Source organism: Phyllostomus hastatus, unplaced genomic scaffold, assembly GCF_019186645.2.
Source record: "Phyllostomus hastatus isolate PE091 unplaced genomic scaffold, TTU_PhHast_1.1 phas_contig_254, whole genome shotgun sequence".
Taxonomy (NCBI): domain Eukaryota; kingdom Metazoa; phylum Chordata; class Mammalia; order Chiroptera; family Phyllostomidae; genus Phyllostomus; species Phyllostomus hastatus.
In genome coordinates this window covers 17,010,712-17,154,890 of record NW_025333810.1, presented here as the reverse complement: position 1 = coordinate 17,154,890, position 144,179 = coordinate 17,010,712, and the positions used below count along the sequence as shown (strand labels likewise).

At 36.6% G+C, this 144,179-nt stretch overlaps 1 protein-coding gene and 1 pseudogene across 3 annotated transcripts; both read left to right on the top strand.

Moving 5' to 3' along the window:
- Window positions 1-57,393: 57,393 nt before the first annotated feature.
- On the top strand, window positions 57,394-60,224 carry LOC123818129 (annotated as a pseudogene).
- A 7,177-nt stretch (window positions 60,225-67,401) lies between these two features.
- Window positions 67,402-140,942, top strand: CEP120 (centrosomal protein 120). 3 transcript variants are annotated; one of them, XM_045838064.1, is made up of 21 exons: window positions 67,402-67,489; window positions 67,773-67,850; window positions 71,857-72,013; window positions 73,586-73,700; window positions 76,152-76,293; window positions 82,284-82,432; window positions 94,388-94,585; window positions 96,422-96,649; window positions 97,599-97,812; window positions 99,598-99,775; window positions 104,344-104,493; window positions 105,240-105,422; window positions 107,935-108,031; window positions 108,134-108,286; window positions 109,017-109,106; window positions 109,237-109,329; window positions 110,593-110,754; window positions 114,030-114,152; window positions 120,272-120,370; window positions 131,833-131,978; window positions 139,169-140,942. In XM_045838064.1, the coding sequence occupies exons 2-21, from the start codon at window positions 67,802-67,804 to the stop codon at window positions 139,401-139,403; spliced, it is 2,961 nt and encodes a 986-aa protein (XP_045694020.1). In that variant the 5' UTR covers window positions 67,402-67,489; window positions 67,773-67,801; the 3' UTR covers window positions 139,404-140,942. The 3 variants fall into 3 exon arrangements, with proteins under 3 accessions (XP_045694020.1, XP_045694019.1, XP_045694018.1); XM_045838063.1 differs by having other exon boundaries at window positions 67,407-67,507; XM_045838062.1 differs by having other exon boundaries at window positions 67,445-67,850.
- The last annotated feature ends 3,237 nt before the right edge of the window (window positions 140,943-144,179 follow it).

Below are 144,179 nucleotides of genomic sequence, written 5' to 3'. Positions count from 1 at the left end.
TGAAATTAGAGCAATAAGGTCTATACATTTGCAACCACCTTTCTTTTAATTATCTTAACTTTATTTTAATTATTATTTTATAATAATAATTATAACTTTTAAAACCTTGATGAACCCTTACGGGTTCATTCAAACCCGTAAGCAGACCGTAACTTTTATTTTAATTATCTTAAATTTATCAACTTCCAACTTCAAGGAATAATGCTGACTTTCACTTCTAATTGAAATTGTTATTGAAATAGAGACCCTTGTACACTGTTGCCAATTTACCCCAGTTGATAGCATTTTGCTAAATTATACTATAAAGGCCAGGAAATTGACATTAATAAAACCCACCAATTTTATTCAGATTTTTCCCATTTTACTTGTATTCACATGTGTATGTGAAGTTCTATACAATATTATCACTTGCATAGGTTCCTATATCCCCCACAGTTATGATAATGAACACTACCAGGATTCTGCTTTATTTTTTTTAAATAAAAGTTACCCTTTTATAACCACACTCACCTCCCTCCCACTTCACCCTTCAAAACTACCCTCTTATCCCCAATGATTAATCAGTCCTCTACTTCTAAACATTTGTTATTTCAAAAGTGTTGTATGTATCATACAGTATATATGATACAGTACGTAACCCTTTGGGACTGGCCTTTTTTGCTCAGCAGAATTTCTTGCTACTTCATCCAAGTTGTTGCATATATCAATAGTTTATTGTGGTGGATTTTTTTTTTCATTACTGAGTAGGATTCCATGCTATATATTTACCACAGTTTGTTTAACCACTCACCTACTGAAAGACATCTGGGCTGATTCCAGTTTTTAGGTCTTATGAATAAAGCTGCTATGAACATTTGAGTACAGGCTTTTGTGTAAACAAGAGTTTTCATTTTTCTGGGATAAATGCCCAGAAATGCAATTGCTGGGTTGTATGGTACTTATAAGTTTAGATTAAAAAAAACCCTGCTAACCTATTTTTCAGAGTGGCTGAACCATTTTATATTTCCACCAGCAATGTAAAAGTGATCCAGGTTCTCCACCTCCTCACAATCATTTGGGATTGTCACTATTTTTCATTTTAGTCATTCCAACAGATAATTAGTAATACCTCATTTGTGTTTTAATTTGCATTTCCCTAAAAGTTAATGATTTTGAACATGAGGTTACTTTACCATCCATATACTCCCTTTGGTGAAATATCTTTTCATGTCTTTTGTCTATTTTCTAACTGGATTGTTTGTTTTTTTACTACTGAGGTTTGAGAGTTCTCTATGTATTCTAGATATCAATCCTTTGTCAAATGTGTGGTTTGCAATTAATTTCTCTTAGTTGCTATGTTGTCTTTTAATTTTCTTTACAGGATCTTTCTCTGAGCAAATTTTAAAATCCCAATGAGGGTCAACTTATCAACTTATTTTGTACAGGAGGTACTTTGGCATCAAGTATAAGAAGTTTTTGTCTAGCTGGAGATCCCAGAGGTTTTCTCCTGATTTTTTAAAAAGAAAGTTTTTCATTTTATATTTACATTTAGGCTATGATTCATTTTGAGTTAATTTTTTGTGTAGGCAAGAGGTTTAGTTTGTTTTTTGCTTATTCAATTGCTTATTCAACTGCTTCAGCACTACATGTTGAAAAGTCTACCATTTCTCCATTGAATTGGTTTTGCCCTTTTGTTAAATACCAGTTGAACATATTTGTGTGGGTCTACTTCTGAGCTTTCTATTCCATTGACTTATGTGTATATTCCTCTACCAAAACCATATTTTCATGCTTTGTAACTATACAATAAACCTTAATATTAGGTAGAGTAATTCTTCCTAATTTATTAATTTTTGTCATGATTCTTAAGCTATTCTAAGCCCAGTGACTTTTCATATATATTAAAAATAAGCTTGCCTATGTCTATTGAAATCCTTGCTGAAATTTTGATAAAAATTGCATTAAATCTATAGATGAATTTGAAGAGAATTAACAAATTTACTCGATTGAGTCTCCCTATCTATAAATATGGTATGTCTCTTCATTTAGTTAAGTCTTCTTTGATTTTCTTCATAAGCATTTTATAATTTTCAACATAGGGATTTAGGTACATCTTTTCTCAAGTGTATGTCTGAATATTTAATTTTTGTAGAGCAATTGCAAATGGTATTGTGTTTTAAATTGTGATTTCTGCATATTCATTGTTGGCATACAGAAATGTGTGCTGATCTTACACCTGGTGATCTTGCTGAACTCTCTTACTACTAGGAATTTGTGGCATTTCACTTTGTAGATTTCCTGGTATTTTCTGTGTCAAAAATCATGCCACTAGTTCATAGAAATTGTTTCATTTCTTCCTTTCCAAACTATATGACTTCTACATCTTTTTCTTTCCTTATCCTAGTAGTTAGAACTTCTAGTACTATGTTGATTAAGATGGTGAAATTAGACACCCTCACCTTGATCTGTCTTCCACCATTAAGTATGATATTAGATGTAGGAGTTTTCTGTAAATACTGTTTATCAAGTTATGGTAATTACCTGCTGTTCCTAATTTACTGAGGGTTATAACCATGAACAGGTATTGATTGGATTTTGCAGCCAAATGCTTTTTCTGCAACATTTGATATGACATTATGATTTTTCCTCTTTAGCTTGTTGATATTGATTGATTTTTAAATATTTAACTAGCTTTGCCTATAGAATAAATCCTATTTTGTCATAGTGTATAATTTTTTAATGTATTGTTAGAATTGGTTTTCTAATATTATGGTGAGAATTTTTCTATCTATATTCATGACAAATATTGGCCTGTGTATTTGTTGTTTTGTTCATTTATTTAGTTTTTTTAGTGCTGACTTTGTCTGGTTTTGGTGTCAGGGCAATACTGACATCATGAAGTAAGTTGGAAGGCCTCCTCTCTTCTTCTATTAGCTGGAAGAGATTGTGTAAAATTAGTATTCATTTATCTTGAAAAGAGGTACCACTACCCCTCCTCACCCCACCCCCACCTCTATATGCTGCTCTAGCATTTCTGGGAGAGGGAGGAGAGTCTCAGTCAGGCCTGTGGGGGCAAAGAGGCTTCACACACAAGGTTACTGCATCTCTCCTGTCAACTTTGCCTGCCTACCTCAGTATCTCTTGATAGAAAATGGGAGTCTCGGACCCAGCAGAGATGCAGAGTTCCCAATCCATTCCCCTCGCTGGTGGTGTCAGACTCACCTATCTGATGTTGTCAGAAGGACTTCAGTGCAATTCAGGAAAGAAATAAGTCTCCCTAGGCTGCCTTTTATTACTAAGTTAAAAGTCAAAAAATGGTCTGGCTGACCTTCCTCTATTGGGAAGGGGTACTCGAGACAACCCAAGACTGTGTTCCTACAGTCCTGGGGTCCCAAACTATCTTGCCTTTGTCTGACCATACTTCTCATTTCTCTTTTGGTTGTCTTTTGTGCCATTTCCACAATTTATAGTTGTACTTAGCAGGAAAATGCAAGGGGGAAAAAACAGATCTACACTATCTTGTCCTATTTAGGAGTGACCTTCACTTTTAATCATAGATGCATGAGGACTGACTCAGTTCCAAATGGTCTTGAATTACTTGAATTCTGCATAAGCAGACAAGGATTTAATATGAAAATGAGGGAGAATAGGAGACAGAACTGTTCATCATTGGAATTGACCTCAAGCTGATATAGCACAAGTGGACAAAAGGAAAAAAACCAAACCAACAACACACAACAGGGAACAAAGTTCTTTTCGTTGTAATAGCAGCTTTCTAGCTTGTCTTTCTTGGCATTTACCTATCTGCTTCATGTTTTTAATGTAAAGCATAGTTTTTAAAAAATATTTAACATTGTATTATGTGAATTGTAAAGAGTTGTGAAACTTGGAGAGCAACTAGTATTCAGTCAGACAGTTAAATCAAAAAAAAAACAACAAAACTTTAGCTCAAACTATTGGGGAAGCACAGAACATTTTATCACTCATTAGCCATAGATTAACTGAGGCATCAGGATGGTTACTAACAGTAACATGTGTTTGTGCATTATCTTCCTACCTTTTCTTCCTTCTTTTGTTTTTAATCATGATTGATAGAAAAGTCATACTGCTTCCTTAAAAGGCATTACATGGATATTACTTCCTACCTTAAGGAGACATTTGGGCTAAAGTGGATTGCAATGAAATAATAGGAAGAATGATTTTAGACATAGCTTGTGTCCTGTGCTTGTAATTTTAGAAACCAACCCAGTTGCTATATCAATGATAATGTTCCAAGTACTTATTGGTGCATACTAACTTACTTTTGAGGATGATCCACTCACTTCACGGTAGGTTCTCCCACTTGCAATAAATGACATAGAAGAGGGAAATTATTATGATCAACTTTGCAAAGCTATGCTTTGGAGATAATTGTTATAATACCCAATTCAGTGTGATGCCAGAAGTAGAAGTACTTTAGAAAGAATCATAACAATATACCCTGTATTCCCAAAACCATTAATAAGCAAATCTAAATCCCTACAAAAGTCAACTGAACTTTAAGTAATATTTACTGCTGAATTTTACTACTCTTAAAAATGCTCATAACAGCAACTGCATTTTGGTTCTAAGAATAGTACTCTCCCATTCAGAAAATACTAGCAGCAGCAGTAGAAATTCAGCTGGGAATCTTGAAAAATGATGCTTCTGTTATGAAAGATCTTCATTTTTTTAGTGCTATATTAAACTTGCTTAAATAGCACACATTAGAAATTGTGCTGTACTTACCAGATTATTTTTTGAATCACAGAAGAATGTTTTTATTTTTAAATGATATCAGGAGCCAAATTAGTTCTAGAATTTGTGAAGTGAAAATCACAGCTAAAACCTATCTAATATTGACTATAAGCTATTTGTCAGTTTCTTAAAATTGACTGGATTACCTTATTTCTTATAGTCAATATATTCAGGTAACCCAACACAGTCAACATTTCTATACTCATGAATTAACTTTCTAAGTTCTATATATAACAAAACTTTCTATTTCAGATGAAAGAATACAGCCTCTGCTTGCTTACACTTTTTTAGTGATACCAAAAAATTATTGAAAAACTAGTGTATATCAGTTAGCCATTTGTGAACTCCTTGAAAGCAGGGATCCAGTCTTATTTATTTACATAGCCCTAGAACTTGGTACCATGTTTTGTATATAATGGTATAATGGATGTTCATCATATATATTTGTTGAATTAATTTTTTCAAAGTCCTAATGAAGAAACGTTGCTTAAAGTAATATTTACATACCAAGCCATGTGCTAGGCCATAATCCTCACAAAATGCATAAGAGATTCATGTATTGGTTAGCAATCTTTTAGTGGCAAGTAACAGAAAATGTAAATCAAAACCTAGCTTAATAAAGTGTATTTATCGGCTTGTAGAGCTACAAAGTTCAGTAGTTGGTAAGGTTTCAGGTAAAATTTCAACAGTGCTCTGGGTGAATATCTCTGTAGTTATCTCAGCTTTGCCCTCTTTCGTGTGTGAAATTCATCGTCAACTCACTTCCTTCAGGGTAGTATGATGGCTACAGTCATTCTAAGACTTAATATGTGAGCACATTGCACACACATAGGGCTAGTGGGCATCTCTTATTGCAGGTGTCTTAGAAGAGTCACCACATATCCAGAAATACCCCCTCAACTCAAATGTCTCTCTGTTTAGTTTTAGCCTGAATTGAATGAATGATTGGCTTGTACCCATCAAGGCCAACTCTTAAGAGTTAGGATTGGGTTTAATCCTTGTCAAACTGTCACTGGCTGGGAAATATGGGATTCTCTTAGGAAAAGAGACAAGAGAAATGAATCACTAGACATGTTAGCTCCAGTTAGTCTCAGAGAGTTTAAGTACCTTGCCCAAGGTGGAAGTGGTGGCAAACTCGATTCTAACTCTTAAGCCTGTGTTCCTTCCACTTTCAGTTGTATCAAGTGTTCGAAGAAACTACCAGATGGTATAAAACATCATTCTTGCACTAACTTCAGAAAACGAAAATTAAAATTGTCTTATCCCAAGAAAAAACTGTGATTTAAATAAAATGTCCTCTTCCCCCTTCCCCAACTTACTACACCTCCCCCAACAGGTGAGAATCCTTCCCATCTTACCAACCCTCAAACAAATGCTCTCACACTCCCAGGGCAATGGGAGTATGATCCAAAATTATCTCCCTCTCTTAATTCCCCTTAAACTTCTATTTCTTTAGGTGTTAGGTAAAACAATTCAACATTAATAATAACATAATACATTACCACTTCCAAGGATATTTTCAACTTATATCATGACACTTGTTAGGTACAACCCCTCACACTCCTTGCCCCTAAGAATCTCTCCAGGAGGAATTTCAAGAGGATGAAGTACCAAGAGGTGGGTGAGAATTTTGTTGCAGACACACCTTCCCAGGACCATTGGCATCAGACTCAGAAAATGATTGTTCCTTCCATAAATGACCCCTCATAAACCTTCACAAATGAGTTTCCTGGCATGCCAAATTGTCTTTTTCTTAAAAGTATTATCTTCCCCTAGAGTCTTGTCTTTTTCCTGGAGTACTCCCATTGGATAATCCTCTTCTTGTCATAGCCCATATACTTTTGGACACTTTTTTATATTTAAAAAGTTGTTATTTGATTGATGTTGCGTCTGTGATGGCTGTTTAATTTGCAGGTTGTTCTGCTCTCTACTACATTTAATCTAGTAATAATTATCCTCACTTAAAAGTGACTCCCAGATTCAAATTTCTTTCAAACATGTTTTTATCTTCCCCATCCCCAAAACAAGAAGGTTTCACTTTCTTAAGGCCTTTAAACACACAAGAACTGACAACAGAAGAAAGATGAGGTGCACACTATGCCTAAAAAAGCCTTGAAATTCATCTTTGTAAGACTGATAAATTTTGGAATTTACTCATCCAAATGTCAGTTAGCTATTACTTAGTCATATAAAACCACCCCAGTTAACTGAATCCTAAAATCAGGAAACTGGAATGGAGTTGAGTTAGTAAGGTCCAAACAACATTATGGGAAAAAAAAAAGTTATAGTACCTCAAACTGCCAACGTGTGACTGGCCAGATCTAGTCTGAGCTGGTGAGAGCTGGACAAAGGACTGTTTCCGACTTTTAAAATGAGCCAGAATTAGACATGGTTCTAGGTTACTAACCCTTGCTTAATGCATGTGGGTGGATACGAAGTCTGTGTGTAATTGTTTTACACTCATAAGCTTTACCACTGTTTTCCCCTGCATTGTAATCACTAATGTGTTTGCCACTCAGCTGCCTGCACATAGAACATCCTTTCCTGCCCACTGCCCACACATAGAAATACGGCTCTTTCAATATTCTGAGCTGTTCAGCCACTGCAGAATCAACCCACACACAGTAACTATTAGTTATTATGTCCTTCTTAGAATTTATGTTAAATTCTGGTATTTTTTCTTAATCCAATACAACATTTTGTGTATTTATAGATTTTTTCCTAAACTAGATTTTAAAAGACTCTTAATGATCTTTGCAAGACAACATCACAATTGTAAAAATTTTGAGTAATTTTTATTGCTGGCAGAATGGAGTTTCTTTCAAGAAAAAGAAAAAGCTGGTAGTATGAAAAACCAGGGAATTTTAGATGTGGGTGGCAATTCACTTGGAAATACCCATTTAAGCTGAAATTAACTAACTTATGGGTGTGAATCTGTCTGCCAACATTTATAGAGCATTCCCCACACTCATAATGTGATAGTTAGCACACTGGGGGTGGAGAGCATGGGGTGTAGGTGGGGCTGGGAAGCAGAGTCAGTGTTCCCATTAAGAGCTCCTGCTTACTGTTTCATGCTGAATATATTCTCCCTGCCCACTCAAGAATGCACAAGGCGAGCCTGAAACAGAGAATCAGAATTGGAGAGTAGACACTGTTAGAATAATAACACAGAATTTTAAAATACAGGCCAGGGGCTTTTATCTATATAAAAAGGCAATTTGACACGATTGCATGTTTCCATGAATAATGTGTGCAAATGTGATTATTGGTTCTTTTTAAGTAACAAAGCAGCAATCTTAAAGCTGGTTTCTTTGCACATGTAATACTTAAATGCTATTTTTATATCAGAGTTACCTGAGAAAGGCTGTGCAGGCTGAACCCTGTCTCTACATCTTTCAGAAACTAACATATGTTGAACACCTACTAGGAGCTGGTTACCATGCTGAGTACAGGGAGATGACAAGATAAGCAAAACAAGGAAGATCCCTAGATTTGGGGAGGTCTGTCTAGAATGAAGATATTTAAACAAATAATAAACATCTAGCATATAAATTCTAATAATTGAGACATGTACTCAAGGAAAGACTGACTCACAAAGAAAATGACTTAATAAGCTACTGTAAACACTGGTGTTAAGACTGAAGAGATGTTTAAAAGGAATCAGTGTTTAAGGGGCCAGGTTATGCATGAGTAATTTCCTATTATGATGCCTTTAGTTCCTTATGTAACCTTGTAACTTAGGGGTGTGGATGATGAATCCTCAAATAGTGTAGCCCTTCCTTTCAGTACTCAGGATCCCTAAGTCCCCATTGGACTCTACTGTAAGGCCAATCTTGTATTCTACGGAAAGGGATTTAAGGATCTCTGATTCAACTACAAGTGAACAGCCTACCTTAGAACAACCTGCTTAAGTAGGTTGGTTATGGCCCTGGAGAGCAGGCATAAGAGGAAGAGCAGAGTATAAGATACTCACTGAGAGAATTCAGGTAAAGGAAGTATATTTCTACCAATGGAGTGCTAACTATGTTGCCATATAATTTAAACATCTGAGGTTTAAATCAAGGTTCAGAGGTTGCAGTAACCTGTTTAAGATCATACAGGCATATCAGAGCAGAGATGCCAGCAGTTTCCTTGACTTCAATGATGGAATGGACCCATTATAACCAGCCAGGCAGAGTTACTTTAAGAGAGAATAATATTGCATCCTGTTTCTTAAACTGGGTGATGTTTACATTAGAGATACTGTTTGGTATTTCTTTTACATATATCCATATGTATAATCATTAGGATTTTATATCTATTTAATATTTACTAAAGTAAACTTAGAGTTAAATGGGAATATTAGATGAGCCAGAACTATACAACAAGGGGTTTTTGAATTTAAAAACAGAGAGGGAAAGTTTGGCAGATAGTCAGTTGGCGTCAGCAGGATCCCACCAAGAATATCAAAAGTATTCTGATGAAAGTAGCACCGATGGGAAATCAAGAAGCAATCAGACAGAGAGCCCAGGGGAGTTTGATGGCAGGGAACAAGGAAACAGGTACCCACTGGAAGTGAAGGAAAGCATCCAAGCCTGTGGTAGAAATAAGGGACTAGCAAGAAGCAATCATTTGCGTCTTGAAGAGGGTCCTAATCCAACTCAGATCCAGGAAATAAGACAAGGTCATGATCACTAGAACTAAAATCTCAGAAACCAGAAGACTGGATCTCAAAAACAAGGCAGAGCCATGACCAATGTAGCTCAGTTGGCTGGGTGTCATCCTGCAAAGTGAATGGTCACCAGTTCAATCCCAGTCAGGGCACATGCCTGGGTTGCAGGCCCAGCTCCTGTTGGGGCATATGCCAGAGGCAACCAATCAATGTTTCTCTCACATATCAATGTTTCCCTCCCTCTCTTTCTCCCTCCCTTTGCCTCTTTCTCTCTAAAAATAAATAAATAAATAAATAAAATTTTTCTTAAAAAAAAGAACAGAGCAGAGCCCGAGCTAGAACTAAACCAAAGGGTGAACTGCTCAATATATGATCCTCTCAAAGCTGAAATAGAGTTTTAAAATCCTCTCTTGGAAGTGATCCAACAACAGAAACAGTGGGGAAGGCTTAAAGATTATGTCGAGAGTATGGGACTGTGAAGAAAGAAGGGTAGTGTCAAGAATGTAGGGCTATGGTAAAAGGAAGGTATTGGGACAATGACTATGTAAAGACCTAAAATGTTACAGTGAGAAAACAATGACTATAGGGAACATCTGTTGGGGTTTTTTTCCTGCCCTTCTTCTGGTAATAGCTACCTAGTTTCCCTTTGAGACCCCTCCCACTACCCCATGAGTAAAGGCATAGCCCTATGTCCATCAAAGAGTCTTGCCCACCCTAGATACTGAGTAAATTGTTCAATCTCTCTCTCTCTCTCTCTGAATTTGAATATCAAAGAAAAGAAATAAGGGATGGAAAATAATTGATGCTGTTTCCTTCATTAGTCTGGACTTCAGTGGACACTTAGATCACCAAAGCTGTTCTGGTTCCAGTCCAGAAGTCTGTGTCTTCAGTACTTACCAGATTTTGGAAGTATCCATATCTCTGTAGTGAATTACTTCTTCCATTTAAATTAGCTAAATTCATTCTGTAGCCTGCAGCCAATGTATCATAAATGATTCAGTATCAAAGATGACAGCAAGATTCCAGTTTTCAGAATCAGCTTTCCCAAAGGTAGAATCAGGATCGATGTTCCTGAGTCTGCAGTGTGGAGGGCCCCAAAGAGCTGTCCTCTATCTGCAGAATCATAGTTCTCCAGGAACCTACCAAGCCAGGAAAATTCCTCCCACTCCACTTTCTGACAGGTAATGAGTACACTTTCCTAAGCCCCCAAATCCTTAAAGTTTGACCTAGTTCTCTATGATTTCTCTAAAATTTAAAATATATCTGACTTAATAGATTTGCTAAATATTTGCTTTCATGCTCAAAGATTGAAAGAAATGTCAGATATAAAGTTATCATCCAAGCAATATATTTTTCAATGAACTGAAATTGAGGGAAAATTATTGTGTATGGGTTTTTTTTTTTACCATAAAGTAGATCAGGTGGAACATGATCAATTTATTATAAATGTGACCAAAAAAATGACACTTCCCTTATAAAGAAGCTAAAGAGGGAAATAATCCTTTTTATGTCCATGATAAAAGATTTTTTAAAGCACACCATTTAAAAATTTACAAACTTATATGGACATGATAATTTTTTCTAGGTCTTTGATTTTATAACAACATTTTCAATATAAAAATTCAGGAAGCCATAAATGGGAAAGATAGAACAATGAGCTTTAAACTACAAAGAGGTAACTAAAGTTATTCATAATCATTCTCACTTGCAATCAATATGGTATTGATTTTCTATTCTTGCTACCCTGGCAGTAATGTCCTTGGCTTGAAACTCAACCTATTCTAGGAAATATTAGCAAATAAAGCAATCCCAACATAAGGAAATGGAAAGAGAAAAGAAGACAGCAAAAGCCTGGATACACTTCAGAGATGAAAATAACTATTTGCTCTCAGTTAATTCCGCTGGTCAGATGGTGTGCCAAGGTGACCCAGACTGAGACTAGGCCTGATATGAATTCCAGGTTTCACTGTGTTCTGCAACTAAAAACTACACCAGTATCTTAACCAGTCTGGAGCACCTGTAGTCACAAAGAGAAGCAGCCAAGAATGTCCAGGTCTAGATGAATTCACATTACCACTACTACAAAATCTAACAAAGTGTATGACCTACTGACCGTGAGTTAATAGCATTATCTGAGTACATGCTAAATAGCAGAATCTCATTCAAATTTAAAAGGAATTGATCAAATTGGAAAAATTTAAAACTATCATGCATTAAGGCACAACCCATTAAAGAAACCCTGGGGAAATCCATTCCAGAAGTGGAGCACAATACTTTCTTACAAAATTGACAATGTTGAGGCCTATGTTGAGTAATTCACAGATAAACATCAAAGCCCAAACTTTCTATTGGGGAAATTGGATTCAAAGTAAAAAAACATCAGACCACAGTTTTACTTGATAAATATAATTTCAGTAGCTTTGAGTAATTCAATAAAAATGACTTTCAAAGTATAGCAGAACCCTTGGGTTCTATTACCCATTGCCAGAAAAACTGTGGCTTTTAATTCCAGAGTTTGGTAAAAAGGGAAGGAATTGTTTATTTAAAAGTTATACAGATTTAGAATAATGTCAGAATGTTTCCATTAAATCCCACTCCCTTTAATATACCTACACACACACACACACACACACACACACACACACACAGTCCTGCCTCCCTTTTGTTAAACAGGCTAGTTTCAGAATATGCCAACCAAATATCATCTCTTAGAAAAAAAGTCCACAACTTAACATTCCCAATCATAGCTCAGCATCTCAGAAATCCCCCATTAACCCGTGTTTGACTAGACGGTCCCACAATCCCCAGATCCATCAGCCTTGCCGCTGTGTTCTACAGCTCTTAATCTGAAGCCACGTGGAACCTCCTCATGGGGCTGCTGGGCGTTCTTCTACACCCTTTCGACACAGGGCCAAGAGAACATGGCTACCCCACACTGAGTTTAAATTCCAGGCTGAATCTTCCTCCATAAACCCATTTCTGACTCCTCCCACAATCTACTACACCTGCCGATACTCTGGCCTCTTTTGCCTTTCTCAGCTGCCATTATTAGGCCAGGCAGTCTTCGTCCCCTGACATGGGGGAACCTCCTTCCTGCTCTTGCACAGGCACAAGCCCCTCTGACTACATCACAAGTCAAAGCCACGCCCATTGCCCTGGCTCAGAGTGTTTGCCACAACTACTTAACATATTTGTAAAACTAGCCAACTTACTAATACACAAAATACCTCTCAACCGGTCTGTCCATTTCCCCATCCCCAAGCGATGGCTGTGGGGGTTTGGAGGCTTCTCAGCCTACACCCTGTCCTAAACCTTGTTCCATACCTGTTACAAAAGGACAAATCTTTCCTGATCTTCTAGTATTGTTTTTATCACTATTAATTAAATCCAAGAGTCACACACACACAAAAAGCAAAAAGCAAATATAATAGATGAACAGTGTCTGCCTCTAAATCATAAGAGCAGTTGTAAGATATCTGCTTTTAAATACTTATTTTCTTCAGCTTGTTTTTAAAATACATTTTCTGGGAAACATTTAATCTCTAACAAGCTTTACACCCAAAAGAAGACACCAGTTGTTTGATATTAAAGGTACTATAATGGGTCATTTAAAAAACAATCAAAGGACTTTTCAAAATAGTAATATGAAAAGATTATTTAACTTTTTGCAGTGTAACATCTGGAACATAGGTCAAGTTCAATTCCACAAAGCAAAATTTCTTGTAACCACACAAGAAATGTGTACTTTTTTCTCTTTTTTATTAAATTTATTTGAGTGACATTGGTTAATAAAATTATGTAGTTTCAAGCATACAATTAAACTGCATAATACATCATTAGTATATTGCATTGTGCACCCACCACCCAAAGTCAAATCTCTTTCCGTATATATGACCCCCTTCACCCTTTTCTACTTCCCACTCCTCTTTCTTGTTGCAAATGGTAGAATGTCCCATAACAGCTTGAATTACAGCTCAGCATTTAAAGGGTGTAATCCATGTCAAAAAGGAAAAAGCCAACAGCACCACACCCAAACAGAAATATAGTGTCCATATGGGTGGTTCCCTCTATTCCAGCATGCTCATCACCCTCTTGTCAAGCACCTCTTTTCAGAATCTTCCAGGCTGATGACAGAATGACTTCCTGAGCTACACCTACACTGATTTGCTTCTGCCAAAGCACAGAATGAACTCAACAACTCTTTGTGTACAGCCCACTCTCCTGTAATCAGAAAAAAAACAAAAACAAAAAACAAACCTTAAACTATGTTAGCGTACACATTTTAATTAACTATAACAACTATCATTTTCTAACATTGAATGATATGTAATTATTCAGATATTTCCCCATGCTTGTGTTTTATAAAGTCATAGAATAATGGAGCTGGAAGTTATTTTATAGTTCACCTAATCCAACTCTTTACTTATTGATGAGACAAAATTCTATCCTAGAGCCAGAAGACAGGTCCTGAATCTCTTCTCCAAAACATGAAAGCAATGACTCTTTCCACATTTGCCATTCCCTCAGATTACTCCTAATTGTACTATCACACATCCCAGAAACACTAATTTATTCTAACTAAAAAAGAAAGTTTTGAATCTAAATTATATATTAACACTGCAAATTACACAAATATATTGCCTTGGCTAAAGCACCAAATGATTAAGTAGTATTTGCTCATTAATGCAGAAAGCAAATGCTTAGTGTAAAATTTTTTGAATAGGCTACAGCCCATTACAACACATGATAATAATCAAATGTCAAAAATATATCTGAAAAAGATTTGTTATGCTTGTCTTTGTGGTAGATCTGATGTTGGTATCAAATACCATTAAAGTAAATGACCCTACATCAGATCTTACAGGCACTCCAGATACCAACCTATCAAGTAAACAGTTACCTAATAGGAATCCAGGTGACCCAACACTCTCTGTTAGCTATTGGTTGATACTAAGAATCCTGAGTGTTAAAAATTGGTAAGATAAGACAGCATAGGGAAACTTCTGGGAACAGATCCTGATGGAAATGAAAGGACTCTGGGATTAGTTATCTGGTATGCTTGACTTAAAGACAATACAATTGCCTAAGTACTAAGGCATGCTACTCCAGCAGCCTATTCATTCAGATTTAATCAAATTATCACCTATAATGAAATATCCATTGAAGACAAGATTTGGGGCAACTTCAAGACCAATGCCTTAAGACACTATAAAGAGCATGAGTAGAGTGGTTTTATGTCCAGTTGCTTCTGGAGATTTTAGGCATATTGTCCCAGCATAATTTTCATTAGCATCCCTTTTCACTCTCCAAAGTGCCCTGGTGTAGACAATAAATCCTATGTTCAACCTAGGATGAGGATATCAAGGAAAGCTGGATGGAGTGGTTGCTTCAGATGATTCCAAACAGCTTGAAGTTAGTGAATGACAACAGATTTCTATAGTGTTGCTTTTTTAAAAAAGCAAACAAACACACAAAATCTCCTGTCTTTTGAAGTTGCTGGACTAAAATGGCCAAAAATAAAACTCAAAATTTGATCCAGTGGGTGATTAAATAATGTCAATTAAATCCACACCTCCTCCTGGTCTCTTGTGTGAAAATTAGAACACTATTTAAAAAGAGTGGAACTATAAGTGTACGGGGATATTTGGAAGGAACAGAATGCCTGAAAGGGTAATCACTTTTTCCTTTTTGAATAAGGCAGTAACTGCCTTGTTAAAAGACCCTGTAATAATCTTAACCTGAGGAAGTTATCAAACTAGAGAAATCTGAGTCCCTGTGCCTGACCTCCACTGACCCTGATTGTCTCCAGGCCTGTAATAGTCCCTATGAATAGCCCATGGAGGCCCTATTTGATTTATGTAACAATAGTAACACCGGGCTGGATTTGGAGAGACCTGCATTTAGCTACCATAGCAGAGTCACAACTCTTCACCTAGTTCTCAAGTTTGAGTCCATACACAGACATCCCTAGAGCATTGAGATAAGGCAGGGTACATTTAAGAAAGGACCCTGTAATAACTTCAAAAGTAGGATCTGATTTCCTTTCTAGCTTTCCACAAAGGAAACAATTTGTTTACCAGAGTAACTGTGCACTGGGGGAAGGGATACCCAGACCTTTCAGGGATTATTGGATGGACATTGGATATGAGCTAACTCTAATTCCAGGGAAAGGACGTAGACTGTCAATGTGGTTCGCTGGTTAGAGTGGAGGCTAAAAGAGATCATGTAATAAAAGAGCTGTGAACCAGATCCAGCTCGTGGAGGACCAGTGGGTTCTGGAACCTTTCTGATGGCTATTTTCCTGATTCCTAAATGCAATATTGATACAGCAAATGACTAAAGCCTCACAGTGGATTTCTAGTGACACTTGGAGTACCAGTTTATATGTTTTTCCAGAATAATCATTAATAGTGTTCCTTATCACTATCAAAAGTATACTGCTTTTAATGATAAATTATATGGTCACTCTAACGATTATGGTTTTAAGGACCAAGGAAAATTCTGAGAACTCCCCCTCCCTGTCAGAGGAGGCTTGGTGTGGTGGGAGAGAGGTATAAATTTAAGTGCAACTTTCAAAGACTTAAGAGATGCAGAAGTCAGTAACTTGTTTAGCTTATGCAGAAATCACCTAGGCCTCAAAAATATTTCATCAAAAACTCTCATCTAGTCAATTATCATAAACCTGATCTATTTTTCAAATTATAGTGGTGAATCCAGACATATTTTTTACTGGAGCAAATAAAAACAGTTTTGGTTTGCATCTGTTGAACTGACAGATGCTATTTCAGTAAACCGAGAATCTCAGAAGTTTCTTTTTCACTTCTCAGGAACAGTAGTATTCTTACCTTATTTCAGGATTACAATGGCCCTTGAACTTTATGCCGTAACTTGGCCCACAGAGTACTTGATTGTCTCACCATTTTGTAGAGCATCATGCTAGTTTAATACATCATTGTTTCAGGCTGAAGATAGCCAGGAAGAAAAAGTGGCAGTGACTTTAGAAAGGCCTCTCACCTGTCTGAAGCACATAGGGATTTTTTTCATCAATGTGAAGTACAAGTAATAACATCTTGCATCTGATACCATTGAAGAAGAGGCATAACACTTAATGGCCTCACTGGATTTTGAAAGCAGCATATCATATAGGTGCACTTATTTTGTTCATTTACAAGGTGACCCAATGGCAGCAAGCTTTGAGTGGAACCTGGGACCTGAGAAGGCTAGTCAAGTTCAAGCTTCACTGTCAGCAGCTCTGCTGCTTGGCCTTTATGGCCTAGTGAATCCAGCAGGTCTCCAAGTATCTGTAGCAGATTGGAACACTCTCTAAACCCTATGAAAATTCCAATAAACAAACCACAGCAGAGGCCCATGGGATGCCTGAGCATCAGCACATCCTTTTTCTCAAGTAATCATTCCTTTGAGAAACCACCCTTAGATTGCTATTGGGTCCTAGCAGAGATTGAACATCTGTTCTTAGGTCTCCATTCCATTATAAATGAGATATTTTCAATAAAATTAGATATTCTCTGAGATGCTCTGTGCTTGCTTGGTGATCTCATAAAGTGGTCACACTGAGACAAACAGAACATGGGCTGAGCATGGGCTCAACTACATGGACGTCTCTCACTGAGGCTGGCCTGCCTACTGCCACAGTTCAATGTGCAATTTGATATTTGCAGTAACCAAACATGAGCTTCCAAGGTGGAATCCAACTCCAGGGAATCAAAAAGTACTTGTTGTCAGACTGATTACATTTCTTTGTGAAGGGGAAGTTTTAATCCTCATTGGAATAGACATTTATTTTGGATTTGAATGTGCTTTTCCTGACTGCCATACATCTACAAGCAGTTCAGTCTATATGGACTTAATGAACACTTTGTTCCTTAGCCCCTTCTCTTTCAAAATATTGCTTTTAATAAGTTTACTTTTTGAGTGAAATAAGGCAATGTACTGATGCCTATAGGATCACTGGCCTCACATGTGCCATCACTTGAAAGCAATCGGCCTTATCAAATAGCAGAAGGCCAACTGAATATTCAGTTATGTAGCTTAGAAAACAATATCTTGCCATTCTGGGGTGCTATTCTGTAGGTACAGTCTGTGCTCTGAACTAGAGACATATATGTGGTACTTTTCTTCTACAGCAATAATTTGTAGGTTCATGAACCAGTGGGTAGAATTGGGAGTGGCATGTCTCCCTATTAAACCTAATGATCCACTTGTCCTTCCTTCTTGGGGCTCTGCTGATTAAGAATTCTTCGTACTCAAAGATTTCTTCCATCTGATAAGCAATTATGGTTTCACTGATTTGAAAGCAAAAACTTCCACCTAGCTAATTTGGACTTTCTGTTTCTTTCTATTGGAAAACAAGCTAAGAAAAGGGTTATAGTCTTACCTGCCATATACAAGTGTGTTGTTTATATTATGGAATATTTTATATATTTTATGCCAATTTTTTGGCTCAAGGTAGTAAAGTCTTGTTCTAATAAAATAAAGTCTTGAGTAAAGTATCTCAAAGAAGGAGCGTCTCTCCCTAATTTACACAAAGGCATCATATAGGCTAGTGGAATCCCTCATTAGAGTGATCATTAGGGGATTTGAATCTATCAAAAGTCAGTGTAGCTCTGGCTGGTGTGACTCAGTGGATTGGGTGCCAACCTGCAGACTGAAAAGTCACCCGTTCAATTCCCAGTCAGGGCACATGCCTGGGTTACAGGCCAGGTCCACAGTGAAGGCCACATGAGAGGCAACCACACATTGATGTTTCTTTCCCTCTCTTTCTCCCTCCCTTCCCCTCTCTCTAAAAATAAATAAATAAAATCTTTTTTTAAGTCAGTGTAGTTTCTACCATATAAGAGGAAAGGAGGTGTTTACATGCAACACAAGGAATTTCTAGAGTGCATTCTCATCTTGCAAATCTTTTGTTATATTGGACTTTTTCTTCTGTGTACACCCATATAATCCCCCAAAGCATCCTGAAACTTGACTCTCTTTACTAGTCTGAAGAAATTAGTTTAAATGAGGATAAAGCACAAGGACAATCACCTTCTTTTAAGATAAATCCCTCAGCTAAATCATCGTGAATGATTTTCAGATGCCCCCACATTTTTCAAGACAAATTTCTGATGAACAGTCTTGGTCACAAGCCTGAATGTAAGCCTCCAGGAGGGTCAGTGGAACATTTGACTACTGGAGCTTCTATAACAGAAGAGATTGCACATTGGGGATTCTGCCCAAATAGTAAGAGTACAGAGATGCTGGAAGTCCTCCTCCCACAACCACAAAAAAGTCGTCTTTAAAAAATCAACTCTCAAATATTATTATAGTTAGTATATGGTCCATTTTAAAAAATAATTAAGTCAACCTACAAGTAAAATAAACAAAAAGCTGTTTTAAAAAACTATGAAAGAAATTTATATTTAAAACAGCCTTATTTCAAGACAACTTCAATATTACAAAAGAATTTTGATAACCCCTAGCAATTTATTAAAATGAGATTTAACATTTGGGGGCAGAATATCATCATGCTGACAAATACAGTGACAAGTTGACTATCATATTTCCATATGATACTGGAGGCAACTAATTACATGATTTTTGGACACAGTCTCTTTAAATCTCATGTTTATTTGTCTAGATTCCACTCAAGGGGTTGTGATACACTGTGGGTTGTTGCCTGCAGAAGCCTGAGGGGCGGTGGACACTAAGAGGGCAAGGTGACGTGTTTCCCCTAAGCAGCCAGATGCAGCATCATCAAGGGGATGAGTATAAATCATGATGAAGGAAGGACACCAACGACAAGGAACAAGTTCTGAATGAGGTCGGATGCTGAGAAAGCAGGAATACACCTGAAAGTGGGAGGGTCAGAGAAAAAGGTTTCTGCACAGAATTCACACAAGATGCCAAAGTGCTAGCTGTGTGGTATGCAAACAGCCCAGGAAATGCTTGAGGTCATGCAGGACCAGGCACTAGTCAGAAATTTTCTGGGCTAGAGAAGGGAGGCTGAATTATAGGAGTCGGTTAGCATGTTAAAGCCTCTTGACTTCAGCGTAGGCATCAACAATTATCAAAACTAGTTGTCCATAGGATCAGGTAGGCTTTCACCTGCACCTGTGCTCAAAGCATAGGTGCTGGGAAGTAGAGCTATTCGACTGAGGGATGCCTCCCATATCCCTTTCTGGGTCACCGGGCTTCCCTTGGCTGTGAAGAAGAAAGGTGATCCTATCTGCCTCATCGAGTTACATGAAGATTCTCAGCACCTCTTCCACCTTTATTTGAAGAAAGAATTGGGCTGCTTAGATGTAAAAGGGTTCCCCGCGCATCAAGCAATTTGTCTTTCCCTTACATGTTTGGGAGATTAGAAAATGTTCTATGACACATGATAGACTACCATTGGCTTTATATGGATGAATTGTCTTCAAAATGATCAAGAAAAATAAGGGCGATAGCTCTCATGGGCAATGCTATTTATTATGTATCAATGCAAAATTCAAACAAATCACAGGGGAAGAGACAGGAAACAAACCTTAGATCTGTTCTGCAAAACATGTAGTCACTTGGAACAAATGAATGTTTCTAAACATTCTAAACAAAAATATTTAAACAAAATTTAGAAATAGCTTTATATAAATGCTATGATACCTTACCAAAGTTATTTTCTATAAAGATTTCTGAATTTTAAAAAATTTACATTTTTCTAGGTAGCTATTAATTCATAAAGGGCTTTTAATTCCCAACCATTTAATGTTTGGTAAGTTGAAAAATTATGTTTGATTCCATATTTCCATGGTCTGATTTTGTCTTTTCTTAACATATTCTCATTAAATAGTTACCTGAAGTTGAAGGTAATAAGCAGGCCAAATTAAAATAAATAAGTCATTTACTGAAATGGTATTACATGCAAAATAAAAGACATTACCTACTTGTAAGCACAATGTAGATTGCTAAGGACAAAATACTGTATGAACATAACAATAATTGGTATCTTTTGTAGTCAGTTAGTCCATATGTGCTGTCAATAAACAGAAATTCTTGCCAACCTGGAGCTTACATTATGATTATCTCTGACCCGTCTTCTCTTTATTTCTAATATTTACAAACTATCAAATCTTGCCAATCTGAATTCTGCATGATTTCTCAAATTTCTTCTTTCCTTTCCAATACCTGAAACACTCGATTAATTTAGATTTTCATTATTGCTTTTAATGTTTATTTATTTATAACCAGTTTACTCATGCATATTCATTATTTTTAAATATTATTAAAAACTAAATATTTTTAAATATTCAACTAGTAAGGAAAAGCCTCTCTCCCTCACCTGTCTGTTCTTGCCTCCTCCTCCCAGAGACAACCATTCTTACCAGTTTCTTGTATATCTTGATAGACATCCAATGTGTATGTAAGTGATTATTTATATTTTACACAAACAGGGACATACTATACATTCTATTCTGTATCTTGACTTTTAAAGTTAAGTATATTTGGAGGATCTCTATTTTAACACATATCATCCTTATTCTTTTCTTTAATTGCTGCATGATTAACAGAGGTATACCAATCAACAATTTGCTTAAATAATACACTGTTATATCAGTCAGCATAGACTAGGTTACGTTATAGAAAAATAGTCCCACAAGTCTTGGTGGTTTATTTCTTGCTTACAAAATGTCTGTTGAAGTTCTGGGCAACTGTCCAGGGTAAATGCTTTCCATATGGCTACTCAGTGATCATTTGTTAGCAGTTACGCCATCCTATAGCTATACCATCTGGAATGAGTGATCTCTTTAGTGGATGTGGCAGAGAAAGAAAGAGATTGGCCCAGAAGTAAGCCGACATTGCTTCAGCCTGAAACAGACACACACACTCTTCTTGCAATCCATTCACCAGAACTAGTCTCAGAGCCTCTCCTAACTGCAGGGAGTGTGGAAGAAAAATTTTCCTATGTGCCTAAAAAAGAGGACACCTGGCCATGCAATTAATAAGACATGATTTGAAAAACTATATTTGAAGCCACATTATTAGTCTGAACCCTCTTAAGGAAGTGCCCCACATACCTTAGCTAAACTTACCTTAACTGTCCTCATGTCCATCGATAGCACAGGCAAACAACAAACAGCACACCACGAGCATAAAGCAGCTTAGTCAAAAAGCACCATCACAACGTGGGTTTGGGTTATCACAATAATTTTCAGAAAAATCAAACATGGGAGGTAAGTGACAAATATTTGAGGAACATTTTAGTACTGTTTTGGTTTATAAATGAGTGATTAATAAAGTCTTTCAGAGGTTGATAGCAACAAAAAAGATGAATATGTACAGCTATGTTCACAATAGGCAAAGTTGGAAGCAACACAAGTGTCTATCAACAGATAAATGGATAAACAAGATATGGTCTATACATGTAATGGGATATTATTTATCCTTAAAAAGGAAGGAAATTCTGACCCATGCAATAACATGGATGACCCTTGAGACTATTATATCAAATGAAGAAGCCAGTCACAAAAAGGCAACTACTGTATGATCCCACTTATATGAAGTACTAGAATATTCATATTTATAGAGACAGAAAATAAAATAATTGTTGCCAGGGGCTGGGGTAGTGGGAGGTGAAGGGAACAGGGAGTTAGTGTTTAATGGGCACTGAGTTTCAGTTTTGCAAGATAAAAGAGTTCTGGAGATGGATGGTTGCTCAACAATGTGAATGCATCTAATGCCACTAAATTCTACACTTCAAAAGAGTTAAGATTTTAAGTTTTATGTTATGTAAATTTTACCACAATAAAGAAAGATGAATGAGTAAAAATTTGTATTAAATACCTACAAAAATTTGTGAGAAAGCTCTGAATTGCTCTGACTCCTGAAAGAAACTTGAGACACAGTTGACATAAGAGTAGTGAACTGCCCAAGCTCAAAAGAGGAAAGATTGTGGTCAGAGAACAAAGAAACATGAGTTAATAATGTGGAATGTAAAATAGTTTTAGATGGTGGTGACAAGATCTAGGACGTGGCCATGGGCACAGGTGGATGACTGGGTGAAGGGAAAGCTAGTGGAGTATGTGCATGCTGAAAGACCAGGACACCAAAATGTTGGGCAGGCAATCTATATGGATGTTTAAATCACCCATGAGAAGGGCAGCATTTGTGTAAACTGGAAGACTATAAGCCAAATTCTATGCATAGATAAATCGTAAGGAGATTCCATCTTCTTTTGTCAACATTATTAGACTGTATTTATCCTTTAGATATCTGGCATATACCAAATGACTATGGAAGATGGCTTGTATCAATGGGCATGACAGCTAGCTAGTGAGAGGGAAAATGTAGCTATCCCAGGAACTTTTCAAGTCTGCAAGAGTAGCACATTCCTTCCCAGTAGGAAATCTGTGTGGGAAAGCACATTACAATCAGAAGCTATTCAGTGAACTCAAAATGAGAGAAATAATGGAGGTCGTTGAGGGGGGAGGAAGGACAATTGTAATGTTTCGATGCACAAGGACATCACCCTATAAAACCCAAATTATCCACCTCTCAACTAGGGTCACCTGCCAGAGGGACTGGATAAAGCAGTCATAGGGCTAGAGGGTTTATCCTCCACTGGACATGCTCAGTGGGTGCTGCTAAGTTTTCTCCCTGGTGTCTCTTTTTTTCTAGGTATTCATACTAACTATTCAACTTTTCTTGATCCATTTTTTCTTTATAAAAACAGTGGCATCAATTGATGAGTAACCAGTAAGAATATGATTAAGGAGACATTCTACCTCTGTAAATTATGTTGGCATTTGCTATGGATTGAATATTTGTGTCCTCTCACTCCAAATTTATGTGTTGTAATCCTAATCTCCATTGTGATGGTATTTGGAGGTGGAGACTCTGGGAGGTGATTAGGTCTAGATGAGATCATGGGAGTAGAGCATCCATGAAGTGATTAATGCCCTTGCACACACCAAAGAAAGGCCATGTGATGACATAACCAGGAAGGGGGTCCTAACCAAGAACCCAGCCACACCACACCCTGATTTCAGACTCCTGGCCTGCAGAACTGTAGAAATAAATGTGTGTTGTCTAAGCCACCCAGCATGATGGAGACAGCATTTCTCTTCTATCACTAAATGGTGTCACTTTTAGTAGACTCTAAAAGCAATGTATTGCCTTACTTTATAGCAACCATTACTTTACTTTTACTACACTGCTATTATTATCATTATTGTTATTTTTTCACCTTTAGCTCCTCAAAATTTCTGATGCTCTGGTTGCCCTTTTGGCCATATAATTATTTATTTAAGTATTCTTTCACCAATTCATTCACTCATTTCAGTGAGACTTTTAAGTGAAAAGTACATTTACATGTACATTACTATGCATTACAGTCCCAAGGATCCTAAACTAAAAGTGTCTATCAAGAGAGACTCAAATTCTCTAACCTGGACCAAGGACCACACTATTAGAAATGGGTTCACACTATTAGAAACCTCAGCTCTGGAAAAGCTGCCACTAATTAAATTTTATTCAGTCATCTATCAAATTTTGAAGGGCCATTTTTACTTGCTGCATGTTACTTTTAGTTGGGTACTTAGAGAGGTGCATTAATACCTTTAAGTCTCTAGAGAACCTTTCAGCATATATCACATTAAGAAGAAAAGTCTGTGGTGTCCAAGTATAAAATGGCTTTTAATTTATTTATATTACCTCCAGAATTTCAATTTATTTTCCCTTTTTTCAAGGATAACCCATTAAACATGAAGATGGCTGGGAATATTGATAGGTATGTTTTACCTCAAACTATTTATCTTTGGAGTTTTATGCTTAAAAATATTTCCCTTATAAGAAAAGTTTGTATCAATTACCAAATAGTTAGAAAATACAAGAGAATTTGAACAAGCAAAAATAAACTAGCAGCCACAATCCCACTCCTAATCACAGTTAATAGTTGATTACACACATTTAGAAAATAATTTTTTGTCCTGGTTGTGTCTCTTTTCAGACTTCTATTTTGTGTTAAGTAAATAATTTTTTCATAAATGTGCTCATACATGGCATACATGTTCACTAACTTTTTTTGCTGGTTTTGTGAACATTTTTCTATGTTGATATATATAAATCTGAGTTTTTAAAAAATATCTATGACATTTTCTTGTACAGATACTGTACATCAAGCATTACTCAAAACTATAGACACATAAGTTGTTTCCAAATTTTTCACTCATTAATGACTCTGCCATGAAAACCCTCATATCTGTACATTTTGCAACTCATTCTTTGAGATAAATATCTAGAAATGGGATTTCCCCTGAGAGAACAATTTTGATACTTATTGCCAGACTGTACAAAGTTCTCTGTGATTGACTCTCTGACCTCAAGTATACAAGAACACTGATTTTCCCATTCCCTCACCAACATCACATATTATTACTCTTTTCTTTTTCTGTAAACTGACACACAAACTAGATAATGACTTTGAACTTTCACTTGAATGTGCATACATTTGCCATTCCAGGTAAGTTTAAGAGAAAATAAGCCACAAAATGAAAACTGAGTTTGGTAGTTTATGGGTATTGGTCAGTTCATCTGTTTCATCCCTTGTCTTATGTCTCCCAATCCTCATTCCCTGCTTCATTAGGGGGAGAAAAAAATCATCTCTGAGATTGAAGCAGAGAACCAGCCCTTTTATTTTCCAGAATTATTAGCAGCAACTCACATATACCTAAGTTGGAAACCTTGGAATTTCCCGCAGCTGTAATTGTCTATATCAGTGTGATCACAAAGTGAAATAGACTTTTCTCGTGAAATGTCTCTTACATCTAACCTTCCATCACCATAGTTCAAGATGTCTTCATGTTACCCAATTTTTAAGGCTAAGTTTTCATCCTCCCTAATCTCCTCCACCCAATCTCTCCTTCACATTAAAACAATGCAATTTAATATATATGCCTTATTGTCCTTCCTGGTATAAGGAGGGATCTTTCAAGTGTGCATATACCTAAGTCTAGTGTAAGCCCCCCTAGAGAAGTTTGATTTCTTAGGTTTCTCTGAATCTTTGCAAAAGCAACATCTTCCTTACATTCACTCTTGACCTCTATACAATATGCATACTCAAATGTGTCCCAAATGAAAGCAAACCTCCCTGTGATTTCACATCGTCCTGCAGTAACTGTTGTTTTCTTTGTAACCAAATTAGAAAGATGAATATGCTCTTGCTGATGCATTTTCTGCTCTCACATTCAGTCCTCAGTACAGTCCAATCAGGATTCTGTTCTACATACAACTGTTTCCCACCCAATTTTGAACATTTTTTAATGCCAAAATTAGGTGTCTTGTTTTTTAAAGACAAAGCAAAACAAAAACAAATCCAATCACATACTCCCCTGCTCTAAATGTCCTTCTGTTGTTAGAAAAATGGCCAAAACCTTAGCATGATCAACAAGTATCTCATACACTTATGTCTCTTTGCTCCTGAGACGTCAACCATTGCTCATCTCCTTGGACACAATGTGTCCTTATCCATGTTCTTGGCTGAAAATCCTTCTACACATTTGCCATATTTGCCATATTTTGCCAACTTCCAGCTATCTTTTAAGTAGAAGTCAGGTCCCCACTTGTACATATGATCTTACAGCACCTGCTTTCATCATAGCACCTATCACAAATGTAATTAATTGTTAAAATAGGTATTTAATAAATCTTTTCTCTACCAAACTACAAGCTGCATAGGGATAAGAGATTGATAAGAGATGATAATTGAATCTATCAGAGTGACACTGCTTAATAAAATTATATAGGTTTCTAGTGTATGATTCTATAAGACATCATCTACCTTAATCTTCTGTGTATTTCCAGCACATAGCACAGTGTTCAATAAGTGTTGTTAAATGAATTAAGTAATATGAAATGAAGAAAGAGTGGGTGCACATATAACTCTGTGGGTAAATACAAGTCGAAGAAATTACCGTTGTGATTTTGTTCTTCTCAGTAAAATAGGAGATGAGAAAGTCTTTGGAGAGTGACTAAGAATTTAGATGAGAATAAATAGCAGAGTTTTGAGGATAATGGCAAATAGTTTAGAAAAATCATGGTGAAGAATTGGAGAATTAGGTAAGTAACATAAATACTTTTTGAGTTCATGTGAGGACTAAGGTTAACACTTATGACTATAGGGCAACATTAGCCTGCCTAATACAGGATTTTCTCTAGCAGAGCCTGAGTGAGCTTGGTGGGAAGGTAGGGCAGTAGAACAATTGGGAAAAGAGTTTTGGATAGAGGTAACAGAATATTAAAGTGTTGAACTATACTGGCTAAGCTATATTTGAAAGGAAGTAAAGTCAAAGCATTGATTATTAGGAGAAAGATAAAAGGTTAATGGACTGGAGATCTTATGAGGCTTTAAAAAAAATAATTGGGAAAATACAGTTCCAGAAGAAACTGGAAGAGGCAGCTTTGATCATAACATGGAATTGGGTGGCTGTGGCGGGATGATGTAGGTCATGGAAGATGTGTGAAGCAGAAGTCAGACCACCCTTGATAAGTGACCAGGATATTGGAAATATGGTTCTGGAGGTTGCTATAGTTGAAACTATAAAAGTGTAAGAAACTGCCTGAGGAGAGCACATAACACAAGTGAATGAAAGATCACCAATACTTACAGAGCAAGAAAAGGAAAGCAGTACATTAAAAGGACAGAAAATCATGGTCAGATATGAAAGAGGAAAACCAATACAAAGTAGTAAAAGAGAATGACAATAATTGGGATATATCTAGAGCAGTCCTTAGTATATATTCAATTTGGAAACAAAAGAGGTCAGTGAAGAAGAGGGTTGAAAACAGGTGATTATCTTTGGTGATTAATGAGACTTTAGTACCCATGGGGAGTTGTAGAGTGAACACAAGGCATCAAATCCAGTATTTTCATTTTAGATTTTCTTTCAGATCTGAGAAATATACAGTTATTAGACATTGGATGAGAGGTGCTATCATTTTTTTGCACATTAAAGCATCTGTCACCATTATAATTATGCCTTGGTTTTAAAATTTCTTAAAAGATTCCATCTCCTCTGGCAAGGCTAATGATTTGTTCTTCTCCCTCACCTCCTCCCCCTTTTCCTTAAAGCTTAAGTTATTCTCATGAGAGCATTGCAATTCAACCGCTATCCTATTGAGAAATTGTCACAAATTTAAAAGATGTGGTACCATAAATTTGAAAAAGCTGCTACACTATTATCAATATTTAGATGAATGTCTTTTGCTGGATATCTATGCTTGGCTCTATTGATTTTTTGCTGTGTGAGTGTGATCTGGTTTGGAATATGCACTATGTTTTGAAGTATTTACTTGAAGATTTATTGAATATATATATATATATATTTAAACTTTGAGGAATCAATTATTGTATCACCTGTGATAATATTTTAAATTTCATATAAAAGGGTTTTTATTTGAAAACGCATGCTATATGTGCTGTATAACAGTGTGTTTTGAAAGCAAAAGATACATGTATAAAAATGCATAGAAAACAGCCATCCTGCCATGGCCAGTATTTGTTCAGTGCCTGCCATGAGCCAGGCATTGTACTAGGCAATCTGGACATGACAGGGCTGAAGACAGAGGCAGCTCTGCCTCCAGAAGGTTGAAGTCTTTAGGGAAAAACAAACATTAAATTAATATGATTAAGTGTGATAACTATTACAAAGGGGAGTTCTGAGTATATGGGGATGTGTAACAGGGAATTGGAAAGACACAATCTAAAATCAAGAAAGATTGCAAGGGGTTTTATAGTTTTTTTCCCTATTCCTTTTGTATTTTTCAAACTTTCTGTTTAGAACAAGAATTTTGTAGATAGGAAAGACCATGCTCACTGAGTGATAATAGTTTTGACTCTGCTTCACTTCTTGCAATTGTAATCAAAAATTTCAGAAATATAAAGCTTATTTTAAAATACACTAAATCTAAACTAAGACATGTTGCATATTTTTTCCTGGATTAATCCATGGGAGTTGCTGATTTTTATCTAATCCTGGACATCCTAATAGTATGTGGATTAAAGAGCAAATTCATGGGAGGCCTAGCAAAATAAGCACTAATTAAGAAACTCCAATATTCGAGACCAAGTTTCACACTCTGCTTATACAGAATTGTTAATACCTGTTACCTCACTTTCTCCGAAGGAAGAAGGCAGAGACTAGGGTTAGCCACCGGAGTATGTAAGTAGGTTGGGAGTCTTTGTTTAAAGCTACTGCAAGCAATGCTCACATTTATTGCCATTAAACCACACTACTAAAGGGTAGTTGATAGAAAATTCAATACCAGACTGCTCCTGGTGATACTTGAAGAGAAATAACTTTTATAACTATGTATTATACAGACTTTTTCTGGATACTGAAATGACTTAGTTAATATTCCCACACATAAAAAGCACCTAAGTTAAAACCGACCAATACCTAGAGTCCATTACATGCGCATGCAGGACACTTAAGAAAATGAGACTAAAGATAACTGACAGTCAAAAATATTCACTCATCTAGAACAGCTAGACAACACATGTATTACATTTTAAAGGGTATTAACAATTAATTAAGTGTACTCAACACCAAAAACATATTGATCACAACTTAATTTCCTGGGTCTTGTAGGTTTTTCAAGTTCTTCATAATGAATATCATTTACTATCGGTATTTAGAAATGTCTGAGAATAGAATGCTGGGTAGACATACTTTTTTGATATGTACTCTAAAATGTATGGTACAAACCATAAATCAGGGTGATTTCTGATTTTTCAAATGGGAGTAAATTATCACTTCAGCCTAGTAACTGCTATATTATATTGGTTTTTAAAGCTTTAAAGAGAATATTTAAAGATGCATGCATGGCAATATACTATGTTACATCTGAGCTTCCTTTAAGCCAAATTTCACACTTTAAATATGCTAAATCAAAGCACTACCATAATAAACAAGGCATAGTAAACAGCATTGCTTTTTTTGTCATTAGATGGATATTAGCAATGAATGAAAGTTGGGCAAAACAGCAAGTGTTTAGATGAAAAATAGTGTGACAGGGATTATGGCAGAGTTATAGCATTGGCAATTAGCTAATGTCAATGATACACTTAAGAAACCATGTGTAAGAAAGCTAATAAATTGCTGGCAGCTATCATTAATAATCCATGACAGAAGAGAAAAATAGAAGAAAAGGAAAGAGAAGAGAAAGGTAAGAGAGAGTACTCAGTAACAAGATAGATAGTAAAGCATAAAGTTCCCTGTAATTAGAAGTAGTATTTATACTTCCAGAGGACCCAGAAAAGGCTTTCTAGTAAATATTTCAACAAATAATTGGGGGAATTGATAAGCATATTGTCAGATCATGAGTTTTTCACCTCGTGTGTATGTGTGCATGTGTGTGCCTTCTAAAGGCACACCCTATCATACCAGACGGATATAATGAGGTTGAATTTTTACTTCCTACATGCTCCTAAGGGTAATACAGTTCCAAACAAAAGGCAGCTCATATATTGGCATCTAGCATCTGTTGGAAATTCATAACTAGACAATTTCCTCATGGAAATGTATGATAATAACCATTACTTTCAGGTTACCCATATACAAAGAACCAAAAACTCTTCTACTGTCCATTTGATGTTTCCCATCAATGTTATTATCTTCTCTCATCTTATCAATGATGCCAGTGTTTATGGTGAGAAATGCACCATTCTAATTTTTAAGCACTGACTAAGCTATTAACCTGACAATCACAATATGGTACACTAAGTGGAATGTTAGAGAAAGTACATGGTGATATTGGCAAGGTGATGACTTGGGAAGTTAAGGAAAGATTCATGCAGGAATTAACATAGAATGAAACTCAAAGAGGTAGACAAGTAAAGATAGAGGGGGAGTGGGGTGAAGAATCAATTAAGGCATGACAAATGTCATATGCAAACCCTAACAGCAAGAGAGAGCGTGACAATCTGGAAAATGGAAATCAATTTAATCTACGTATATTGAGTGTAGATTTTGAGGTATGAAGTACTGATAGATAAGCCTTGAGAAATAAACAGAAATCTAATTCATCATAGTGGTCTGAAGCCAAGGGGCAGAGTTTAAGCAAGAGGATGGCATGGTCAAGTTTGGAGCAACAGCAGCGATCCAGGCGAAGGATGAGGCAGATTTTCAGCAGTAGTTGTAGTTGGAGTAAATGATGGTTAAATAGAGTTTTTTGATGGGAAAAGGAAGATGTTAGAGACCAATAAAAAAATTCTTGATTTTCTCTCTTGAATCTCAAATTCCTAGTGGAATTTCTCATTATCATTTTACACCACATTTTATAACATAAATATTCAATAAATATTTGTTGAATAAATTAATGAATGAAACAAATTCAACCAAATTTACTTTCCTTTACAACCCAAATTTGATGAGTTCTCATTTCTATTTTATTGAGTTGGATTTTTAACACTGCCATTGCCTGGAACATTTGTTTTCATCAAGCTGCCCTAATTTGGGAAAGGAAGATAAACTATTTTTTCCAAATTTTTATTATGGAAAATTTCAAAACTATAGGAAAGTTGAAAGAATTGTACAATGAATAACCAAATACCCACTACCTTGTTAGCAATTTGCAGTGTTTTCTGTGTGAGTGTGCGTGTGCACATCATGTGTGGCATTGGAAAGCTGCAGACATCATATCACCCCCAAATACTTCATCTGCAACGTCTAAGAATAAGGGCATTTTTATAAAAAACTATAATAGCATATTGTCCCTAAAATTAACATTAATTCCTTAACATAATAATTTTCAATTACCCCCAAAATGTCTTTGCATATTTTTTTTTCAAATTAGGATCCATTCAAGGTTCACAAATGTGCTTGGTTGTTAGGTGTCTGGAATGAGAGCCTTTTCAGTAAAGGGTAAAAGCAATAGGATTATTAACCTGGTACAAAGGTACTGAGGTTAACTGAATATTTCATAGAAACGACCAGACAGCCAGGTTTGTTTCTGGAAATGCTTTTTTTTTGTCTTTAGCTAATGAGTTTAATTGGCGAATGCTTTCATTGTATTTATGAGTGCTGGGTCAAAGTTTCACTCTCTATATGGGTTTCCTCACTCTCTGTGGAGAATAATCCCTGTCCCTGCAATTATACATTGTACTCCATGCCCTAGGTAATCACCTGGTAGAAGATTGGACTTTGTCACCAGTGGGAACCAAAGGAGTATATACAGATGGGTAGGTGAAAATCTATTACTCTTTTTTTTAGGGGGAGTGAATCTCAATAAGTAATAAATTATTCATATGGTGGGACATTTTCATATACAAAACAGTATATGTGTTTAAGGAGCTTACTTCATGGAGTGCTTTTCCTTGGTGCTTCCAGTTGAGTTTGTGTCTGGGGACAAAGAGTAAGCTGAGATAAATGTCAAAGAAAGTTGGACATTAGTCTTTCCCATTGCACCTGTCAAATCACCAATGTGTGGAAAAGATTAAGTGCAAATGTGTAAGTCTCCTTTCAAGTGCTAAGAATTTTGTCTTACTATTACTTCTCTTTCTCTCCCCTGACCCCTCTTCCCTGGTTAATGGAAATGCCAGTAAGAATTTGACACTGATGGGCAGCTTAGTGGCACCGTAATGAAGGGTGCAGGCCTGGTGCAGTGTCTCTGTTTCTAGTTGCACTAGATTGGAAATAATTATAATTGTGTCCTTTGCATATATTTGGATGCAGTATAGTATTCTAGGGTGATGACTGTTTTCTTTTAAAATTGTGAAACTGTTCCTTAGCTCTGTCATTTGCAGGAGGCTAAGTGAATGTTGGTTTATGTGCTCTAGTTTCTAGCAATGGAAAGGCTACATGAAGCTGCCAATAGTTCCTGTAAGCTGTATTAGAGCAGATGGGTAACCAAAACAGGAACATCTGCACTTTCTGAATGACTGCAGTATTTCCTTTAAGGGTTCTCTTCTTCCTTTTAAAACTTATAAACAATATATACTTTATTATATCATAAAATCTGGTTTTATGTTAAAACAAGCCTCCTGATGTTTCCATAAGGATTAATTTTTAAACATAAATGTTTTCAAGATGATATTAGTGACAGTGGTGATGGGGTGATTGCAGTAATTTTGAAAATGAACAATAGTCCTTTCCACTGGTGCATATCAATTTTTTCAGGCTTTCACTGCTACTTGCAGAGCTTGGCCTTGATGGTAAGCATGTGTCCTTATGCTTAATGTCTTTCCTTAGCCCTTGTTTCAGGCAAGCTGCATTGTTTCCCATTGTTCCATGCAGGGCTAATCCATCCCCTTTTCTTGTAATACACTGGAATTGACACAGTTAGAGGCTGCTGTAATGCAGATATTAGGAATCCTGTGTAAAGCATTTTTAACATTCCCAGCTCACTGGAGTTAAATAAATATGTACATTATAGAAATACAAGAGTAGGTAGAGTTCCAGAACCATTTTCTATTCAAGTTAATTCAAAGATAACACTTGCAAAGCTGGAACACCAGCAGATGGAACATCAACTGGAAGTTAGATACACTTCAGGGTATATTAACAATCCAGTCACGAATTGTATGGTACCATGTTCATAGTGGAAAGTGTTAATGATGGGACCTGGGATTTGTAATCACCAGGGTGCAGCAGATCAGAGGGAGACAAGGAGAGGGGTTTACACTAGCTTTCAGATTATCATGTACAACCTGCAGCCAATGGTATTTCTGCTAAACTTGTAGACAGTGGGTATACATACTTGTGCATATAAAAATTATCCATCAGGAATGCTCTGCAGAAAAAAATAATTTGTCAGTCTCACTATCATAAAAACCTTCATATTTTCCCCAGAGCTTTATGCATATTAATTTTCCTTTCTGTCTACCATCCTGAATTTCTAAGAAAAAGCCTTCTAGGTAACATTAAATCAGTTAATTGGCTCAACTGATAGAACATTGAGCTGAGAACATTGTTAATTGCTGATATTATGGAGAAATGCAGTACTTTTGATGGAAAGTTGTTTAAGTAAGCATATACACATTAGACTGTTTTACCAGCAATACACACACTTCAGGCTTTTATTGTACTCACTCAGTGGCATGCTAAAAATCACAAAAACATGTGAAAAGCTTTACCTTGTTTAGAAAATATATTTACTGAAAACAGTATAGGAATGTACAATTTCCCAAAAGGGAGTACGAAGAGGAGTCTCTTTGCACTGGTTGCTCAAAGAAGGCTTAAGGAGTTTGCTAGCATCTTTGTTTCACTAGGTAGGGGAGATCTGAGTCCTGAGCTGAGCCTGTGGTAGGATTCAAGTCAGCCCATGCACATTTAAGGAACTGCTGCAAAACACTTTCATGAATCCTTTTGCAGGAGACTTTCTCGTTGAACAGTAGGGAAAGAGTAAAGAGGGTAATGGGTTTTAACCTTGGATATCACTGCTCCTCCAGCCAAGGCCCCAGGTGTGGAGTTTATGAAGAAAGAGGCAGTAGTTATGAAGCACAGAAGCCAATTTCTTCAGGAGGAATTGAACATGATGTCGGGAGACAGGAGGACTAGTATTCCTTTTCCTTCCAGGAGGCACAGACCTTGGCTTTGGTGCAGTGGGAATCTGATGCTGGAAGTGATCTAGAGATAGGAGCCTTGGTATGGCTAGACATCAGCTTTGTCACAAGTCCAAAGTGGTAGAATATGAGTTTTTATGTGAACTCATGATCACTGTAATAGAAAAATCCCAGAAATAAATTGGTGAGACCTTATGTAGAGCTAGAATCCCTGCAATAATAGGCAGGAGAATGAACCAGTGGTCTTCCATTAACATTCGCTCATGTGCAATAATGACCACAGACAACATTTCTACTAAGATATGTACTTAGCAGAAACACAAACAGCATCTTACATGTCCTAAATTATCAACCTCATGAGGTAGACCCTCTTATTATCCCTACTTTTGAACATGGGAAAACCGAGGCACAAAGAAGTTAAATGGCCTGCCCGAGATCGTAAGCGAATAAATGGTAGAGCCCTGAATCAGACCCATCTAGGCAATTTGACTCTTTGCCCTTTTACTACATTGTTTCTCTGTGTTAACCTCACAGGTCTGAGAACAATCAGGTTACTTACATGATTTTCTATTTTATTTTAAGAACATCATCTAGTCCTCATAAATATTAGTAAAAATGAGAGACTGCTTATATTATTATAAATTAATTAGTATTGAAGGATTTCTAAGTGTGGTTTCATTTGAAAGATAAATAGCTCTTTAACTTAGCAGTGGCTAATTGGTGCATAAAAACTGGGATTATTTCTTAATTTGAACACTATATCTAAATACTCATGAATAATTATCAAATCAGTGAAGCAAACTTAAAAATATAAAGAGGTTTGTTCAGGGAGCTTGATGTATGGAACGGACATGAATTGGGAAAAAAAAACAGTTCCATGTTCACTCTTTATGTCACAGTTTTTACTATACTCACTCAAAATTCCTCCTAGATGACGAGAAAGAAAAGATCTCCAAAAATGTAACACCAGAAACATATCAGCAGTATTCATAGTACTAAGCTAGTTAGGAAATGATTCAGAGAAACAGAGTAATACCAGACCCTGGAGAATAGCAGGGGCAGCCTTCCTTTCTGTCAATCATTCCACCTTCAGAAAGAAGAGTTAGCAACTTGAGCATGGTATTCGTGACTAATGCAGGAAACTTGTGCTTGGACATTAGAAAAATGCTACAGACATTTTTTAGATTTTGTTGTAGTTGTGTTTTTAATTTGGTTTTTGAGAATTTAGCCTGTCAGGGGTTAAGGCCTTTTTATTCAACCTTCTCATCTGGGTTACATTTGTGTGTGTCAAGGGGAGGGGCGGGGTGTACACTTAACATGAGATCTACTCTCTTAACAAATTCTGAAGTGCACAATGCTGCATTGTTAACTCTAGGTGCTATGTTGTACAACACATCTGTAGAACTTATGCATCTAGCTTAACTAAATATCAAGAACTCACTTCTACCCTCCAGTCTCTAGCAACCATTGTTGTTATTTCTGCTTCTATCACTTTGATTCTTTTAGATACCTCAAATAAATAAAACCAGGTAGCATTTGTCCTTTTGTGACTGCCTTATGTCACTTAGTGTAACATCCTTCAGATTTGTCCACATTGTCTCAAATGACATTTTTCCTCCTTTTTGAAGGCCTGGTAATATTTCATTGAATATATAGACCACATTTTCTTAATCCATTCATCTGTTAAAAACAGTATGGTACCAGCACAAAGACAGACATGTAGACCGATGGAACAAAATAGAGAGCCTGGAAATAAACCTATGCATCTTAGGTCAACTGACCCTTGAGGAGGGTGCCTAGAACACACAATGGGCTACATTCTGTTTAAGTTTTATCCCAGGCTTAAGAGACAGAGGCAAAAGTGAATTTAGATTTCTTTCTGGCTTCCCATGAAAGGTCAAAAACCACTGCCTGGTACTAAAAGCTGCATTTTTTGAGCCCTAGCACACAGGATATTAAGCAATGACAGAGATCAGAAGGAGGATATTTCAATGACTTCACAGTGTATTAACTGATTACCATATGGTAGGTGCCAAATTTCTAAGCCTCAGTGTCTCACCTATAACATGACAATAGCACTATATTCCCTACTTATGTCTCAGAATTATCTTGAAGTCTAAATTAGATGATGTACATGTACTAATTAGAAAACCATAAAAATATTGTTTTGAATAATAAGCAGTTATTGAAATATATGATCTTATGTTTATATGCTATCATTTTATACTAATAGTCTTGATTATTATAATATAATATGATTCTATATTCATAGCAAAAGCAGGAATTTTCAACATATTCTACAAAGTAAAGGTCTTAAAATACTTCTGACACTCTGTACTCCTATTCAAGCTAAGTGACTTTCTGTTTACGTATTTTTTATTCTTTCCTAGATTTTGAGTGACTTGAGTTCAGGGACAATCAGATTTATCCTTATTCTCAAGTTACTGCCACTCAGTAAAAGTATGTGACACAGATGAATGAATATACAACCAATCAGTAATTCATTAATAGTCACTAAAGCAATTATGTGAAGAAAATGTAATAAAATTTTATCCAGTGAAAAATGTAGATTTTTAAAGTATAGTTTATTAATTATGCTATTACAGTTGTCCCAATTTTTTTCTCCCCTTTATCACCCCTCTACCCAGCACACCCCCACCCTTCAGCATCCTTGCCCCCTAGTCATGTCCATGATTGTACATATAAGTTCTTTGGCTTCTCTATTTTCTATACTATTCTTAACCCCCTCCTGTCTATTCTATGCCTACCAATTATGCTTCTTATTTCCTGTGCCTTTCCCCCAAATTCTCCCCCTCCCCATTGATAACCCTCTATGTGATCTTTATTTCTATGATTCTCTTTCTGTTCTAGTTGTTTGTTTAGTTTTTATTTTTGTTTTTAGGTTCAATTGTTTTATGAGTTTGTTCTCATTTTACTGTTCATATTTTTGATCTTCTATTTCTTAGATAAATCCCTTTATCACTTCATATAATAAGGGCTTGGTGATGATGAACTCCTTTAACTTGACCTTATCTGGGAAGCACTCTAGCTGCCCTTTCATTCTAAATAATTTTTTGCTGGATAGAGTAATCTTGGATGTAGGTCCTTGCCTTTCATGACTTTGAATACTTCTTTCCAGCCCCTTCATGCCTGCAAGGTCTCTTTTAAGAAATCAGCTGACAGTCTGATGGAACTCCTTTGTAGGTAACTGTCTCCTTTCCTCTTGATGCTTTTAAGATTCTCTCCTTATCTTTAATTTTGGGTAATATAATTATGATGTGCCTTGGTGTGTGCTTCCTTGGCTCCAACTTCTTTGGGACTCTCTGAGCTTCCTGGACTTGCATGTCTACTTCCTATGCTAGATTGGGAAGTTTTCCTTCATTATTTTTTCAACTACATTTTCAATTTCTTTCTGTTCCTCTTCTCCTCCTGGCACACCTATGATTTGGATGCTGGAGTGCATCCAAAGTTGCACTTTGGATGTTGTCCCAGAGGTTCTGAAGCCTCTCATCATTTTTTTGAATTCTTGTTTCTTCATTATATCCCAGTTGGATATTTATTTCTTCTTTTTGTTCTATACCATTTAGTTGAGTCCTGGTTTCCTTCTCTTCACTATTGGTTCCCTGTATATTTTGCTTTAATTCCTTTGTGTAACCTTCATTTCTTCCTTTGTTTTGCAACCAAGTTCAATCAATTCTGTGAGTATCCTGATTACCAGTGTTTTGAACTCTGCATCACATAGGTTGTCTATCTCCTTGTTGCTTAGCTTTTTTTCTGGAGTTTTGATATGTTTTTTCATTTGGGCCATATTTCTTCATCTCAGCACACTGATCCAGATGAATGTTTCTTTAACTCCTTGGTTGTCAAAGTTCCATGCAGTTTGCTATTCTGGCAGTTCTGGTTGTTTGTTGTTTTTAAATTGGTTGTTATCCTTCTTTCAGTTGTGTGAGGAGGCAAAGTGTTTCTACCTATGCCTCCATCTTGACAGACTCTAAAAAATGTAGATTCTGAAATAATTTTTGAGAGAACAAAAGTTCTGGATTATTTGTTAAATTACTAAATTAAAAGTCCTCAGTTCTGGTTTAATGTTCTTAGAAGTGCATACATTATTTCAGGCTACTAGGCTGCCTTTTAGTTAAACTAAAACTCCAATTTACTAATGGTACCCTAATGACCTTTAAGCATTAATGAAAACTGCCTAATTTATGCCTGAGGCTAATTCACTCATCAAATGAAGTCCTGCCCAGAGTATAGGTATAAAAAGAAGCAGGGTTAGACCATTGCAGGGACAATTAAGCATCTGCCCAGTGCCCCAAGAGGCAAGATACTGAAAAACACATCTGAGAGGGAAGGGATGTGGGCTCTAATCCTGATTAGCTGGATGTGGGCCACTAGCCGGCTGTGTGTCCTCAGCCAGTCTAGCAGTGGCTCCCAATTAAGAAAAACATCAATGCACCCATAGATAGCATGCCTGAATTTTCCGAGCAAATTTTAAAGCATTATAATAGTAGCACAGAACTTCTCAGATGAAATTTTCTATCTGGGGGTTTTGTTTTTCCTGTTGTGATGGGACCCCAGAACCTGTGGATTAATGCCACATAAAGTATGAGAAAAATGTCACTACATAACCCCCAATGCGTCTTCCACACTAGGGTCTGTGATTGCAGTCTATCACTGAATGTTTCTGTGGAAGCAGACAAAGCTGGCCACAAGCCAGAAATGGTTCTAGTTGTCAAGCCAAAGCCTGCCCCTCAAAATAATGAGCTTTAGAAGAAGCTAAACTGTTTTTATTCTTATGGCAAGCAGCCTGCTTATAATAAAAGTATTATAAGCAAGTTAAGAGTGTTCCATTGCCAACAAATCTAATATACACATCAAATGAATCTGCCATAGATAATTATTGTTGAAAAATTAGAAATGATTGTCATAATTTTTCCCTTAAAATTTAACCATATGTGACAGAAAGTTTCTTCAAGGTTACTTGCAGTATTTTAAAGACAGCCACTTGATTATTCTGTGTAAAATGCTAAACACCTTCTTTAAAAAAATAAATTAAATCAACAAAACAAAAAAACAAGCCAAATATAACCAAAGACACTGAAATAGAGAACAGGCTGACAGTGTTCAGAGGGGAGAGGGGAAGGAATTTCAGGGGAATTTCAGGGGAGAATGGGAAAGGTTTACAGGAACAAGTATAAAGGACACATGGACAAAAACTAGGGGCAGGTGGAAATGGGAGGGAGGTGGGAAAGGCTGGGTGGGTGGGCTGGGATGGGAGTAAAACAGAAAATTGTACATGAACAACAATTAAAATAAAATTTAAAAATAAATAAATAAATAAATAAATAAATAAAAATAAAATTTAGGGAAATTAAAAAAATAAATTAAATCGTCATTTTCTACATCTCATTGAGAAAAAGAAAATGAGACAGTATGCTTCAATTAGCATAAACTGACAATAGAGGTTTTCTTTTCTCCTGCAGTTTCAGATCTCTGATAGGAAACATTATGTGTTGTACAAGTGATCCAGGGAGGATCAAAAGTGCTTTGCAGCATGACATAAACCAAAGCACAGAAAGCAGAAGAGAGACAAAAGCTGCAACCACCATTGTAATAATGAAACAACCTAACATTTTACTAACCTTTCAAAATGTCCATGATCCAGAAGTGAATCTAAACTAGTGAGTTGCTTTGCAGGATAAAATCAGGATCAGAATACTTTCTAACAATTCTAAACGAGAGAAGAATAGAAACCAAATACTCATTGTGAAAACTTGCAGTGATGGAGGTTATTAGAAATATCAAGGGAGAAAAGGGTCAGTATTTGAAAGGGCATGAACTGAAAAAATATATGCCATTTTATATTGCATATTATAACCAATCTGCCCTTATCTCAGGTCAACTAGGTTGGGTAAGAACTTTTATCTAGCTCTAATTATATAAATAGAATCATGGAAGGACAAAATTTCTACAAATAAACCATTAGTCTATTATGTAATGTTTACAGGATTTTTGCAATATATACTTTTTGGGAGACAATTCTCCCTGGGCCTTTCATGCTTTTGCAAGTATCATAAGTAAAGCACTAACTGTATGTTAGTTTATTCTGAAAAATCTTGAGGATATTTGTATTATGAACATACTTTCTACCAGCATTCATGATACTGTGACAGACTAACTGGTGAGCTAACCAGTGGGGTAAAAATCTCAGAACATTCATAGATCTTTTTGAAATTATGTTTTATCAATTACACCATTACAGTTGTCTGTTTTTTTTCTCTCCCTTTTATTCCCCACTGCCCTGCACCCACCCTCCCACAAGCATTCTCTGACCTTTGTTCATGTCCATGGGTCATACATATGAGTTCTTTGGCTTGTCCATTTCCTATACTATTTTTACCTCCCCCTGTCTATTTTGTACCTACCATTTATGCTTTTTATTCCCTGTACCTTTTCTCCTATTCTCCCCCCTCCCCACTGGTAACCCTCATGTGATCTTCATTTCTGTGATGTTGTTCTTGTTCTAGTTGTTTGCTTAATTTGTTTTTGTTTTTTAGGTTCAGTTGTTGATTGTTATGAGTTTGTTGTCATTTTACTGTTCATAGTTTTTATCTTCTTTTTCTTAGATAAGTCCCTTTAACATTTCCTATAATAAGGGCTGGGTGATGATGAACTCCTTTAACTTGACCTTCTCTGGGAAGCACTTTATCTGCCCTTCCATTCTAAATGATAGTTTTGCTGGATAAAGTAAACTTGGATGTAGGTCCTTGCCTTTCATGACTTTGAATACTTCTTTCCAGCCCCTTCATGCCTGCAAGGTTTCTTTTGAGAAATCAGCTGACAGTCTGATGGGAACTCCCTTGTAGGTAACTGTCTCCTTTTCTCTTGCTGCTTCTAGGATTCTCTCCTTATCTTTAATCTTGGGTAATATAATTATGATGTGCCTTGGTGTGTGCTTCCTTGGATCCAACTTCTTTGAGACTCTCTGAGTTTTCTGGACTTCCTGGAACTCTATTTCCTTTGCCAGATTGGGGAAGTTCTCCTTCATTATTTTTTAAAATATGTTTTCAATTTCTTGCTCTTCCACCTTTCCTTCTGGCACCCTTTTGATTCAGATGTTGTAACAATTAAAGTTGTCCCAGGGATTCCTAAGGCTTTCCGCATTTTTTTTTGAGTTCTTATTTTTTTCTTCTGTTCTGGTTGAATATTTACTTCTTCCTTCTGCTCCAAATTGTTGATTTGAGTTACTGGTCCTAACCATTATTGTTGGTTCCCTGTATATTTTCCTTTATTTCCCTTTGCATAGCCTTCACTTCTTCCTCTATTTTGCGTCTGTACTCAACCGTTTCTGTGAGCATTCAAATCACCAGTGTTTTGAACTGTGCATCTGATAGGTTGGCTGTCTCTTCATTGCTTAGTTCTATTTTTGGAGTTTTGATCTGTTCTTTCATTTATGGCACATTTTTTTTGTCTCGAAGCCTTTGTTATGTAGTAAGGGGTGGAGCCTTAGGTGTTTGCCAGGGTTGGGGCAACCCACATTGCTGCATTGTGATGCTGTATGTGGCAGAGGGATCTGAGAGAGAACAATGCCACATGCTCTGCTCTCAAGCTGGCTTTCAGTCACTTCCTGTGCTACCCACAAGCAATTGGCCCCTTCTGGTGCTGATTCCCAGGTAGGTGGTTTTGTGTATGGTCTAGGATCCTGTGAGTCTCTCCAAGAACTCTCCTGTGAGGCTTGAAGTTTCTCCTGCTGCCACAACCCCCACAGGTTTTTACAGTCAGAGAACCTTTCTAGTTCTTGACAGTACTTACATTGTAATTTCCTTGGAAACTTTGTGGTTACTTCTCTAGAGTTTTGGTAATAATAAAAAAACTCCATGTGTTTAAAATGGATGCTTTTTCTAGGTCATGTAAACAATGGTTACTGTCTTATAGAGAAGAAATACAAATGTGTGTACTGAATCTCACGTGACCATCCCAGTAAGCCCTTACAGATACTAGCACATACAGATCCAGAAATTCTATATTGCCTGGGTCCTTAGTGTTGATACAGCTTGAGGTACCAACAAAACTCATATGAGATGGAAAGATAATCCATAATTTGATGTATTTATATAAAAATATCTTTTCTGGGCAGATCAGAAGTTTGCCAGAAAATAAAGGTATGTTTATTACCTCTCTCCCATATGCAAGTCAAGTGTAATAATTAAGAGATACTTAAGTATTCTTAATTATTTGTGTCATCAAGCCTGATACATGCATGACCACTTTAATTCACATTCTAGGTTAAATATTCATATCAATTAGTCAAGGTGCTCTCTTTTCTGGAGAATGCTGAATAAAGACAAACTTTACTTTAAAGGATTTCCTTTTCTAGAGTCTATACAGACTACTCTCTCTCTCTTTCTGAAGAGCTTTTTTCTTCAGATTGTAATTCAGCTAATTAGGCTTCAACTTTCTGTATCACAATCACTTTATAGTAATTCAATTTTATTGAAGATACAATCTTTCCACATTAGCTGGATTTTGTTGTTTCTAAATCTTTTGTGGCACATTTATAGATTAGGTTCATGAGTTGTGTTTTCACTCTCAAACAGTTCAGAGTTGCTGTACCTCACACCCTAAACATGAGGAATTAGCTGTAGTCTTTGGGGTTTTCATTCTGTGTTTCTCAAAAAGAGGTCTCTGGATCAGCATCATTGGCATCACTGGGAACTTATTGAAGCTGCAACTTCTAGGGCACTGGTCCAAACCTAGTGAATCCAAAATTCTAAAGAGAAGCCCAGCAATTTCTGTTTTAATGAGCTCTCCAAGTGATTCTGATAGATTACAGAGCCACCATGTTAGATATATCCCATTGGATGATTAGAGTGAATCCCAGAAAGTTGTTAAAATTATTGAAAAATATCCACTTTGCTTAATTGAAAATAAGCTGGCCATTGACTAGAGCTTGAAATATTTTTGTGTGTATGGAAACATTGATGTTAATCTTTGTGATTGGGAGAAAATGGATGAAGGGTGCATGGTACCTCTCCACTATTTCTACAGCTTTCTGTGAGCCTACAGTTATGGCAAAATAATTTTTAACTGGAAAATATATTATTTTTATAGTGAAGGGAATTTTACTTTTATATAGAAAAGATAAGATGTTCTCATGGAACATAAATAAGGAAACAGTGATGCTTACTAAGCAATCTGTGGCATTGAAATCTCTCTCTTAACTCTTGTTCTTACCAATAGGAGAGAAAGAGAAACACATGAGTTCTAAAGATACAATGTCTGTTTGGGGACTGCATGGCAAACAATAAGCAATTAAATGGATATCCCTCAAATTAAAAAAATTACTCAGAACATGTTCACAGAATTAACAGAACGTTTTGTGATTCATGGATATCAGAGCTTGATTCGGATAAATAGAGGTGTAAACTTTATAGATTTTCATTGACATTGTTACGCTTCAAATGATTAAAATGACCATGTGTTAGATATTGGTGTTGGTGTTAGCTCAGGTCCTCCGAGAAGCAGATGCCAAGATAGGATTAGGCATGCAAGAAATTTATTAGAAATGGTTGTGAAAGTGAAGGGGAGGAAAGTAGGAGTAGGCAGGAAAAGCATCAGATCACAGTGTAGATCTGATACCCGTGAAAGTTGAGGGAAAAGGAAAGAGAATTGAAAGAAGTCTCAGACTGCAGGGGTCTCAGAGGGGAAGTCTTTAAGTGAAAGTTGCCTTGTAGATTAGTGCCATGATTGGCTGCAATAAACCACATTAGTAATCCCTTTGTACTTAGCCGCTGACTGGGAGGGGCCCAGAGAAACTGGCCTCAGCTTCAACACTGAAGTGGATCCAGAGGGCTGCACTGCCAATCAATTATGCACTCTGAAGTAGGAGATCTGAGTGTGGTTCATTTTCATCGCTACTGGAGTTTTAAGCCAAGTGATTTCAAAACATAAAATACATAATTACAAACAGTATATGCTCTGCCTGTTCAAACTGTGTATTTATCAAAACAAAGTGGTGTCATATTTCAGATCTTCCAAGTCAACTTTCTCATACTTGGAAATCTCTGAAATAAACACAACAAATGGTGACTAAGCTATTTAAAGGAATCCAGTGCTAAAAATTTTGAAAATATGGTTTGAGACCAGAATATTCTAATGTATCATGTGATAAAAATTAATATAATAGCATGTATGCATACAATGTATGTGTGCACCCAATGTAATTCTTTTATGATTCTCTCATTGCCATGGTGTGCTATGCACTGAAGAACACGAAGCCACAGCCCGGGCCTGGCAGTGCCTGTAAGAGCAAAGCTTTCAGAGTTCTATCATGGAGCCAGATGTTTGCATCACAGCCATTAATGACTTTTTTGTCTGTTTTTAATTAATAGATTTTATGTTTTACAGAAACTTTAGGTTTGCAGAAAAATGAAGTGGAAAGTACAGAGAATTCACAAATACCTGCTTTTTCTGACTGTGCCCCCAGTTTCCCCTCTTGTTAATAGCTGGCATTAGTGTAATACATCTGAAGAGGCAACACTGACACATAAGTATTAACTACAATAAATCCCATAATCTACATTTGGCTTCACTTTATGTTGTGCATTCTATGGGCTTTGACAAATGTATAATAACATATATCTACCTTTACAAGGTCATACTGAGTAGTCTCACTGCCATAAAAATCCCATGTGCCACCTATTTATCCCCAATACTTCCCTCCCGACAAATGCCTGGCAACAACTGACCTTTTAACTGTCTTGATATTTTCCAGAATATCACATATTTGGAATCGTACAGCATGTAGCTTCTTCAGATTGCCTTCTTTCACTTAGCAATATGCATTTCAGGTTCCCTCATATCTTTTCAATATGTATTTAATAGTCTTTGTATCTTGAAAGTTCATTTCTTTTGGTCATCGTATGGTTGTATCACAGTTAGTTTATCAATTCATCTATTGGAAGAGATTTTGGTTGCTTCCGAGTTTGGGAATGATGAATAAAGCTGCTATAAACCTTCATATGACAGTCTTTTTATTTTATTTTTTAGCTTATATGGGTAAATACCATTAAGTTTAATATTTTCACTCATTTAAATAAATGACAAAAATATGATTGCTGGATCACACATTGAGAGTATGTTTAGTTTTGTACAAAAGTGCCAAAATGCCTTCCAAAGTAGCTGTACCACTTTAATAATTTTTAATAAGACAGCTATTTTGTGGCCCCATTAAATAGCAAAATAATACCTTCATGAAATCTTATCAACCTCTTTATTAGGGACCCAAAGGCAATTGTCTTTTCAGACAGTAGAAGAAAATAATAAAGCAAAGAGAACAGGTTGAGATTCTTAGTACTCAACTCAAGAGGCCGCCCAAACCTTTAGTACAAAACAAAGCTTTCATCATAAATGAGTATTTCTGAAACTAACTTAGTGTTTATGGCTGTTTCCACCTGAACCTCAGCTATTAATTAACATCCTTTTGACAAGAGAACTTTGAGACTCTGGCCAGAGTCAAACTTGTATTTCCAAAACTTTGTGAAGATTATTGTTGGTAGTTTCTAAATATATGTTTACTGAGAATATAACAGAAGGCAATGCTGGATTTTAGGGAAGGTATTAATTTTCTTCTAGCTTTTCAGTCAGTGAAGATAGATTTTAAATCCTTTTCCATCCTCTTAAAAAAATCTCTACAAAGAGAAACAGATGGTCTGCCCCACCTAGCACACCTGTTTCACTGTTTACTCTTAGTGAGACAGAGCTTTAGACACAAAGACTCACCCTGATTAACTAAAAATACTGCATAATTATAATATGCACATCCCTTTATAGAGATCAAAGGAACTGAGGTATTTTCTAGCTTTCCTTAAGTACCATTGTCATTAATAAAAGCAGATTTTACTTCAAAAATAAGGAAAGATAAACTACTTTTTATTCAAACTCTAAAAGTAAATCATATTCCATGTAATAATTTTAAGAGTGCAGAAAAATATAATAAAATAATTAAAACCACCCCTGACTTTAGCACCTAGAGACAATTACTTTTAATATTTTTAATAATATACTTCCAGGTATCTCTCAACATGTAAACTTATAAAATTAAGATAATACTACATGGAGGGATGGGTAAAGTAGATTAATATTAATAAATAATATGATATAAATAAATAATAATACAAGAATACAAGAACCCTGTTTTGTGTACTTGTGACTGTAAACCTACTTTTGCCCAACACTGTATGTTGTACTGTTTTATACAAATATTTTTTTTAAACCTGCATCATGTTCTGTGCATCTTTCCATGTTAAATACAGAACTAATTAATCAGCCTCACTTTTGATAGCTGCATAGTATTCCATTGTATGGTAACATCAAAATTTATTTTATAAATCTTTTATTGATTAACAGTTAGGTTACTTTAATTTTTTGGTTTGATGTGCAAAGGTTATAAGATATTCTTGAAGTAAGTATTCCAACATGTGCTGCTTGCAATTCACTCACCATCTAACAAACAAATTGGTCTAGCAAATAATCAGCCACTGAGAGAGATGGGGATTGGTAGATAAAGTGACTATCACTCCCTCCTGCTTATGATGCCTACTGTACTTCTGATGCTTTTAGCAAAGCAGTTTACACCACTTGTAGTATTTTCACCCCAAAGGCAATAAATCAGTATTAAGAGAACAGGGGAAATTTTTTAGGACTCAAAGAAGAGAGGGGTAGGGAAGAAATATTCTTAAGGATTTATTATCTTCTTGCAAGAAATTACTAATACTATAATTATCAAGTTAAAGCCTATGTTGTTTTTTGAGGTTACTATATTTTGCCAAATTTCCCTCCAAAAGATTTTTACCAATCTAACTCCTTCCAACATTATAAGAGTTGGCATTTTTCTCACCAGCTCACCAACCATGGGCATTTGAAAAGTTTATAAAAAAGTACTTTTGGTGAAAAATTATGTCAGTGTCATATCTACTTTCATTTCATTAACTCTGAATTCAAACATATTTTCATTTACCTATTGGTCATTTGTATTGATTTTGTCCTTTGCCCATATTTCTATTAAATAATATTTTTCTTACTGGCCAAAGATCTCACTATATATAAGACTAAGCAACATGAGTTTACTAAATGTCCAAAGGAGCTGCTTTTTTTTAATATTTCTGTTTAGAAACCTCAAATTTTAAACTGTATTCCTAATGTACAAGCAAATTAATAGAACTCTGCTAAGAAAAAAATGCATATGACTAGGGCAAAATTATACAAATGGATTCTTTTCTACTCTTAAAAGAGTTCAAATGGCAGTTGCAAAAAATAATTTCTAATAGTCATCTGACAAATTTGGTTATTCACAAGCAGTGAAAATCAAGGCAAACTAAAGAACACAAAACTAATTTATGTGTGCACACACACTTCTTTCAGTTTATAATCCTCGTGAATTCTCTTGTGCACTCTAAAATGATAGTATATAAGGCCTACTCTCTGTATCATTTACAGAAAAGAACTGGAGCTCAAGAAGTAGATTAGCACACAGCATGGTCCCTTTGTGAAAATCGTGTAGCCACCTGTGTCCCAGTTATACTTTAATTAGGTACTCCACATCACATTGGGGAGAGCAAGCCATCCTAAATTAAAGCCTTTCTATTGTTTCCTGAGGCACCTGGTAAATTTCAGACATCTACTCAACTAACTTTCCAGGTTTTGCTTTATTCCAGGGGCTCTAAAAAATGTGATGTACAGGCAGATGATACCTTTTCTTATTCTTTCTGAGCCTAGAAAACAAGCAAGTGCCACCTACCCAGGTTTGCAGAGAAGAGTAAAAAACAAGAGAGCAAAAGTACATCATATGTGGGTTTATTGCTATTGCACAGATTTTTTGGTTACTTTTTTAACCCCAAAGGGTGTAATACAATATGTGCAGATTTTCTCTATGGAAACAATGAGTATAGACTTTGGCTTAAATTCTAGCTTATCAAGAAATATATCCACAACAGAATTTTTTAGCCTTTATTTACTATGAAAAGAATATATCTCAAGGAGAGAGGAAGCATCTTATTTAATCTGGCTCCCCGTTCAGACTGTGACTCTTGTTCTTCCAGTGTGAAGAATGGGCTCTTACATCAATGTGCACGTCTGTGACACATTACTCTGCTCTTGAAAAGCATGGGATCATTCACTCCAGTCAAGCCACAGGTAACCAGGGTGAAAGTGAAAGTGCCACTTTCTTCTTCCTCTAACTCTAATCACCTTTTAGAGAAAGGGTAGGGGACACCAAACATTTGTATAAAATGAGAATAAAATGCTATTTCTGTGTGTGTGTAAAATCCTGCCTCGTTCACATGTTCACTGCTGGTTTTACAGGGGTATCTTATTTCCTAATTAGATTGCAAACTCCTTTTTGGCAGGGACTTTATCTCATAATTTTCCTGTATTCTCTTACAGCATATACAATGAATATTTGTTTTTAAATTGCTTTGAGAGACTTTGGGAAATGAGCTAAAATATCTACAATTGTGTGACACAACTGATTCATATTAAAACCGTTCCTTATAAACTCTATTAAAGAATTTTGCAAGACAGGGTTTCTTTCAAAATAATTAATAAAGACATGATTAATAGTTTTCACAGAGTGCAGTGAATCTCCACTGGGGAGTGGTGGGGGCATTACATGTATATTCCGGAAGTACCATGTGTCTGTGAATTCCCTATTATGAAGGAAAATCAATCTTAGTCCAAGAAACAATAAATAATCAAAACTAGAAACACAACATTTTATAAGGCAGATTCTTGGGTAATAATACATGATTAGAAACCTGTATTTTTTTCTGCCAAAATAACAATAAAAATGGGAAACTGAGCATCAGCTACTTGTTCCTCCATGAAAGGTTGTTATTAGACATATCTCTAAGGCCAAACTGGAACTTCAGGTTTTGTTATCCTCCCTTTTTAACTACATTCTTTGTATTCAGAGGACTCAGTTCCTAAAATACCCACCCACACACTTACACTAGCTTCTAGATAACAGGTGATTAAAGGACATTTACTGCATGCAATTGTTTTACAGGAGTTTCATTTAGATGCTTACATAAATCAGTCATAATCTGAAGTTTTCATAATGGTTTATTTTAATGTCATTATCCTTTATGGACATTTAAATAATGGATAAAGATGTTGGCTTTGTCAAATAGATAATAATATTAAATACATTTTAAGGTATTTTATTTCATATAAACTATTTTAAGTAAATAACAGCATTTATTTACACAATTATCAGTCAGTTATGCATAAAATATGTTGACCAGGTTTGAACACAAAAATTCTAAAATAAAAATAATAAACTGTGACTCGTTTAACTACTACTATATAATATACTTTCCAAACATATGTTTTGGTGGTCAAATTTTTTTATTTGGAATCTACATGGTATACAGAAACATTAGTAGTAATGAAACCAATGATTTGCATACTCTAACTTTGTCCTAACAGTGCATTCTCTGTCAGTTACCATACCTAAATAAGGAGATTCAGTTTTCAGTTATCTTACAACAATTATGATACTAATATTTGCTAGACACTTATGTGCCAGGAGCTGTGTTAGTTCTTGAGTCCTTACAATAATATGAAGTTAGGTATGACTATACCCATTTTACAGATGAAGAAACAGATTCAGGAAATTTAAGTAATTTACCCAAAGTCACAGAGCTAGTGAATGGCATAGCTGAGATTAAAAGCTAGCTGCTCTAGCTTCATAGCCTATGCCCGTGGCTCTTATTCATTGCTGAAAAAAAAAAGTGCTTATGGAGCATATACTGTATGTGAGGCACCCTGCTAGATGCCAAGAATGAAGTAGTCAACTAGAAAATTCCTGATTTCAATGGGACTAGCAGGAGAGACAAAAGGCAAAAACTTAAAAAGTCAAGTGACAAAAATAATTACCTCCTGGGAATGGGGCATTGCTGAGTCAGATGGTCCTCCCTAACATCACTGGGTAATCTAGTTCATTCAGTAGTATCTCTTTGACATTCCACAGTTCAGCACTGTCTCAATCTCAAGGAGTATGAAGTAACAGAATATAGGAAAGTTTTTGATTTCTACTGACAAATCTATCAACTGGATGATCCCTCCAACCAAAAAAGAAGCTAGACGAAGACATGCCTAAAGGGATAATCCATATTCTGTAACAGAAGCTGCTGTCAGCCTCAGAAGTCAAGCTTATTTGGTTGGCCAAAACGTCTGTTGCCTTTTTTCATTTTCACCAATAACTTTATTGATTTGGATATTTTTAGTATGTTGGCTATTTCCTGTTATGGGCTTCTAGTGGGTGGAAGCCAGGAGTGCTGCTAAACATCTTCCAATGCATAAAGACAGCCCCACAGCAAAGAATTATTTGACCAAAATGTCAATAGTACTGAGAAGCTTCACAAACCACTTTTGACACATTCAATCAGTCACAGCACCTTCTCCATACACTGCACAAATCTTTTTTTGCATTTCAGTTGTATTTTTACGTTTCTTGAAATAATAAAGCATAATATACTGAATATGTTGCATATTTTCTTTCATCTTCAATATTAATAGCTGCACAAAAATTCATCAGTTTTGATGTTTTCCTTAAGTATATGCTGATATGACAGCTGTCACAATACAATCTCACAAAATTGTTTTGAATAAAGTTAAAGACAACTAAGCACTACTAGAGCCATCATATGGAAAAAACAGAATGGACTTTTTGGCCAACACAATACGTCTCAAAGTGGCCAGATGGGTCTCGGACTGACCTGGTGGACAGGGTCAGACTTTTAAATTTGTGCACCAGTATAGATGGTTATCGGTTGATGAAGACAACTTGATTAATACCTCATTTATTGCTTATTTTGTGATTTTTAGGGTGGCAGGGTGCTCATTTTGGAATAAGTTCCAATTGCATCTTGTGACAAGGGCCACCCCGCTAAGAACATTGTCAGTCACTCATGACTCCATTTGACCCAAGATTGTTTCCCCTCTTGAGGTACAGACCTCATGACATCAGTAATACACAGGGTTGTTTCTAATCACCTCAGTGCTTTATTTGTGTGTTGCTGGATGTCTCCTTATACACAATTTCCATTAGTAGCCTTAAAATGCCTGTTACCATTAAGAAACCAAATTCAAGTGGTCTCCACATGTGCTCTAGACATTAGCACCTTTGTAATATTCCAGGAAACAAGCCCAACCCATTGTACAAAATCTGTCTCTTTTCAAAATTTTTCCCATTTGGAAGATATATTAGTTTGCTAGGGCTGCCATAAGAAAGTGCCACAGACTAGGTAGCTTGAAGTCCAAGATCGAGGTGTCAGTGCTGTTGGTTTCCTTTGAGGCATCTTCCCTGGCTTGTAGGTGGCTGTCATCTCTTTATGTCTTCATGTGGTCTTCCCTGTGTGTCTGTATGCATCTCTTACTTTTCTTTTCTTTTTTCTTCACTTTTATTGTTGAGACTGTACAGGTGTCCCCCTTTTTCCTTCCTTTGCCCACCTCCATCCAGCCTCCAGTGCCCTCTTCCCTCTGGCCCTCAACCACACGATTTTCTCTACTTTTTAAGACACCAGACAAATTGGATTTGGATCCACTCTAGTGACTTCATTTCAACTTAATTACCTCTTTAAAACTCTTATTTCTATAAAAAAACACACTCTGTTGTAGTGGGAGTTAAAACTTCCACATATGAATTTGGGAATGGGGGGTAGGGTGGGCACGATATGCCCCGTAACAGGAGAGTTTACAAGATATGAGAGCATACCTTCTCCAGTCTATCATTCATTTATAGAATATAAAGGTTTATGGTAACTCCTCAACTCCTCATAGCTCCTAAGGCTGGCCTAAGGGCAACACTGGGCTCTTTTCCCTACCCGCTTACCGACAGCAGCTTCATCCGGCACAGTGTTTGTTAGCAGTTTGTACACTGCTGAACAGGAAGCTAGGTGGTATAAATAACACTGAGTCACATAGTGAAAGTGATTTCATTCTCTTGCTGTTCTGAGGAAGTCCTTGGGCAGTCTGGATTTGCTGGTAATGATTTTAACACTTGTTAATTCTTCCCTACCCACTCTCCCATTTGTTTGCTAAACAAACAGCAATTGGGCCTCAAACTCAAGAGCCTTTGGCAAGCAACAGCATCTAGCCCAAACTAAGTACTATTTTTGTTGCATGTTTGTTTTCATTGAATTCATGAGGTCACCTACCATTTCCACCTGTGGTAAGTGGTTCTGTTTTTCAGTTAAAACTGTGGTATGTTTTTATTTAGCATAAAATATTTAAATTAAGAAAAAAGTAAGTTAAGACAAAAATATTAATGATAGCATGAGTGGTAACAGACTTGGAAAAATCATGAAGTGGTCTATGAGGGATCTTAAGTCTCAGAAATGTTGCCCTGAAGTGAAAGATAAGCAGAAATATTGGTCTTACTCTTTGAATTGCACTCCTTGGAGCGACAACACTTCTAACTCTACCCTGAGCTACCACTCAGCACTACTGTGGTCAACACTTGCTCCCAGGGGCCTGGTCCACGCCCCAGAGTGGCGTGCCTTCTCCACTATACAAAGACGAAGAGGGGCAGAGCTGCCTTCCCCGTCTCTTCCTCTGAAAACTGTCATATCAAGTACCTACTACCCACAAGGCGTGGGTTCACTCTTCGGCTCTGTTTCTTTTACTTTAATTCCAACCTTGACATTTGCAAGGCCTTAATAAAGGAGCAGTTAAATAGAAGTTTAGTCCAGATACATGTAGACAAACAACATTTCTGACTTGGATCTGAAAACTTCCGGGAAATTCCAGCACACATCTGACTCATAATTACTTCCCAGGCTTGTTCTTTGTCTTTGTCACATTTTGGTTTTATAATTTGGGGTTTTATTCCTTGTTTCCTTATTGAATTTCTGATTTAATGCTAACTTTAGGACTCGGGTAGCTCAAACAGAAGGCTAGGCTTATACTTGTATTGGATATTCTAGCTTTGCAAAATGTTTTATCTGCAAGAGTAAAATATCTCTCTCTAAACAAAATTAGTTAAATAATCTATTGTATACCTATATGATGGCTTTAGAAAAATTATTAATACATTAGGGAAATACTCATAGTATACTAAAGAAAGAATGCAATGTACTAAACAGAATTCCTGGTAAAGTACTATGTTTGAAAAGCATTATATATGTATTGCAATTGATTCATATATAATTGGAAGATATGCCATACTGTTATCAATGGCTCTTTAACTTGAGAGGTGATGAAGATTTTAAATTTTATTCTTTATACTTTCCTACATGTTCTTAATTTTCTACATTTAATTTTTTATTTTGTTAAAAATTGGAAAATATATTAAATTTATAATAGAGCTCATGTTAAACAAAATTTCTCAATGTTTCCAACATGAGTCTCTACCATCTAAAATGGTGACAACCACTGCCCGGGGCTCTCTGAGAAATTTCTTTTGCCTTCTGCTGAGAAAGGGATAGTAATGCTACATTATTCCTGAACCATTCTCTACCAAGAGACACAGTCTTAGGTGAGACACAGGACCAACAAAATAACGCAAGTTTGGTTGATTTCCTTCATACTAGGTTAAGGAAATCTCTTTTCCCCCTCGAAGAGATCAAAAATCAACAATAGTTTTTCTCACAGGACTGTGAATCCAAAATAGCAAGCGGAAAGAGGCTGACACCAGGCTGAAATTCCAATAACCAGATATCAAAACTTGATTTTATTCCCTTACAACCATTTATTTTACCCCTCAATCATAAAGCTTTTCCTATGACAATGGTTCTCAATCTTTTAAACTCCATCATCCATCAGATCCAACATGGATCCTAAGAGAACTAATGTTCTTTCTTTTTTTTTCTAAGAGAACTAATTTTCAAAGGGTTAAGAAACCAACCTCATACAGATAAAAATCAGGGGTGGGAGAGGAATTTTACCTGGATAAAAATACTCCTAAATGCTTTTAATATGCCCTGCCCCCCCACACACACTTTGATCATTACTGTTCTATAATATTTTGTTGTGTTTTATTGAATAATGAGATCAACATCACAGACAACTACCAACTTAGAAAAAACAGCTTTACTATATTCTGCTGAACATCGATAAAGCCCTCCCTTCTCCCTTTTCCCTTCCTAACTGTACCTAACTTTAAAAAAAAATTTAGAGAGAGGGAGAGAAGGAAAAAGAGAGGGAGAGAAACATCGATGTGAGAGAGAGACATCAATTGGTTGCCTCTCGTATGTGCTCCAACTGGGACAGAACCTACAACCTAGCTATGTGCTCTAAAGGGGAATTGACCTGTGACCTTCTGCTTTGTGGTTTGACACTCAACCAACTGAGCCACACTGCTCGGAGCTCATTTTCTTTTATATCTTTACAACCCATGTGCTTCAGAGAAAGATAATTTCATCTCCAGCCTTGGAGCGAAGCCTGGTTGGTTTAAAGGGTGTCTTAGCTCCTTGCAACAGTGACTGGTTTGGGACAAGCGCCCAGGCAAGTCGCTGTGGTATTCCCTGGCCATAGGATTGTTCAGAAAAATGAGCATGAGAGCCAGGGTAAACCAATGAGATGCCAGCTTTTTGGAAAAAAAAGTCTTTGCTGTCAGGAGAAAGTCCCCAGAACAGACACCCTCTTTCTCTGGAAGTCACTTGGTGCTGTTGTGAAGCCTGGGACTGTGACAGCCTCACCCCCATGAGGGCAGCTGACCTAAGAATGAAACTACTCAAAGTGCAGGACATAAAGGAGGGATTTGCAGGGACTGTACCAAGCTGAAACCCTTCCTGCTTCTGAAGTGCCAAGTGCATGCTTGTCCTTATTTGGTAGGCCAGCTGGGTAAAGCTTCCCATTTCTTACAGCTGAAAGCATACTAATACTGACATACCATATGTAATATTAGAGAATTTCTCAGACTACAGGTTCATAATCCTAGTATGAACTTTCACTTCACAGGTTAGAATGAATAGGGAAAGAGAAGTTGCTTTAGTCTCTTTATTGATTTAAGTTAACCACCTTAAAAATATCTTAGATATTAATTCTAAGTTTCTATTAAGTATAGCATAATTATATGGCTGGTTACAAGAGCTGAGGGCTTTCAACAATCACAATGATCTTAAAGTAAGTCTCAGCAAGAGAATTTGTGCTTAAACTGTTTTACCCGTGGTGTCCTTAGAGTCTAATCTTAAATATCAGTGATGATAAGGGACCAAAATACATGTCTTTATGCATAACTTATGTATCACATCACCAGCTGAAGAACTACATTGAAAAATTTTAATAACTATGGTATCACAAAAAGTATCCATATGCTTTTTAAAAGTAGTGTCTTCCAGATATTTCATTCATTCTTTTAAATGCACTGAAATATTCTAAAATAACATTAAAATTATAAAAATAAAAGAAAGTCAACTTTTTAAAAAAGAAGTCATCTTTTTCCTTCTTTGATGAAATCATTTCATATTTTGTTTTGTATGTCTAGGAAATCAATGCATTTAAGGGTGTAGGGAGAGGGGCTGGTGATAAAAACAGATACAGTGTAAGCCACATGATTATTTTCTAGGAGAAATGCAAATGCATTGAAAGTGTATGTTTTTGAAGATTACTTAGGTGCCACAATAACTGTGGAAAACCTGTGTTATATTTTGACAGAAAATCTTCAGCCCCTCAAAGATGCTTATTTGGGAGTTTCCACTTTTTCTCCATTAAACTCAGCAGGATTTATTTTGTCGACTAAAGATCCATAAGCACTTTGCCATCCATCCTCCATTATTTACTTATATTTAATTTGCTACATTCATACATTCATGTACATTATAATAGCATGTATCCAGAGGAAATAAAGCATTCAGGCTAGCTGAATATTGATTATCTAAATTTAAATTGATTTCTGTTTTGCTGACACAGGAAAGTATGAAAAAGAAATAGCTGTATCAAAATAGAAAGCTCTTAAATTGGGAAACTGTATTAAATGAACTCTATTCTTTTCATGTCTGTGGAGGTTTACATTTGAGATTTTAGAATGGAAACCAGTATCTGATAAGATCCAAACAAATAACATGAGACAATTTATAGGTTCTATTTCCAAAAACTTAAAACATTTTAATCCAGTAAAAATATTTTCTTTTGAGGGGGGGAGGATTGGGGAAGAGGACTCATAAACAAAATATCTCAATGAGTAAAACTTTGACCCAAATAAATAACATATCTTTGAATATTAGCCACAGTTGGCGTGAGGGAACTGAGAGGAGAAAAAGGAGTATGAAATAACTGTCTGGTTACCAGGTACCAGATTGAAGTATGTTGCTTGATTTAAATGGACTCGAAGTTAATGAATACAAGAAACTGCTATGAGTTTCCACCTTTTTCATATCAAAATGATAACATTAGGCACCCATACTCATGAGAACCAGGCTTGGTAGGGAGAAAGCTAATTGATCTAGGTAGAAACATTTTAGGGAAAAGGACAAGAAGAAAAGAAACCTGACCACGTGTGTAAAAGGAGCACTCCCTAAGCTCTCCTCTTAGAAGTGGTAAGTTACCTATCTAGATGGGATGATAATTGGGCCCAATGCATTTGTTATACCATTTAATACTTTTTTAAATGGAAGCAAACTCAGGTCCTGGAATGTCTGCTCAGTTTTCCTAAACCTCGAAGCTTACTTTAACTTAAAAAAAAAAGAAAAATCACCAGTGAACTTGACTTAACATAGATATATGATAAATATATTCAATTTCTTTAATTAAGTTCAGAGGTAAATTTTCCAAGATAGACAGAGAGGTGAATTTGGATATTTGAAATTTGAAGAAACTCCTGGGGATCTTATGGTTCTATTTTGGTTCAGGTAAGAAATAGGAAAAAAGTCCTTGAAAACCTCTGATTTCTATATTTAAAAAAATTGAAATATAAAGTTTGACAAAGGTAGAAAGCTGCTAGCCAAATATAACAAAATAGTATTATAGCATTTTATTTTAATGAAATGAATATTCCAAGAAAATGTTTAATATTTTGATGAATTTACTTTATAGTAGAGAATGTTAGTTAAACATATGATAACTTGTTAGGTTTAGAGTCCATCTACTGTCCCAAATCCATTATAGTTCTGTCCATTTATTCGACAAATATTTCTTGAATTCCTATTGTGTCAAGATCTACCATTCTAGATCCTGGGTACAGAGAGTTGAACAAACAACATCCTTATCCTATGGAACTGAATTAATTGCATTTCTTTGAACATGTGCTATTAACATAATGACTTGTTAGTTTAAACAAGAATTTGGGATGCACTGTATCAAAATAGTGTTAAAATTCCCAATAATAAAATAATAACAAACAAGTGATAAAAATGCCTTTTTAACTTCACCCTGCTAAATAGACATCATTTTGGTGTGTTTATATTCCCTAATAGAGATAACAAAACCCAGTTTGTTAACAAATACTGCCTGGATGGTTGCTCCATTTTCGAAGAAAGATTGGTGTGATGTGAAAGCACCAGCTATGTCCATAGAAGAAATATTGGAAAAACACTAGCCATGAGAACTCAAGGAACCAAAATCACTTCAGACAGTCTCAAGGGCTGTGTTTTTTGATGTGAGCTTAACTGATTTCCAGAATGGTAAAGAGGCATTTAGAAAATTCAAGCTAATTTCTGAGAATGTTCAGACCCAAAACTGCCTGCCTAATTTCCATGACGTGGATCTTACCCATGACAAAATGTGGCTCCGTGGTCCAAACTTGACAGACTATGATTGAAGGTCATGTTGATGTCAGGGTTACAGGTGGTTACTTGCTTCATCTATTCCATGTTGGTTTATCTAAAAAATGCAAGACTCAGATTAGGAAGACTTCTTGTGCTCAGCATCAACAGGTTGGCCAAATCCAGAAGAAGATGGAAATAATGACCCAAGAGACAACCTGAAAGAAGTGGTAATTAAACAGATTCCATATCACATTGGAAAAGACATATGAAAGACTTGCTAATCAATTTACTCACTTCATTATGTTTTTGTTGGAAAAGTCAAGATGCTGGCTTCCGGTCAAGATGGTGGCACAGGCAGACATGTCTCAGCTCTTTGTGCAACCACATCAAAATTACAACTAAAATATAGAACAACCGTCACTCAGGAATATCAGAAATCAAGCTGAATAGAAGTCTCACAACTTCAGAATTAAAGAAACCACTTTCATCCAGGCTGGTAGGAGGGGCACAAACACACAATGGGCTGGTTCCACACTCACGTGGATAAAAATTCAGGAGGGGTATCTCAGGAGTGAGAAGTCCCAGACCCACACAAGGCCCCTTAGGTCAGGATTCCAGTTGTTTCCAGTTGAAGAAACTACTGGAGCCCCAAGCAGTTCCTCTTAAAGAACCCACACATGGTCTCACCTACTCAGACTCACTCCTTCTGAGCTCCAGCACTGGGGTAGCAACTTGGAAGGCACCAGTGGTATACAGGGAGAGACAGAAGTGTCTGGCATCAAGGAGAACAGAGGCCATTGTCCATTTTCTGGGTCCTCCCCCTACAGAGCCAGTAGGCTGGTGTCCAATCTGAAACTCCATCAACCTGGCTAACACTGTATGACCAGCTTTGGAGATCCCCAGGGGCTCTGCCCCACCCAATTTAAAGGCCCACCCAAGCTGTTTTTCTGTGTGAATGTCTGGTCTTGGGTCCTAAATCCTATCAAACAAGCAATAGCTGGCTTCCATGAGCCCTAGAGGCAGCCAGATTAGAGTCACAGCTTGGCTTCACCCGGGAAGGAACCTTCAAGCCCAGCACAAGCAGCAACCATCGCAGATTGCATTAAAGCTCAGGCAGGGTGCCCTGGGCAAAACACAAGTGGGGGCTGACCTTGGCCTGTACCACCCAGGAAAACCCAGGGCCAGCGTAGCCAGTGGACAGCTACGGACCATATCAGAGCACCACCACCCTGCCCCTACATAGCTGATTTTCAACAGACAGCAGAGGTTGATGGTCAGTGGTCACAGCCAGTCCTCACAGCTAATGGGGCTGGGTAAATCCCTCTCATTGATCTGCCAACAGCAACCAAGGCTCAACTATAAGAGGAGGGTATACTCAGCCTGTACGAAGGGTATACCTTGAGTACCCACCTTGGGTAATAGAGAAGGCTGTGCCACTGGACCCTACAGGACACCTACTGCACTAGGCCACACTACCAACACACAGAGTCAAAGCAGCTCTACCTAGTACATAGAAAGAAACACAGAGAGGTTGCCAAAATGAGGAGACAAAGAAACATGGCCCTAATGAAAGAAAAGATTGAAACTCCAGAAAAAGAGCTAAACAAAATGGAGATAAGCAGTCTATCAGATGCAGAGTTCAAAACACTGTTTATAAGGATGCTCAAGGAACTTAGTGAGGACCTCAGCAAAAAAAAAAAATATCCAGTCAAAAAATGAAGTATCCACTAATTGAAATTTAAAAAAAATTTATAGGAAAACAACAGTAGAGTGGATGAAGCTCAGAATCAAAACTGATTTGGAACATAAGGAAGCAAAATACAACCACACAGAACAATAAGAAAAAAGAATAAAAAAAATAAGGGTAGTATAAACAGCTTCTTTGACAAGTTCAAGAGGTCCAACATTCACAACATAGGGGTGCCAGAAGGAGAAGAGAAAGAGCAAGGAATTAGAAATCTATCTGAAAAAATAGTGAATGAAAACTTCCCTAATTTGGTGAAGGAAGAAGACATGGAAGTCCAGGAAGTACAGAGAGTCCCAAGCAAGATGGATGCAAAGAGGCCCACTCGAAGACACATCATCATTAACAGGCCAAAGATCAAAGATAAAGAGGGACTCTTAAAAGCAGCAAGAGAAAAAAAGTTACCAGATGGTTTTACCAGATGGGAGGGGGGAGGGGGAAAATTGGTGAAGAGGTGAGGGGATTAAGAAATACAAATAGGTAGTTACATAATAGTCACGGGGGATGTAGAGTACAGCACAGGAAATGGAGTAGCCCAAGGACTTATATGCATGGCCTATGGACATGAACAATTGTGGGGGGATTGCCTGAGGAAGTAGGGGACACTAGGTAGAGGGGCACAAAGGAGGGAAAATCAGGACAACTGTTCAATAAATACAATTTTAGAAACAACAACAAAAGTCAAAATGCTAAATAAGTTCAAGTTTGAATTGGGAAAATTCACAGAGCTTCATGGTGAAGATAGCAGTTCTGGAAAAGCTACCGGGAATGAGACAGCCACTAAAAGTTGAACAAGCGGATGGATCTGAACCCTCAGTCCGAGAATCTGTTTAAAATTCAGAGTTTTAATGGTGATGAATAAGAAATCCTATTTGCAAAAAGAAAGAAAGAAAGAAAGAAAGAAAGAAAGAAAGAAAGAAAGAAATTAGTAGAACTGACAAATGCATACTTTAAAAAATATTTAGAAAAACCTAATTTTATCTATGAATGCTGATTTAAATTCTGCAGATGTCTGGATTTTAAAATATGTCTTTATTTTAAGTACCCTTGTCATTCTCTAATGTTGCAATCCTCTTGCCTTGTCAGGCTACTTGTGGCACTACCAGTGAGACCACTAATGAGTCAGAGAGCTTAGTGTTATCTCTCTCTCTATTTTTCTTTTTTTTTCTTTAAGTTTTCCTCTTTCTCCCTTTAACTCTTGTAGGATAATCATATTTTTCAAGATTAACCCACTCACTCTCATCTCTGATATCCTTGCAAAATCCTTTGTTTTATAGTCATCTTAATCTTCTAGCCTTTTCCCAAATCATCACCGTAAATCTTCCTTTTCTCCTTTGGTTTAATAAACTATTTATTTCCCTGTTGTTAAACAGTTTCTGAAATCAAACAGATTACAAAGTCTTTCTTAACATAATCAGAGAATGTCTGGTGCAGTCTGAACACAACAATCTTGAGGCTATATATCTGCACCAAATTATGTCTTCACCTTTGTCCTCTACACATGTAACAATTATGTCTTTATTACTGCTTATGACTGGTGCAGATATAATTCTAACACTGTTGTAAATTTAACTTTACTTATGTAACAAGAACTTATTGAGCCTCTACTACAAGTTTACTGAAGACACTTTTCTGGGCACTAGGGTGTTATGTAGTAATGACCAAATTACACATATTCTCTAACTTTGGGGAATTTACATCAGTGATTGATGGAAAATTATATATTTTTGGTTAATTTTAGAATATACCATAAACTTTTTCTAAAAAATCACTGCTTTTCACCTTGTATAAGACTCTTATCCAGGACATCAATCATTTTTATGACAAAAACAATTCATATTTTTAACAATTTATAGCATATACTACTATTCTGATACCACACTCAATAATCCTAGGAGTACCTCTCAGCTAAATGTCCAGCCACTTAAGTTAGGAGTAACTGGAATAGGAAAGTCAACCTTCTTCCTAGGAACTTCATTCACTGTATTGAAATGACAATTTCAACATATAATTAGGATAACTTTAATCTTTTCCAACCCCAGGGAGCATTATGTGGAAGTAAGACATACTTCCCTTTAGACATCGTATTTCCCCCTTTCACTATTACAAATAGCATTTAAGGTGGATCTGGCTCAAGAATATAAGTGAGGAGCTTCACAGGTCCAGTAAGTGACCCCTTAACTGGAGAGGAGGGGGACATGAATTGGGTTTGCTTTGGGTGAAGTCTGAAGCTGTAGTCCAAAACTAATTTCTTTGAACGGTTACGTTTTATCTGTAAAAATCATGTTATCTATTGTATCTATATAGCTTCATGTTTGTTTAAATATAAAAAGAATGTTTTAATTTCTGACTATTGACTAACCAGTGGTCACATATGTACTCCAGCTTGAGAATCAGTGGGGTAGCTTAACATAAGCACTCAAAAGACCTGAGCTCCAACTTCATTTTTTCTCCTCTGTTTAAAGTGAGGAGCCCTGGCTGGTGTGGCTCAGTGGATTGAGTGCCAGCCTGTGAACCAAAAGGCCGCTGGTTCAATTCCCAGTCAGGGCACATGTCTGGCTTGCAGGCCAGGTCCCTAGTAGGGGGTGTATGAGAGGCAACCACACATTGATGTTTCTCTCCCTCTCTTTCTCCTTCCCTTCCCCTCTCTCTAAAAATAAATTAAATCTTAAAAAAAATAAGTCTACTAAAAAAAGTGATAACATCCCTGATTTACTCTCCACAGTGTTGCTGAAAAGATCAAAAGTCAATTAAGACATCACTGTTTTTCTTATTATTAAATAACTGGTTTGTTCAACAATCTGAACTTCAGTTAGTACAAATATGAAATGGTTCCATTTTTCCCTGATGACTCTTTTCAACTGTGCTCCACTGAGTCTCCTTCTCCTATTCCTTTATGACAACTTAGTCAGATTCTATAGCTTTCTGAGCACTTTCAGCTATTAAAATATCAGTTCAGGCCAATTTAACCCAATTTAAAATTCTACTCCATTTCTGTTCAAAACCTCATCTTTTCTCATCCTCCCTGTTCCTGCAAAATTTCCTCCTAAGGGATTTAAGATTAGGAAACAAATGAGACCAACTGTTTTATTTCCGCTCCTCTCTTTCTTTTGCGGCCCCTTCACTCCAAAGAATTGTGGTACAGTGGGGAAAGACTACAAATATCCCTACCTTAGCAGATGTAGATGTGGTCTTCTCTTGCCTGTTGCTCTTTCTCTGTTCTAGATCCATCACACTGATGCACTGAGTGGTTCCCAGCTACATGCTGAGTCTCCCCTGGGACACATGTGTGAATTATTTTTACAGGCAATGCTGGTGGGAATGACATAGTGGCAGTGGGCTTCCCAACGCAATATATTCTGTTCTGGGAGACCTATCTAACTGAACTACTTTTTACCCCTCCTAATAAACTGTTTCTGAAACCAGATCAGTTTCTGTCTTGGATTCTGTACTTCCCACAACATCATGCTGCTGCAGTCTCCTCACCTGGTGGCCTGTCCTCTTGGAGGTTCCTTGGGATACAATCTCTTTTACTCAGGTTGGAGTAAGGAGGGGAAGCCTGCCACCCTTTACAACAAGAAGGACCTTAGGCTTATCACTCACCACTCCTTGGCTCATCATCTTAGAATATAGTGTTAGGTGGGTGCTGGACTGATGGTGGAGGTAGCAAAGCCAGTGTGGTGATCTCTTACAAAGCCTGGAAGATGTGCCTGGGCCTTAGCGATCTTGGGTGCTCTTCATAATAAGGAAGACATGATACTTCTCTTTTATCCTTTGGGTCATGAGTGATAACTCCAAGGCAACAAAGTCCCCATTCAACATCCTGTTGCCTGTTACACTTGCTAGAATCTACTTGGAAGTACGTACATTTATGCAAATAAAAAGCATTATGATGGCATCATAAACACATGCAGTTATTTGGGAAGGACAGTTTTGTGAGTTATGCAATTGCAAGGTGTAACGGCTTGGCTTTGTTGTACGACTCACCAAGATGTGCAGCTAAGCTTGCTGGCCGCTGGCAGGGGGAGCTGTTTGTGCTATCTGTCGCTTAGGAAAGTGAGCAAGAAGTTGAGAAGTTGAGAGGAGCTTTTATCTTCTCTGAATCCAGGCCATATATTTAGAAGCTTTCTTTGATTTCAAGAGAAGGTTGTTTTTTTTTTTCCTAATTGCCTGTTTTAATTTTTGTTGCTCATTATAGAGGTAGGGAAGAGTTTTATAGCCTTTGAGTGTACTGGGGATATCAGCATTAAATCAAATGATTGTGCAAGAGATATCTTGTCCTACAGAAAATCCCATGTTTCTATTTAGTGGGGTCAGAATTCTATGGGCCAAACCACTCACCCAGAAGCCTGGAGAATTTCTCTAGACAGCTGAGTAGGCTGGTACCAGCTCTTCCTCCACTATTGGCTTCAGTATTTGGCAAGGAAGCTTTTTAAAGAAAAAAAAAATGACACTCAGAAGACATTATGAAGGTGAATCAAAGTCCCACAATGTTACATAGTGTTTCTCAATGTCACAGAGTTACAGTTGGGTGGGGGTGGGGGAGGGTCTTTAGTTTTAGCATCTACCGTCTTCATTTCTTCATTGAGAAATGAAGCCTTCTCAAAAGTTTCTGCCTCTAACATGCAGGCACTCTACCAACGGCAGAGTCTTTCCAAAGCAGCCAAGCAGCCTTTTCTGATGGCCTGCAGTCCTATCCCACCATCCCAGAATTGTCTCCAGCTCTATCTGTTCTCTGTGAAATAGAGGGCATTCCCACACCCTCTACTCTGTACCTGGCCTCAGAGAAAGCCACTGTGACACACCCCATGGCAGGGGTCTCAGAGGTCATCCCAGCCTAAGGTAACCCCATAAAGCTTAGGCCGCAAAGGGGGGAATGCAAGAAATGTAGCTTTTCTTTAGACTCTTAAATTCACCTCCAGGCTCCTTCTGCCAGGCAACAGGCAATTGAATCTCAGTCATCTTTGGGGTTCCCTCCTCCATATACAAAGCGTTCAAAGATGCTGGGATTTTGACACAGAGCAAATATTTGGGGAGGCCTTGCTAGTTTTTGCTCAAACTGGTCACTGATAAACTGTCCATCATCCAAGCCTCCATGGTCCTTTGCAGTCTAATAAGTTCACAAATTTTGTGTCAAATTAAAGGCATAAGAACTTGTGCCAATGATGATATATTGGAGCCTAAGGCCTCACTTCCCTAGGGACCACATGGGGTGAGTCCCTTTTTCTGTCCCCTACTGAAGGCTCTGCCAAGGAGAGGAATGTGGCTCCCCTTCACTCTCCTTCATCCCTCTCCTTCCCAGTTTCAGACAATTGCGACTTCTTTCCTTACTACTCCATTTCTCTACCCTTCAGGAACACCTGTTACAAACACTTAATGAATTTAGGTCAGAGGTGACAAATCTGTGGCAGGCAGAAGTTTTGGTAGGGCTCATGCTGTGTTTTTGTTTGTTTAACTGAACTTACTAACGTTTAAAAATTGGATGGGTTCATATAAAAATCTGTCATTCTAGTTTCTTGTGGAAATTTGGGAAAACTGGCTTTTACTGCATGGCAATAACCAGCTAGGGCAGAAAAGGGCCATCCTTGTAGACCGCCACAGGGCTCTGCTTCTGTGCAGGCCAGGCCCAGCCCAGTTCACTAGTTAGTTGACAGCACCTGCCTGACCTGAAAGAGTATTTGATTTCGGGATGCTCACTGTGGTCTTTCACAAAAGCAAGGGGGAGGGGCTGTTCTGGAGGATATTGCCCCTAGAACATATGTATAGGCCAAGATCAGGGAGTATAAGAATCTCGTTATTTCTGCTACCACATTCAGGGATTTCGTCACAGCCTAGGCCCCTCACAGAGGCAATGCCATTTAATCCTTGTAAAAAGCATGTGACATAAGGGCTATTAATACTCTTTTACCAACAGGGAAGACTGAAATTCAGAGAAAAATGACTTAGCCAAATCATATAGTTAATAACTTGTGGATCTTGGAATGCAGATATACGTCACTCTGCTGCTGGGCTATACTACCTCTCTGTCCATTGACATCTGTGGCCCTTCTTCAAGGAATTAAAGGCAGCCAACTTAATTGCCAAGTTTAATGAAATCAGAGCATGGATTGGAAGTCAGACCACCTTGGCATTACATGAATACTAGTTACTTCCTCCACTCCTGCTCCCTCTTCCAGAAGGAGACTGTTTTCTGAACACTTCTTGAAGGTGAGGGTCTGGCACCATGCTCTTAAATATAGCAGTTATTCAACAGATGTGTTAATTTTAATAACCCAGGGTACTTGCCTTAAGTTTTAATAAGTGTGTGTGAGAGTATTTGTGTGTCAGGGAGAGGACACGTAGAGAGGAGGAGCTGAAGAAATGGAGTGCAGCTCATGGTCCCTCCTATGGTGGCTACAGAAGTTGTTAAAAAGATTGAAAAATACAGAAACATTGTACAAGTAAAGTGTTTTTTCAAAATGTAAAATAACTACAGAATAAAATGAGTCAGAATGCTTTGTGGTTTTGATTACGTTTACTCAAACTTGTTGGATTGAATTTGCATGTTTATAATGTAATTAATCTCACATTGTCTAATACACAAAATTTTATACTTTATTGGCATTTACTTATGTATTTTGAAACAGTAATTGATGCTTCATGAACTTATAACAAAATTTTCTCTTATGAATTAAGCTAAAATATAATGATCTATGTTAGAACTGAATTTACTACTGTTTAATATCACATACAAAAGGAAATTAGATTATTGAATAACAGGCAAGAAGACTATAGATGCTGATGGAATTATAATTCCATTTCTAGATGAGATAGATGGAAAATTTCATGTTATTCATTTTGTACAGTCTGTTTAAAAAAAACCAACATCCTGCCAACTAGGTTGATTTTTCAGTAGTTATGATGAGATGAGAAGTACAGTAATAGTGGTTGTTTTTTTTTTTAAGGGGGGTTGGGGAATCCAGGAAAGGAAACTATGTGAAATTTTACTATGTGAAAGAGTTTCTTAGTTAATTTTAATGATATGTCAGATTTTTTTCTGACTAAAGTTATTCTCTAGTATTGAATGATGGTTTAAAATCTAGATTTCAAGCCCAGCTGGATATTCTAGAGCAAAACAAGTTGTATTGATGGCAGTTCCTACTTCTTTCACTTAAGAGCTAAGATTGTTCATATAAAAATATAATAACTAAATGGAGTTTACTACATTTAAGTCCTGAACTAGGGTTTCATGTATACTACTGTTGTTTAGCTGAAACTGAGGCTCAAGGAGCTAAAATGACTTGCCTAAGATCACCCAGCATGTAACTGGCAGAGGTACGTCCCAAATCCTGATCTGCTGTAGTCTCTCCATTGGAGAAGAAAATGTCGGTTGACAGCATTTGGATACCTTGTTCAATTTTTGGTCTTGCTTTTGCTAATTACTTACTGGTCACAGAGTAGACGAACGTATACCTTTAATTTTTCTGCCCACGTGACAATGTTTTCGTTTTAGGGTAATTTTTCCTGTACAGGAAATTCTCAGAGAGCTTACGTCACCACCACCAGTTACAGTAATTACCGTATTGACGCTACTTGTTTTCAAAGCGTACACACTTGAGGTGCTGCGCCAGGACAATCACAGAACTCAGACTTAACTCATTATTTTTCTGTGATTTGATCTTTAAACAGTTTTGACAGTAGGGGCTTGAAACGAGCTAGATTCCTGAAAAATCTCTATTGATCTATTTCCCAGGTTTTGTACAGAGCATAATGCAGAGAATACACTACTTTCACACTCTTCATAAGGGAACTTCTGGTAGCCTTTACCGCAGTAATGCGCCTGCGCAGCTGTTCCCCGCAAATCGCCCGCTTTCCCTCGTCCGGCTAGCAGAGGGCGCTGTGAGGTATTGGTCTAGTCGTCTCTCTCGGGCTGTGGAACCAAGTGTAAAAGGGCAAGCGTCAAAGTGGGCCGAGGGGCGTTCTATCCTCACCTGCCCTGGTCTCTATCACCCTTTGTCCTCCGGCCTCTCCCGGGCACTGGGCCTGCGGGCCCGGTTGCTAGGCGGAAGCTGAGGGCGGCGGCAGCGGCCGCGGCGGCTGCCGGGGCGTTTGAAAAACGGGTACACAGGCGGCAAAAGGTCCTTAGGCAGCGGGCTCGCCTCTGGTTGCAAACTGGCCGGGTCGGGTGGCGGAGCGGCATTTTGCCTTGAATCCGGGCAGGGTTAGGAGCTGGGCTGGCGGCCCGGGGTCGGGGAGCCGGGAGCGCTGCAGGCTGCGGCACCCGGCCGCAGAGCTGGGTCCGGGCGTCCGGGGCCAGGAGCGGGCGGTGGGAGCCGTGCTGGCAGCCCCGCCGGGGGTCGCAGGCTACCCGAGACTCAGCTGGGGCCCCCTTCCGTCCAGCAGACCCCGCCTGCGGGCCGCAGACCGCAGCCATGGTCTCCAAGTCCGACCCACTGCTCATCGTTGTGTCCATCGTAGAAGGTAAGCGACCCAGGACTGACTTACGCAACTGCTGCTTCCTGATTTTAATGCAGTGATGCGGGAGCGAGGCTTTGTGAGCCCTAAGAACCTTGTCATCTTTGCTTTCGTGGTCCCCAAAGACTTGTTCGAAGTTGTACGTGGTGAGGTCTGCTAGGCAATTGATTTAAAAATCTCTCAAGGGAGTATGAACGCTATTAAGGGTAGGTGATATTTAGTGTGACTAGCCGCAGCCCCAGAGATTGTAGGAAAACGATTCCCAGAAGCAGCAGTATGTCGATGACTTTTATATACGAGCTGAAAGTGTGCCTGGAAAGCACGTTCTGTTCAGCGACCTCCTGGTAAGAGCATTTCCAAGAATTTTCCTTTGATTCAAATACATGTTTCCTGAGGTTTCAGAGTGTTATGGAGGGCATGCGCTTTGCAAGTCTCGATGGAGGACTTAAAGGTTGTCAAGAGGGCCTAATACTACTATGCGTGTCCTGGAGTTTGGTTTATTGACATTTGTTTATTGGAGACTCATCGAGTGTCAGGCACAGTGTTGGGAATGTCAGAATAAAACAATCCTGGTTCTAAAAACTAAGGATGTAGGATGGACAGTGTGTCAACAAACAATTCATCAGGGTAAGAAAGAGGGAATGACCATCTTTAGGGAAGTTGCGGAAGGGGTTCCCCGGAGGAGGTGACACTTATTTGGGTCCTAAGGGATGGTTAGGAATTTGACAGGTGAAAAAAGGAAAGTCAAAGGGACGCAGACAAAGAGAAAGACAAAGAGCACTTAAGGTATGGAAAAGCAAGGTGTGTTCTGTGGTCGCTTAAATTCATTGTGGTTGGAGAGCAGACTGCAGGAGAGTGGAGTGCCTAGGAGTTGACAGGTAAATTGAGGACAGATTATAAAGAACATGCGAGAAGAAGTCATGTTGAGTGGGCCAGGGGCATGACTGGCCTTCCCCCCACCCCTCTGTGGGAGGTATTCTGTGGTGGCTTGGCACTTTTTGCAGGGTGAGGGGGAAGTAAATATTGTAAACCGAATGTTTGAGTTTTGGAACAGTAGAATGGCAAGCGGTAGAGCTTTGGGACAGTTTCAACTGTTAGGTTTCTAATTGTTTAAAAGACCTAGTACTCCTGACTGGTGTAGCTCAGTGGATTGAGTGTGGGTTGCGAACCAAAGGGTCGCCAGTTCGATTCCTAGTGAGGGCCCATGCCTGGGTTGTGGGCCAGGTCCCCAGTAGGGGGCATGCAAGAGGCAGCCACACATTGATATTTCTCTCCCTCTCTCTCTCCCCTTCCCCTTTCTCTGAAAATAAATAAGATCTTTTTTTAAAAGGAAAAAAAATCTAAAAATAAAAAACTTGTTTTAAAAAAATAAGGACATAAGACTAAAATCCCATTATTATGTTGTTAACAAAAGCTTTTGGACTTATCCCATGCTATAAGGAAATGGAAATAAGAGGCGCTTTCTTTCCCTTCAAAGATGTAGGTGTTTGTTTACTTGGGAATATCAAATTAATGTGCAGGACACAGTATGTTGGAATATACTGTATTAAAAATATGGTGATGTGGGCTATAAACACAGGTTTTGGGGGTGGGTGGGGATGATGGCTGAAGTGCTTAAAATGGTAAGTAAGCTTTAGATAGGGGGCTAGAAGGACATCATTCCAGGCAATTGGACAACCCAGGACAATTTGGGCACGAGACGTGGAGAGGTCAGCAGGACGAGCAAGGTAGAGGAAGGTGAATATTTAGGAATATTGTGGTAAGAAATAAGCTTGTATACCTAGAGTGACCAGGCTTTATAGGCTCTTTAAAGAAAATAGTTTAATGTGCAAAAATACTAAGGGGGTGGCATATATTCCCATGTAGGATAAAGTTTTTTGCAAGTTTAGTTTCGTAGCAGTGTGAAGGGAGGAGAACCTGGAGTCACGGATGTCAGTTAGGTGTTGTCACAAATGTGTCTAAAACTCTTTTGGCCCTCCCTCCAAATGGTTCCTCCTCTTGTGTTTGCATTTCTCTTCTTATTAACCACGCTGTCACCTCAAGTCAAGAACCTGAGGTTCATCCCCTTCCTCTCCATCCCCAACTTCCAAATTATCACCAGGTGTTATTGATTTTATTTTAAAAATGCTAGCAGACACTTCATATAAACTTAAATAAATGAGCTTCCATTGTGAATGCCCTGCTTTGGGACCCTCACTATCCATTTAGTCTATTGTAATAATCTTTTCAGTAGTCTTGTTTCATAAATGTTTTCTTCCTTTCTAGAAACTATACTGTCCACATTACCGTCTGGGGATACTCTTTCTGAAATGCAAATCTCATTTTCTTAAAACCCTTTGGTGCCCTAAAGGATAATGTCTGTACTTCTTAGAATAGCATATCCTTTCTGGTAGATCGCTTGCATTTCTTCCAGCCTCATCTCCCTTCCCGCCACCTAGTCGTGTGTTCCCAGTCCTTCAACTGTACAGTATTGAGCGGCTTGCAATTTCTTGGCTATACTTCTAGAAGTGCCCTTTATGCAAAAGAAAATGATTGGGTTTCTACCATGAGCAGGATATGGGACGTGTACTGAATAGTAAGGATAAAAAAGGTGGGATTTCTGTTCTCAAGGTATTCCTCATTTATTGCACTACATCATAGCCTCTGTCCTCAGGCTTATTGGAGGTTACACTTATGATAGTCTGAAAATATAGGGTTTTTTTTTGACATATGTGAAATTCATTTGGGGAACCTACCAATCTTTTAAAACTGCTGAAAATGAGGTCCAGAGAGAAACCTCTGTGACTGCTAATTGGGAGAGCCAGGCCATGTGTAGCAAGATTCCTACTAGGAGATTTCCGTGAGAGCCTCAAGTGAAAACCACAGGTTTGCAGTCAACGCTTTTCTCATCAGTTTAATTCCTAAGTAAGCTTATACCAGGGTGAGTAGCAGCAGAGATGAATGTACTTCACAGTGATTAAAACTCCCTTCACCAAGATCCACCTCTCCAGACCTATAAACAGGTTGACTGTAATATTCTTACTACTTCTGCCTTAGTTCTGTTTTCAGTGTTTTGTCTCTTTCCACTAGACCTTCATTCTTTGAGGGCAAGTACTCTTTTACTTTTTTGTGCACCCCATCATCTGACATAATACCTGTCTCTGACTGTGCCTTCAGTAAACAGTGAAGGAATGGGTAGATAGAATGCTTTAATATTTTTTGCAAATATGCAACATTGTCCTTGAGAATAGAATGAATGAACACATGTATTTATTTTTCTTTGGCTAATTTGAAAAATTTTAACTGTGTTAACAGGAAAATTAATATGCAGGTAAATTTGTTTTTGCTAATATATTTCATAACTCTCCAGATGACTTTGTTTGTATTACGTGGTAATATCTAAAGTTGGTGTAATCACAGTTTTAACTCCTTATTTCTAAATGTTACTGAGGTCATTGATGCTCAAGGTGTGAAATGAGGACAATAGCATTGACATTACCTATGATCTTGTTAGAAATGTAGGCTCTCAGGCCCACCCTAGACCTACTGAACCAGTATCTACAGTTTTATAGGGTTTCAGGTGATTCATATACACATTAATGTTTGAGAAGCACTAATTTATAAGTTACAGCTTTAAACTTAATTCATTTTTTAAAAAAATCCTCACCCGAGGATAGTTTATTGATTTTAGAGAGTGAGGAAGTGGGATGGAGAGAGAGAGATAGACAGAAACAGCGATATGAGAGAAATATTGATCAGTTGCCTCCTGTACATGCCCTGACCAGGGATTGAACCCGCAACCTTTTGGTGTACAGGATGATGTTACAATCCAGCTGCCCAGCTAGGGCTGATTCATGGTTTTTATGAACACTGAATTTGAGTGGGTATGTATGTGAACATGTGTTAGGGAGGTAGCTTATGGACTATATGATAAGTCAGCCACTCTTAACATATATCAATTTTTAAAATATATGCTAAATGACATTTGATTTTTGTATACTTCTGTTTAACCTATATAGTCTTTTTTTTCCAGGTCGCCACTTCCCCAAGCGTCCAAAGCATGTGCTTGTAGTAGAAGCAAAATTTGATGGAGAACAGTTGGCTACTGATCCTGTGGACCATACTGACCAGCCACAATTTGCCACCGAGTTAGCCTGGGAAATTGACAGAAAAGCACTCCATCAGCACAGGTAACTGTAGAGTGTCAATTTGCTCTGTGCTTTTTCAGGCTGTTATAAATAAATTCATATATCTCATTAGATTATAGTAATAAAAATTCATTTAACAAATATTAATGTGCCCAGAAATTTTGAAAGGGCATGGTAACAACAATTCATTTAAAAATCAGATCAACTCTATAGAGTAGGTATTTCCCTCATGTTACAGATGAGAAAACTGAAGCCAAAGAGGTGAAATAACTTGTCCTGAGTTAGTTAGCTGGACAGTATAGACGCCAGCTGGATAGTGGTGGAGCTTGAGCAGTCTAGCATCAGAGCCTACGCCTTTTGCCACTACACCTACCTCTTTTTTGTCGGGGAGCTATTGTATGAGAGACTGGGTATCTAGAAGTGCTATAATGATGTCTACCCAATATTAAATATGCTTTGGAATTCATTGTGATTTCTATTCATTTATTGTATATTTTATCTGGCTGCCAAGGATATATAGATATGTACTAGAGTAATTATATAAAAGATCTTTGAAATTAATTTTATACTTGATTTTAGACATTTAAACACTTTATTATAAAGCAGACTATGATTCATAGCCTTATTTACTTAATGAACTCTGATGACCAGAAGCACACAAGAACATTGATACTTTTTATTTTTAAAAGGATCGAGAAGATATTTCCTTCTGGGAAACATATAATCACTTCAGTACTTGCTCTTTCTTACTACTAAATCAAATAAAAATGAAAGCAAGGAGAAATTTATTTTCTTCTTTTGCTAGATTAGTCCATGGGTTTATTTGTAAGGATATTAAATTTTTAGAGACTATCAAAATTTTGTGTTTCCTCCCAGTGACTTCCAGAATGTCTGCCTAGACAGAGTTCTGATGTGAGATGTTCATGACCACATTGGTAGTTGTCTGTACAGTTGTGTCACTGCCCAGTGGCACCGCTCTGAGTGTACGGGCTAAGGAAATGACACAGAGCAGTGGAATATGGTAAATGATGATTTTGTGCCTTGTGCAGGTTTTGCAGCCTTTCCACTAAGTAAAGGTGGTGACAAAATTTAATCAGCTTACTGCAAGAGCCGGTATAGGGGTTCCAGATGCAAAAGAACTCATGGCATACCAGTCACGGCCATGACTATGGAGCATTGTCATGCATTACGTTACATTGCTAGTTTTAATAGTTTATGATTTTATGGTGTTTAATGCCTTAGTTATTTCGGATTTTAGGTACAAAAAGAGCTGTAAGTATATGTGTATATTTGCAGTTTTATTTGTGTGATAGTATAAGAAAAACAATTAAAAACAAACTTAAGGAGTAATGGTTGTTTTTACTTCAAAAGAGTTCTATAAATTATAGAAGCTTGAAAAACATTGACCTTGATGACAGCATCTTAGAGGAGAGAGACTAAAATTTTTGACATATTTTGTATATAAGTAAATAAAATTAATAGTTCTTGCCAGTTGAAGTGTTTTTTAGAAAATACAGAATCTTGATAGTAGTAGGTAGCTTTTTCAAGGGTAATAGAAAATCAGTTTAATATTAAGCAAAAGCTATTTTACTTTTCATATAAATCATGTTACAGGCTACAGCGTACTCCTATCAAACTCCAGTGTTTTGCCTTGGATCCTGTAACTGCAGCCAAGGAAACTATAGGTTACATTCTTCTAGACTTAAGAACTGCTCAAGAAACAAAGCAGGTACTGTACTTTTGATGTTTTTTACTGATTATGTTAAACAGTTTGTTTCTCAATATATAGCAATCAGATTGATGGAAAGGGTGTGGAATACTAGACCTGATGCCACTATGGCAGTTCTTGTGTTTTAGTTTGTGCATTTGATTTAGAACACCCTGACCTTCTAATCATGTCATTGACCTACAACCTGCCTTTCTCAAAGAAACTTCTCTATCAGCTCAAACCTAGGGTCAGGTTGCTGTTAATCTTGAGCTTAACATCTGCAACTCCTCAGCTTTGCTTTAAAGGGGGCGTTCTTCCACTGTCCCTTACTTCAGTGAGTGGCCTCCACTCTCCTTCCAGTTTTGCAAGCTAGAAATATAGAAGTCTTTCTTGATACCTCCCTTTTTCTGCCTCTGTAGCCATTCTTTCCAGTTAGATTTTTCCCTCCTGATCCATCTACTACTCTGCATTTTCCCTGCCACCATTGTTTTTTACCTTGGCTGTCATATTAGCCTTCTACTTGGTTTCCCTGCTTCTTGCCCCTTGCCTTCCATACGTAACAGAGTAAGTGAGCTTATGGAAACACACCTAACTCTATGTAAACAGCAGCCCCCCAACCTGCCCCCACTGAGGAGGGGAGCGTGCTTGCAAGGGAGCAAGCTCTAGGTCCTGATTTCTGTGTTAGGGCTTTTTGTTATTGAAAATGTTTCTTGTGCCTTTTTTATTATCATTTAACCTCTGTACATTATTGACTTTTAGACATGTTTACATTTAGTTTTTCTTTGTCTTTGTTTTCTCACAGTTTTTAAAAGACGTAGAGTACAAATTCTTTTTTTATTTTAAACTTCTCTATACTTGATTTGAGTCATAAGTTAGGATTCTGTGAAGAAAAATTTATCTGTTACTAACATTTTTGCTGCTGATAGCAATGATATTTGCAAATAAGCCAGTCAGCCTGGCCCAAATTTGGAATCGTTCAAAAGAAACTGAAATTTTTAAATGCTTTAAAAGAGGACTTGTTTATCCCCAGTCCTTGGGTACTCATCACCAGCCTGCCCCTAGGTCCTGAAAAAGGACCTGGGGTCATGCTTGTGTCCCTGATGTTTCCCTCACCCAGCTTCTCTGCTGCAGCTTCTAGTGTCTGGAAGATGCCTTTGCAGTTGCTTTGGTTACAAAGAAGGTAAATCCTCTTGGGAGGGGGATATCCGAGAGGACATCATACCTCTAAATTCACTTGGCATTTCTTTTCTCCTTGTCTCGTGCTTTAGGGCAGTTTGTCATTGTATTTGTGATCAAAGTTAAGGAGAAATGTTTTAAAATTCCATTAGTTTAGGAAAACCAATTGTTCTGTTTGCCAGCAAAAATATATGAAGTTGGCCAGTAAAGTATTTGAAGTTAAAAGTAATTTGAATTTTTGTAAATAAATGTAAACGTAGAAGAATTCAGATTTGCTTGTGACTTATGTCACAAAAAGATAGTTTGCAAAGTAGATAAAAATATTTTTTTCAGGCTGTACTTAAAATTAGAAAATATTTGTCACAAGACATAAAATAACAAATGAATTTTGTCTTAAGAAGTACAACATAAAAGTATCACAACAAGTTATAAAGTTTTAACCTTAAAAATAAACTTGGCTGTGAATTTTTTAAATCTATGGCTTAGTTTATCTTGTTTTATTTATCAGACAGAACTTATCAAACCAAAACAGCTGCTTTTGGTTTTGATCAGTCCAAGCACTGGACTGTGCCTTTATAGAATAGTGGTCAGAGTAAGGATGCTGCTCCCAGGTGTTGAAATGGTGCCCTGCCCACCAGTGGTTCCTGCACCAACGGCACCTGTGGTCCCGGGCCATGAGACCATGAAGGCTGGTTTGGGGGCTGGAGTTTCTGATGCTACTCTGGGGGGAATATCTGGGTAATTTAGGGTACTTCATTCTGTGAGAAAGACTTTATAGATTAATATCAGTCAAACATTTAGTTCAGAACCCAGAGCTCAACCATTAGACCTTTACTTTAATATTTCTTACTGTTTTTATTAATATTAAGCTTTTCTTTTCCTTATTTGATATAAGTAGAACAAAGCAGAAATATGCCAGGCAGAATAGGTATAAGAGAAAAAGTGAAAAATTAGGGGTTGGGAAATGGAGAATTGGTAGTCTTTTTTGTTTAAGGAATGAAGGGAGATTGAGGACATGAGTGTAAAGATGGAAAGAAATAAATTGTTTTCTTTAATATATTATCTGTTGAAGCATGGGAATAGCTGCAAGAAAGATACTCTAAACTTCCACTTCAGGAGGAAATTCAGTAAGCTTCCTAAGCAGGATTAATTTCTTTTGAGGAAAATGTGGAAAAATTGTTTTAAGAGGAGAAAGCACTGAGAAATTACAGGAGATATATTTAGAACCTTATCGAACATCTCCCTCTACTATTTATTTCCTGTTAACTATGAAGGTATTTTGTTGTTATTCTCTAGGCACCAAAATGGTACCAGTTGCTGAGTAATAAATACACCAAGTTCAAGTCTGAGATACAGATAAGCATTGCTTTGGAAACAGATTCAAAGGCACCAGTGGACAGTTTTAAAGCAAAGGGAGCTCCTCCTCGAGATGGAAAAGGTTTGTGCATCATCTCCAAGGACATTCTTGGAGAAGCTGCGTCTGTGGATCAGAACCTTAGGATGGGTGGCGGGGTGTTACAGGAAGGTGTATATATGTGCAGGAGTGTAAACTGATTTTGCTCTAGTGTATCAGACAAATGTTGTGACATTGTTATACTTGTTGCTAGGCTCTTGTTTACAAAGCTTAGAAAATTAGGAAAGATTTTCTTTTCTTTATTTGATACATAATAGAACAAAGTAGAATTTTGTGGTGTTTTTAAAAGTTGCTACTTGGGAAATTTTCTTTCTAGGATGAGTACAGGAATGCCAGTAAATGGTTATGCTCTTCTCTATTAACTGTAGTTTAACAAAATCTTCATTTATGTTTCTTTCCTTTTTAATTAATAAATTTTATCTTTCAAAGAAGTTTTAGGTCCCCAGAAAAACTGGAAAGTTTAGAGTGTTTTCACATAACCCTGTCCTCACACAGATATACCTCCCGCATTGTCAACAATCCTTACCAGAGTGGTCCATTTGCTATAATTGATGGGCTTCCATGAACACATTGGTATCACCTAAAGTTCATAGTTCCTGTTAGGGTTCATTCTTTGTGTTGTGCATTCCACAGGTTTTCACAAATGTGCAATGACATATCCATGACTATCATATCCTACAGTATAGTTTCACTGCCCTAAAAATCCTGTGTGCTCTGCTCATGCCTCCCTCCCTATATGGTTTATTGTCTCCATAGATTTTCCCTTTCCAGAATGTCACATTGTTAATTATACTATATGTAGCCTTTTCAGATTGTCTTCCTTTACATAGTAATACTCACTTAAGGTTCTTCCATATCTTTCCATGCCTTGATAGCTCACTTCTTTTTAGCATTGAATAATATTACATTGTCTGGATGTATCACAGTTTATTTATCCACTCACTGAAGAACATCTTGGTTGCTTTCAAGTTTTAACAATTAGGAATAAAGCTGCTATAAATATCCCTGTGCAGGTTTTTGTGTGGACATAACTTTTCATTTCATTTGGGTAAATACCAAGGAGTGTGATTACTGGATGGTTAGAGTATGTTTGGTTTTATGAGAAATTGCCAACCAAACTATTTTCCCAAGAGGATATGCCATTTTGCATCCCCACCAGCAATGAATGAGAGAGTTCCTATTGCTATATATCCATGTCAGCATTTGGTACCGTCAGTGTTTTGGATATTGGCCGTTGTAATAGATGAGTAGTATTTTGTGCTAATAGCAATTCTGTAATGATATATGGTATTAACATCTTTTCATATGATTACTTGCTCTCTGTATCTTTCTTGGTGGAGTGTCTGTTCAGGTCTTTTGCCCATTTTAATTGCTTGTTTTGTTATTGTTGAATTTTAAGAGGTTTTTAAAATATATTTTGGATAACAGTCCTTTGTCATATGACTTGTCTTCTTCCCAGTATGACTTGTCTTCTTCTTTTTACATTGTCTTTAGTAGAGAAGTTTTTAAAATTTTAATGAAGCCCAGCTCACCAATTCTTTTGTGGCTCATGCCTTTGATATTGTATCTGAAAAGTCATCCCCATGACCAAAGTCATCTACGTCTATGTTTTTCCTATGTTTGTTTGAAGTCTTGAAGGTTTTTGTATTACACTTAGGTCTATGATCCATTTTAAGTTCATTTTTGAGAAGGCAATGAGGTTTGAGTCTAGATCCTTTTCTTTTTTACCAGTGGATGTCCATTTGTTCCAGCACCATTTGTTGAAAAACTCTATCTTTGCCTTTTCTCCTTGGTCAAAGATCATTTGACTTTCACAGTTTTGATTACTGTAGCTTTACAGTACACCTTGAATTTGAGTATGTATTAGTCCAACTTTTGTTGTTCTCTTTCAGTATTAAGTTTGCTATTCTGGGTCTTTTGCTTCTCATATAAACTTAAGACCAGTTTATCAATGTCCACAAATAACTCACTGAGATTCTTACTGAGCTTGCATTGACCCTATAGATCACGCTGGGAAGAACTAACATCTTGACAATATTGAGTTGTCCTATTTATGAGCCTGGAATATCTCTCCATTTAGTTCTTTGTTGATTTTGTTCATCAGAGTTTTGCGGTTTTCCTTATATAAATCTTGTACATATTTTGTTAGATTTATTCCTAAATATTTGTTTTGGGTGCTGATGTAAATAGTGTTTTTTTTCCTTAGTTTCAAATTCTACTTGTTCGTTACTGATATATACGAAAGCATTTGGCTTTTATATGTTAATCTTGTATCCTGCAGCCTTATAATCACTTACTTTTGGCTCCAGGAGTTCTTTGTTGAGTCTTTCCATAGATGGGTATGTTGTATATAGTCATATCATCTGCACACGAAGACAGTTTTATGTCTTACTTTCCAGCCTGTATGTCTTTTAGTTCCTTTGCATGTGTTAGTGCATTAGCGAGGATTTCTGGTGTGATATTGAAAATCAGTGGATGGAGGGATTGAGCAAAAAGGAAAAGGACTCATGGACATGGACAAGTGTGGTAATTGCTGGGGGGAGGGGGACATAAGGGGACTAAATGGTAATGGAAAAAAATACAGTAAAGATTGGGGGAATATACAATAAAGATTTTTTAAAAAGAAAGAAAAGCAGTAGTAAAAGGGGACTTCCTTCTTATTTCCTGATCTTAGTGGGAAAACTTCTCATCACCAAATATGCTGTTAGCTGTAGATTTTTTGTAGATGTTCTTTGTCAGGTTGAGAAAGTCACTGTTTCTAGTTTGCTGGGAGTGTTTTATCATGAATGAATCTTGGATTTTGTCTCATACTTCTGCCTCTGTTGGTATGAGCATGTGATTTTTCTTTAACCTGTTGATGCAGATTACATTAATAGGTTTGTGAAATCCCATGTGGTGGTGGTAGTGTGTATTTCCTTTTTATACATCATTGTATTCAGCTGGCTAATATTTTGTTGAGGATTTTTGCATTTATGTTTATGAGAGTATTAATCTGTTTTGTTTTTTTGGTAATGCCTTTGTCAGGTTTTGATATTATAGTAATGCTGGCCTCATAGAACAAGTTAGGAAGTATTCCCTCTGCTTACATTTTTTGAAAAAGATTGTAGATGGTTGGTGTACAGTTGACCCTTAAAGTGGTGAGTGGGGGACAGAAGTGCTGAACCCCCAGCTGTTGAAAATCCGAGTTTAACTTAAGTTGGTCCTCAGCATACTCAGAATCACAACTGTGGATCCAAAATATGGTTAATCCTTGAACAACAGTGATTTAAATCTGTATATAGGTGGCCCTACATAGTTCAAACCTGTGTTGTTCAAGGGTCCGCTGTAATTTCTTTCTTGAATGTTTGATATGATTCACCAATGAAACATCTGGGTCTGGTGCTTTCTGGTTTGTAAAATTACTGATTCAATTTAATTAAATGACTCACCCTATTCAGATTGTCTGTTTATTCTTGTGTGAATTTTGGCAGATTGTATCTTGCAGACGAATTGGTGCATTTCATCTAGGTTATCAAGTTTGTGGGCATAGAGTTACTCATAGTATTTTTTGGTTATCCTTTTAATGCCCATGGGATCTGTGGTGTTGTTACCTCTTTCATTTCTGAAATTAGTAATTTGTGTCTTCTCTCTTTTGCTCTAAAGCTGGTTAGAAGCTTATTGCTTTTATTGATCTTTTCAGTGAACCAGCTTTTGGTTTGATTTTTCTCCATTGATTTCCTATTTTCAGGTTCATTGATTTTTGCTCTAGTTTTTATTATTTCTCCCTTTTGCTTATTTTGAATTTAGTTTGTTCTTCTCTGTTTTCCTAAGATGAAAGTTTGGATGATGATGATTGTTTTTTAGCCTTTAAGTATACTTTGTAATATTTTTGTTGAAAGGTGGAAATGATACACTGCATAAAAGGAAAATAGGCCTTTAGTGGTGTAGTGGTAATGTTTGGGGGGAGGGGAGACATTCTGTAGTCCTGTAATTAAGTCTTAGTCTTTGGGTGATCCTGTGCCCCTGTACTGTTTGTGTGTGTCTGATATTAGACTTAGGTTGTACACCTTTGGCAGGACTGTCACAGAAGTGGTGCTGTGTTTCTCTGATTGCCATCTTGTCAGGTGACACAGAATTTTGATTTGTTCCATTATTGATGATGACCACTTTGATTACTTGATTAAGGTGTTGTGTGTCTGTGTTCTCAATTGTAAACTTGCTATTTTTCCTTTGTAATTAGTAAATGTTTTATGGGTCAGAATTATAAAATTATAAAAATATTTCTTCTTCATTAAACCTTCTGTTTGTTTATATTGTACAAGTGTGGACTTACAGTTTTCTCATTTTATTTAGTGGGTTACAATTTTTACGTATCACATTTGTCCCAGATTTGCACAGTGGGAGCCTCTGCAAGCTTCTTGTGTTTCCTTTTGACTGTCTCCATAATTTTTTTAGTTTTTTCTTGTTTTCTGGCACAAGAAGATGGTCCAGGCTCATCTTATATGTTTCCTGTCTCAGCCCGGGATTCAACCATTTCTTCAAGGAGCCCTGTTTCCTTTGAGTAAAGAATGCTATTTAGAAGTCAAGATTCAGGCTCTAGGAGTGCCAGTTGCTATTGGGATGTTGCTGCACTCAGGCCCTTTCAGTGGAAAAAGTTAGAGAATTTGTGCATGTACACACAGGAAGTATTACAACTGTACATGCAAACAACTGTAAACCTACTTTTGCTCCACCCTACATATACACATGAGTATGTATATATATATATATATATCTTTGTATCTCTCTTATTTTTCTTTATTATCTCTACATTTATTGAATAGCATACATTCACCTAGACACCTTCAATCCATCCAATCCTACACAAGATTTATCCTAGTTCTTCTCACCTTCCATCCTTGTAACTCTCTTTCCTGACAGTGAGAGACCTGTCACAATTATTTTGATTTCTAAGCTCCCTTGACCTTAAAATTAAATGGCTACCTTTATTCAAGTGCTTAATTGTCAGATACTAAACAACTTTTCGTTGTTTAATTTTATCTTCTCAACAACACAAAAAACTTTGCAGAAAAAATGAGACTGAAGGAGATCATAGTTTTCCTGTATAATTAGTGAATGGCAGAACTGGGGTTGGAAACTTGGTCTGTGTGACTCTAGTGTCTGTGTTCTGAACCATTATGCAGTTTTTAGTTATGGCTTTAGTGAGCTCATTGCTTTAGGATTAACTCCTGAAGGAGTCAGGAATGATTGCTTGTTGATAGAATATGCATGCAAAAAATTTTGATAAGCCCTGAGTTAATACCCTTCAAAAGGTTGTACACTAGTCTGTACCTACCAGCATGGAGAGTGTTCACTTTACTTCATTCTCCCTGGTACTGAATATTATCTATTATTTCAGTTGTGTGTGGTTTTGTTTTTTTTTTTTGATCAATTTGAAAAACCCTGTCCCTCTCCATTCTCTTCATATCGAAGTCTATTTGATTATATCAGTTCTCTTCTCAAAATTGTTTTATGGTGTTCTCCTATTCTTAGAAAACTATCTGTTTGTTGTAACGTGGCATTGAAGAAGACTCCGGTATGGCCTCTGCCTATCCCTCCAGGCTTAGCTCTTCTAGGTCAGTCCTCCCTCTCTGATTCGGCACATCAGTCTGTACGTGCTTTTTCTGCTGCTGAGTCTGTACGTATTGTTTCTTCTGCCCAGAACACTTTTTACTCCCTCATTGTCTATTCAGTCACTTTTCTGTTTTTAGCCAAATTTTGCTTATTTTTCAGTTCCCAGTTTATATTCACTTCCTTTAGAAAACCTGTGATGCCTTTTCTCTGTGGTTAATTAAATTGAAGTTTTAAAAATGGTAGCTTATTTCAAAATATGACTTCATGTACACATAGAAAATGGTGGTTACATATAAAAATCACTGGAAACCTCACTGAGATAGTAAATGTGCCCATGAAAACTGCAAACAAAAAAGTTTAACCAGCTTTCAAAATCTTTTAATGGCAAACTATAATGTAGTTTATTTATTTTTTCCATAAAGTCCCTGCCAGCCTATCTGGACTTGACCCCAGGGACATTGTGGCGGTGCTGAATGAGGAAGGAGGCTACCATCAGATCGGACCGGCGGAGTGTTGCACTGACTTCTTCACTCTCTCAGTGACCATCGCATTTGCCACCCAGCTGGAGCAGGTGAGGCTTTCCCTCAGCCTAGTGATTCATAAAGAGCTTGAAAATTGAACTTTATTTTTTTAAGTCTGCTTTCAGGTTTTAAAAAGATTTGCGAATTGACTTTCTTGTTTTACTTTTTAAAAATGAAGTAGAAAACTATTTTCTTTCATCAGAAAGCATTTTTGCTTTAGGAAAAGAACAAATTGTGATGATCTTGGTAGTAAGAATAAATCCAGTCTCTCAGGATTTAGAAGAAAGACTATCCGTAAACATTGTTTCCCATTGTACTGTGTGGCAGTGAGTGTAAGGACTGGTATGAAAGGATTTTTTCAAAGCGTTGAATAACTTCGTGTTGCAGAAATGTGCAGTGTTGGCAGCGCTTTGTCTTAGTCATAGCTTAATAGCTGTTGGGTCTGGTATTTAGTGAGCCTGTTACTGTTTCTTGCATGGGGACACAGAGGGTCACAGTGGGTTTGCATCACAGCTGAAGAACACAGAGCATGGGGAACGCACCACATTTATTGTAAGCAGCCCCGGTCTTTGTCCCAAAGACATGTTACCTTAGCTCAAAGTTACCAGCTGCATAGACAGCCCTAGGAAATGGCCTGGGTGAGAGTGGTCAGGGCCTCGCAGTCCTGGCACCGTCAGCAAAACTGTGCAGGGATGAGTGGGGCACGTGGCAGATTGCCTCCTCCCCAAGATGGCTCATCAGCACAAAATTAGCTGTTGTTCCACCCAGTGCCCTTCTGAGGATTAAGCCCAGTTTTTTTTTTTAATTATGTTGTTCTGTAGCAACATAATTAAAATAAATTAATATTTTCAAAAATAGAGAATATGACTTATGACTAAAATTTTTATGAGATTATTTACTTAGAGGTACAAAATTCCCACATAGTCCAGAGATCACAAGTGAATTGAGTTAGTGAGCACATATTTATGACTTGTAAAATTTATCAGGTAAAGATTTCTCTCAGGAAATATGTTCAACTTTGTCACACAATTTATGCCCACGATAAAAGCACTTTTATAAGGACTGTTTTTTGAACTTTACTTTCTCCTAATTCAGTGTTGTCATTTTCTCATTGATGTTTTATGTGCTTTTGTCTTTCCCCAAAAATAATTTTTTCCCCAAAAACAATTTTCTTATTTTTCTTCTCTGCTTGTGGATTGTCCCAGCATAATGTGCCACTCAGACTGTGGGGGAAGCCCTGTCCACTGTGGTTTCATTAATCATATCAGAACACTAGAACACCAGAACATTACACAAGTCCAGTGCATTTTTATTGTGTTGTGAGATATCTGCAAAGCATTTTAAATTGCCACTTTATTTTTAATGTTTTTCAACTCCCAAGGGGGGCATAATTGTTAAATATTAACAATCATTTACTGTGTGTTATGTTCTGTGAGGTAGGCATTGTGCCAACTACTTTGCATTTGCTGCCTTTAATCCTACTATGCCTTTAGGGAATTATTATTTTTCATTTTTAAGATGAGGAAACCAAGTCTTAGAAATGTTTTACACCAAATAAATAGCCTACGTATTTCTGGCCAAGTGGTTACTTTTCACATCTTTTAAATTCCCTTATTATGCTCTCTTGCCTCTTATGGGGTTTGCAGTAAGGAGGATTTGAGTTGGAATCTCATTCTCACTCCTTAATGCTTTCTTTAGCATAGGCAACCCACTTCACCTGTCTGAGGCTTGAATTTTCTGTTATATAATGGTGATAAAACCAGTTTGCAAATGTGTATGAGGAATGAGATAATGTAAAAACTTAAAGTGCCTAGTATATAGTTTGTATCTGTAAAGCTATATTTGTGTGTAAAGGCTTGTTGGAGGTAATTGACCTATTGAATCCACACTGTAACTAATAGTTTTTGATAATGCAAGTTGACTTATTGGGACAGATCACTCTGGTTTTGTTTGTGTTTGGTTTTTTTGAAAGCAGATTTGTCTGACAAGCTGTTCGCTATCTCTATTTAAAATTAAGGCAAGCCCTGATTAGTGTGGCTTAGTGGGTTGGGCGTCTTCCTAAAAACTGAAAGGTCAGGTTGCCAGTTCAATTCCTGGTCAGGGCACATGCCTGGGTTGCAGGCCAGGCCCCCAGTTGGGGGTGTTTGAGAAGCAGCTGATCCATGTTTCTCTCCCTCTCTTTCTCCCTCCTGTCCCCTCTCTCTGAAAATAAATAAATACAATCTTTTTTAAAAAATTGAGCCAAAATTGGTTCCTCCTTGGGTCCAAGTTCTTTGAGACTCTCTGAGCTTCCTGGACTTCCTGGAAGTCTATTTCCTTCACCAGATGGGGGAAGTTCTCCCACATTATTTTTTCAAATAAGTTTTCAATTTCTTGCTCTTCCTCTTCTCCGTCTGGCATCCCTATGATTCAGATGTTGGAAAATTTAAAGTTGTCCCGGGGGTTCCTAAACCTCTCCTCATTTTTTTTGAATTCTTGTTTCTTCTTTCTGTTCTGGTTGAATGTTTATTTCTTCCTTCTGGTCTAAACCGCTGGTTTCAATCCCAGTTTCCTACCCGTTACTGTTAGTTCCCTGTATATTTTCCTTTATTTCATTTTGTATAGCCTTCACTTCTTCCTCTATTTTGCATCTGTATTCAACCATGTCTATGAGCATCCTGGTTACCAGTGTTTTGAACTGTGCATCTGATAGGTTGGCTTACTTTTCATCATTTAGTTCTATTTTTGGAGCATTGATCTGTTTCATTTGGGACATATTTTTTTGTCTCAGCACACCTGTTACGTAGTAAAGGGTGGAGCCTTAGGTATTTGCCAGGGTGGGGCAACCTGCATTGCTGTGTTGTGGCTCTGCATGTGGGTGAGGGGTCTGAGAGGGAAAAATGCCACTAGCTGGGCTCTCAGATGGCTTTCAGTCACTTCCCCTGCTACCCACAAGCAAATTGCACCCTTCTGGTACTGACTGATTCCCGGGTGGGTGGGTTTGTGTACATTCTAGGACCCTGTGGGTCTCTCCAGTGAACTTTCCTGTGAGTCTGGGACATTCTCCTGCTGCCTCAGCTCCCACAGGTGTTTTCAGTCAGAGGTTTTTGGCTTTGTTTCCCTGTGCTGGAACCCTGGGTTGCTGGGTCTGTCTCGCTTACCAGATGTTACTCCCGGTTTATCTGCACACAAATGTCGGAGCACCTGGTCCTCTAGCCACCACCTTGCCTTGAGTCTTCTCTGTCCCTGCTGCCCAACTCCGCCCCTCCTACCAGTCTGGATGAATGTTTCTTGTTTAACTCCTTGGTTGTCAGACTTCTATACAGTTCTGTTTTGTGGTAGTTCTGGTTATTTTTTTGTTTTTAAATGTGTTGCTATCCTTCTTTTAGTTGAGTGAGGAGAGGCAAATTGTATCTACCTATGACTCCATCTTGGCCAGAAGTCCCAGTGCTTTATTTTATTTTATTTTTTTGATGTGAATGCTAGTGCCACAGATTTGTTTACTTTGTGATGCATTGAGCTCTGACCTTACAGTTTATGTACTTTTCTGTGTCTAAATTTTTTGAAATACTAATTTATTTTTATATTTCTTTAATTTTTGTTTTTAAATTACAGTTGGCATGCAATATTAGATTAGTTTCAGGTATACAGCATAATGATTAGACATTTATATAACTACAAAATAGGCCTAGTACTCATCTGACACTTTCCATAGTTGTATTGACTATACCTCCTATGCTATACTTTTCACCCCCATGACTATTTTTATAACTGCGAATTTATACTTCTGAATCCCTTCACCATTTTCACCCATCCCCCTGGACACCCCTCTCCTTTGGCAACCATCATTTTGTTCTGTATATCTATGAATTTGTTTCTGTTTGGCTTGTTTTTTTTTTTTATATTCCACATATAAGTGAAATCATATGGTATTTGTCTTTCTTTGTCTGACTTATTTCTCTCAGTATAATACCCTCTAGGTCTCTCTGTGTTGTCGCAAATGGCAGGATTTCATTCTTTTTTTTTTTATGGCCGAGTAACATTTCATCATGTTTGTACTATATCTTTGTCCATTCATCTATTGATGGCCACTCAGATTGTTTCCATATCTTAGCTATTGTAAATAATAGCTAAGTGAATATGGGGTGCATGTATGTTTTTGAATTAGTGTTTTGCATTTCTTTGGATAAATACCTAGAAGTGGAATTGCTGGTTCATGTGGTAGTTCTATTTTTAATTTTTTGAGGAACCTCTATACTGTTTTTCACAGTGGCTTGCACCAATGTGCAATCCCACCAGCAGTACACCAGGGTTCTCTTTTCTTCACATCCTTGCTACTCTCGTTGTTTGTTGATTTATTGATGATAGCCATTCTGACAAATATGAGGTGACAACTTACTGTAGTTTTAATTTGCATTTCTGTGATAATTAGTGATGTTGAGCATCTTTTCATAGGTCTACTTGGCATCTGTATGTCCTCTTTGGAGAAGTGTCTGTTTAGGTCCTCTGCCCATTTTTTAATTGGATTGTTTGTTATTTTGTTGTTAAGTTGTATGAGTTTCTTATACATTTTAAATATTAAACTCTTATTAGATATATCATTGAAGAATGTGTTCTATTCAGTAGATTGTGATTTTATTTTGTTGAGGTTTCCTTTGCTGTGTAAAAACTGTTTAGTTTGATGTAGTCCCATTTATTAATATTTTCTTTTGTTTTTCTTGCCCAAGGGACATATTCAAAAAAAATATCACTAAGAGTGATAGTAAAGAGTTTACTGCTTATGTTTTCTTCTAGGAGTTTTATGGTTTCAGGCATTACATTTAAGTCTTTAATTCATTTTGAGTTTATTCCTGCATATGATATAAGAAAGTGGTCTTAGTTTCATTTTTTTTGCATGTACATGTCAGTTTTTCCAACACCATTTATTGAAGAGACTGTGTTTACATTGTATAGTCTTACCTTGTTTGTCATAGACTAATTGACCATACAGACAGTTATTTCTGAGTTTATTTCTGGGCTCTCTGTTCTGTTCCATTGATCTATATGTCTTTTTTTTTTTTTTATGCCAGTACCATCCTGTTTTGATTACAGTATAGCCTTTGAGTACAGTTTGGTATCAGGTATCATGATACTTCCAACTTTGTTCTACTTTCTCAGTATTGCTTTGGCTATTAGGGTCTTTTGTGGTTCCATGTTGGTTTTAGGATTATTTGTTCTAGTTCTGTGTAAAATGCTGTTGGCATTTTGATAGAGATTGTGCTGTCTGTAGATTGCTTTGGGTAGTATGGACATTTTAACAATGTTAAGTCTTCCTATCCATGAACATAGTATATCCTACTTGTCAGTTTCTTCAGTGTTTTACAGTTTTCTGAGTACGGGTCTTTTACCTCCTTGGTTAGATTTATTCCCAGGTATTCCATTCTTTTTGAAGCAGTTGTAAATGGGATCGTATTTGTTTTATTTCTCTTTTTGATAGTTCTTTGTTGGTGCATAAAAATGCAACTGATTTCTGAATATTAATTTTGTATACTGCTACTTTGCTCAATTCAATTACTCTAATAGTTTATACTGGAATCTTGGGGTTCTTTCTAAATATAGTATGCCATCTACAAATAACGACAGTTTTCCTTCTTTTCAATTTGGATGCTTTTCTCTCTCTCTCTCTCTTCTCTCTCTCTGTCTCATCGCATTGTTATGGCTAGGACTTCCATACTATGTTGAATAAAAAGGGTAAAAATGGACATCCTTGTGTTGTTCCTAATCTTAAAGAAAAAGCTTTTAGCTTTTCACCATTGAGTATGATGTTAGGTATGGGTTTGTAACACAGGGCCTTTATTATGTTGAAATATGTTTTCTTATCTTTATTTTGCTGAAAAAGTTTAATTATAAATGGATGGTGGATTTTGTCAAATGCTTGTTAGGTTCATGTGATTTTTAGCCTTCATTTTGTGTATGTGATGTATCATATTGATTGATTTGCTGATATTGAACCAACCTTACATCCTGGGAATAAATTCCACTTGATCATAGTGTATGTTTTTTTTATGGCTTGCTAATATTTTTTTGAGGATTTCTGCATCTGTGTTCACCAGGCTTATAATTTTTATCTTTTTGTAGTGTTTTTGCCCAGTTTTGGTATAAGGGTAATGGCCTCATAAAATGAGTTTCAGAGTCTTCCCTGCTCTTCAATTTTTTGCAATAGTTTAAGCAGTATAGGTATTAATTCTTCTTTAAATGTTTGGTAATATTCACCTATGAAGACATCTGGTCCAGAACTCTTCTTTGTTGGGAGTCTTTTGATAACTGATTCGATTTCATTAGCAGTTACCAATCTGTTCAAATGTTCTATTTCCACATGACTCAGTTTTGGAAGATATGTATTTTTCTATAAATTTATCCATTTCTTCCAGGTTGTCCAATATTTTGGTATACTGTAGTATTTCCTTATAATCCTTTGTGTTTCTGTGCTGTTATTATTTCTTTTTCATTTCTGATTTTGTAAAAAACTTCAAATGAGGAGATGTTTATTGATTTTAGAGAAGAAGGAGGGGAGGGAGAAACATCGATTGGTTGCCTCCTGTATGCACCCCAACCAGAGACTGAACCCATAACCTTCTGTTGTACAGAACAACACTCCAGACAACTGAACCATCCAGCTGGGGCCATTTCTGATTTTATTTACTTGGGCTCACCCTCTCTCTTTTTTTCTTGATAAGTCTAGTGAAAGGTTTATCAATTTTGGTTATCTTTTCAAATAATCAGCTGTTGCTTCATTGATCATTTATGTTTTTAGACTCTGTTTCATTTATTTCTACTCTGATCTTTATTATTTTCTTCCTTATACTCCTTTTGGATGGTGGTGGTGTTCCTTTTTAGTTTTCTTAAGTGTAAGTTTAGGTTGTTTATTTGAGATTTTTCTTGTTTCCTTAGGTAGGCTTATATTGTGGTAAATTTCCCTGTTACACTGCTTTAGCTGTGTCCCATAGATTTTGGGGTCATTCTGTTTTCATTTTTATTCTTCTTGAGATCTTTTGATTTCTTCCTTGATTTCATTATTAACCCATTCAGTGTTTAGTTACATATTATTTAGCCTATGCATTTGTTTCTCATTTATCTTCTTGTAATTGTTTTCTAGTTTTATGCTACTGTCATCAAAGAAGATGCTTGATAATGATTTTGATCTTCTTAAATTTATTGAGACTTGTTTTGTGGCCTGACATGTAGTCTATGCTAGAAAATGTTCCATGCGCATTTGAAAAGTCTGTATATTTTGCTTTTGGGTGAAATTACCTAAAAATACCATTTCAGTCATATGGTGGAAAGTCATTTAAGGCCACAGTTTCCTTGTTGATTTTCTATCTAGTTGATCTATTCATTGATGTCAGTGGGTCTTAAATGTCCTTTACTGTGACTGTATTACTGTTGATCTCTCCCCTTATATTTGGCAATATTTGCTTTATATATTTAGGTGCTCCTGTGTTGAGTGTGTAGATATTTACGACAAGAGTTATAGCCTCTTGTTGGAATGATCCATTTATCATTATGAAATACCCTTCTTCATTTCTTCTTACAGCCCTTGTTTTAAAGTGATTTTGTCTGATAAAAGTATTGCTATCCCACCTTTTTTGTGTTTCCATTTGCATGAAATATCTTTTCCATTATTTTCCTGTGATTCTGTTTTTCTTTCAGTCTGAAGTTGGTAGGCAGCATATATGATTTTATGATTTTATCCATTTGGCCACCCTGTGTCTTTTGATTGAACCCTTTGCTCCTTTTACATCTAATGTAATTATTGATAGGTACGTAATTATTGCCATTTTATTTGTGGTTTTCTGATTGTTTTTGTAGTTCTTCTCTGTTCCTTTCTTAGTCTCTTGTATGTTAGTAACTTTCTATAGTGTTGTGTTTGGATTCCTTTCTCTTCATTTTTTTTTTATTTCTGTTACAGATTTTTGGTTTGTGGTTACCATGTGCTTCATATATACTGAGCTATGTTTATAGTAATCTATTTTAACCTTTGTACTAGCTTTATAGTTGGTTGATCCACTGTTTATATTGTTAGCTTTTATCAGTGAGAATATTTTTCCGGTATTTTCTTATTCATGTTTTTTATCTTATTTTTTCTTAAGTCCCTTTAACATTTCTTATAATAATGGTTTGGTAGCAATGAACTCCTTTAGCTTTTTCTGGTTTTGGAAACTATTTGTACTTTGATTGATAGGCTACTCTACCCTGAAAATCTTGGTTGTAGGGCCTTGTTTTTTATTACTTTGAACATTTGTGCCAATCTCTCTGGCCTGCAAAGTTTCTGTTGAGAACTCAGCTATCTTTTGTATATAATAATTGCTTTTTTCTTGCTTCTTTGAAGAAAATTCTCTGTCTGTAACCATTGGTATTTTAATTATGTGTGTCTTGGAGTGGGCCTGTTTGCATTCATCTCATTTGGGACTTGCTGTGCTTCCTGGATTTGTATGTCTTTTTCTATCACCAGGTTAGGGAAGTTTTCAATCATTGTTTTTTCAAATAGGTTTTTTAATTTGTTGCTCTCTCTTTCTTCTTGTACCCCTTTGATGCAAATGTTGGCTTGCTTGATGTTATCCCCAAGGTCCCTTAAGCTATCCTAATGTTTTAAATTCTTTTTTCTTTTTGCTGTTCTGATTGGGTGTTTTCTACTACCTTATCTTCCAGATCACTGATTTGATCCTCTGTTTCACCTAATCCACTATTGATTCCCTCTAAGGTGTTTTGCATTTTACTTATTGTATTCTTCACATCTGACTGGTTCTGTTTTGTTTTCTATATCCATTTTTATGCTTCGTGTCTTTGTTGAAGTTCTCACTGAGATCATTTAACATCTTTAGAAACAGTGTTTTGAACTCTCTATTTTGTCAATATGCTTGTCTTTATTTTGTTTAGTTTTTTTTTTCAGAGTTTTGTTCTACTTCATTTGTGGTGTGTTTCTTTGTCTCCTCATTTTAGCTGGCTTCCTGTGTTTGTTTCTGTGTATTAGGTAGATATGCTATGTCTCCTAGTCATGGCAGGGTGGTCTTATATAGTAGGTGTCCTGTGGGGCCCAGCGACGCAGTCTCTCTGGTCACCTGAGCCGGATGCTCCAGGGGTGTCCCTTGTGTGGGTGGTGTGTACCTTCCTGTTGCAGTTGAGCCTTGATTGTGGTAGGCATGTCGGTAGATGCGATTGATCCTTATGCTGACTGGCTGTGACAGTAGCAGATGAGCTGTTGTGCATAGTCTGACTCTTTAGCAGGATTTGCTTTAGTGGGACTCTGTTGCATATCAAGTCTGCCCTTTGGGTGTGGTGTTTGTGAAGGTGATTGGGTGGTACTCTGGTTTGCTCTGAAGCCAGCTAGTGGGTGTGTTGGCTCTGAGGCTTCTTGTGAAGGGCTCTGGTACAAGCCAAGTTCAACTTCAGCCTGTACCTGGCCTTAAAGCCCCTTGGTAGGAGCTACAACTTCATCTGCAGTTGGTTACCACCTATGTTGGGCTTTAAGGTTCCTGGGAGAAGTTATGCTGAGAAGTGAGACTGGCTGCCCCTAGTGCTGGGCTTGGGGGCTGTTTAGCAACAGAAACAGGGCTTGTGGAGGTCAGCTGCTGCTTGTTTGGGATTTGTGGACCTTTAAGAGCTTTTAGGAAAGTGCAGTGTGAGCCAAGGCAAGCCGCTGGTGTGGAAAAGCTGTGGAAAGTGGTTTGGGTCAGGCCTGGAAGTAGGGTGGGGCATGGTCTCAGGGAATCACCAGGGAAGGGCAAACGCTGTTAGCCAGGTTGATGCAAAGATTAGATTTGGTATGTGCTGGCTGGGGCATCGGGGAAGGGAAGGCTCTGTAAAGGAACAGTGGTGTCCACCATCACTTAGGTCCTTGAGAGAGCTGCCTGTACCCCTGCCCTGTAGCCCTAGCCCTGAAGCCAGTCATTTTAGTTCTTCCCCATAGACCCCTTAGGATCTTTGAGCTACTGCCACTGTGCTGGAGCTCCAAGCAAGTGAGTTTCTAAGTGAGTCTGTGCTTAGGCTTTTTAAGACTTGCAGCACCTAAGTTTTAAGCAACCCACTGTCTTTCTCAGACACAGTTCCCTCTTGTTTTCACTGCCAAGTGTTATGGAGACTTCTCTTCCCAGTATTGGTGTCCTGGGCTTGGGAGCCCAGTGTTAAGGCTGGGACCCCTTGCTCCTCAGTGGGGACTTCCTGCAGCAGAGATATTCCTCCTGATTCTAAATTGTCACACTCTGGATGTGGGACCTGCCTGTTCCACATGTCTGCCCCTCCCACCAGTCTCAACACAGCTTCCTTATATCCTTAGTTATAGGAATTCTGTTCAGTTAATCTTCGTGTGATTCTTAATGGTGTTATTCTATAATTTTATATGGTCATGGGAGGAAGTGAGCAAAGGTTTATCTATTCTGCTATCTTGACCACCTATTTTACTTTATACTTTACATAAAAAAATAACTATTGAATATTTACTATGTGCTCAGTACATGAATTAAATTCATTTTAATCTGTTTTAGTCTAAGTGGTTATAGCAATTTTATATAAACTATACAAACTCTCTTACAGCATTTTTACCTAACATTATATCTCAGATAACTTTCATGTCATTATATCATCATTTAGCAGAGACACTGTATGATTACTTAATACGAGGTCTGTCCAGAAATTATCCAGCCACGTGCTTTGAAAAATAGAGACATCTGCTGAAGAAGATACAAGATACAAGAAACATTGCACATAAGACAATGACATCTCAGTGCCCTTCAAAGTTGGCACCCTGGGTCCTCACACAGTTCTCCCAGTTGCCATCAGCTGCCCAATGGTATTAGTTTGAAATCTCTTCCCTTTCAAAGGTGATTTTAGTTTGGGGAATTTCCAGAAGTCACAGGGCACTAAATCTGGGCTGTAAGGGGGCTGAATCACGTGGGTGATTTGAAGTTTTCCCAAAAAAACTCTGCATGAAACATGATGCATGAGTTGGTGCATTGTGATGAAGCTGCCAATCACCAGTTGCACATAGCTGCGGCCTTCTGAATCATCTGAATAGTTTCTGTGGAGTAATGTTCAAGCTTAACACAAAATGTGATGCAGATTTGTTGTTCTACTCACTCAGTCATTTTGAGTGCAACATCCACACAGTACACATTCTCATTTAATGACGTCTACACCCCCACTGACTTTTACAGTGAAGTCGTCATTGTTCATGCATGCATACTCCAGTCCACTCTCATTGGCTGCCAGGTTACATCGATGTCTTACAAACCATTCTCACTATATTAACAGTGGCTGGAATTTTTCTGGACAGACCTCATATATTTAAGCCATCTCCTGATGATGAACACATCAGTTGTTTATAGTTTATTGTTATTTTTTAACAATTTTCTAGTAGACAGTAAAGGTCTGTTAGAGGCTATTTTATATTTTATGGGATAAGAATCCTATGTGTATGTCATGTGGCCATGAATCTACCAACTTTAACATTACTCCTAGTACAGAAGGCATCCTTCAGCAATTGCTAATTTACAGGTCTCCAAATTTTGGTGGAGTGGCTTAAACACTTTTTTATCGAAAGCCGGGACTAAGGTGTTACATTAAATAGCCTGGATTAAGATCTTTTAACAACCTTCTCTCATTATGAAGAGGATGGCAGAGGAAGGAAAAGATTTTAGGGTATGTGGAAATAAGGAAAACTCAATTGTAAAACACTTGGCCATTTTCTTCTCGATGAACTTTCATGTATTCATGGATCAGGTGAATGAAATGTAAACTTTAAATCTATAAAATTATTTTTGACTCTGTGCTCTTCTCTGCTCTTCTAAGATAAACTTCTAAAAATTAATCAGACTAGCAATTTGAATGTACTTTGGCAGAGATTTAGACATTTTGAGTGATTTTTAAGACTTGAAATTAAAAAATCATTAACATTTTTGCAAATACCTTTGGAGTTCATCAGACATACTGAGCATGTTTAGTGGTTTACAAAGTAATACTCTTTTTTTTTTTCATTATTTTTAAATGTTTAGTTAATTCCATGTACCATGAAACTTCCAGAAAGACAGCCTGAGTTTTTCTTTTACTATTCTTTGCTGGGAAATGATGTTACAAATGAACCCTTCAATGATTTGATCAACCCAAACTTTGAGCCAGAAAGAGCATCTGTTCGAATACGAAGCAGTGTAGAAATTCTTCGTGTTTACCTGGCTCTTCAGTCTAAACTACAGGTAAGTACTGCAGAAAAAAAAAATTTTATTAGAGATGATATTTTTAAGCGTTAGAAAGGTACCTAAATCATTTTACTAGTGGAGGTCATTTTTTTCTGCCACATCTTTTAATTTTTTAGGAATTATCCTGACTTATAAAGTCATGGCATAATAGTTACTTCAGAATTTTAAGAGATTTACCTTTTTCCTAGTTAATTGTGAAAAGAGATATGTCACTTATCAGTCCTTTATAATAAAACATTATACTTGACACTTAAAGCTTTGAGCACAGGAAAGATTTCGTTACTGTTGGTAGAGATAGCTACAAGCACAAAGATCCCACTTTAGAGTTCAGAATTTACACTTCTCGTTGCTATTGAAGCAAGAGAGCCCTGACTGGTCAGGCTTAGTTGGTTGGGCATTGCCCACAAAGCAAAGGGTTGCTGGTTTGATTCCCCGTTAGGGTACATGCCTGGGTTGCGGGTTCAGTCCCCATGTCAGGGCACGTGCAAGTGACAACCAACCACTGGATGTTTCTCTCCCTTTCTTTCTCCCTCACTTCCCTGTCTCTAATAAATAAATAAATAAATAAATACATTTTTTTAAAAAAAGCAAAGAGATAACATAACTTTCTAAAACCTGCCCTTGAATGGGAGTTTTTGTAAACTAATTTCAAAGTGGACTCTAAAAGTGAACCTTACCTTGTGAAAATTACTGTTCTATTTTTATTACAGTTGCCCTAAATTAACCTAAAAGGGGATAGCCATCTATAGGATGTGATAGTCATTTACTTATAGTGAAGTGATCAGGCTTGTGTTTTGGGTAGAAGGTAAGAAGAGGCATTAAGGAATTTTAGTAGAACTAAATTTTAGAAGTGACTGTGCTAAATCCAAGATATTTAGAAAGCTGAAGGCTATATGAAATGATAAAATGCAGAGAAAAGCCACATTTAATTTTATTCTATATTTGACATATCAATTCTTACCTAAAGTACTGACTTGTTTGATTCTCAAGAACATTTAAGTCATAAAAATTCCTTTTCTCCAGCCCATTATAATCATCACACTGATAATATTAAGACTAAGTTACAGATATTGCTGATGTTAGAACTAAAAATATTTTCATGTTGTGATTGCTTATTGTTTCTGTGAGTGCTAAGTTTGCCATGGCTTCAATACGGTAAGGGAAAAGAATAGTTATATAACATGTACGTACGTGGAGTTTCCTTTTCATTTTTGTTGCAAAAGGTGGTAATGTCGAAGTTTTGCTTAGCCATCAGTGATGAACAGTACATTCCATCCCGGGGTAGTCTCCTTTACCTTTTTCTGTTAAGCACTTTTCTATAAATAAAGTCTGAAAAGCAAGAAAAGAGAATAAAACACAATTATTTGAGATTATTTAATTTCCACATAAAGCTACTAACTTACTTTTTTAGAGATGTGTTTAAGTTAGGATTGAACTGGAAATAGAAAAAACTGTTCAAGTATTTGTTTTCTATCTAAACTCATGTATATGATATCATTTACATATGTAAAATAGCATAGTAAAATATTAAAGTAACCATAGCTCACCAAAGAGACAGGGGAAAAAAGGGTGTACCATATATTATACAGTACTGAAAGAAAAAATGAAAAAGAAGTGATAACTTTATTATTGAGTTCTTGGTAAGCATTGTGCCTAAACAACCGTTTTAACAATTGTATCAGAATATATTACTGAATCACTGCAGGTCAGTAAGATAACCTGCATTATACTTGCCTTCTGTGGAACACAAGTTTGTGTTAAGTTTTATAACTTTTAAAGTTTAGGAGAAAGAAGGAAATATAAAACCCTGTTTTGATTTCCCTTTCATATTAGATCCATCTCTGCTGTGGAGACCAGTCACTTGGAAGTACAGAAATACCCTTGACAGGATTACTGAAAAAGGGCAGTACAGAAATCAACCAGCACCCAGTCACAGTTGAGGGTGCTTTTACCCTTGACCCTCCGAACCGAGCCAAACAAAAGCTTGCACCCATTCCTGTGGAGCTGGCCCCAACTCTGGGAGTGTCTGTGGCTCTGCAGAGAGAAGGCATAAATGCACAGGCAAGTAGTGACCCTCTTTCCCCTACTGCAGCTTCTCTAGTTTCAGTCATGATTCTTCACAGAAGTTGAACTTCGAGTTACCTAGAATGAGAAAGTGTTTATTATGTATTAGTCTTAATTAGTAGCCTACGTCACATGATACCTCCTTTCTGAAAAGTGCTGTGGCTTTCACTGCTACGGTTTTTAAGTAACTATCCAAAGCTTTTAGGTACAGTCTTCTCATGTGGTAGAAATCATTCCCCCACCGTCAACTCACAGTCAGTGACTATGGCAGAAAAGGAGCTTCAGCAAAAGAAAACATTTTTTTAGACCTAGTTTCTGGGAATCTGCATGAATCGGTTTTTTGGGGAGTTAACTCAGCTGAGCTAAGATAATGTTCTTGGTTCATTAGTGCTTTATAGTTCCCATGCTCTCTTTAGGCAATGGAGTTGAACATACATGGTTTGTTATTGTATATACTATATCCCCAAATCAACTTCAGCATCCTGTTCTTTTAAAGAATTGGTCTTTATATAGCTTATGAATTAAAGGTAGAAAAACTGAAGTGAGAGTTTTAGAAATAATATCTATATTTTTAGAGAGTAGTAGACCAGAGGAGTGGAAAAAATCATACTAGACATTGATATGTATATTTTTTTAAGTAGTGTAGGCCTTGGTATGAATAACCATTCCCAGGGATACCTATACCTGACTTCTTTTATCCAGTGTTTCCTCTAACCCATTAGGATGCATTTTGGTAGGTAGAGCTGGATATATTTCCTTCTTGTTCATCTTCCTTTTTCTGGTCCTAGATGCTATAAGAAAATTTGCAAATTATGAAGAAAAATAGACTAGGAATATCCAGACTGGGAAAGGAAGCTTATATTTTAAAAAGTCAACGTCAAGTTTTTTGCTTAATTGTGAAGGAAAGTTCTTTGCAAATTATACTTTATTTAAAAATTGTTTTTAGTCTTTAATTGAGTTAAAAACCCAGAATGAACATGAGCCACAGCATTCAAAGAAGAGAGTTTTAACCCCCATAAAGGAGAAACTCACTGAGCCAAAGTCACCAAGTGTGTCCCCTGTTACACCTCACGACCAGTCACCTCCAACCAAAGATGATGCAACAGAAAGCGAAGTGGAAAGCTTACAGTATGATAAGGACCCCAAACCAAATCCAAAGGGTAAGATTTTGTTTTTAACAGATTTTTTAGGTACAGCCTTTGCAGCTATCTAATAAGTGACTAGGAGGCTTTTCATGGGATCTAAGTAAAAATTGAGTTTTTTAAAGAACCAATAATGTGCAGTAGTGTAAAAAAAATCATTTTCAAGTAATTGTAATCCATTTAACTTCATTATAGAACTTGCAAAATGGTAAGAACATTTTTCTTTTTACTTTTGTTCTAGAAATAGTAGCCTGTTCAAAAGAAATTAAAGAATATAGGAGAAAAAATACAATAAAGATTAAATTTTTAAAAAGAAGAATATACAAGGGTTCCTAGAACACTCACCTAGTGGAGGACAAAAAAAAAAAAAACAACGGGATTATCTTCTGGAGGACGGGCCCCTTGTAGTACAGGCTTCCCCACTCGGTGAGTGTTCTAGGAACCCATCTGTATCATTGTATGTACCAGCTGTTGTTGCGAGAGGCTACATTTGGCTTCAATGAATTTTTTTTTAATTCTTTCAATGTGTTTGCCCATTTCATTGGGCAACTGCACCTGCCCATACTACACTGAGTGCCCAGTAATTTTTGATCAAAAACAGCATGACCCTCATGCCCCACCATCCTTATTTACCCGTTCTCATTCTGAGTGACTGTTTTTTGTTTCCCTGGATGAGAAAGTCCTCAGAGAGAAATGTTTTGCTGATTTGGAAGAGGCGAAACAAAAAATGGCAGAAGCACTAGAAGGCATCAAAATCAATGAGTTCAAAAATTATTTTGGGCAGTAGAAAAAACATCTTGATTGATGTATTGCATCAAATGGAGAGTACTTTGAGGGTGACTGAAGTTTAAACATGTAAGAATAAATATACAATTTTTTAATAAATAAATTCTGGTTCTTTCAGATAGAGTTTTAACTAGTAAGTTCTTGAATATCTTGAATACATTGGAATTTTAAAGGCATTATGTTTCTTATAGTAAACTCATACTAATCATTTTTTGATCCTAAAAAGAGTCTGTGAATGCATATTTACCTGGCTTTAGAAAGTTTTCCATCCATCACATAACTGGTCTACTGTTATGTTTAGTAGCGTAAGTAACTGGAGTAGTGGTAGGTGAGGAGTTAGGAATGTGGGTGCGATTACAGCTTTGTCACTGAGCTGCTGTATGACTGAGAAATCTGTGTTCTGCAGCAGGGTTGAACCAGCTGGCTCTGTTTTTTTCAAGTTTTAGCTTTTCATTAGACTATGTCATATGTACTTAAAGTAACCAAAACTACCTTTTTTTTTTAAGATTTTATTTATTTATTTTTAGAGAGGGAAGGGAGGGAGAGAGAGAGAAACATCAATGTGTGGTTGCTGGGGGTTATGGCCTGCAACCCAGGCACGTACCCTGGCTGGGAATTGAACCTGCGACACTTTGGTTCTCAGCCCACGTTCAATCCACTGAGCTACGCCAGCTAGGGCTCAAAACTACTTTTTTAAAAGTATTGTAATTATACTTGCACTAAGTCTCAAATATAATCCTTAATGCTAAGTTCTGTTCAGCTGCTTTTTGGAATCAGGCAGCTGTCACACATAACTGCATTGGTACTGCATGATTAGTACATGCTAAGAGTAAGCTCTTCTTTATACACAGTTCTATAATGGGAATGAAAGCTTGCATAATTTGGGGCGAGTCACTTTTAAGGTGTTTATGCCTCAATTCATATGTTTATAAAACCAAATGGTGAAATTCCTTTGGATAACTTAAGAAACACTTAGCAAATGAATTATTTAAAGGAACATTTTTACATTTATTTTAGCCATCACTTCTTCTGTACCTGCCTCACTGGCCCAGCCGGCGACTACATCCAATGCTCCAGAAACAGCCTCAGGACAGAAGATTGCTGTTCCAGCAACATCACATCATTTCTGCTTCTCGATAGACTTAAGGAGTGTCCATGACTTGGAAGTTGGGTTTCCAATCAACTGTATATTAAGGTGTGATGTTTTGTTTCAAAGTATTATTTTCTGAGGAGAAATGCCTTTACTCTTTTTGGGAAGTTGCAGAGAGAGATGTCACCAAAGAAGTTACACCACTTACTGAATTAGTGTACTGAAAAAGGGTAAGGCTGTGGCCTAATGATTTCAAACTTAAGCCAGGCTGGCATTGGTGAATGGGAGGTAAGTCTTAACTGTTCCAGTGAAATAATTGTAAGTGTTGATAATAATTTATTAGCGGTCCTATTTAAAACGTGACTCTTGAACTTAAAATGTGTTTCTGGAAATGGTGCCGCAGGTCAGAATAATGGAAGGTATCTGATTTTTCTGTAAAAACTGTATTATAAGGGGAGGTTATATTCCCAAAACCTACATTTTATAGCTGTGACTCTAAAAACCAAACTTAATGTACTGTAAGTGGAATGTGTCCACACTTTCCAATATAAAAAATTGAAATATGTACTTCATTCAGTTAAATGGTTTTATACACTAGTTTATTTTTAGTAATATTTTCATAGACTTTTGTGGTTGAGATAGAAATTAAATATAATACAATAATGTGTTTTAGTTTGGAGTATTTGGTTTCTTCTCATAAATTTCTTTGGAGCAAGCAGCAGCATTTGTACTAAGGTTCTTGGTCTTTATGTGATTAAAGGGAGTGAATTTTTCTGTCACCTTGGATTGCCATTCCTAGGGGTGTCAGTGGCTGCACATTGCTTCCTGCTGTTATTTGAAGCATACTTACTTTTCAGATGCATAAATCAACTCACACTTAGGTCTACTTTTTCAATTCTTTGATTTTTTACAAAGTTGTTTCCAAAATCTCCCAAGCTTTAGTGTGAGTAATGGACAGAATCGAAGGGACCCAGCACAGTGTGATTGTGAATTCACAGAATGGAAGTCTTTCCATCGCAGCTTAAGTCTGCATTTTACCTCGTGTTGGGGCTGAGAGTCGTTGCTAAAATGTTTTTACTTGAACATTAAGGCTAGCAAGTTTCCTCGTACAACTATAGTTTTCCTTCAAGTTTGTGTAACATCTCTTCAAATTCTTTTTAGAAATAGAATTATTATTATTTATCTCAGGTTTTTTTTTTTAGTGGGAGTCTTTTCTCCCTCTATTTCTTTATTGAGGTCACTCTTCTGTTGTTCTAGGGAATCTGATCTTAGAATATCTAAAGAGGATGGTGGCCAGAAGCATAGTAACAGGGATAATCTAAAATTAGATGCCATGAAGGGGAAGCCTTATACAAACCACTTGGAAAGCATTAATATTAGATTTTGTGTTTCCTTTTTGCCATAGAGGTTATTTGTTTAATCATGCAGTACCTGCAGTATGCCAGAAGTGTGCCTGGTATTAGGGGTACATGGGGTACATTAGGGGTAAATGCCCTACACTGTGTGTATTATAAACAGTTCAACCTAGTGAAGGACAGATTCAGAAATAAGTCAGTATGTGAGGGAGGCTAGTAGTTCACTTGGCAAAGAAAAGGGGAAAGACTGAAATTTTTAAAAAAGGACTACTGGTTCTGTCTTAGGTTCATTTTAAGTTATTATTAAAAATGCTGGCTATTTAATGTTTTCTGTGTTTGTATGTTATCATGCCCTGCTTTGGTATGAAGTTGTGGTTTATAACTATGTGATGGGATTTGTGAGATAACACTGGTATTTTTAAAAGAGTGTGTGTGTGTGTGTGTGTGTGTGTGTGTGAGATTTTTTAATCTCAACAACCTGTAGTGGGGCAGTGAATTTCTAGGGCATGAACTCTGAGATTCCCTGATTTCAATGGGTGTATAATTATATTGAAAATGAGTGAATGCATAGGATTCTTATGAGGAAAGCAACTTTTATTAGTGGCTTTAAATTTTAGTTTTCATAATGAATAATAAGTTATAACATGAAATTTAAGTGAGAATTATAATATCTTTGTATTTGGCTTTAAATACAAAAAGAACTTCAAGTCAGACATTCTTCCATTTTATCTGGTTTAGTTTTTGTGATGAAAGGAAGAAAAAGTGTTATGTCGCTCTTTGATTCACCTGTCGTACATCTGAGTTGCTTTCATCCTTGATTCTCTGTTGAAAGACAGGGTACCATAAATGTACCCTTTTGGAGTTGACTAAGGTCTTTTTAGCTCATAAAAGATCAAGACATTATTGTATAAAGGAAGGGAGGTAGAAATTAAATTCAGCAAGATTTCCTTGAGTGTTTACTATGTGGCGGAAACTGCTTATTTGTCCCTGGGAGTTCAAAGATGAAAAAGAGAGGACTGGAACCCTCAAGGAACTGTATAACAAATGGGAACTCAGTTTTTATTTAGTAAGTTATTTTCATTCCTAACTCTTTGTCTTATGTGGATTGCATCAAAATTACTATCTCTTCCTTATTTGGTATTATTGCCTTCAAGACCCCAGAATCCTCTTTCTTCTACAGAGGATAATTGAAGGATTACCTGTAAAGCAGCTTGGGAGGTAGTATTGTGCAAATGATGCATTTTCTGTATAATTTCTATAATTTTATATCAACAGAAAATATTTGTATATTTTAAAGTTGGTGAAAAGAGTAAAACCATAATGTATTTTTATCACTTATCTATTTAAAAATTCTGTTTGCTCATAACGTTCATATTGTACTTTTTTATTATGCTATTACACTTGTCCCATTTTTTTCTCCCCTTTATTCCCCTCCACCCTACAGGAGGACTTCCCCCCTCCCACCAGCATTTCCCCACCTTAGTGCATGTCCATGGGTCCTACATATAAGTTCTTCGTTTCCCATACCATTCTTAACCTCCCCCTATTTTGTACCTATCATTAATGCTCCCCATTCCCTGTACCTTTTCCCCCATTCTGCTCCCCACCCCACTGATAACCCTCCATGTGATCTCCATTTCTGTGATTCTGTTCTTGTTCTAGTTTGCTTAATTTTGGTTTTTGGTGTGTTTTTTGGTTTTTTGTTTGTTTTTAGGTTCAGTTGTTGATAGTTGCAAGTATGTTGTCATTTTACTGTTCATATTTTTTATCTTCTTTATCTTAGATAAGTCCCTTTAACATTTCATATAATAAGGGCTGGGTGATGATGAACTCCTTTAACTTGACCTTCTTTAGGAAGCACTTTATCTGCCCTTCCATTCTAAATGAAAGCTTTGCTGGGTAGAATAATCTTGAATATAGGTCCTTGCCTTTCATGACTTTGAATACTTCTTTCAGCTCCTTCTTGCCTGCAAGGTCTCTTTTGAGAAATCAGCTAACAGTCTTATGGGCACTCCTTTGTAGGTAACTGTCTCCTTATTTTTAATCTTGGGTCATGTAATTATGATGTGCCTTGGTGTGTTCCTCCTTGGGTCCAAGTTCTTTGGGACTCTCTGGGCTTTCCAGACTTCCTGGAAGTCTATTTCCTTCACCAGATTGGGGAAGTTCTCCCACATTATTTTTTCAATTTCTTGCTCTACCTCTTCCCCTTCGGGCATCCCTATGACTTGGATGTTGGAATATTTAAAGTTGTCCTGGGGGTTCCTAAGCCTCTCCTCATTTTTTTGAATTCTTGTTTCTTCATTCTGTTCTGGTTGAATGTTTATTTCTTCTTTCTGGTCCAAACCATTGGTTTGAATCCCTGGTTCCTACCCATTACTGTTGGTTCTCTGTATATTTTCCTTTATTTCTCTTTGCATAGCTTTCACTTCTTCCTCTGTTTTACATCTGTACTCAACCATTTCTGTGAGCATCCTGATCACCAGTGTTTTGAACTGTGCATCTGATAGGTTGGCTCTCTCTTCATCACTTAGTTCTGTTTTTGGAGCTTAGATCTGTTCTTTCATTTGGGCCATACTTTTTTTTGTCTCAGCACATCTGTTTCATAGTAAGGGGTGGAGCCTTAGGTATTTGCCAGGGTCGGGGAAACCCACATTGCTGCATTGTGGCTCTGTATGTGGGTGAGGGGCCCGAAAGGGAACAGTTCCACTTTCTGGGCTCTCGGTTGGCTTTCAGTCACTTCCCCTGCTACCTAGAAGCAAACTGGGCCCTTCTGGTACAGATTCCCAGGTGGGTGGGTTTGTGTACGTTCTAGGATCCTGTGGGTCTCTCCAACTTACTCTCCTGTGAGGCAGGGAGTTTCTCCTGCTGCCACAACCCCCACAGGTGTTTTCAGTCAGAGATTTTGAGGCTTTATTTCCCCATGCAGGAACCCTGGATTGCTTGGTATGTCACACTTCCTAGTAATTTGTCCCAGTTTATCTGCACGCAAATCTGGGACCTCCCGGTCCTCCAGCTGCTGCTTTGCCTCAAGTCCTCTCTGCCCCAGCTGCCCATCTCTGCCCCTCCTACCAGTCTGGATGAATGTTTCTTTTTTAACTCCTTGGTTGTTGGACTTCCATACAGTGCTATTTTCTGGCAGTTTGGGTTGGTTTTTGTTTTTAAATTTGTCATTGTCCTTCTTTTGGTTGTTCAAGGAGGCAAAGTGTTTCTACCTATGCCTCCATCTTGGCCAGAAGTCCCATGTTTTTCCATATTGTAATTTTTTTAACAGACTGTAAACTCTGTAAATGCTAAGATTTTGTTTTTCTGAAATTCTAGGTACTCTTATCCATTCTTTGGAAGTGCAGCTCCTATTATGACTAATCCTCCTGTAGAAGTTCGGAAGAACATGGAAGTTTTTCTTCCCCAATCCTACTGTGCATTTGATTTTGCTACTATGCCTCATCAGCTGCAAGATACCTTCTTAAGGTAATGTATATACTACACTGTGTGTATATGATACTGTTAATATCTTCTCAAGTCAACTCTTGGAAAGTTTGTCTTATAAAGAAGAGGAATTCCTGCAGGTTTAAATCCATAGCAGTTTATGCATTTGAGAATCTAGAAACAAATATACTAATAATGTCTGTTTCATGTATCCTTTTGCTACAAAGTTTTATGTGGTTATGAAGGCTCTTTTCACATCTTCATATCTTATTTGCCTAAGTTCAGATATTAGAACTTTTTAAAACAGTCTATGAGTAGTAAAGGAACTTCGATAAGTAGTCTTGCCCTTTCCAAATATATGTGGGGATAAGTATGAACTATTTAGTTTTTATTACTGATTCACTGAATGACTGTAGTATATTACTTTCTTTTTCCATTTTTATCTATGTAAAATAGAGGTGTTAATTCAGCTACCTTAAATAGATTTGTGAAGAAAAATGAGATCTGTGAAATGTCATTTTACTTTATTGTAGTATCAAAATTCAAATTTTTATAATATTTTATAAATATTATAAAATAATAGTGGGAAAAATAGTGTTTGGAGGCTTTCTTTATTGCAAGGAAAGAGGTATAGAAGATGTAATGGAATTTTCTGTTACCTATGGAATTGAGCTTTTACATTCCAGGTAACAAATACATCTTTGACTACATTAATGGAATCCAAAGATTTTAGTCCAAAAAACTTGGTTCAGAGTTGATAGGTATGAATATGTTTCTCTCTTTCTCAGGATTCCATTGCTGATTGAATTATGGCACAAGGATAAAATGAGTAAAGATTTGCTTCTGGGAATCGCCAGAATCCAGCTTTCTAACATCTTGTCTTCAGAAAAAACTCGCTTTTTAGGTTCTAATGGTGAACAGTGTTGGCGTCAGACTCACAGTGAAAGTGTGCCTATTATCGCAGCACAAGGGTAATGCATTTTGCAAATGGCCTTTTCTTTTTATTCTGATTAACTAGCTACAACCTTATCTTTTCATAACATTTTTTGTCTGATCTTTCTTTTTTGACCCGTGGGAACTATATCCTGGTTTGTTCTTTAGCTTTCTAGTACCCATTATACCCTTACAAAGTGAAGAATTTATTCTTATATAATACTGTAATATTTATTCAGGCTGTTGAATATTTCCCTCCCCTCTGTTTAGCCTGGCAATTTTAAATTCAGGATCTTTTTATTTAGTAATTCAAGGTCAAATTTATCCTGTATTCTTACATAATTTTGCATTGGCATGACTGTTTTTCTTCTTAAAAAATATTTCAACTTTTACCTCATTACTGAAGTCTGAGAATGTTACAAATGTTTGCCCTTTAAAAAAAACTTTTGTTTTGGAAATTCATTGCCAGAGTGAAAAGCTGGAGTTCACATATTTCAGACAAAATAATATATTTGTTGAGTGATCTTTAAAACTTAACAGTAGAAATTTAAATTGTTTGGCATTATATATGACATGTCTTTATATTTAAGGCATAGTAAAAAAGTATAAGGAAACCGGGCTCAGTAAAAAGCTGAGATCTACAGAGTTTTGTTGAAATTTCTTCCTTTACTCTTGCCCATCAGTAGCCACTTGCAGAGAGTGGTGAGTTAGTAAAACTTTCATTCATTTGGAAGATTGGGAACAGGTGTTTTAAGAATCAGACACTCTGGGTAACTGAAAATTCTTTTAACTCCTGCTGTTGAAAATTGCTTAAAAATTAGCACTTTTTATCATCATATGTAGAATACAATGAAAATAATCAAATCCTTACTATTTGAAGTTATTTTAATGCTGTTTGTTGTGAATATTAACTTTTAGTGCCCTGCTGTATAGACTGAGAAGTTTTAGATTTACCTAAGTGAAAACTTCAGATGTGGTAGGGCTTCCGTATACTTTTGAAGTTTCTTCTAAAATCTATGAGATTAGAAGAAAATGTAAAAGTTGATTAAGTTCTAATTGTGTCTATGGAAAGCAGTATGGAACTTCCTCAGAAAACTAAAAATGAATCTGCCTTTTGACCCTGCCTTTTGTCCCCCACTGCTGGGACTCTATCCTAAGAATACTAAAACATCAATTCAAAAGAACCTATACATCCCAATGTTCATAGCAGCACAATTTACAATAGCTAGATGCTGGGAGCAACCAAGATGCCCATCAGTAAATGAATGGATCAAAAAACTATGGTACATTTACACAATGGAATTCTATGCAGCAGAAAGAAAGAAGGAGCTCCTACCCTTTGCAACGTGTGAATGGAGCCGGAAAACATTATGCTAAGTGAAACAAGCCAGGCAGTGAAAGACAAATACCATATGATCTCACCTTTAACAGGAACCTAAACAATAAAACAAAGAAACAAGCAAAATATAACCAAAGACACTGAAATAGAGGTCAGGCTGACAGTGCCCACAGAAGAGAGTAGAGGGAATTTCAGGGGACAGTGGGAAGGGTTCACAAGAACAAACTTAAAGGACACATGGTCATAAACTAAGGGGAGGGTGGTAATGGGAGGGAAGTGGGGAGGGGTGAGAGTGGGGGCTGGATTGGGAGTAAAATGGAGAAGACTGTATTTGAACAATGATTAAAATAAAATTAAAAAAAAAGTTCTAATTGTGTGTGATACATTGACTGAAGTTTTGTCTAACCCAGGGTTTATGGAATATATTTGATTTAGACTAAGCCATGTTTTTGTTCGTTTGTATTTGCTCAGGTTCTATTTTCCTCTAATATATGTAGTTTTGTTTTTATTTAATGATAAATGCTACATGCAGTTCTATGCTACAGAGAGATACTCATACTGATAAAAATAACATAGTTACTCTACTTCTAGAAATTATCCTGAGTCAGTGCTCATACCTAGCAGAAGATTTATGTACAAGTGTATTCAACCTCAGAAAAGTAAAATAGTAATAATAACAACTTAGAAAATCCTAGGTATATTCAAGAATAAAGGAATTAAGTTTATTTACTACATAAATTCTTTAGTATACGTTACAGGCATTGAAATTACATTTTAAAATTAATATGCATGACAAAAGAAAATGCTCTTGATATAAATAGGAAAAAAGGACAAAGCCGTAATATGTACATGTACATATTACATATACCTACAGATAAAACAAAGAGAGGAAAGAAATTTTAGCAGTAATAACTTGTGGGCAGTAAGATTTAACATTTCTCCTGTATTTTATACTTTTTTGTTTTTTCAAGTAACCTGTAGTATGTCTTTTTTATAGTAAATAGAGGTCTGTACTTATAAGGTGTTTGTGATCAAATAAAATCACGTATGTGGAAGTTTTTGAAGCTTATAGAAACTGCTGCGGTTTCAGCAGCAAGTGTCAGATGCAGGAAATGTTGTCTATTCAATGCCATACGTAGCATTGGGAACATAAGAGAAAAAATATAAAAATGTTTCCATGAATTTTAATATAGTTTTTATTTCATTTGTAGGTCAAATAACAGGATAATAAGTCTTTCTTACACAATGACTCTAGAAGATTACGGACTAGTAAAAACACGTGAGATTTTTGTCTCGGATTCATCTCAGGTACCTATCATTGGATGTTATCAAATCTCTCTTTAAAATGGATCTGATGTGTTATGTGAGTGAGTGTATTTGTTCAATGTGCTTTTTTCATTCCCATGTTAGGGTTTAGCTGCCGTGCAGCAGAAGCCACCTTCTCTTCCTCCTGCACCTTGTCCTTCAGAAATCCAGACAGAGCCTCGGGAAACCCTAGAATACAAAGCAGCACTTGAGCTAGAAATGTGGAAAGAGATGCAAGAAGACATTTTTGAAAATCAGGTTACTTTTTAAATGTTACTTTAAAACTCTTATTTTCTCTGCTTAGTAAAGCCTACATGGTGAAGGAAAAATGGGCTATGTTCCATGGGTCCCTGTTTAGTCCCTTTGTATGTCAAGAATACTTTACTCCTAAAGAAAAATTGAGGATAAAATATTCTAAATGTGACAGAGTGGCAGAAATCATTCAGAAGATTTCCCCTAAACTTTGTCTTAGGCAAAATTAGGACTGAAAGTTAGAGTTCAAAGATTAAGAACATGGAGATTTCTTTAAATTTCAGGTCCTCATTTAGTGTGCTGTCCTGGAACTTGGAATCATGAGTCTTTAAACAAGAAAGTTAGAAAACAGAACTTACATGTACTCCCCTGAATTATATGGGTATTATTAACATTTGCCTCAGGCATCCTTTAAAAAATAAAATAAAACAGAGCACCTGAAAGAAACATCAGTGATCACTTATTTTTTTTTAATCTTCACCCAAGGACATGCTTATTAATTTTAGAGAGAGTAGAAGGGAGGGAGAGTGAGAGAGAGAGAAACATTGATCTTTGCCTCTTATACACTCCCGACCAGGGACCGAACCCGCAACCTTGTGGTTTACAGGACAATACTCCAACCAACTGAGCCACACTGGCCAGGGCAGTGATCACTTAATTTTTAACTGAAAACAACTGATTTGTTTACTTAAAACATTTAGGTTTTTTCCTGACTTTATTTTTCTTCCTTTTGTAGCTAAAGCAGAAAGAACTGGCTCATATGCAAGCTCTTGCAGAAGAATGGAAGAAAAGGGACCGAGAGAGAGAATCACTAGTGAAGAAAAAGGTAGTTATCGTGTATTGAAATTGAAGGAGGAAAGAAAGAATGTTGATGATAGTGTCTTGTATATATATTTTTGAAATTGTGTGTGTTTTGAGTTTGGGGGAAAAATTTAAGATAATTTATTATATTTTAGGTGGCAGAATATACTATTCTGGAAGGAAAACTTCAAAAAACCCTAATTGATTTAGAGAAGAGAGAGCAGCAGCTTGCCATTACAGAATCAGAGGTATTGTATTTGTCTATCAAATATATTTTTTCAAAAAATGATTTTATTTATTTATTTTTAGAAAGAGGGGAAGGGAGGGAGAAGAGGGCAAGAAACATCGATGTGAGAAACATGCATTGCCTCTTATAGGTACCCCCACAGGGACCAAACCCACAACCCAGACGTGTGTCATGACTAGGAATACAACCAGTGACCTTTTGCTTTGCTGGACAATGCATAATCAACTAAGTTAAACCGGTCAGGGCTGTGTATCAAGTATCTTTGTTTCACAGAATCTGTATATATATCAGGTTTATACCATTCACTTTTTCTTTATATTTATATAAAATATATTTCATAGAAATTGTCTTTTGAATATTATGGGAAAAAACTGCTCTTCAACTGGGTAAAGCATGTTTTGTGTTTTAGAATGTACGGAATAGATAGAAAGTATTTGTTGTTTGAAATGGTTAACTATTATTCAGCCAGTTTGGTGGACTTCTGCAATAGTGGAGATATTTGGCTAACTCTCCCCTTATGTAAAGGAATGGATAGTTGCACTACCTGGAGAAAAGAGAAAATGTAGCATAGGCTCAGGGATCTAGAATCTAAGTTTGTTTTCAGTAAGAAGTAACTTATCTCTCTTGCCCTTTAAAGGTTGGATGCCAAGAACAGATGAGTAGTAGGCCTAGTTAGCATTTTTGTTAGGTTTTACTAAAATTTATCCTACTTTTAAAAATTATTATAAAAGTCATTTCATAATAAGTAGAATTTCTTATATATTAAAGTTATATGCTCCTTACCTACCCAAATATGTTTATTAAAGTTTTCTCAGCATATCACCCTCACCTTATCTTTATATACTTTCTGGGATGTCTAAATTGATATAGATGTTTAAACTTAAAATGTATATTTGTTCCTAATACTAAGAGTCTATTTTCTGTGTGATTAGGCAGAAAATAAGTTTTCTAAAAGAAAAAAAGAATCTTTGGTTTATTTGCTTATACATTGAAATGGGTTTATCCAAGTCAGAATTTGAAGTGATTAGGCATTTTGAGTTGAATTTATGCAAGTCATAAATGGATTTTTGTATACACTTTGTATGTTAAAATTAAATGAAAATGTATAATTTCAATATATTTAGAGATTAAGCCTACTGAAAAATATATGAAAATAAATTTGTAAACATTCTGAACATTGGACTATTTATATAGATATAGAATATTGACTAGTATAATACAGCTTATAATAGGTCAGCCTCTTAAAGATGCCCTTGTTTTTAAGCTTCAAAGAGAAAGAAAGGAACTGAAATCAGAACGTGAACGGAACCTGCAAGAACTTCAGAGCTCTATCCGCAGGGCCAAGGAAGATTGCGTTCACCAAGTAGAACTGGAAAGGTTAAAGATCAAGCAGCTAGAAGAGGATAAACACCGACTTCAGCAGCAGGTTGGATGAAATACCTGTCATCTCTTTACACTTAGAGTTTATTTGCATCTAGAAATGATAGGTATGGTTCACTAAAAAGTTACAAAAACTCAGTAATTTGGACATTTAATATTTATTGCACTAATATTCAAAAATACTTTAAGTTGGATCTTCTTTTCTTAAGTTAAAGCAAAGGATTATATTGGACTAATTTTCCTTTTCTTACAGTTATTTGCATGAGATTATGCTACATTTCAGGTAACTCTCAGCGTAAAATCTTTTTCTGATGAATCTCCTTTTAGCAAACATAAATATGATTCTTGTCACTGGACTGAATTCAACTAAGAACCAAATTTCATGATAGAATTGTCTGTGCTCCTCTTCATTTCCTCACCTTCTACTCACCTCTCAACCCATCCCACTGTGCTTTCAATCCCCAGTGCTCCAGGCAGCCAGTTGTCAAAGAAGCCACCAATGACTCAGTGACTTAAGTTCAGTGGGCACCTTTCATTTCTCATCTTACTCAGAGTTATTGACATCAACACTGTTGTCATTGTTTTTATATATTCTCTTCTCTCAACTTCTCTAACACCACTCTCCTTTTTTGCCTTTGCTTTTCTGGCCACTCTCAGGCTCCTTTGCAGGCTTGTTTTCTTTTAGCCGGTAAATGTTAGACTTCAGGTTCAAGACTTATTTTGTACTCAACAATCTTATTAATGCCCATGGGTACAGAGACAGGCTGTACCTCTGGGACTTGCACATTTATTATCCCAGACCTTTCCTTTTCACTCTAGACCCAGCTTTCTAACTGCCTTTTTGACATCTCTGACTGGATGTGTAAATGCATTTAAACCCAGCATAATCCTTCCATCCATGCCTGAACTTCCTGTAAGTGTTCTTTATTCCTGTTCTTCCTGTTGTAGCCAGTGATATTTTTGACATTTGGAATCATGACACTCTCTTCTAAAACCTTTCATTGTCATCTTATTGCTCATAGGATAAAGATTAGAATAATTACCTTGCCTTACAATCTCTGTAGTTTGGAATTAGCCTGTGTCTCTCACCTCAACTCCCACTCTTTCGAGTTTGCCCTACACACCAGCCACACTGGTCTTCCTCAGGTCGCCCAGCATACTGTGCTAGCTTCACAAAACCAGAGGATCATTGTGTGTGCTATTTACCCAGGGAAATCGTCCTTGACCCGGGCTCCCCTAGTTGTTGTTATGTATTTTCCTGGGATATTCTTCTCTTCTTTTCATTTTCATTAGCGTAATGATTTGATCGGCGTCAGATTGTTAGCTCCATAAAACTATTTCAGTTTTGTATCTGTATGCCTAGAGCCCAGACAGCCTTTATCACATAATTTGGTCTTAATACATATTTGCTAAAAAAATGAAAACATCAATCTGTTAAATATTAAGCTTATCTTGAAAAATTTCATTGTGGATTAGAGATGTATGATGAATGCCTCCAAAGTCTTCGGTAAAGTCTGGCAGGAAGAATAGTTTTCATAGCAGTTCAGGGTCAATTAAGGTCACACTATTTGGCAGTCATAAATATGAATTTGATTGTTATTGTGGAGATCTCATTTAAAATATGAAAGATAAAGTTAAAAGGTAGGCAGTTGTGATGGGATTCACCAATGCTTCTCTTCTCCCAATTATCAGGAAGATTCAGCCATCTAGAACCAGGGGAGTTCTTGAAAAACCCCAGGTCTCTGCCTTGTCCTGGACTGGTATAATTGGCTAACATCTTTGTAGAAAGAACTTTTGTGGGAAGAACTAGTGTTTTAGAAAATTTACCCATGGAACTCCTAAAACGTAATCTAAAGACCTGGGAAAAAACTGGGGGCCGGAGGGCAGCAGAAGTTCCTGAGATACCCATGTTGCTAAGCCCACAACTGTAAACATTTTACATTTTCTTCATACAACCTTTTTAGGCCCTTACTTTGAACCAGGTTACGTGTACCATATGTACAATTCTAACTACGTAGGTAGAAGGGACTGATAGACATACTGTCGGCAAAAACTGATGTAGATAAAGTATCTCTGTTTAAATATATAAAGGCAGTTACCAGAACTCAAAAAAAATCAATGTAGTTTATGGACCACTTAGCAAAGGGAAAAGAGCCTAGCCTGCCTGACAGCTTACTGCTTTACCACCTGATTGTAACCACAGTAATTGGTGATGATAAATCCCTGAACAATAGGAAACAAATACCAAATAGTAAGTTTGTTAGGTTTTTTTTTTAAGCCAGGTAAGTGAGATAGTTTAGAAAGATTTTTATTCAAATTTAAAAAGAAAAGTTTAGATGTTCAGAGAAGGAAATTTCTGTTATTTGGAATATTTACACGTGTAGTATGGTATTACCTAAAGATGCCTGATAAATTCTAATTAGAATTGTTTATATTTGTTGGCATAAAACAGGAATATAGTATTGATAATTTAAGATCTATTTTTACCACAAATTTTCTCAGTATTTCAAATTTAGTTTTCTTATGTCTTAATAGAGAGATAATTGGTTTATCTAATTAATGATGGACAGTTACACTGGTTTATATTTTTGGGAAGCATCTGTAATGGTGCTTATTTACATCTGATTTTTTTTTAAAAATCTCAGATTTGAAAAGAATACCTTTATCAAGTATTTAATTAAGGTAGTCTACCTCTTCTGAAATTAAGGAAGTATCTCCTGCTCTCTGTTAGCGTACTATTCTGGGGGATGAAAAGATCAAAATTCTAGTCATGCCTCTGCCACTGACTAGCTCACTAGCCCTTTGACCTTCGGTTTTCTTACCTATAAATATGAAGGGGTTGGGCCAAATAATCTTTAAATTACCTTAAATTGTAGTAATAGTGTTTGAAGTACAAAATTCATATAGTACCCAGCTTTAAGAACAATAAATACTGCATTAAAACTAAACTTGATTTTCATTGATAATAATCGGCTCTATCTATATAATCTTCAACCTTCTTACCTGTAACATCTTAAGTATGAAGTATCAGTATTTTTATAAGGTAACTTTTTCATTTGCCATCTACAATTTAACCAAAATGGTTTCCTGATACTGGTTCCATAAGAAATTTTATACTCTTAAAAAACTTTTGTGTATGGTCAATCAGTTGATTAATTTTTAGGATTACTAGAGATCCTAATTTTTCTCATACATTTATGTTTCTAAATGTTCTACTATGAACATATTTAGAATAAGAAAAAAATTACAATGTTGAATTTTATAATATTAAATTTACATCTGTTTTAAAATGGCTGTAATGCTTTTTTTTTTTAAATACAGCTTAATGATGCTGAAAATAAGTATAAGATTTTGGAGAAAGAGTTCCATCAGTTTAAGGATCAGCAAAGCAACAAACCAGAAATCCGTCTACAGTCTGAAATAAACCTTCTCACCTTGGAAAAGGTACCCATGTCAATTTATGGCAACTTAACTAGTCCTAATGATCAATTTGTAATCACTTGGATATACACTGTAACATTTCACTCAAGTATATCAAATAACACATCAGAGAATTCAAGGCACATGACATTGTCAGTAGCTAATACTAATTAGAGCCCTTGGTTGCAAACAACAGAACTAACTCTAGGAATAAAGGAATTCACAAAATTGTCAGAAAGGCTGAAGAGGCAGTTTCAAAATATGGGCAGGAACCAGGGTGAGCAAGGAAGGCGTACTCTATCACAAAACAGTGTACTCAGGATGCTGCTATTGGGGCTGTCACTGGGATGGCACTGGTTCTGGTGTCATACTGTTGAAGCCCTAGTTTTGCAGTAGCCATTGTGAATACTTTCTCTGCATGTTACTACCCTTTAGATTCAGTGTCCCAGGCAGGAGCATTTATTTAAATCACAGGCCTGTATGTACTTTGCTCTTAGTTTGGAAGAAGGGATATCCACCCTATTGTTTTCTGAGGTTAGATGCCAGATCCTGCCTCTCACTTATACTGGGATTCCGCACAAATAGAATGTTTAGTTAGGTTCTGGGCATTAAAAAAGGTATAATATGCAACAGACAACCTAAGTTTGACGATATGTGCTCTTACATTGTAGTTTGATAATTTTAGGCATTATTAAAAAGATATAACATATACAGGAAAATAACAGGTAATAAACAGAACACCGTTAGAAGTTTAAGAATGTCATTGCCAGCCATTGCCTGTTTTTTCCCTCTCAGCTTTGTATTGAAGGCTTCTGTGCCCTTTTGTTTCTTTAGATTCAGCCACTAGGGGGCACTAACAGAAGATTGGTAGGATGGGAGTCAATGCTAGAGTAATTTTTTCTTCTGTTTGCCTCTTTTTTTTGCCCTGGTAATAGTTGTATCTTTTTATGGTGCCATGTCCCACAACACATCCCTTCTCCAGCTTCCTTTGGACAATCCTCACTGTGATTCTAGTTTGCTGGACAACCTCAGTTTCTGAGTTCCTGATAGCAAGAACTACTTCCTTTTGTAATCCCTCCTACCCAGAAGAAGTAGGGACTTCCTGCTCTTGCTAATCACTAGGTTACCTCACTATATCCTCTTTGGCATTGCTGCTCTGTCTGTATCTGTATAGTGAGATTCTTATATTACATTATATCTGAAAGACCTAGAGTGATTTCTGACTTCCTGGCAGGATGCTGATTGATATCATTGGTTTTTCATTATCATTGGTTTTTCATTATCCAACAAGGATTTGAACTACTTATGACATCATGCTAAATGCTGTCTTGAATGATACAAAAATGTTCAGAATAGAGTCAAGTAAATAACAAGCTATAAAAAAGAGACAAGGGCCCTGGCTGGTGTGACTCAGTGGACTGAGCGCCGGCCTATAAACCAAAGACTTGCTGGTTCGATTCTCAGTCAAGGCACATGCCTGGGTTGCAGGCCATGTCCCCAATAGGGGGCACATGAGAGGCAACCACACATTGATGATTCTCTCCCTTTTTCCCTTCCTCCCCCTCTCTAAAAGTTAATAAATAAAATCTTTTTTTAAAAAAAAGGAGACAAGGTACTTACTCAAGTATAGTGAAAGGTAGATGATAGTAAGTATCACCTAACTTTCTCTTAGTAAATGCTCTGAATGGAAAGGGAAAACAAAGTCACTTCTGCAATTTACATATTAGGTATAACGAGAAAGTGAAACTGGATATGGTACCCAAGAATAGGTGAAGTTTTAAGTAGATAAATATGTATGTGAGGTTATCCCAAGGAGAAGTATTGAGGTTAAAAAGTCTATTGCCTATTTGGAAAATAGCTAGACTAGAATATAGAGTTTAATCAGTAAACTCTGATTTCATTTCAAAATGAAAATAAGCCTGGTAAGAGAATGTGGGAAGACCTTTGATGCTAAGTTAAAGAATTTGTATTTCACCTGGAAAGAAAAGTCAGAGATTATAATCAAGTTTATAAGATTGACTTAATAAATATTAAGAGAAATGAATTTTAATGAACTTTTGGGGGAGGTAGAAGTTGTGGAGAATTCTGGTTTTAGGCAGCAGAAAAAGTGGAGAAGTTCACTAAATATGGTTAAAAATGAGAACCTATAGTAGGAAGAGAGAAAAGGGTTAGACATACAGATTTGTTGCCATCATTTTAATAAACTACAATAACAGCCTTAGAAGTAGATAAAATTGTTCAAGGAGTGTTTAGGAAGGACAACTGAAAATAAACTTAGTGGGAAAGTTCAGCTTCACAGACAAAAAATGCAAGAGTTAGGGAAGAAAGCTAAGAAGATCTGGAGAAATAGTAAATGCAGTCCAGTGTGGTGCCCAAAAGAAAAGGAAGAGTTTTAGGAAAGAAAAAAATATTAATGGAAAGTCAAGAATGGTTGAGGAAAGGCCCATGTGTTTGACAGTTAAGTCACTGCCTTTTAATAAGCCAGATTGTAGAGGGTAAAGAAAATTTGGCATCGAAAAGAAAACAAGAGATTGAGCACAGAAGTTACTCTTTGAAAGAAGAAACATCAAGAGGCAAAAAGCGTGAATGTATGGAAAGCTTGGAGATGGAAGGAAGCATGATGAAAACCTTCTGAGCTGAGGAGGGTATTAATTGGTTCCTTCTCGTGTTTCTGAACTCATTAAATATTTCTGCGGCCCATTAATTGCCGTGTCTTTGGCTCCTCTGTTTACCCCCACATCTATTTAATTGACAAGTCTTGTTGATTATGCTTCTTATATACCTAGACAGTCTCTTCATTTCTCTGTTTTTTATCTTTTCCTCATTTCTCTACCAATGAACTTAAATCCAGCTAGCCATTTCCCACCCTTATTTTGAAAAACCAAATATTAAAGTATTTTTTTGTCTATAAATATGAATACTGTGGTATTTACCAGAGATTTGAACCACTCAGACAGTATCTCATCAAGTCTCACAAGCTCTGTTGAGTGTCAAAGAATATTTCCATTTTATCTTGGGAAATTTAGAGACTAATTATCTCAAAATTAGAGCAGAAGCTTTATCTTATTTATCTTTTCTGAATATACTCTAGAACTAGATAATATTTACTATAGAAATTTTAAGTGATTTTTAAAATTCCTTCTTTTAACTACACTTCTACCAAAAGGGTAAAAATCACTAGGCATTAAAAATATAAAGAGCACCATGAATTTGAAAGAGAAATGGAAAAAAATGCATAATTGGACAACCTCTATATCAGACCTAATGATTTCATTCAGCCTGTTTAAGTGCCTAGTAAAGCAAAACTTCTTAGCTCTTCTGAATATTCTTTGTAAATATTTTTGGAGCCAGAAGAGGGCAGAATCTTATTTCTTAAGTAGTAACAAAGACAAAAAAAAAAAGCACGAAAAAGAAGGCATGAATGAAGAAGTATCTGACTAAGTCTAATTTCTGGTTATGTCTGATTAAGAGCTTTTTACTTTTGTGATTACCCATTCTCTTCAATAGAACACAGATTTTCCCATTTTCACTGAGATTGTCTAAAAAGAAATTAACATTAGTTTTATCAACTGTAATTCTTGATTCCCTTTATTATGTAAGAAGGGAATGATAGTTTGATTTGCTTTTAGCTAGGAAGTGTCTTTTAGATTGCTTAAAAATGGGACTTTCAAAAAATAAAATGGAAAGCATTATAATTAATTAGGACATACATAGGTTGTTTATGTATTTAAGAATATTTAATGAGTATCTACTGTGTGTTCACCCCTTAGGGCAAAGGGGGAAAGTGAGAGAAGAGAGTTTGTAGTGTAACTGGGGAAATGGCTCACAGACCCTTAAATGACTGTATATAATCAAATACCAGGGAATGTAATAGAAACCCTTTGCAGTTCAGAAAGGAGAAGTCATTTGGTGTTCAGAATATAATTTTAAGACAGCTTGAAGTATTGAAGTAATGTTTGAGCTGAATATGAAGTTTTAAGTGAGCAGAGAAGAAAAAGAAAGCATTGACAGACGCAGGAGGCAATTTGGGCAAAGAGAAAGGGGTGTGTGTAGGGGACACCACCTGGTGGTTGGGGTAGAGGGCTTCCTGTTGAGGCATACCAAGAAAGCAGGTTGAGCAAAATACAATGGGAATTGTATTTTGGAGTGCCTTGAAACCTAGCAGAAGAGTTTAGGCTCAATGCTATAAGCAAGAAGTGGCTATTGCAGATTATTTAGTAGAGAATGAATTGATCTAATAGTGATTTGCAAAATTTGTAGATAGGTAGATTTGAGGCTGAGGAAATGCGAGAAGATGAGAAGAGCCTGAGCTAAGGAAAGGGCATTAGGAATATCAAATACTAAAACTGGAAATACTTCAAGAGAGAAGTCTATGGACATATCAGTGCAAATGCTTCCCAAGCCTCAAATCTACTCACAGTAAGGGCTCTTAACTCCAGGTCTTTGGTTGTGTGCATTTTTCTGGGACTTGGGTCCATATATTTCTTTAGAATTCTAGAGGCATCTGTGTCCTTAAAAATAAAAAAAAAGTTAGTAATAATTGATTTGGCAAAAGGAATAAATTAGAAAAATGAGGTTTATGTCTCAGATTTACTAGCTACAATTTTTTATTTGTTAAGAAGGAAATAAGTGTATGTATTGACTATACATGTGTTTGAAATTAGTGTGAATGACTATGCAGATATGAATTATTTTGATAATCATGGCAAAACCAATGTAACCCACCTAGACAGCGTTTTCTGATGGAGTCAGCCCATTGGCTGTATGCAGTCCCTCTAGGTTCATCCCTGTCCTAACTCTTATCCTTGGGCTCATCAGGATACTAGACTTCCTCTGAGACTACTTTTTTATCTCACACCAGTTTTTTAAAAGATTTTCCTTATTCCTCTGACATATGTCCTAGTGATAAATTTCCAAGTATTATGTATAAATCTTTGGGTATAAGTGAAAATCACCTTGGATAATCTCAGAGTATTCAATTTAAGATGTATGAATCTAGTTATAAAATGTCAACATATTTAAATCCAAGCACTAGGAATTTGTAAAGCAGAAGAGACCTTGACTCAGCAAAGTCATATATTACTGCAGAGAATGTTCTGGTGTTTTGTGAAAGGAATTTGGCAATCTGCTTTTCCTTTCATTTTATTTTCATATGAGTTTTCTGAAGTTTGAATTTTTGTGTAGCGTCTTCAGTTTTATTTTCCTGCAAAACAGGAGGAATTGTGTGTATGAGAAAAAGTTGATTTCATATAAAAAAATTGGACCAGTTTAGAGTAACGGTATTTTACTGTAATTCAGGCACATTATTACATTATCACTTAAATAGTAAAACTGTCTGTTGGCTACATGGATTTGTTTGGTACTTGGGTTGAAACATTGAGAAGAGTACATTCCAGAACAGAGCCAAGTTGGCTTCCGTTCATGCACAACAGATTGCCTGCTGCAAGTATAAATAGCCTTATTTTTTTTAATTGAATCACTTTCATGTTTTTCTTTATATATTTGAGGAAAAATAGAAAATAAAAGTTAGCTGATTGTTATTAGGAGTATTATTTGTTTTTCACTTGGGTTTATTTTAACATTCTTAAAATACTTTTGACTTTGTACTCTTTCTTAGTAAACTGCTTTCTGATTAAACATTTCACTGTTTTCGGCATTCTATTTATGATTTTTCACCAAAATGTAGTTATAAAAGAATCTGCTAGCTTTCCTTGTTGTAAGACAAAATTCCACATAACGAAAGGCCTCCAAAAGGAATAATTTGGTTCTAAGATTTAGAATGCCAACTCAATTGGAATGCTAACATATAGAACTGCTTTTTGTTTAAAAAAATGCATTTTTCACCCATGATCTTTATGTAATATACATGTTTTAAATACATTTACAGTAACTGTCTGAAGGTTAAGACTAATTCAGTTCCTTTTAGTATAGGCTGTTAGGCAGTAAAAATACGACTATATTTTAAACAAGAAAATGTTCATGTGCCATAATATTTATAGTAAATTATATAACAGTTTTAGATGATGTCGTATGTTACACTATATAAACTCTTTTCTTAAGCCAGACTCTTTGTATATATTATCTTTCAGTGATTGTACTCAGTGGTATAGTGTTTCACTTGATATGATTTTAATCACTGTTAGGTTGAACTTGAAAGAAAGTTGGAATCTGCAACTAAGTCTAAACTACATTATAAGCAACAATGGGGACGAGCTTTGAAAGAACTCGCCAGACTTAAACAGGTATGTAGTTTATAGCTGATGATGCATTATTCTTTTTATGCCTTTTCCCCTTGATTCTCTACAAGTTTGCATATTTGGCAATACCTGTTATGTTCAGAAGTCTGCATTTGAATCTCCAGTGCTATTTTTGAGATTTGAATGTCCAGTGCTATTTTTTTTGTTGTTGTTATATATAAGATCCTCCTTTTGTAAATTAAACACTGAAACTTCAAACTTTTAGGTCCTTTTCTGTAATTGCCAACTGTTCTCTTTCCCAGAAGAAGTTGGATAATTTCTTTTACTGTACTTAATAAAACTACCATTCTTTTCTTCAGTCTTAATTTCTTTCTATTGGGAATACCTTTGAGGGGAGAAACTTAAGGATAAGTTAAAAAATTTAACATGTCCTCAAACTTAAGAACATATTTTAAATGCTATTCCTAAGAAGACACAGTAACTTATTCAATTAAGGAAGGAATCACAGGGAATTTTTGCATAATTCTAAAAGAGTTTAAAAGTGATAGTTTACTGAATTCTACATTTTTTCCCTTCTACTGGATAACACATGGATCAATAGTAGTTAGCTTATTCTAAGTTTTGCTTTTCTTTTGATATGACAGTTTTATTCTAAATGAAATTTGGTACATAGAGTCTTTTCAGATTTGAATTTTTCTTAATGTGTCTCCATAACCATCAGATGCTATTAAGCATCCTTATGGTATTGCACTAAATGCTGACCACCTTCATAAAGGAGTATGTACTAGACTGCAGGAGAATACATAAGGCAAATTATGCTAACATAGCTTGTAGATAGTTGAGATTATAAGTATAAAATAATGTAGTAGTCCTGTGTTAATCATAGGGGATATATTCCAAGATCCCTGGTGGATGCCTGAAACCACAGATAGTACTGAGCCCTATATATACTGTTTCTTCCCTATACATGCATATGTATGATAAAGTTTAATTTATAAATTAGGCACAGTAAGAGATGAACAGCAATAACTAAAAACGGAATAGTTGTAACAATATACTGTAATAAAAGTTATTTGTTTCTATCTCAAAATATTTTATTGTATTCACTGTGCAATGATGTGAGATGATGCAGTGAAATAATGTGTGATGGGGTGAAGTGTGATGACATAGTCAGTGTGATGCAGCATTAGGATTACTTGAACACAGGACCGATACCACAACTGACCTGATAACTGAGAGGGCTACTAAGTAACTGCTGAGTGGGTAGTGTGTACAGCGTGGCTATGCTCGACCAAGGGATGATTCGCTCCTGGGTGGGGTGGAGTGGGGCTGCATGATTATTTCATCACACTACTCAGAATGGTGTGCAGTTATTTAGAACTTATGAATTGTTTCTCTCTGGAATTTTCCATTTAATATTTTTGGATCTTGACCGTGTGTAACTGAAAACCACTGAAAACAAAACCACAGAGAGGGGGCACCACTGTATTAACAATAGCAAATATTTTATATATGTTCACAGAGCTGAAGACAGATGAGTGAATAATCATATTTTGTACTGAGAGTCTCCTATATTCAAGGTACTGCCCTAGGTTTATAAATTATAAGTAAAACAAGTCTTTCCCCCAGGGAGCTTACAACTTAGTACTAGGGAAGAAAGCTATAAATACAACATTTACTACCTAATTGTAGTAGCCCTGAAAAGAGCCATACAGAGTACATTGATGTAATAGGACTTAGGAAAGGTGACATAGAAGAGGCAGTGTTTGAGATGGACCTCTTTACTTCTGCAGCTTGGTAATTTAACTTCTCTATTATTCTCTTTTATATGTTGAAATTTTCCCTCACAGATTGTTCTGAGAATTAAATAAGTGGATTTAAAAGCATTTAATAGTGTTTGTATGTAGTACGTGCTCAATAAGTGGTAATTGTCAAAAAAGGGAGATGAGCCATAAAGCTATTGTGTAGTGTTCTTGGTTTTAGTCAGTGGGCACCCAATTTAGATGGTAGCTTTAGGTATTGATGAACAGAACAAATGTTGGAAGTACTTATGACTCACTGTTCAAAGAAATGATAGGCATCAACAATTTTAAGTCTAGAGAACAAGAGAATATTGTTTTATAGTAACAGCAATAGGGGAGTAGAGTAGAATATAGTTTGAATAATAATACTTTATATTGGGATGGTAGTTTTAATAGATTTTCTGTAAAAACTGTACAGAAGGAAAAAAAAACACATGTAAGGGCTAAATGTACACATCTGTGTCGGTAGGTATGCTCCCTAAAGTTGGTGTGTAAAGAGATGAGAGTGCGTTGAGTCTAAAGAAACCTCTGTAGTTAATTGCATTTTTTTCCATTCATTCAGCAAGTACTTATTGAGAAGGCTCTGAGTACTTGCTGGATGAATGGGAAAAAAATGAACAATTGCATCTTGGCATCATGGTAGATGCTCTTGATACAGCAGTTTTCTCCCCTGGGGAACCCCAAGTTCATCTGATATTTAACAATCATATCGCAAGGCAGTGAGCAAGGCAAATGAAAATATTAGGAAAACAAGAAGACAATGGGTTATCATTGTATTTTGTCACTCAAAGCTAGGGGAGAAATGTTTCAAATATCATTATTGTATTTGAAATCATTTAAAATTTCCAAACAGTACAAGGGGAAGAAATGGAAGATAGTGCCTATCATTGAAAAAGTAGCAGCATGAAGGCAAAGAGGCTAATACAGTGATAATTAATTATAAGGCAGGGGCATCAAATTCATTTTCACCGGGGACCACATCAGCCTCGAGGTTGCCTTCAAAGGGCTGAGTGCAATTTTAGGACTGTATAAGTGTAACTACTCCTTAACTAGGGACAAGGAGCTCAGTGCTGTCGCCAGGTAGAGACAAGGTGGAGGGCCAGATTTAGTCCGTAGGCCTTGTGTTTGCCACCTGTGTTATAAGGCATTACCAAAATTAGTTATGAAAAGATGGAAGTGTGTTAGTTGCTGATTAGGGCATTTCTTTTGGAGAAATGAGTAATAATTATTGAAAGATAATTTCATCATAGTGTCATGTTTCTTATTAAGAAATATCCACACAAAAGCTTTTTACTTTGAGTAAACTGGTTGTTATGTTCATATGTGTAAATTGACAGATGACATTGTTTTCACTGAGATAGTTCTAAAAATACAAATAAATAAACAATGTCCTGAGTGGAATCTTCCAAGTTAGTGACTCTTTGTCAGTGTTACATTGAGATACTGAAGTAGTCTCCTTCAAAAGGAGACCCACACAATTACTCCTTAAAAACATGCATCCTCATACACTTACTGTCATCTTTATCTTTACATTTGATCTATGATTTTCTGTTTACTCTCCCTTTGTATGTATTTTCTACCCTCTTGCCTAAAAACCATTGACAAAGCAATTTTAGCTATTTTTTCTTAATAATAGAGTCACAAAAGTTCAAAGGCCTCCTTTCTTTTGAGTTATTGTAAGAGTATTAAGAAAACAATGTTAAATTACTGATTCAACTGTAAACTACTGTCATGAAAGAAAACCATTTCTTTTTATGAATGCAGTGATCTTAATTGCAGACCAATTCTATTCCTTATCCCACAAACGTTCTGCTTGAGAAACAACATTGTAAACAGATTACAAGTCCAGTAGGAACCATTGATGTTCTATAGACCACACTTACAAGTGTGCCTCACTTAAAGTGAGACACACTTTAAGAAGAAATGTAACAGACATTGGGATTACCAAAGTGAATCGTGCTCTGCCACTAACTGTCCTTGAAAGATTAAAATTAATAACTTTATCAAATAGGCACAATTCATATGTGTGAAAGTTACTTTGATTTTTTTACAGAAATGTTTTATTAAAAACACTATGTTTGAATATAAAGTTGGAATTCTCTGCTTTTGTTCAGAGAATTGTTTGTGCAACATTTTGTTTAAATTGGATTAGTACCATGTTAATTTTACATTGCCTCTGGTGAACAGCCATGGGACTATAATCTCTGCCAGTAATTTGTCACAGCAGAATCCTCTGGAGGGCCATACAAAACATTTGTGTAGTACGGATTAGACAGCAAAAGTCATATCTTAGATTGTTAATAAATGTTAATGACAAAACCCAGCTGGTAAAGCTTGGAAATAAGATCTAATGCTTGGTGCCTATTGCCAAAAGAATGTTTAAACAGAGATTTCCATTACTCAAAGGTGAACTAGTACAGTCAATCTGTGAATTAAAAAATCATAACCTTCTAATTATTTAAAAACAACCTTTCAGATTCACAAACATAAAAGTCTCTGTTTCCAAGTTGTAAACTTTTGGGTTTTTGTGGGGCCCGGGGGGGGGGGGGGGGGGGTTGGTAACTGGGTAGGCAATAGCTATAAAATATTAATAAGTATCACATAAAATGGGCCCTAATTAGGAAACAAGGAAATGATACCCAAACATTCTGGATTTGGTATCTTTGATATATATACTGTGTAACACTGACTTTACGAAGTTCTAGCTGTGCTACATTTAAGGGGTAATTTAGTTTCCTTCCCCTCCCCCCCATCTCCATGAAAATATACTATAGAAATATTTTTAAACCAAAACAAATACTTGAATTCAATTGTACTACAAATATTCAAGTTAAGGTGATCACTTTAATCCTTGTGTTGAGGAGTAAGAACTAAGATTTTGGGTAGAATGTGGGTCCCTTACCATATTTGTGCACAGTAGATCTGTTTAAAACTAAGCTGATATATTTAGTTAAAACAACACAGACCTCATTGGCTGACATCAGCACTATCTTGTCCAGCCTCCTGCTTATCCACTCAGAGTAATTAATTTGATTAATTTATAAGTAATTTAGCCAGGGATAGGATGTAAATCTTTGTTTAAGAAAACAGTTGGAGGTCCAAGTCTTGGTTAAAAACTGTGTCTTGAAAGCATCCAGGCCCTCCTACTGACTTGTCAGCTCTGGGTTATTTTCAGAAAACTTTACTTGAGTTCCTTAGTTTAGTTGTAAGCTTTTTTCCCACAGACATACATGATATGTGTGAGTGGGAGAGTACGTAGTGGCCACTTTTTAGCCTCTGTTTAGTCTAGTGTATGTATGTTTACATCTCCTCTCTGGATTTATAGGCAGCCAAGGCAAAATAAAGATTATACTCTCTTGATTGAGGAGTCTTTAACCCAGAGCACCTGGCAAAGAAAGGATTTCTTTCACTAACCTCTACTTTTTGTGTGTACATGTGTGATGATTATTAATGCTGGATTCTTGATTAAAAATTCAAGGCTTTCTTTATATGCCTTAGAACTAAAATGTTTCAAGTTTTATGTTAAAATTTTATAAAGTAACCTAAAATAAAATGATCAACTTTTTATTTTTTTCTGCTTGCAAATTTACTTGCTCAGTGGTAAAAAAAAAAAGTAACCTTTACAGCATTATAACTTAGAAAATAAAAAGCACCAGTAACCTAATCTCCTCCTCAGGCAGATATAACAATTTGGTGTACTTTTCCTCTTTTTAAAAAATAATTTTTTAATGAAACATATTGTACACTCCAAAGAAGAAAAAAGATTCTTATATACCACAACCCCCACCTCCTAGGTTAAGAAACAAAGCATTATCAATGCTTGAGAAGTCCTCTGTGTCTTCTCAACTGTATCCTCTCCAGAGGTAATTACTTTCCTGAATTTGGTATTTACTATTCCTTTGCTTTTCTTTATCATTTTATAAGATATTTAAAATATTGATAAACCACACTGTTTCCTTTTGTGTGCTTTAAAACTTTATATACATGAGATCATTCTCTTTGAATTATTCTTCTGTGACCACCTTATGTGACTCAGAATTATTTGAGATTTAGCTATTTTGATGCTACCTCTAGTTAATTTTTATTACTTTATAAAACTTAAACATATGAATATACCACTATCCAGTCTTCTCTGAGTAGACATATTTTTTCTAAGTTTTTTTTAATTTATGGATTTGAGAGAGAGAGAAACATTGATTTGTCGCTCACTTATTTACGCATTCATTGGTTGATTCTTGCGTGCACCCTGACTGGGGATGGAACCTACAACCTTGACGTATTGGGATGATGGTCTAACCAAACGAGCTACCTGGCCAGGGCCCCCAGTTTTCTTTTAATAAGACAACACAATCTACATGTAAGAGAGGTATAAAAGTTTCTCTAGTGTTTATATCTAAAAGTGGAATTTTTCTTAGTAGGGATTGCTCATTTTTTCTCTTCACAAAATATTGTCAAATTACTTTCTAAAGTGGCTGCGCAAATCTGCAGCTCCTGTATGCAGTTCCTACTGTGTGGTATGTAGTAGTTATTCTTCACACCACGTGCAATGGCAATTGAGATGTGTTAACTTTTTCCAGTTTCGTGGGTATTAAATAGTATCATGTTGTGGCTTAAATGTTTGTTTCCCTGATCGACTTTGAGCATTGTCTCATATGTTTATTAGCCACTTACATGTCCTTATTGTGGAATGGCTTTTTAGGTCTTTTGCTCAAAAAAAGTAAATCAATAGGTAATTAGTATTTTGGAGTCACCAGATACAGAGTTTGAAATAACTACTAATACTGTGTTCTAGAAAGTAGGTGATGACAAGGAAATGTAATGATGAAGTGGAATCTTTTGAGTCATATAGAAATGCTGGAACTGAAAAGTATTGTGAGTGAAATAGAAGACTTAAGAGCAGATTAAGCATAGCAGAAGCAAGGATGTGTGAAGTCAGTAAAAAGTATCCAAACTGAAACAAGAGAAGGGGGAAAAAAAGATGGAAAATAGCAGCAAAGACCATAAACAACATATGGGATACAGTATATGAGACTGACTACCTTTTGTGTAACTGCAGACCCCTGTCTTACTCCATTTGGGCTGCTATAACAAAATACCACAGACTCCGGGGCTTATAAACAACAGAAATCTGTTTCTCACTATTTTGGAGGCTTAAAGTCTAAGATCAGGGTGCGTACACCTTGTCAGGTTCTGTGTCTGGTGAGGGTCTGCTTTTCAGTTCATAAATGGCTATCTTTTTACTGTGTCTTCACAGGGCAGAGGGGCTAGGGAGCTTTGTAAGACCTCTTTTATAAGGGTATTAACCTCATTCATAAAGACTTGCCTTCATGACCTAATCACTTTCCAAAGGCCCCGTCCCCTGACACCATCACATTGGGGATTAGGTTTCAACATAAGAATTTTGGGAGGATGCAAACATTCAACCTATAGCAACCTCCTGGAGAAAATAGAAAATGCAGGGAGGAAGCAATATCTAAAGAAATACTGGATGAGAATTCTGTAAAAGTGAAAAAGATATCAAGTCATAGATTCAAGGATATCTACTAACTCTCAGCAGGAAAAATACAAAGTAAACCACATCTAGATGCATCATAGAAAAATTGTCAAAAAGCAAAGAAAATCTTAAAAAGGTCTAGGGGTGGAGGGAGACATTACCTTCATAGGAGCAGCAATAAGACTGACTGATGGCTTTTCAACAGAAGTGAAGGAGTCCGTAAGACAGTGGAATAAAATATCCTTAAAGTACTGAAAGAAAATAACTACCAGCTTAAAGTTCTGTACCCAGTGATAACGTCCATAAATGGAATTGACATAAGACTTTCAGACAAGTGAAATTAGAAAATATTTTGAACTTAAAAGTAATGTAAATGCAACATATCAAGACATGAGACTTAGCTCTGGCTGGCGTAGCTCAGTGGATTGAGCACGGGCTGCGAACCATAGTGTCGCAGGTTCGATTCCCAGTCAGGGTACATGCCTGGGTTGCAGGCCATGACCCCCAGCAACCGCACATTGATGTTTCTCTCTCTCTCTATCTCCCTCCCTTCCCTCTCTAAAAATAAATAAATAAAATCTTTAAAATAAATAAAAATTAAAAAGACATGAGACTTAATGAAAGCTGTTCTCAGGAGGAAATTTATAACCTCAAGTGCCCTTAGAAAATAAGAAAAGCATAAAATCTATTCTCTTACCACTTTCAAACAGTCAGTAAAAGAACAAGACATTAAGGAAATTAGAAGCAAAAGAAATAATCCAGATGAGTAAAACTTAATGAAACAGGAGGAAAATATACAACAAAATAAAGTAAAATGTTGTTTTTTGAAAGGAACCTCCTCCTTGGCAATGAGTATTCAAAGACAAAAAGAAAAAAAACACTAGGTCCTAATACCAGGAATAAGAAGTGGGGTGGGGCTGCACATTCCACAGACATGTACAGAGATAAGAGGATGGTATGAAAATTTTCATGTGGTTTTAAGAAATAGAACTTACAAAACTGACACAAGAAGAAACAAAATATAAGTAGTTATATAGTTATTAGAGAAATTGCATCCATAGTGAAAAACCTTCACACAAAGAAGTCTTCAGAACCAGAAGAATTCACACTTGAATTTTAGTAAACATTTTAGAAATAACACTAAATTTATACAATTGTTTTTGGAAGCTAGGAAGAGGGAACACCTCTCACTTTTTTAAAATGAGACCAGCATAGTCTTGATCCTAAAATCTGATAAGGATATTATAAGAACAAAATAAATTGGCCAGTCTCATGAACTGTAAGATATAAAACTTACAAGTATCACAGTCAGGTTTATTTATTAAACAAAGGCAAAGTTGGGTATTTACCACCATAAAACAATAAAGGGGCAAAGATTAAGTGATCATATAAAAATGCAGAAAAAGAATTGATCCATAATAAGTCTTATCAAACTCAGAATGGAAGGAAAATTTCTTAATCTAATAAAGGATATTTACATAAGAACAATCTTTCTTAAGGAAAGTTTTTTCCTGAGATCAGGCATAAGAGAAAGATGCCCTCTATCACCATTTATCAACATTGTACTAAAGGTTCTAGCCAGTGTAATAGGACAAAAGAAAGGGTGGATCAGTCACAAAGGAAAAAGTAAAACTGCCACTATTTACAGATGACACTATTATATGCTTAGAAAACCGAAAAGTGTCTGCAGGTGACCTACCAGAATTAATGACTTAGTAAGTTTGTGGGAAACAAAGACAGTATATAAAGAGTAATTTCCGTTCTCTATACTAGATACAACTAGAGAAGGAAAATTTTCAAACTCTACCATGTAAAACAGTACCTAAAAACACTAGGAGCACATTCAAAGGAAGATATTACTCTTAGTACATAGAGAAGGATAAAATATTACAGAAAACCTAAATAATGGGAGAGGTACACCATGTTCACTGATTAAAGAATCGATGTTTTTGGCCAGATTGATCTGTAGATTCAGCATAATCAAATCCCAGCAGTACTTTTTTTTCCAGCCCTAGAAACTGAAATTTATATGAAAATACAGGGGTTAAGAATAACTAAGAAAATTTTGAAGAACAGCCAAAGGTTGAAGACTTTTTCAGATATCAAGAGTTATTATCACAAGACTTAAACAGTAACTAAGAAAGTGTACTTTTAATAGAAGGATCCAGACAATCAGGTCAGAAGGTCCAGAAACAAACCTATACATACAGTGGGCAGAGGTGACAGGACTGGTGATAACTGCTAAGCAGTGTGTGGTGGGGTGGGGGATGGTATTTTACAGTAAGTATTGCTAGGTCTATTAGAGCTCTTATATGGGGAGAATTCAATTGCATATGAATTACTGATCTAAATGAACCTTCAAGAGGGTAACAAAGGAGTATTTTTAAGACTGAGGCAAAACCTTTCTTAAATTGGACATAGAAGCACTAGCCAAAAAAGTTAAAAAAGCCCGACAGATAAATTTGGGCTATAATAAAAATAAGTCAAAAATACCATTATGGCAGTAAAAAGGCAAGACAGAATAGTGGGAAATATCTGGAATTTAAGTGACAAAGGACTTACCCAGTATATAGGTGGGTCAAAAGTAGGTTTACAGTTTATATAAAAAATACAATTAATAAATAATATGAAAAACTTTCCCATACAACCATAAACCTCCTTTTGCCCCTCCCTGTATATAAAGAACAACAAACATCAATAAAGAAAGATGGATAGCCAAGTAGAGCAAAGTATCAAGTAGTTGAACAGGAACTTTGTAAAAGGAGATAAATGAATGCCATTAAAACTATTAAAACATGTTCAGCCTCATTAGTCTTTGAAAAAATGCAAAATAAAGTCACAATGAGAAACTACTAGATAATCTGTAAGAACAGCCTAAATGAAAAAAAAAAAGACATTACCAAATGTTTGCAGGAACATTGAACACAGCAGTGCTCGCCTGGAAGTATAAATTTGCACTACCACTTGGAAAACTGATGATATTTACTACTACTGAAATTCTCATACCCTTATCACCCAGCAGTTTGAATCATAGGTACATAACCAATAGAAACGCATACAAATATGGACCAAAGGATGTGTACAATATGTTCATATTAGCTTTATAATACAAAACTGGAAACTAACCCAAATGTCCCTCAGTGGTGGAATGAATAAATTGTATATTTCCAATGGAATGCCAAATAGGAGCTTGAATCATCAATTATACATAATAATAAATTTGAAAATGATGTTAAGTGAAAAAAGCAAGCTATAAAGTAATATATACTGTCCAATTACATTTATATAAAGTTCAAAGCAGTCAAAACTTAATCATGATGTTAGGAAGTAGGGTAGTTATGTTTGGGGGAGGATGGAAACACAGGGACATCTAGGGTTCTGAGCATTTTTTGTTTCTTGGTCTGGATGGGGGTTGAGTGGTTCATTTTGTGAAGTTTTATCAAAATGTACACTTGTGATTTGGCAGTTTTCTGTTACTCAATAAATGTTTGTTTTAAAGATGTTTTAAAGATGACACATACCTATTGGTCTAGCTCTTTTATTTTGAGGTTCTGTCCTAAAGAAAGAAAAGCACCTATCTCTAAAAAAATATGTAGAAACATTTGTGTGTGACATTAGACAATAGGGTGTTTAATTACAGCATTGCTCATAGTAACGAAAGTCTGTTATTGAGAGAATGGTTGGAAAAAAGCATGGAATATGCATTCTGTGGAATGTTACGCATGTATTTTAAAGACACTTCGTCACGTGTGTAGGTTTTTGTATGAGCCTGGAGTAAAGAGTGGAAAGGTGTATTGTTACCCGAGATGGGAGTAGAATTAGTGACAGTGTAGGGACAATTACTGAATGTTTCTGGGTTCATTTTTGTGTAATTAACCATTTCTTAGATGCTGCTCTTGCCATTGATCGTTGGGGCAATTTATTGTGTTGTCTTTGGACTCTCTCTTCCCTTCAACTTCTGTTTTCTTATGCCATTAAGCTAACCTCAGTTACAGATTGGACCATGAAAGATTATGGTTTATAACAAGAGGAGAAATAATGGAAAGAGTTTTAAAAGAGAACCTGCTCATTTCTAGATAATACGCAAATCATAGAATTGGTAGTGCATGGCTGTATGCTGGGTACTGTCAAACAGGATTATAATCACAAAAGTTACATGAAATATATTTATTTTCTAACATTAAGGACCTGGCTTGTTTATTTCTTTCCAGCGGGAGCAAGAAAGTCAAATGGCTCGCCTTAAAAAGCAGCAAGAAGAATTGGAACAGATGAGACTACGTTACCTGGCTTCTGAGGAAAAAGATACAGTAAAAACTGAGCGACAAGAATTGTTGGATATAAGAAACGAATTGAACAGGTATAATAACTAGAACATTACATTTCTTTTTCATACAAAACAGAAGTTCCAATAGGACAACCTCTTATACTTTTTTTTTTTTTAATCTTCACCTGAGGATATGCCCAAAAAGAGAGGAAGGGAGATTGAGAAACATCAGTTGGCTGCCTCCCATACGCACCCTGACTGGGGATTGAACCTGCAGCCTTTTTGGTGCATGGGACAGCACTCCAGCTGAGCCCACAGCCAGGGTTAGGACAACTTTTTAATTGGTTATTGGTCCGGGGAAAGTATGTCAGGTCTTTCAAGAATAAAGCAGATCATATACTATAAAATATAGCTGATTTGTAAAGTCACGCCAAAGAACATTATTACACTCAAAATTTTTATCATGAATGTAGCTGTCATAAATCTATTTAGCTTTTTCATTTCCATTCATAGCATTAGTATCTTAAAATTTATATTTGTGTAACTACAGGATTATTGCTACTGTTTCAAGATAATTATATTGAATTTTTAATTACAAAAAATATAAGAAATTTCTAATTTAATTACAATAATAATGTAAATAATAGCTTTTATTTATTGAATCCTTACCGTGTGCCAAGAGCTATTTTAAATGCCTCACATGCCTGTTTTCTTTTTTTTTTATCTTCAAAGCAAGTTTTTGAGGAAGCTATTATCCCCATTTTAGAGATTAGGAAACCAAGAATTAAAGATATTTAAGTACCCTTTCCAAGGTCACACAGCTAGTAACTCATTGAAGCCAGAGTTCAGATCTGATTCCAGAAGTCATATTTTTAACTCCTGCTACACAGGGCTTCTCTGTAGTGTCACGTTCATCTTAGTTGCAATTTCAACAGCATTTCATGTTAGAAAAGTCATCTTTAGGAAGTAGCTTAAGAACAAATTTGGAGTTGAGTTTTAGGGAAGACTTTTTAACTTAGTTTATCAAGAAATAGTATTTCTGTTTTAGTAAAGCATGCTGTCTTAGCTTGGGGTGCCATAAAGTACCGTACCATGGATGGGTGGCTTAAACAATAGCAATTTATTGTCTCTCAATCCTGGAAGGTAGGGTTCAAGATCACTTGTCAGCATGATAGGTTTCTGGTGAGGACTCTATTCCTGACTGGCAAACAGCTGCTTTCCCACTGTCCTCACATGGTGGGAAGAGGGCGAGCAGGCTCCCTGGTGTACCTCTGCACAGTGGCACTAATCCCATTAGAGGTCCCCATCCTCACAATCTCATCTAAACCTAATCATCTCCAAAAAGACACAGACCATCACATTGGAGAATAGAGCTTCTGCATATTAATGTGGGGAGATGCAGTTCAGTTCATTTGACAAAATATCCCATGTATAACATCTCCATGTGTGAGCTGGGAAAACTCAGTCGCTATATTAGGTGGGTTCAGAGCTGAATTAAGCAAGAACATTTAGGATATTCATGTATAAATATCAATTGGAAAAGGTCAAGGTCTACGGTGCTATACCATAAGGCTCAATTCATGCTATTTTTTTTATTCAGCAAATATTTATATGACGTCCACTGTGTTGTAGACTTGGAAGATGTAACAAATTAATTATAATATGATCCTTGCCTTTCAAAATTTTGCTGTCATATAGGCATGCATTGCTTAATGACAGGAATACGTTCTGAGAAATACATTGTTAGGTGATTTTATCATTATGTGAACATCACAAAGAACACTTACACAAACCTAGATGGTAGAGCCTACTACACACCAGTGCTATAGGGTATAGCCTATTGTTCCTGGGCTGCAAGCCTGCATAGCACGTTCCTGACAAAACAATAACAGATTAAATCAAACACAAGAGAAAATGATGCAGTCAAGAAATGCAATAAATAGATGTATAAGGCTGCTGCCTGCACGAGTTTATAGAAAACTTGTTTTCTTGTAAATAGAAAGAGTACACTCTAAAATAAAGATAAAAATACAGTATAATAAAAACATAAATCAGTGAGATAGGCACTTATCACTATCGGGTATTATATACTGTACATAGTTATGTGCACTACACTTTTATATGGCGGACAGTGTGCTGGTTGCTTACACCGATGTTACAGACACGCTACTCACTGCATTCTGACCTTAGCATGGCCACCACGTCACTCGGCAATGTATGACTGTAGCACTTTTCTGGTTTCAGTTTAGCAAATATTTATTAAGCCTCTGTTGTTTGCTAAGTGAATATAACCATTTTCTCTATCAAATTCGTAGGTCATACAAACTTGAATGTTATCTTTAATAGCTTAATAAATTAGGATTCAGAGAGAACTGAATCCAACAAAATTAAATATTATAGTCAAAAGCAGAGTCCTCTGTATAAATTATAAGAAAAATCTTTTTTTATTATAACCCTTTAACTTTTTAAATTTTACTACATTTTATTGATTGTGCTATTATGTCCTGATATTTTCCCCTTAGCCCCTCTCTACTAAGCACCCCTCACTCCTTAGGCATTCCTTTCACCATTGTTCCTGTCCATGAGTCGTATGTGTATGTTCTTTGGCTACTCCATGCTGTACTTTACATCCCCATGGCTATTCTGTGACTGCCTATTTCTACTTCTTAATCCCTCACCTCTTCACCCATTCCCCTACAACCCCTCCCATCTGGCAGCCATCAAAACACTCTGTATCCATGATTCTGTCTCTGTTCTTGTTTGCTTAGCTTTTTAGTTTCAATTGTTGATAGCTATGTATTTTTTGCCATTTTATTGTTCTTAAAATCGATGATCATCTGTTTCTTAAATAAGTTCCTTTAACATTTCATATAATAATGGTTTAGTGATCATGAACTACTTAAGTTTTTTGTCTGGGAAGCTCTTTATCTGCCCTTTGACTCTGAGTGATATCTTTGCTGGGTAGAGCAATCTTGGCTGTAGTTCTCTGCTTTTCATGACTTGGAATATTTCTTGCCAATCCCTTCTAGCCTGAAAGTTTCTTTTGAGAAATTAGCTAATAGTCTTAGGGGAACTCCCCTATAAGCAACTTCTTTTCTCTTTCTGCTTTTAAGATTCCCTCTTTATCTTTAACCTTTGGCATTTTATTTGTTTTTAAAAAATATATTTTATTGATTATGCTGTTACATTTGTCCCATTTGTTTTCTGCCCTGCACCCCCCTCCTACCCCTTAGTTCATGTCCATGGGTTGTACATATAAGTACTTTCGCTTCTCCATTTTCTTAACCTCCTCCTATATCTATTTTGTACCTACCAGTTATGCTTCTTATTCCTTGTACCTTTTCCCCCATTCACCCCCCACTCGGATAACCCTCCATGTGATCTCCATTTCTGTGATTCTGTTCCTGTTTTAGTTTGCTTAGTAGTTTGGGGTTTGTTTTTTTTTTTATAACCTTTGACATTTTAATTAAGATGTGTCTTAGAGTGGGTCTCTTTGCATCCATCTTGTTTGGGACTCTCTGTACTTCTTGGACTTGTATATCTATTTCCTTCACCAAATTAGGGAAGTTTTCTTTCATTATTTTTTCAAAGAGATTTCCAGTGTCTTGCTCTTTCTCTTTCCCTTCTAGTACCTATGATGTGAATGTTGGACCTCTTGAAGTTGTCCCAGAGGTTACATACCCTATCATTTTGGGGGATTCTTTTTTCTCCTTGTTGTTCTGGTGGGTTGGTTTTTGCTTTCTTATGTTCCAAATCATTGATTTGATTCTCAGCTTCCTCTGCTCTACTGATGTTTCCCTGTAAATTGTTCTTTATTTCAATTACCAAACCCTTCATTTCTGAGTCGGTCTTTTTTATTCTGCTGAGGTCCTCACTAAGGTCCTTGAGCTCTTTATAACCATTGTTCTGAACTCTGCATCTGATAGATTGTTTATCTCCATTTCATTTAGCTCTTTCTCTGGAGTTTTGATGTGTTCTTTCACTCGGGTAATGTTTGTCCCCTCATTTTGGCAGCCTCCCTGTGTTTGTTCCTACGTATTAGGTAGAGCTGCTTTGACTCTGTCTCAGTAGTGTGGCCTAACGTAGTAGGTGTCCTGTAGCACAGCCTCCCCATCACCCAAGCCAGGTACTTGTGGTGCGCCCTTTGTGTGGGCAACATACACACTTCTCTTGTAGTTGAGCCTTGGTTACTATGGGCAGATAATGGGAGGGATTTACCCAGACCATTCAGTTGCAAGGATTGGCTGTGACCACGTACTACCAACCTCCACCTTCCGGGCAGGGGCAGGGTGGTGGTGCTCTGACATGGTTTCTAGCTTTCCACTGGGTGTACTGGCCCTGGAGTTTCCTGGGTGGTACAGGCCAAGGTCAGCCCCCACCTGTGTTTTGCCAAAGGCTGCCCTGCTTGACCTATAAAGCAATCTAAATGACTGCTACTTGTGCTGGGGTTGGAGATTCCTGAATCTAGGCTGGCTGCTGCTAGTGCCAGGCCTATGGCTCACTGAGGCCAGCTGTGACTTGTTTGAGAGGATTTAGGAAGTTGTGCAACATGACCCAAGACCCCATTAATATGGAAAAACAGCTTGGGTAAGCTTATAAGAAGGCAAGTCAAACAGTATTAGCCAGGTTGATAGTCTCGGATAAGGTCCAGCTTTTAGGTTCTGTAGCTTTGTAGCGCAAAGGTTTAAAAAAGTCACAATGGCCTCTGCTCACCTTGATGCCAGACACTCCAATGTCTCCCAGTATGCCACTGGTGTCTTACAGCCGCTACCCTGCTGTTGGAGCTCAGAGGTATTGAGTCTGAGTAGGTGAGTCCATTGTGGGTTCTTTAAGAGGAACTGCTTGGGGCTCCAGCAGTTTCTTTCACTGACTCAATCCTCACTGGTTTTTGCAGCTAGAAGTTGTAGGGACTTACCTTCCTGGCACTGAAACCCTGGGCTTGGGGGCCTGGTGTGAGGCTGGGACTCCTCACTCCTGAGATCTCTCCCAAATTTTTATCTACCACACATGAGTGTGGGACCAGCCTGTTCCACATCTGCACCCCTGCACCAGTCTGAATGGATGTGGTTTCTTTAATTTCGTAGTTGTCAGACTTCCATTCAACCCGATTTCTGACAGTTCTGAATGATGGTTGTTCTATATTTTAGTTGTAATTTTGATGTGGTTGTGTGAAGAGGTGAGCCATGTCTGCCTATGGCACCATCTTGACCGGAAGTCCTAAGAAAAATTTAAGTGATAGACATATTTAAAAAACAGTTCACATAAGGAAGCCTTAGAGGATTTAAGTGGCCATTAATTAATTAACAGTGTGACATGGCTGCCAAAAGCCAGTAGAGTTAGGGACATTCATAAAAGCAGTGTTCAGTACTCAGCACCTCTAAGGTGTTCTTAACCAAGTGCAACATACTTGGATAAGGGAAATCAGCTACCTAGAGAGCTTCCAATGGAGTGTGACCAAGAAGTTTTTTTTTTTTTTCTTGTATTTTTTCCCATTACCATTTAGTCCCCTTTGCCCCCTCTGCCCTACAATCACCACACTATTGTGTTGAAGTGGTTCTAAGATTAAGGGATATTGAACTTGAAGAGAACTCTTGGGCAGAATACGTAATAGATAGCTGCCTTTACATATCTGGAAGGTTCTGATATTAAAAAGAAGTAAAGTAGTAGGTTACCCTCTTGAGCAGAATCACAGCTAGATATTAGAAAGCATAAAGGCATACTAAGTTCAGTATGAGAAGGTACTTTGTAGATCTTCAACAGAAGTCCCACAAAGTAGTAGGTTCCTAGTGACAGGAAGTGTATGAATGGAGTCCAGACACAGTGTTTGTCAGGGAAGTGAAGTTTCCTTTGATATCATTATGGGCTTCATTAACTACAGGGTTCTAAGATCCTATAGTTACCACAATTGATGATTTGCATTTTAGTAAAGCTTTGGTAGAGATGAGCAATCAGGTGTGTGAAAGGTTTGTCCTTTATGTATAAACAGATGAATGAGGAAATGGTTAAACTTTTTGGTACATAATTTGTTGTATGTCATTAATTTGCCTAAATTACCTCTTCCTCTAAAAGAGCTATAAGAATTAGGACAGGGGAAACAACTATTCAGAAATCTTCCCTTATGCATGCACGTGAATTGCTCAAATTGATACCAGTATCCTATTAACCACTTGGTTTCCACCCCAGACCCAAAGCACAGTGCCTCTCTGTTTAGGCTTTTTGTTTTTTCCCGAAAACAGATGAAGATATTTGGTGTCCTTGAACAGTGTTTTCACTTCCCAATGTTTTTGTGAATCAGTTGAAGTTTCAGAGGGTCATCTGAACAAATGAAGCTGTGTTCTACCGACAGATCCACACCCTGTCTGGGGCCCCGTCCTCTTGTCCGTCAGAGCAGGACTCGCTTCACAGTGGCTCTTCCTCTTGCCCACTGCACACGTAAACTCAGGAGTGGGTTTGGTTCTCATTGGCTCACTTGCTGCGAACACCATTTAGAGGCAGGGGTTTCGATGCAACTACTTTATCCTGTTTATAAAGACAAACTTAGGAGTATTTGCAAATTAAAACATTTTTGTAGCCAGTTACATAAATAAAGTTACATTTTAATTGTACATTCTAAATTAAATTAAAACATACTCCTTGTCCACCCTTGCCCTTACTGTCATTTAGTAAGCATGTTCTCCCTTCTCAAGACAGTTTGATTAACGATACCCTGTTAGAAATACCCAAACCCCAGGCTGGCACCTGCTCTCCTTTCTTACTTGAAGAATCCATACAAAGTCTTAAAATGTGCATTTATAGAATTTCACTTTCTATGAATCATTAGTGAAATAAACTTCATAACAGTAAGGACTTTTCTTCTTGATTCATTAGTGAAAAAAGTAGTATACGGCACTGCATTTATAATATTACTTTTTTAGAAAAATATGTATTAATAAAATATGTATACATGTACATTTTTAATTGAAATGCAATACAGAAAATTATTATTTAGATTGATCTTTGGGTGAGATCTTTGGATAAGACAATTATTTTATTTTTTACACACTTCCAAAATTTCTAGTTTTCATGTACTTTATAATTAGAAAAACAAGTATTGTTTTTAAAACTGTTTTTATAAGTGTGCTAACTCTGACCTGCCAAGTGTCACACTGATTTTTGTTTTCTTCCTGAAAATATTACTAAAAACGTATTTTACCATTAAATCATTTTGTTTTAAATGGCGTTGTTAAGAAAATCAAAACAACATTTGTTGCTTGCTAGAGTGGTGTTTGTTCTTGACTTCTCAGGTTAAGGCAACAAGAACAAAAACAGTACCAGGATTCCAGAGAGATTGCAAGTGGAAAAGTGGATGGTCCACATGGCAATGCATTGGAAGGAGGTTTGGATGATTATTTGACTCGCCTAATAGAAGAAAGGGATACTTTGATGAGGACGGGTGTGTATAATCACGAGGACCGAATAATAAGTGAACTTGACCGACAGATCAGAGAGGTTTTGGCAAAAAACAGTACCAGTAATTAATAACATTTGGAAAGTCTTTATAGACTCCAGGTCCAAATTTTAATTTCATTGTAAAACCCTCAAATGAAGGTAAAATGGATGTTTTAAGATGCAATTTTCAATTTTTATAAGCAAAATTTTATATGCTATTGTATAGTATTTATTTGATTTTATTTACTTTATGCTACCTCCCATTCTGGTTTCATTTGTAATTGCATTTTATATACTCATTTTAAATGACTCTTCCATGTTTTTCATAATTTATAATTTCATGGCTAACTTTCAAAACAGCTTTTCACTAAATTTGTTCTAGGAGAAATAACTGCAGCAATTTCCAGTTATGTAACTTTTCAAGTTGAGCCAAAAGAGTATGTTGTACTTTGAACATGTTGTGCCTTTGTCATTTGAATATAATTCTTAATTATTTAGACCAACTGTAAATGTAACCCATTTTATTTACCTCATTTTAAACGTCTTGTTTAAAGCATTTACAAGTGGCAAGCTTGAGAACAGAAAGCAGGACCAGTGCAGAGAAGCCATACGATAATATTGAGAGACAAATCAGTCATTTATTTAAATAGTTAATGCAGATTAAACTTGTTTCAAGAACTATTTAATTTTCAAATTTTCATTTTGCTCTTAACTATTAAGAATATGAAGTAATAGCTTAATAAGGTCCTTGTCAGCCTCCTGCCCGAGATCACATCGTTTTCTTTTGTTAATTCTGTACTAGAACATGGAAACAGACACTTACAGGCTTTAGCTGAGAAAATAAACATTTTTTTCTCCCCCTAATTTTAATCAATCTTTTTTTTTAAAGTACATGAGATTAAATCATTGGGTTTAAGTGCCATGTCTGTATAAACTTAAGAATTCCTTTACATCATATTCTTCAGAGCCAATATTTGCCCTCAAAGAATCATTTCCCACATCCTTTTACAGGGTACTGAAAAGATTTATTACAAAATTTACAGATTTGGTAAGTCTTTAATATCTAGTTTGAAATTTGATGCCCAAACAATTAATGTAAGTATGTACTTTAGGAAATTATACATATATATGCTACTGATAACTTCTATAAAAGCAGAACAGGCTATTTGGTAACACTAAATTAATTTTTTATTGCTTTCCTAGGAGGTATATATCTTATTTGGGAGATTAAATCCCTATATGCATTATATTTTTTTTCTTTATTAACAAAGTATTAATCTAAAAACAACCCAGCAGTAAATAACAGAAATTACTGAATGAGAGAATAATGAACGTGAATCATAGGAATCTGAAATATTAATTATGGCTAGGCATTTTCTCTCATTGATTTTTGTGCCACATCGATGGAACCAAGTATTCTTTTTGTTCCGGAAGGTCCCTGGTGAAACGTGGTGACCGTGCCTTCAGTTGCAGTGTGTGCTGCATGTGACTGATCTCAAACACTAGAGGGGGCCTCAGATTTAAACATAGGAAAAGGGCTTTTCTAAAATGGATGTGTGGTTTATTTTGCCTTCTGTAAAGCTATCTTTTGGCTACATATTTTAAGAAATAAAATCATAACTGTATGCATGTTTGAGTTCCTGAGCAGTGTTATTGTGTTCTAAACCAAGTGAGAAAGTGCCTGACCCTTCCCACATCAAGTTACTTTGTGTCTGGTTCCTAAGGGCTTACATTGCCAATGCTTTCTATGTGTCTTAAAACTGGAAGAGCGAAATTTTAACACCTCTTTGTAGTCCTTTAGCAACAGCCATTTCATTTGTATGTGGCATTTAGCATATTTATATTGATTGCTTTAAAATTATTGCCAATCTCTGGGAATTGAGTATGACCACAGTAGATGAATGAATTGAGCAAGTGACTGGTGAATGAATAAATTTCCTCATTACTACATATAACAGCAGACCTTTCATCACTATTTTAATGTGAAATAAATTTCACCTTCAAAATGTTTGTGATTCGTTCACATGGAGAAAGTCGTTTCCACGTCTAAGGTTGGCACTTGTTGCATGGGAGGGGTGCACCGTGTCTCCCAGGTATGTGTGGTGCCAAGTTTTTCTACAGGTAACATCCCAGGTACATTTCTTTCTAGAGCCGGGTTCCTGTTGCAGATGTGGGACTTTGGGTATGACTAAGGGATGTGTGGGGGCACTGCACAAACATCATGAAAGTAGGTCGTGTAGTGTGATCAGATGGCTTTCTTGTCTACTTACTGCTCTGTCCAGATACTGCCCAGCATGAATCTGAGTCCTCAGATCTTTCCAATACATACTGCTTGTCCTCAGCCACCTCAGAAGGGGCTGACCTCGTTTCTGCAGTCCAAGAAGGGTCCTCTGGTAGCGTGTGTGCACTTTTAAAATTTGGCCTCTCACTACTCTTATGTCCAGGTTGACTGAATACCTAACTTAATTTTTTTTTATAAAGTCATATAGCACAAATAAAACTCACCATTTTAAAATATACAATTCAGTGGTTTTTAGCATATTCTACAGTATGCAACCATCACTACTAATTCTCGAACATTATCGTCATCCCCAAAAGAAACCCCATACCCATTAGCTTTGATGCCCCAGTCTTCCCGCCGCCCCCTCCCCCATCCCTTAACAACTGCTAACCGCCTTTCTGTCCCTGTTGATTTGCTTATTCTGGACATTTCATATAAATAAAATCCCAAATGTAAAATTGGAAATGTTAGAAAACCTGAAGTATTTTTCCATGATGAGTTTCTGTGGTATACAAAATTTAATCAGATATTGAACTAAATGACAGATGCGGAAGGCTGACATAGGGTAAAACATTTGTCCGTCAGTTAAGAATATAGCTCACCTGTTCTACTGTCTGGTACCTATTAAAGCAGTGACCAAAAATAATAGTGAAAAGTAGAGAATGTTCTGCTGTAACATCTCTGAGCAACCCTGTGAAGTTGGAAATGGATTATTGACAAGGCCTATATCATGCCATTAGTATCTTACCAAAATGGTCCTCTTCCCCACAAGTTTTATAGAATTTGGAGCTAATGAGCAGCATAGTCACCCAGAACATAAGGCCCCTGAGGACAGAGGTCAAGGTCTATCTTACTTCCTGCTATATGCCAGGACTAAAATAGTGCCTGCCACATGTAGACACTCAGTATTGGCTGTATTCAGAAAGAAATGAACAAAAGATTGTGTATTGTCTGGATTATGGGTAGTGGAAATAATTCTTCAGCATTGTGAATATATTTAATGCCATTGAATTAGTCACATAAAATGATTAAAATTTTGTTTTTTTATATATTTTTTATCCACAATTTTTTTTGAAGTTGGCTTCAAATTCTGCCTCATTTGCCTACCCAGTGTTTTTATGCTGAAAGTTTCTGCACACAAAGTTGCCTGTCAATTCATCCTTGAAGATACGCTCTCCCCAGCCCTTGACATAACAGAGATGTCATTATATGTTTGCAGCATCTTTGTTAATAAAAAATGAGTGAAAATTAGCCTGTCTTCTAAAAGTAAATTGGAGGATCCTTAAAACATGGGCTTGCAATGCCTTCAGGTTTATAAAAGGTTTTGTTATCCTTTCAAAAAAGAGTAACAAGATTTTTTAAAACCACTGGTTATTTAATTTAGCAAATACTCCAAACCATGGACAAATTAGAATTTTCACAATGAATTACTAGTTCCCTAAAATAGGCTTAGTGTCTGTCTGTTGGCTATAGTCTTATTGTTGGCTGGTGGTCTTATTAACTGATAACATGATTTGTATGGGAATGTTGAATAAAGTCTGGTTGAGTAATTTTTAATATGTTATGACTTGAAAATTTAAATCCATCTTTTGATAATCTGTGTCTTGGCAACTGCAACACAGGCTTTGGAGCCCAGACTTCTCCCCACGCACTTTCCTGCCACCTGCCCTAGAGCACAATCGAATGACACTTCTTCCTGGCCCACGGGCCCTGTGCTTCCGTGACTCAGACAGAGACGTAACCCATCTGCCTTGGTGTAAATGGAGAAATACAGAATTGTTGAAGCACCTACATTTTTCACAAAAAACAAAAGAGCTACAGTGCTCACTGATTGTGTTATATAACCTCTATTTGGCATCAGATTAGAATCCACTATTGTTAGGAATGTAACTGTAGGAAGGCTGCTATATACTTAAATCTCATTTTATTTGCTTCTCTGGGGGGTTGTCTTTGTGTTTTCATTAGAAATGTTTTTACAGATGTAGACTCTTCAGATATAAAGTTGCTGAAGTGGAGACTCAGAAGTTTAGCTTTCAAATTGAAGGGAGTAGAAATTAAGATTAATTTATAGATAAATAATTTACTGGCTCTGATACGTTAATGTACAGTAATCCCTGGAGGCTTTTAAAGATGTAGTCATTATATTCTTAAGGTTTCTAGGAATGTTAAGTCTGTCATTCATAATAGGAAAGAACTAAAATAGGGCCCATTTATAATTTCTTCTTGGAAACATTTCATCCACAAATTCATAGACAAATATTTTTTCTTCTCCAAATAACTTATCTAATAGTTGGACAGCGCAGCCCTTTCCTTGATTAACATGTTAACTAGTCAAAAGCACAGAGATACATCGGATGAGTGCTGAATTTTCCTTGGTATTTTAGAGTAAAACTCAGCTGGAGCAAATGAAGTGTTGTTACTGCAAGATCCTACTTGGACATCATTGTAAATTTTAGTGAATGCCAACCCAATAGTGAGGGAGTCAGTGCCTCACAGGCTTGCAATTTATCACTACACTCTTTAGCAAATTCTCATATTAGTGAACAGACTGAGCAGGATTAGGCATTAAAGAACTGGTTTCACTT

Bases quoted from the DNA above. Each gene is read 5' to 3' on its own strand.
- CEP120 (XM_045838064.1), top strand. From the start codon at position 67,802: ATGGTCTCCAAGTCCGACCCACTGCTCATCGTTGTGTCCATCGTAGAA. The intron at 110,755-114,029 runs GTTGGATGAAAT...TTTTAAATACAG, and splicing joins AACACCGACTTCAGCAGCAG to CTTAATGATGCTGAAAATAA. The intron at 131,979-139,168 runs GTATAATAACTA...TTGACTTCTCAG, and splicing joins ATAAGAAACGAATTGAACAG to GTTAAGGCAACAAGAACAAA.